General features: G+C 52.9%; 39 protein-coding genes and 1 non-coding gene across 40 annotated transcripts; 21 read left to right on the top strand and 19 right to left on the bottom strand.

Moving 5' to 3' along the window:
* Window positions 1-5,316: 5,316 nt before the first annotated feature.
* BDZ83DRAFT_653986 (uncharacterized protein) lies at window positions 5,317-5,655 on the bottom strand (the record flags this gene model as incomplete). The annotated part of the gene is made up of 1 exon (XM_060510679.1): window positions 5,317-5,655. One exon carries the CDS (start codon window positions 5,653-5,655, stop codon window positions 5,317-5,319), a length of 339 nt encoding a protein of 112 aa, XP_060362449.1.
* A 4,692-nt stretch (window positions 5,656-10,347) lies between these two features.
* BDZ83DRAFT_784066 (PHD-finger domain-containing protein) lies at window positions 10,348-13,084 on the top strand (the record flags this gene model as incomplete). The annotated part of the gene is made up of 2 exons (XM_060515603.1): window positions 10,348-12,434; window positions 12,516-13,084. Coding segments are annotated over 2 exons (2,271 nt in total), but the record flags the coding sequence as incomplete, so codon positions are not given.
* Window positions 13,085-13,294: 210 nt separating this feature from the next.
* Window positions 13,295-15,242, bottom strand: BDZ83DRAFT_754420 (uncharacterized protein; the record flags this gene model as incomplete). The annotated part of the gene is made up of 5 exons (XM_060514474.1): window positions 13,295-13,362; window positions 13,423-13,452; window positions 13,541-14,014; window positions 14,643-14,931; window positions 15,096-15,242. The coding sequence occupies 5 exons, from the start codon at window positions 15,240-15,242 to the stop codon at window positions 13,295-13,297; spliced, it is 1,008 nt and encodes a 335-aa protein (XP_060362447.1).
* A 994-nt stretch (window positions 15,243-16,236) lies between these two features.
* On the top strand, window positions 16,237-17,917 carry BDZ83DRAFT_784044 (uncharacterized protein; the record flags this gene model as incomplete). Its single annotated transcript, XM_060515602.1, has 3 exons — window positions 16,237-16,639; window positions 16,708-17,296; window positions 17,358-17,917. The coding sequence occupies 3 exons, from the start codon at window positions 16,237-16,239 to the stop codon at window positions 17,680-17,682; spliced, it is 1,317 nt and encodes a 438-aa protein (XP_060362446.1). The 3' UTR covers window positions 17,683-17,917.
* Window positions 17,701-19,137, bottom strand: BDZ83DRAFT_629176 (uncharacterized protein). Its single transcript, XM_060508753.1, has one exon. It carries the CDS (start codon window positions 18,984-18,986, stop codon window positions 18,042-18,044), a length of 945 nt encoding a protein of 314 aa, XP_060362445.1. The 5' UTR covers window positions 18,987-19,137; the 3' UTR covers window positions 17,701-18,041.
* Window positions 19,138-20,173: 1,036 nt separating this feature from the next.
* Window positions 20,174-21,194, top strand: BDZ83DRAFT_583169 (NmrA family protein; the record flags this gene model as incomplete). Its single annotated transcript, XM_060505622.1, has 2 exons — window positions 20,174-20,428; window positions 20,508-21,194. 2 exons carry the CDS (start codon window positions 20,174-20,176, stop codon window positions 21,192-21,194), a joined length of 942 nt encoding a protein of 313 aa, XP_060362444.1.
* Window positions 21,195-21,356: 162 nt separating this feature from the next.
* BDZ83DRAFT_754416 (Carboxylesterase) lies at window positions 21,357-23,145 on the bottom strand (the record flags this gene model as incomplete). Its single annotated transcript, XM_060514473.1, has 3 exons — window positions 21,357-22,483; window positions 22,562-22,786; window positions 22,866-23,145. 3 exons carry the CDS (start codon window positions 23,143-23,145, stop codon window positions 21,357-21,359), a joined length of 1,632 nt encoding a protein of 543 aa, XP_060362443.1.
* A 2,111-nt stretch (window positions 23,146-25,256) lies between these two features.
* Window positions 25,257-27,437, top strand: BDZ83DRAFT_704147 (uncharacterized protein; the record flags this gene model as incomplete). The annotated part of the gene is made up of 6 exons (XM_060511491.1): window positions 25,257-25,378; window positions 25,426-25,515; window positions 25,567-25,722; window positions 25,774-25,996; window positions 26,046-26,615; window positions 26,676-27,437. 6 exons carry the CDS (start codon window positions 25,257-25,259, stop codon window positions 27,435-27,437), a joined length of 1,923 nt encoding a protein of 640 aa, XP_060362442.1.
* Window positions 27,438-27,934: 497 nt separating this feature from the next.
* BDZ83DRAFT_583175 (UVI-1h) lies at window positions 27,935-28,666 on the bottom strand (the record flags this gene model as incomplete). Its single annotated transcript, XM_060505624.1, has 3 exons — window positions 27,935-28,060; window positions 28,146-28,391; window positions 28,469-28,666. The coding sequence occupies 3 exons, from the start codon at window positions 28,664-28,666 to the stop codon at window positions 27,935-27,937; spliced, it is 570 nt and encodes a 189-aa protein (XP_060362441.1).
* Window positions 28,667-31,510: 2,844 nt separating this feature from the next.
* Window positions 31,511-32,881, bottom strand: BDZ83DRAFT_721432 (uncharacterized protein; the record flags this gene model as incomplete). Its single annotated transcript, XM_060512384.1, has 4 exons — window positions 31,511-32,062; window positions 32,129-32,464; window positions 32,527-32,694; window positions 32,750-32,881. 4 exons carry the CDS (start codon window positions 32,879-32,881, stop codon window positions 31,511-31,513), a joined length of 1,188 nt encoding a protein of 395 aa, XP_060362440.1.
* A 111-nt stretch (window positions 32,882-32,992) lies between these two features.
* Window positions 32,993-34,136, bottom strand: BDZ83DRAFT_428142 (uncharacterized protein). The gene has a single exon (XM_060503027.1). It carries the CDS (start codon window positions 33,702-33,704, stop codon window positions 33,105-33,107), a length of 600 nt encoding a protein of 199 aa, XP_060362439.1. The 5' UTR covers window positions 33,705-34,136; the 3' UTR covers window positions 32,993-33,104.
* Window positions 34,137-34,637: 501 nt separating this feature from the next.
* Window positions 34,638-36,104, bottom strand: BDZ83DRAFT_629171 (uncharacterized protein). The gene has a single exon (XM_060508752.1). The coding sequence runs from the start codon at window positions 35,673-35,675 to the stop codon at window positions 35,034-35,036; it is 642 nt and encodes a 213-aa protein (XP_060362438.1). The 5' UTR covers window positions 35,676-36,104; the 3' UTR covers window positions 34,638-35,033.
* Window positions 36,105-37,170: 1,066 nt separating this feature from the next.
* BDZ83DRAFT_676089 (cytochrome P450) lies at window positions 37,171-38,880 on the top strand. Its single transcript, XM_060511157.1, has 3 exons — window positions 37,171-37,551; window positions 37,611-38,582; window positions 38,650-38,880. Exons 1-3 carry the CDS (start codon window positions 37,246-37,248, stop codon window positions 38,839-38,841), a joined length of 1,470 nt encoding a protein of 489 aa, XP_060362437.1. The 5' UTR covers window positions 37,171-37,245; the 3' UTR covers window positions 38,842-38,880.
* A 1,297-nt stretch (window positions 38,881-40,177) lies between these two features.
* Window positions 40,178-42,148, top strand: BDZ83DRAFT_583184 (general substrate transporter; the record flags this gene model as incomplete). Its single annotated transcript, XM_060505626.1, has 9 exons — window positions 40,178-40,310; window positions 40,373-40,549; window positions 40,611-40,835; window positions 40,887-40,975; window positions 41,028-41,166; window positions 41,224-41,299; window positions 41,358-41,506; window positions 41,562-41,706; window positions 41,761-42,148. The coding sequence occupies 9 exons, from the start codon at window positions 40,178-40,180 to the stop codon at window positions 42,146-42,148; spliced, it is 1,521 nt and encodes a 506-aa protein (XP_060362436.1).
* Window positions 42,149-44,148: 2,000 nt separating this feature from the next.
* On the bottom strand, window positions 44,149-45,457 carry BDZ83DRAFT_629167 (uncharacterized protein). Its single transcript, XM_060508751.1, has one exon. It carries the CDS (start codon window positions 45,441-45,443, stop codon window positions 44,550-44,552), a length of 894 nt encoding a protein of 297 aa, XP_060362435.1. The 5' UTR covers window positions 45,444-45,457; the 3' UTR covers window positions 44,149-44,549.
* A 704-nt stretch (window positions 45,458-46,161) lies between these two features.
* Window positions 46,162-47,437, bottom strand: BDZ83DRAFT_794375 (uncharacterized protein; the record flags this gene model as incomplete). Its single annotated transcript, XM_060515813.1, has 3 exons — window positions 47,279-47,437; window positions 47,017-47,228; window positions 46,162-46,949 (listed from the first exon to the last, which is right to left on the bottom strand). The coding sequence occupies exons 1-3, from the start codon at window positions 47,347-47,349 to the stop codon at window positions 46,162-46,164; spliced, it is 1,071 nt and encodes a 356-aa protein (XP_060362434.1). The 5' UTR covers window positions 47,350-47,437.
* A 3,271-nt stretch (window positions 47,438-50,708) lies between these two features.
* Window positions 50,709-52,503, bottom strand: BDZ83DRAFT_583079 (putative sugar transporter; the record flags this gene model as incomplete). The annotated part of the gene is made up of 4 exons (XM_060505616.1): window positions 50,709-51,039; window positions 51,161-51,510; window positions 51,600-52,270; window positions 52,356-52,503. 4 exons carry the CDS (start codon window positions 52,501-52,503, stop codon window positions 50,709-50,711), a joined length of 1,500 nt encoding a protein of 499 aa, XP_060362433.1.
* Window positions 52,504-53,116: 613 nt separating this feature from the next.
* BDZ83DRAFT_583140 (realted to arylsulfatase) lies at window positions 53,117-54,778 on the top strand (the record flags this gene model as incomplete). Its single annotated transcript, XM_060505620.1, has 1 exon — window positions 53,117-54,778. The coding sequence occupies one exon, from the start codon at window positions 53,117-53,119 to the stop codon at window positions 54,776-54,778; it is 1,662 nt and encodes a 553-aa protein (XP_060362432.1).
* Window positions 54,779-55,432: 654 nt separating this feature from the next.
* BDZ83DRAFT_653968 (uncharacterized protein) lies at window positions 55,433-56,487 on the bottom strand (the record flags this gene model as incomplete). The annotated part of the gene is made up of 3 exons (XM_060510678.1): window positions 55,433-55,488; window positions 55,732-55,879; window positions 56,116-56,487. The coding sequence occupies 3 exons, from the start codon at window positions 56,485-56,487 to the stop codon at window positions 55,433-55,435; spliced, it is 576 nt and encodes a 191-aa protein (XP_060362431.1).
* Window positions 56,488-58,188: 1,701 nt separating this feature from the next.
* BDZ83DRAFT_784005 (uncharacterized protein) lies at window positions 58,189-59,019 on the top strand (the record flags this gene model as incomplete). The annotated part of the gene is made up of 2 exons (XM_060515601.1): window positions 58,189-58,648; window positions 58,711-59,019. Exons 1-2 carry the CDS (start codon window positions 58,439-58,441, stop codon window positions 59,017-59,019), a joined length of 519 nt encoding a protein of 172 aa, XP_060362430.1. The 5' UTR covers window positions 58,189-58,438.
* Window positions 59,020-60,658: 1,639 nt separating this feature from the next.
* On the top strand, window positions 60,659-60,940 carry BDZ83DRAFT_583174 (uncharacterized protein; the record flags this gene model as incomplete). Its single annotated transcript, XM_060505623.1, has 1 exon — window positions 60,659-60,940. A coding segment is annotated over one exon (282 nt), but the record flags the coding sequence as incomplete, so codon positions are not given.
* A 749-nt stretch (window positions 60,941-61,689) lies between these two features.
* BDZ83DRAFT_583126 (ankyrin repeat-containing domain protein) lies at window positions 61,690-62,425 on the top strand (the record flags this gene model as incomplete). Its single annotated transcript, XM_060505618.1, has 2 exons — window positions 61,690-61,740; window positions 61,790-62,425. 2 exons carry the CDS (start codon window positions 61,690-61,692, stop codon window positions 62,423-62,425), a joined length of 687 nt encoding a protein of 228 aa, XP_060362428.1.
* A 624-nt stretch (window positions 62,426-63,049) lies between these two features.
* BDZ83DRAFT_629164 (uncharacterized protein) lies at window positions 63,050-64,426 on the top strand. The gene is made up of 2 exons (XM_060508750.1): window positions 63,050-63,377; window positions 63,470-64,426. Exons 1-2 carry the CDS (start codon window positions 63,229-63,231, stop codon window positions 64,221-64,223), a joined length of 903 nt encoding a protein of 300 aa, XP_060362427.1. The 5' UTR covers window positions 63,050-63,228; the 3' UTR covers window positions 64,224-64,426.
* Window positions 64,427-64,534: 108 nt separating this feature from the next.
* On the bottom strand, window positions 64,535-65,188 carry BDZ83DRAFT_629163 (uncharacterized protein). The gene has a single exon (XM_060508749.1). It carries the CDS (start codon window positions 64,986-64,988, stop codon window positions 64,560-64,562), a length of 429 nt encoding a protein of 142 aa, XP_060362426.1. The 5' UTR covers window positions 64,989-65,188; the 3' UTR covers window positions 64,535-64,559.
* A 727-nt stretch (window positions 65,189-65,915) lies between these two features.
* Window positions 65,916-67,118, bottom strand: BDZ83DRAFT_583125 (ABC transporter; the record flags this gene model as incomplete). The annotated part of the gene is made up of 2 exons (XM_060505617.1): window positions 65,916-66,402; window positions 66,505-67,118. 2 exons carry the CDS (start codon window positions 67,116-67,118, stop codon window positions 65,916-65,918), a joined length of 1,101 nt encoding a protein of 366 aa, XP_060362425.1.
* Window positions 67,119-68,481: 1,363 nt separating this feature from the next.
* BDZ83DRAFT_653962 (uncharacterized protein) lies at window positions 68,482-70,397 on the bottom strand (the record flags this gene model as incomplete). Its single annotated transcript, XM_060510677.1, has 6 exons — window positions 68,482-69,188; window positions 69,240-69,545; window positions 69,587-69,650; window positions 69,702-69,986; window positions 70,048-70,252; window positions 70,321-70,397. 6 exons carry the CDS (start codon window positions 70,395-70,397, stop codon window positions 68,482-68,484), a joined length of 1,644 nt encoding a protein of 547 aa, XP_060362424.1.
* Window positions 70,398-73,043: 2,646 nt separating this feature from the next.
* Window positions 73,044-73,133, top strand: BDZ83DRAFT_t203. Its single transcript has one exon. It is a non-coding gene; the product is annotated as a tRNA-His (tRNA).
* A 1,136-nt stretch (window positions 73,134-74,269) lies between these two features.
* BDZ83DRAFT_754399 (uncharacterized protein) lies at window positions 74,270-76,062 on the bottom strand (the record flags this gene model as incomplete). Its single annotated transcript, XM_060514472.1, has 2 exons — window positions 74,270-75,715; window positions 75,955-76,062. 2 exons carry the CDS (start codon window positions 76,060-76,062, stop codon window positions 74,270-74,272), a joined length of 1,554 nt encoding a protein of 517 aa, XP_060362423.1.
* Window positions 76,063-77,886: 1,824 nt separating this feature from the next.
* BDZ83DRAFT_653960 (uncharacterized protein) lies at window positions 77,887-78,817 on the top strand (the record flags this gene model as incomplete). The annotated part of the gene is made up of 3 exons (XM_060510676.1): window positions 77,887-77,990; window positions 78,156-78,471; window positions 78,569-78,817. The coding sequence occupies 3 exons, from the start codon at window positions 77,887-77,889 to the stop codon at window positions 78,815-78,817; spliced, it is 669 nt and encodes a 222-aa protein (XP_060362422.1).
* Window positions 78,818-83,355: 4,538 nt separating this feature from the next.
* On the top strand, window positions 83,356-85,352 carry BDZ83DRAFT_427983 (triose-phosphate transporter). The gene is made up of 4 exons (XM_060503026.1): window positions 83,356-83,968; window positions 84,109-84,284; window positions 84,429-84,651; window positions 84,857-85,352. Exons 1-4 carry the CDS (start codon window positions 83,705-83,707, stop codon window positions 85,274-85,276), a joined length of 1,083 nt encoding a protein of 360 aa, XP_060362421.1. The 5' UTR covers window positions 83,356-83,704; the 3' UTR covers window positions 85,277-85,352.
* Window positions 85,353-86,644: 1,292 nt separating this feature from the next.
* Window positions 86,645-87,988, top strand: BDZ83DRAFT_545348 (uncharacterized protein; the record flags this gene model as incomplete). Its single annotated transcript, XM_060503444.1, has 1 exon — window positions 86,645-87,988. A coding segment is annotated over one exon (1,344 nt), but the record flags the coding sequence as incomplete, so codon positions are not given.
* Window positions 87,989-90,739: 2,751 nt separating this feature from the next.
* Window positions 90,740-92,191, top strand: BDZ83DRAFT_427829 (3-oxo-5-alpha-steroid 4-dehydrogenase). The gene has a single exon (XM_060503025.1). The coding sequence runs from the start codon at window positions 90,981-90,983 to the stop codon at window positions 91,968-91,970; it is 990 nt and encodes a 329-aa protein (XP_060362419.1). The 5' UTR covers window positions 90,740-90,980; the 3' UTR covers window positions 91,971-92,191.
* On the bottom strand, window positions 91,991-92,869 carry BDZ83DRAFT_721420 (calpain; the record flags this gene model as incomplete). Its single annotated transcript, XM_060512383.1, has 3 exons — window positions 91,991-92,356; window positions 92,433-92,672; window positions 92,744-92,869. 3 exons carry the CDS (start codon window positions 92,867-92,869, stop codon window positions 91,991-91,993), a joined length of 732 nt encoding a protein of 243 aa, XP_060362418.1.
* Window positions 92,870-94,826: 1,957 nt separating this feature from the next.
* On the top strand, window positions 94,827-99,648 carry BDZ83DRAFT_583143 (uncharacterized protein; the record flags this gene model as incomplete). The annotated part of the gene is made up of 3 exons (XM_060505621.1): window positions 94,827-98,772; window positions 98,824-99,053; window positions 99,112-99,648. The coding sequence occupies 3 exons, from the start codon at window positions 94,827-94,829 to the stop codon at window positions 99,646-99,648; spliced, it is 4,713 nt and encodes a 1,570-aa protein (XP_060362417.1).
* A 777-nt stretch (window positions 99,649-100,425) lies between these two features.
* BDZ83DRAFT_427618 (GTP-binding protein RBG1) lies at window positions 100,426-102,981 on the top strand. Its single transcript, XM_060503024.1, has 7 exons — window positions 100,426-100,725; window positions 100,838-100,858; window positions 101,157-101,439; window positions 101,546-102,074; window positions 102,263-102,371; window positions 102,556-102,676; window positions 102,896-102,981. The coding sequence occupies exons 1-7, from the start codon at window positions 100,705-100,707 to the stop codon at window positions 102,913-102,915; spliced, it is 1,104 nt and encodes a 367-aa protein (XP_060362416.1). The 5' UTR covers window positions 100,426-100,704; the 3' UTR covers window positions 102,916-102,981.
* Window positions 102,982-103,797: 816 nt separating this feature from the next.
* Window positions 103,798-104,313, top strand: BDZ83DRAFT_629122 (uncharacterized protein). Its single transcript, XM_060508748.1, has one exon. It carries the CDS (start codon window positions 103,994-103,996, stop codon window positions 104,171-104,173), a length of 180 nt encoding a protein of 59 aa, XP_060362415.1. The 5' UTR covers window positions 103,798-103,993; the 3' UTR covers window positions 104,174-104,313.
* A 2,687-nt stretch (window positions 104,314-107,000) lies between these two features.
* BDZ83DRAFT_653953 (uncharacterized protein) lies at window positions 107,001-107,688 on the top strand (the record flags this gene model as incomplete). Its single annotated transcript, XM_060510675.1, has 2 exons — window positions 107,001-107,276; window positions 107,452-107,688. The coding sequence occupies 2 exons, from the start codon at window positions 107,001-107,003 to the stop codon at window positions 107,686-107,688; spliced, it is 513 nt and encodes a 170-aa protein (XP_060362414.1).
* Window positions 107,689-108,725: 1,037 nt separating this feature from the next.
* On the bottom strand, window positions 108,726-109,170 carry BDZ83DRAFT_629119 (uncharacterized protein). Its single transcript, XM_060508747.1, has one exon. The coding sequence runs from the start codon at window positions 109,160-109,162 to the stop codon at window positions 108,890-108,892; it is 273 nt and encodes a 90-aa protein (XP_060362413.1). The 5' UTR covers window positions 109,163-109,170; the 3' UTR covers window positions 108,726-108,889.
* Window positions 109,171-115,340: 6,170 nt separating this feature from the next.
* On the top strand, window positions 115,341-116,399 carry BDZ83DRAFT_427560 (uncharacterized protein). The gene has a single exon (XM_060503023.1). It carries the CDS (start codon window positions 115,612-115,614, stop codon window positions 116,224-116,226), a length of 615 nt encoding a protein of 204 aa, XP_060362412.1. The 5' UTR covers window positions 115,341-115,611; the 3' UTR covers window positions 116,227-116,399.
* BDZ83DRAFT_783977 (uncharacterized protein) lies at window positions 116,400-117,178 on the bottom strand (the record flags this gene model as incomplete). The annotated part of the gene is made up of 1 exon (XM_060515600.1): window positions 116,400-117,178. A coding segment is annotated over one exon (606 nt), but the record flags the coding sequence as incomplete, so codon positions are not given.
* Between the last annotated feature and the right edge of the window lie 204 nt (window positions 117,179-117,382).

Genomic DNA, 117,382 nt, shown 5'->3' with positions numbered 1-117,382 from the left:
CATGACGACTTTCCAAAACAATCTTACTACCTTTACCTTTTTATCACCATCACAATATCCACCACTATCACCATCCACGACTTGATCTTTTTTCAACCCCTTTTCCTTTCCTATCTCGAGTTCCGCTTCCTGACCGACGTTCCTGAATTCATTTGAGCACGACCAACCATGTTTTATGCCCCGAAAGAGGAGGATACCAACTGTTTAGTTTTCGCACCTTGGCCCTTCCGCCGCGTGCAAAACATGACATGACACCAAGAGTGCAGGATTTTCTTAATGGCCCAGCTTTATCATTTCATCAACACCCAACGGAAGAGACATTAGGGGAAAACATGGGGGGGGGGGGGCAAGTTTTGTTCCGTTCTGTTTGTTCGCTTCTCCTTCTTCTTTTCGTTTTCTTCTGATTCTTGTTCAGTCCTTTCTGTTTTTTTTTATCTTCTTTATCTCTATAGTTTTTCTGAAGCGCCCCACCATTCCTTTTCCCTTTTTTTTTTTTAACCTGCTCTTCCCCACAACTTAATCGTAGATAGCTAAATAGTGAGACCCCCAACGACTGGATCTGCAGTCGTAGTTTTGATTTTTTGAGGAGGACATACCAATGATATCAAGGGGAGGAAAAGGTGGAATAGGGAAAACCAATGACTTGGATCAGGGCGGACATAGGCCAGGACAGGAAGTAGGAGGAGGACAGCTTTGTGGCAACGGTCTTGAAAGTACTGTCCCGGAGGAAGGGGGACGGGTGCCAAAACATGGGACAAAATTCGTTGTTATCGTTGGGAAACAAAACCTCGGGGGGCAAAGCCAGTACTAGTTAGATTTTTTGTTTAACCTGCGCAGAATGAGGAATACACGGTCATTTCAGAATGAGGTTTTTGATTATTGAACTTGGTGAGACGGCATTCACAGACATGGACAAATTGCTCATCACGTATCTTGGAGAAAGGGACATGGTTTTGCGAGTCCCGGGCACTACTACACTTTCCGAGAGGCACGGAGAAAATTACAGACGAGACGGACGGATGGTCTTACAAGGCCTTTCCGCCGGCAATTTGAGAGGAATAGGAGGGTTCCTGATCTGTTCCGTCAAAAAACTCGAAAGTCACGTAGGACCCGAACATCTCTCTCTCGTGTCAGACTGCTATGCCATGACTCCTCTACCCCCGCTTCCCCCTTGGGCCCCTCTTAGTCAAGAACTCAACGATCGCTAGCACCAACCACTACCCAAATCCATGTCCTCGACCGTTAGAATCGCGATGGTGGATGGGGCTCGTGGGAAGAATGAGAAAGATGTGCCGCAGAAACACATGCAAGACGAAATAGGGGACATGGGAGTCAGCCAGGGGAGGGGAAAACGGCGCGCGGGATGGGTTCAGGGGGTTTTCTTGGGCATGCGTAGTGTAGTGTAGACTTGTCGAGCTGGGATGGAGGGGGACTTGAGGACGTGGCATTGCCCAAAGAGGGAAGGATGAAGAGCAGGAGACGTGGGAAAGGAGGGCCAGGAGGAGGAGGAGGAGGATTAGGCCAGGCCGCCGGCGGGAGGTGACTCGACTTTGACGCTGCGCGGGATCCGGGGACAAGGCAGGGGTGGTGTCAGTCGTGAGGGACCCCCCGACCCCCGACCCCCGATGCCGATGGGTTGAAGATCGGTGGGGTCCTTAGAGGGGCAGGTCGTTTAATCACACATAGCCGAACGGTTGGCACTTAGTAGAGGATGGGCTTGGGCCAGAGCCAAGGACGGGTGAATGCGCTGCAGCGTTGGAGTGGGAAGTGGCAGCGGCCAGGGGAGGGCAGTTGGTACCGCGTTTTGTGAGGTCCGAGGATGTGTGCTTCCGTGTGGATATCTGTACATACTGCGCACGCTTCCCGTACCTACATATCCCGTACCCTGCGTGCGTCTTCTCCTCCCGTGCCTGGTCCAGGAACACGGTCAACTGCCGATGGGGACGGGGGTGGTGGGAGAGAGACGGACGATGGGTTGTATTCCGTAGGACCACGACGTTTTCTTGGCCCTTTGCTGGGTCCTGCACTACTTGGTCCCCTTCCTGCTTCACTGTCTGGATTCTGGAGGGACGAGTCACAGCCTTCGGAGGCTTGGAAAAAGGACGACGAGAAGGAGCCTCGATGGGCGTGGGTTTGCCGGGGGGTGGTGGTGGTATTGCATGGGAGTTTGGGTACGCGGGCGAAGAGAGCGGGTATGTGTAGGCTACGGATACCACACACATACATCCTCGCCCATGCACTTACACGGACAGATACGGCAAGTGCTTGTCATCGTCGAGGGACCACGCTACAGTGGATGAAAGATGCCAGGGGTTTCCGGGTTGGGGGCAGGGGTTAGGAAGAAGATCAGACCAGGAACCGGAACCAGGCTATATCACGATGTGGTGCTAGGCGCAAAGCTGAACAACAAGGGGAGCCTCCAAAACGGAAACCCGGCGTGTCCGGTGGAGGTGGATGTGGATGATGCTCTTCGCCCCGGAGGAGGAAGCCGGGGGGTGGGGCTTCTTCGCTTCGATTACCTGTCCGCCGGGGATGGGGGACAGATGGCATGAAGTATGACTACGGGTGGATGCTTTTGGACCTTCCTTTTTGCTATGGGCTTGGGACTTTGGAAGGCGGTTCAGCTGGCGGCGGGGAATACCGGCAGAGCGAGCAGCCTATAGATTTTTGGATCTTATGGTAAGGGTTTGTTAAGGCTGGGTTGGAGAGATATGTTTTGTTCTGCCGTTTACAGTGCTGGAAGGGAAACAGAAACCACGTTTCGACACTTGCACAAACGCTCTGGCACCACACTTGGGGTGACGGCGGCTACTGTGACAAAACCTCGCATAGTTGGGACGGAAAACCCGCGCAGCGATGCGATAGACACACGACTCGACAGTTGTTGAATGGATCGGCGCCGTGAATCATGGCTGGCCGATTTGACGGACAACCGGGGGCCATTGGTCTTTGGTCTTTGGTCTTTGGTCTTCGGATGTCGGAGAACGGCCGCTCCAGCTATGCTTTTTCCTGCTCTTCCTCATTCTTCTCCTCCTCCTCCTCCTCCTCCTCCTCCTCCTCTGTCGCCCGGAGAGAGCCCGGGTTTGACAGTCCGTATTCTCAGGGATCTTCCAGGAAACCCAGTCTCTAGCAAGAACTTCCTTCTTTTCTTCTATGGCTAGTCCCCTCCCCGGGTTCCTGACATGGTCTTCGGGTTTCTCTCGTTCTATGGAGCCACTTACGGTTGTTTCGGTTCGGCGGAGTATCCCAGAGAAAGAGTCTCTACATCCCGGAAGAAGATCCATTTAGGCAAAGGGCAGAAGATCAACCAAGGAATCCTGTTGGTTCGTAACGAGCGCGATGAGAAAAGGAGCGGAAAAAAAAAAAAAAAAAAAAAAAGGGCCAAGAACCCCCTCACTGGAGCCCCTCCCGAAAAAAAGGAGGAATAGGAACCAGAGAACGCAAAGAAGTGTTCCTGAGAGGGCTGCATGCGTATGTGCGTAATCTCCCGGAATTCATGCATCTCGACCGGGAGACCCCGCCATTATATATATCTCCTTGTGGCCTGTGTCTTCTTACCAGGGAGAGGAGCCTGGGAGGGGCAGCGCGCGCTGCGCACAGGCTTTTCCTCATCTATTTTCCCGGGCCTGGCCGGGGTCGATGATTGGCGGGCGATCGTGCTTATTCTTTTCTTGCCCTACGAGAGTATCCATATTCCCATATGGGACACACGGCAAAAGCTGCAGAAGGGGGGAAAGGTGACGCAAAGAACTGGGGAGGGGGGGGGGTTGTTGAGGAAGAAGTGGAGAGAGTTGTATCCGTAGGTTCAACCGTTGGTCGCCGTCGGCCGGACGAGGTTCCAAGTTTGTGGTAAAGTCCCGGGAGACCTGATGTCCACTCCACCGTGAAAGGTAGGCATGCATCTGCCGTAGTCCGAGGTCGTATCCGGATTCTCTTTCTAGGGCGCAGGTCGGCCGCGGGAGGGGAGTGAAAGAAATGGTGGGATGTTGCCGGGAGGAAGGGAAAAACAGGGAGGATAAACCACATACTGGAACCGTTGACGATTCACGAGGCAATTCGGTCCCTGACGTCGATGTCGTGCTTTCTGCTCTTCTAGCCTTCCCTTCCCTGGTTCCTGGGTAGACCCATCAAGGCTTCCCCAGCTACCTGCCAGCTTGCGAAGTCTTTAGCGACGCTACAACTCTCGCATCGCACGATGGCTGAGGATCCAAGCAGGGGGGGATCTACCTCGGAGCTGATGATGGACTCTACAACTAATAGAAAGGGAGGGGGGGGGGGGGAACCCAGATGTTCAGCGTTGGCTCGAAGGCAGCCAAACCCAACCAATTACGTTTAACTGCAAGCACTTAAAACCCCTTGCAGCTTACATAGACAACAAACCAATCGTACCGTCAGTACGACCACCCTGATCTCAGCCAACTCAGTCCCCAGCCACTTCTATCTCCGTAGCATCCAGGAAGACACAGTCACAATTGCTGCCAGGAAGTCATCTCATCCAATCGTTTGCTTGCGAGTATTTCCTCATGTCACAGTCTAAATTGGTCCTCCCCTGAACTCTGATAGAACCTTGATTTGCGAGTTGAGTCATCGCTAAGAAGGCTATGTGAACTTTGCTGAGAAGATGCCGCGCTTTTCTTGCGTTGCTGTTTATTTTCTGGGTTATTTTCCGTCGATTCGTTGTCGATGGAATCCCGTACCGCGAACATGACTTATTGTCATATAGTGCTGCGTGGGCACTATACTGTTCGCTTGAATGGTAGTCCAGTCCCTGACTTCCTTTGGAAATTCCCATTGTGGGTTTCTACGATAACAGAGTACTCGAACATACAATCATGATCTTAAAGCAATCGGTCATTCTAAGTGTCCAAAACTGATGATTGACTATAGGGGTCAAGAGATCGACCACGCACTGAGTGCAGGAGTCGTCATTTGCGCAAGACTCCTCACGTTCAAAGAAGATGAATAACCGCTGACAACCTAATGTAGGCCTCATCGATATTATCGCGGCGTTCCTCGCGCTCATGTTGATTTGCAGACCCCTCTGGTCAGACATGATTCCACCGCGATCCGATGAAAAGGTCTACTTGTGATTTAAATTCCTGGCTTGACCAAGTCAGCCACGGTCATCAGACCGAACCTATTCACCGCGGCATAGTGTCAAGTCTGATCAAGAGGACGCTGTGCAACGCCGAGCCCAGGAGACGAACTTGTAGGTATTTCAAGATGCAGATGGCAGCTGTTCTGACTTTCGCGGAAGGTCCAGAAAACGCAACAGCTGGTCAGAAACCCAAGCAGCAGCCGAGGCAAAGCTTTCGCTCAACCAAACATTGACTGACAACTTCGGTCGCATTCGAGCTTCGCATCAATGAAAGATTGACGAGGTTCGTTGCCCATTGCTAGCGCAGTGAGAAGGGAGACCACGGTAATGCCGCTTGGAGGTTCGCCCCTCTGTTCAAGACGAGAGGCATCTTCATCCTCGTGACGGCCTTGGGTGCCCAGAGACAAGAACGATTCTGCAATGTTTGAAGAAGAGGAAGCACAATACGTTGTCAACGTTTGCCAGCTCTCGCCGCTTGTACAGAAACCGGCGTTGGCCTGGGCCAGGCGAGGCGATCTTTGTTTGCGAAGTCGCAATCCAGTTGCGGATAGCCTCATTTTGCCGCACCGGGCCATCGCCAGGCCTTACCTGCGCCTGCGTCTACCCCTCTATCGACGAGCTTCTTGGGGGAGAAGGTACGAGGTGAGGCTGCGCGCTTGCGTAGAATGATTTGCCGACCGAGGTGAAACTGGGCAAGAAACATGTAGCGGGTTTCCTCAACGTGGTCTTGGCAACAGCAACGTTGAGACGCTGCAGTTCTCAGCAGCCGCAGCCGTTACGAAGTGTGAAGCAAGCGTCCTCGTACTAATTTTACGTTGTGTTTTCTCAAACACGTTGACACATTGCTTGGTCAACTGAATATGGACCGCCGGGCTGCGTGTCTGGAAGTTGGCATCTAGGAGAGGGAGACCGAAACAGAGTGGACAAGTTACCGACTCCAAGCGTCGGGTGTGTGATGTTTGTTGCGGATTGCAATCCCTATAGGAGATTCCAAAGGGGCTAAGATGCAGCCGCCCAGCAACACAGACATGTTCCACAACGGCGGCGGTTGTATTTGTGTCAACTACTGAGTTGGCAGAAGAGCGATCAACCCATCATAGAAAAGAACCAAAGGTAAGAGAGTTCGGCTAACGAACAAATAGTTCGTGGGTTGAGATGGAGACGACACCATTACTGGATGCTGATGATTGAGCCACGGAAAACAAAGTGTCTCACCCCGTCCGTCCTCTTGGCCCGGGTCCGTTCGGCAGATGCTCACTACATCTTGCAAGTTCCAAACCGTCTGAAACTCTGGATGACGGACGGGGGGGAAGCGGGAGCGGGAACATCTGAAAGAGGCTCGTAGGTCCGAAGCACAATCGCTCCATCGAACATCGGACGGGAAGTTGTCTGGTTTTGCTCGCGTTGTCTCTCCAACCGATCGATCTGCCGAGTTCAAAAGATGAGAAAGATTTGAGGTTTGCCCAGCGAGTTTTCAATCGTGCAAAGAGAACCAAAATCCTCCCTCCCCCACCCCTGGCGAGGCGCAACTGAAGCGAGCTGAGGTCCGGCCCCGAAACAGTGGGGTTCTAACCGGAGCGCGGAGGGAACGGCGCAGGTTGCGGATTAGTATGGGCATCATCATCGTGACGGTCCATGGTTCACCAAAGTTTTGTAGGTGAGACGGTGGGCGGATAGTGGTGATACATACGGCAACGTGACCGAGTCCCAGAGAAGCGCCTTTTTCTCGTTCAGCGCACAGATGGCATCCTGTAGTCTGGTGGCCGAAGCAAGCTTGGAGGAGGATAGACGAGGACTAGTTTTCGGTAGCGCAGCGCCGCGTTGACTCACCAGTTTTGCCGCTTACATGCCGGGGCCCCAGGAGTCTCTGATGGCCTGCCAAATGCCACTTCCGAGGCTTCAACGAGTGCTGGTTGCTAGGTCATCTCGTGGGCGTGAGGTATCTGTGGGAATGGGTTGGTGGTAGACTGACGTGATGTGCATTGCACTGTAAGAAAGATTGGCTCGGTGAGAGAGAGAGAGAGAGAAAGAGAGAGAGAGAGAGAAGGAGGGGGGAATTGTCTTGCTCACAGGGCTGCAGAGACTTTTCTGCATTCGAAATTATTTCGTCATGACTGCATCGAGCAACAAGGTTCAGACTCGCTTTTGTGTGGATGGGCATTATTGAATGGTATTTGGCAGCTGTCATATCGGTCTCTACTGCAGTTTGCAGACTTGTTGGCTCGTTTTTTGACAGATGTCGCTCACCCTACCATCACCTGCCCGCCCAGAGCCCATGGGTTGGCCGCCATGCACCTGCAGTAAGACTACAGCGAGACTACAGCCCGGATCGGCAAGGCGCTCTTCGAGCTGTGCCTGCTTCCCTGTCCAAAGGAGCGAACGGAGAGGACGGTCCTGGAGACTGTGGAGAGTCCCTTCTCTCCCCCTTCCCTCGCTGGCTGGCCAAGATTTGTGCCTTGCCGTGTAACCCCTGCCTCACGGTGTAGTCGCGAAGGATATGGCTGCCTTTGGTTAAGTACCTTGCATGGGCTCTCTGCAGACGATCCTTCCTCGCATCGCATTCTACATTTCGCTTCGCTGGACAGCCGAGCCCCGTTGCAACCAGCAACCGGCCAACTTGTCTCGGCAACCGTATCAGCAACTGTCATCAGCAACTCTTGGAACAGAGCAGCAAGAATGCGGGAGCAACTTTAATAAGTTATCCTGACGGATACAGATAGCTGAGACGTACATGGTGACTTTCAGCGCTCTGAAGAGGAATGTTGTATCGAGGTTCGGAGACCGAGTTGAGTCAGAGACGGGAAAGACCAGGGGAGGACAGCTTACAGGACTCAGATCGAGGGGCAAGTCAGACCAAGATCAGGCCAGGGCAATTCCCATGTGGTTAGACGGGTGCTGATTTGCATGCCTTTGCTCCCATTTCCCTCCTCCCCATCACCGAGACATGCCCATGTCGAGCAGGAACATCCTTGAACCGGCCCTTTCTTCAGCCTCCCTACTCATACAGAGGACCTGGAGGGGGGTTCATCGCATATCTCGTCGGCGAAGTGCACCAGCAGGTGCACCATACACGAGCTGCTCTCCCATCGCCGAAGCAACATAGCAGTTGATGATGGCCACTAACAGTAGTACATTAGCTCTGTTAGCCGCCGCCCAGATCAAGCATGAACCTGAGCAGACCACCACACCACCCACCACTGTGCCCGTGCCTGTCAAGCCCGTTCATGCCATCTGATTGCGCCATTCCCTTTAGACGGGGCCTCGAAGGTCGTTGGCTCGCCGTATTCTCTGGCTTGGCTTCCCAGGACGACGACGCCGGTTGAAGCTTGTATGCCACCATCATCCCGTGTTTGCCCACGTTGAAACCCTAGATAGGCGCTGGCGGCTGTCCAAGGAAAAGAGTATCTCGACAACGATACATCTGGCCACCAAGGAAGATAGAGACCGTAGGTAGGGCAAACAACCCCTTTTGCAGTTGGTATCGTGGGTTGTTTCAGTTGGCACAAGTTGCGCTCTGGCTCGGCGATCAGAGCCTAGAGACTATCTTAGTCACGACCTCTGCTATCTGTACTTGCCCGTCACCTGACGACCTCCCTGTTGAGCCACGCTGGCCTATCCATCTTCCGTGGCGTTGGCCGAGTTTCCCCCTCATCGGCCAGCTTCTAGCCTGGAAGCCAACGCCGTTAGGGGGCGTCATGGCGATCTGGTCAGACTGGACTCGACACATGTGGCTTTTCCTTTCGTCTTTGTCCTTTGTGGAAGAGAAACGAGAAAGGAAGAAACAGGATATCTAGGGTAAGGCACGTGTAGTCAGAGATTGTTTCGTTTAGCTGACTGGCCCTATAACCCAATTACGACACAGCAGTCTATCCACCGGGAAGCTCCCAGCAACAGAGGCAGTCAGTCGGACGAGGCGCCTGTGACTTTCGCATCTGAGTTTTAATGGTAAATTGTAGGCGAGCAGCGCAGTCTCACCAAGTGCGCTGTGCACTGCTGGACAGTGCTCCCATCCCGCTATCCTGTCAGGCCTTGCCTAATGAGAAATGCTGACTTGCTAGGGATACGTACCATCCACGACCTTAACTCGAGGTACTTCTATGCCCGACCCAGGTTGTTCCTCTCTCTATGTTTCTGCATCCCTACGGACATGATTTTAAGAAATAAAAAAATTAGCCAACTCCAATGAGAGAAAGAGAACAGGCCATCTCTGCCTGCCTCAAGGTACCTTAGCTCGCGGCTTGCCATCTGCCATCTGCCAACTGCCAATATCTACGTACCGAGTACCTAGCATTGAGGCACAATTGTGCGCCGTCCTCAGGTTACCTTCTCTCACCTGCTTATGCAGTAACTAACCATTGATTACTGCATCGGCTGCGGCTGCTGCTAGGTACCTGTCCATTTCGTTTCCTGGGCGTAGGTCTTCTTCACACTCTATCCTCTCCCTCCTACAAAGTGATCTATTGGTTCCTGGACGTTCCTTAGCACTTCTTCACCATCTATCTTCTCCCCCTTCTTGTGCTGCCTCTTCTCGATCCTGCCTTCTGCATGGAACTTGGAAGCGCCCTTCGCTGCAGACCAGTCTTTGCATCTGCCGTGTTACGACTCTGACGACTAGATACTACATCTGCTTCTGTAATCACGCTCCCACCGCTGTACAGAGAGTCCCGATACGCTTTCTGCGCCGCACCTCACGGACCTCCCTTTTCACAAACTTCCCCTCGACTCCCAACCTCCCCCAGGCTCGAGTTCCTCCGACACCTTACGCATACAATCGTCTTGCTCACGCCAGCTCTTCGTCGTTCGGTGTAATCTTTTTTCTTCACATGAAATTGCCGGTCTGGACCTTCTGTAATGATCAATGATATGCGCATCTGACGTCGCCCCCGCCTGATATCTACCTACCTACCTACCTACCCAACATTCACGAACCGACCAATCGACAGCACTCGCTCTTCGCTTCCCCCGACCCCCAGGCCGCCGATTGCACCCCTGGTCTTCCTTTGGCTGTCCTCTGAACTCCTCGATATCCTCAAGCTTGCACAATTCCGTTTGTTAGGGTGGTTCATGTCATGTTCAAGTTAGGGTTGTGTGAACTACAGTAGAATTGCTATGAGTGGGGATCAGCTGGCGTCCAGGCAAGAATTCTACCAAACCCGCCCCGTTCACGTTCGTCTTTCTGTTTCTGCCTCTCGACCAGGTCGCAAAGATTGGCAGGCCGGACAATCTATCAAAACGCCATTTTGCTAACCAGAAACTCTGACTACAGCTTTGGAAACCCAAACGCTCAGCCGCCCACCCCCAAACAGACTCCCACTTCCGCCGTTTTCCCGAGCCCCGTTTTCGAAACTCCTAAGCAGTCCCAGGGTCACTTTGACGACGCTGGTGGTTGGACGCCTCGCTTTGCAGAGGAATACTCCGTCTTCAACACAACCCCAGGCAACCTTCGAGGCTCTCCGGGTTCCTTTCCCGACTTTGCCACAGGTGCTACTACCTTTCCTGCTTCGGCAAGCCTCAAGAGGCCTCTGTCCGCCGAGAGCCTCGCCGCCCAGATAGCAACACATGCCAACCACTTCTCCCCCAACACGAACCTACCTCTACCCCCGGTCACCGCAGCTCGACGACTGCCCTCTTCTCCTAGGCCCCCGATCGAGCAAGCAGACTTTTCCAGTCAGGAAGGCGGTTCGGCCAGTCCAGAGCAGGCGTCACAAGACAGCACCGCAAAAAGTTCACAAGGCAGGGAGAGTGTGGCGGATTTGAACGGGCAGACAGCAACTCCTCCCCCATCTTCCCACAAGGGTGGCCGGAAGCTTGCTCCTAAGCTACAGGACGACAACATGCAGAATGACCATGGCTACGGCCAGCCTGACTTTTCTGGAAACCCACAACATCCCAACATGGCGGCCTTCGTGACTGCTACCGACATGTTCGGATATCCCATGTCGGCTCCGGCAACTGCTTCCGCAAGCTTCTGGGATCCGAGTGCCGACATGTCGGGCATGGAAATCGACTTCTCCTTTGGTCCCAATGTCTTTCAAACTTCGGGACATCGCCATATGCCTTCGTTTGACGCCTCGCAAATGTTTCAAGAGCCTGCTGCCCTGCCGCCGTCAGGTAGCCAAGAGACTGCCCAGCCCATCAAACGGACACGGCCCCTGGCTCCTAAACCTGTCATGAACAATGTCCAGTCCAGCTCGGCAGATATCTCCATGGTCACAAACTCGTTCTCAACCTCAATGGAGGACCCCTTCGGTATCATGAGTCCCGGCGGAGTCGATCCTGGTGTCTTGTTCGGTCGACCGCTATCTGCAAACATGGGTGCAAACATTCCCGTCACACAAGGCTCGGCACAGTTTGCCCTTGCAGCGGCTGCAGAATCTCAATCGAGAGCGCCTATGCACGGCGATATTCGCCGCTCCCTCAGTACCAAGGAGCTGGGTCATGGAAGGCCATCCGGCCATGCTTCTATCAATTCCCCGATCAAAGCGAATGGGCGGCTCAACGGACTGCAACGAAGTGCCAGTGAGAATCGTGGGAGACGCGGACTTTCAAAGCCGTCATTGCCTAAGCTCGCTCCAGCCATACAGCCGAGGCCTCAGGTGGCCAATGGTCCCGTAGCCGGCCCAAGTAGGCCACCGAGCCGCCCGTCTGGCAGACTATCGCCCCTGAAACAGCAGCACTCTCGCCTTTCGAGCCTGACGTCGATACCCGAGTCGACTCCTCCGAGACCTCGCACGGCTGTGAAGTTCACGATCGATTCGAGAGGCAGGGCGCGGGCTGAGACCACCATGGTGATGGATGAGCCTCGGCTTGAGGAGGTACGCAGACTACCGGTGACACGGGAAATGCCGCGTAGAGAGAAGAGCTGGGAATCCGAGGACGACGACTCTTCGACAGACGACGAACCAATCATCATCCCCAGCCGAAATACCTCGTTTGCATTACCAGATCCCCGTCGACCGTCGTCAGCCTCCATGTTCCATTCGTCTCGAAGGAGCGTTAGCGAACACAGCTCGAGCAGCTTGGGTGCGTCTGTTTCGCAGCACGAGGCTGAGAGCGAGGCGGAGACCGTGATGAACGAGGCACAGGGAAAGGGGGGTGACGCAGCAAGCGAGCTGCGGAAGCTCGTTGAAAGCCGCCAAAAGCGTGGACATCAGGCACCTGGCAGTCAACGATCACAGCGATTTGCGTCGGGCAGTTTTCAGGGTCACCTCGGGGGTATGATGTCACCGACGGGTTTCACGGAGGCCAGCCTACCCTCGCCGACGAAAGCGACGTACAACGTTCGATGCGTTTGCAGGAACAGCACGGATAGACAGGGAGAGTACATGGTCCAATGGTATGATGCCGTCCCCAGCCTGCCTCGTGAAGATGGCCGGCTAGCACCTATGATGCTTTACCAATGCTAACATTCCACAAGTGAGTCCTGCGAAATGTGGCTCCATGGATCGTGTATCAACATATCCAAGCGGACACTTCCATCTGTGTACATTTGTGCCTTCTGTTCAAACACACCCAACATGCGAGGCGGTCGACTCCGGGGCAATGGCCCCGCGCTGGGACCGCCCGGGGCGAGCCCGTTAGCCCGCAAATCATTCAGGTAATACGTGAGTGCATTTTGGAGCACAGCGATAATGACCGGCCCCGAAAAGTCGATAACGGCACGCGAGGAAAAGAAAAGGTTTAGAAAGAGAAACGGGCGATCCGTCATCACATCATCTTGGATTTTGATGAGTATATATAATTCCCGAGTACATACCTTGCGGCTTAATGATGAATAACAAACGAGAGGATGCTTAGAAAAGAGAGTACTAAAGCTATCGTGAGATGACTGGAATTGTGCAGAGAATAACCAAGGAAGCGAGTTGAAGGTGGATCTTCCAATGTTCAGAATTCTCAGTGAAAGGTCTTGTTGGACCTCGGCAGTAACTCTGGCACCAAGGAGACTGACGATGCTACCATTGCTGAGCTGGCCAAGATTGTCAGGGCATCAGTGAGTGTAGGTAACTCATGTGAGTGGTTGATTTACAGTCTACACGGCATCATCTGCGAGGATTGATCCACACGCCAATCCCGTACAAGGTTCTCTGTTGGATTTACTACATCTTTATTACAATCTGTACTCGGCAGAAGAGTGCTCTTCCGATGCGACTTCTGCCATGAGGCCCACGACTTTCCTATCTTTCAAGCTTGCAAATGCTAAACCACAACCCCCCGCAAAGAGACCCTCAACAAAAGGAAGTATTGGCGCGCGTATATCCGTACGCCTGTAGTACAAGTCAGCTGGCCGTCCCGTCGAACGTCAAACTTTTGGAGGTTCATCTCACCTCTTTCATATCCAGGAATCGAGAGATAGGCTGGACCATTTCAAAAGTCAGCGCCTCCACACAACAAACGCACGACTTCTATATCGAAGCTTGGGAAGGAAAAGAAGAGGCAACTCACCACACTCCATCAAACCATTCCCGTTCCTGCCCCCACACTCCTTGGCAGCCCACTCGACGGCATCAACCCACTCCTGCACAACACACGGGTTCCCGCCGTCCCTCCCGTTGCCTACGTCCCCGCTGCCCGCGTACGAGCACATGTACGCCACCGCGTCGCCCCAATGGCTGTAGGTTTTTTCGCGGTAGCCGAGGCGTTTGCCGTTGAGGGCGGCGCATTGCGCGGCGAAGGCGTTACGGGCGCCGTTGGGGTGGGAGGAAAAGTCGGCGGTGGTGATCCAGGGGCTGTCGGAGCAGAGCGGTTTGGTGTCGGAGGGCCAGAATGTTGCGTCGCGGCGGGGGAGGTGTTGTGGTGGTACGTCAATGTCGGAGACTCTGGTATGGAGTTCTTTGCCTTGTGGGGTGAGGGTTACGATGTAGGTTCCTTGTCGGGAACCTGGGGGCACGAGGGTTGAGAGGACTGGCCCGGCTGATGCTATGAGGATGATTAGGTGGTGGAAGGGCGTGGAGATCATAATTGCTTGCTGTTGATGTTCGGGGGATAAGAAGTGCGTGATGGCGAGTTCTCGGTGATGTGAGGCCACATCAAATTGTGACAATATCCAGCCAGAAGGGTGTTTACTTATACTCCATTGACTTCATGATCGTTGTCTTTGACCGAAATCTGTGTTTCGTCACGTCCGTTCCGTATCTGGTACTTGCTCGTCCCCAGATCGCGATGGATCGATCTTGATGTGTGGGTGACGGATGTGTCCTACCACCATGACGGTTGCCAACTGAAAGAGTAGATATGGCAGTGGCGAACCAACAATAAATGGCACCAAGTGCTGACATGTACCATATCTAGTCACGAGTTCGACTCGAGGAACCCGATCGAAGATGCAGTCCGGCACCGATGACCGTTGGATGAATGAGTGCCACAGGTAGAACGAGGAAAACGAACGATTTCTCGTTGTAGATTAATCAGCTGTCTAACTCCCGTCCTATAATCAAAATTGTAGGTTGTATCTCTTTGTTTCGTTACTTTCCTTCCCACCTTGGCCCATATGTAGTAATTGCAAAACGCCCCTCCCCTGTCTATCATCACCCCCTTTTCACCATACAGGCGACCGTCGTCGGTGACATGTTCAACATGGAGATCAAGTCCTCGTGCTCGTGATCGTAGACCAGCGCATTGCACCTGATGTTGAACTTGTTCTGCATCGAGTCGTCCACGATGATGGTCTCCTCGTCCTCACCATCTTTGCCGCCGGATCTTACAGAGATGTGCCACTCTGCTGGGTCGCGGTGCCGCGGTAGTAGCTTCACCGCGTGGAAGTTTGTCTGTTGTAATGAAGATACCTGGACGAGCACCTCGCGGTCCCATGCTTGACTGTCTGTCACTTCACGGCCCTAGAAAGAAGTTTGCGGTGTCAAATCATGCAACGATGAGTAGATATGATAGAGAGGGAAAGGGGTATGAGAGCCTGAGCACAAAACAGACTCCAACTCGGCGTCAGGGGAATAGTAGGGGGATCTAAATACTAAACATATGTGGCCTACAGGGGAGAAATTACATTTGCTGACGTTGGTGAAGAACCGTCACAGTTTGATTTCGACTTTGAACGAGCTTCACTTTGTAGACGGCGAGTACCGCGTCGTGAAGGGTTCAACCTCCAGTCTTCTGAATGCACGACATCGACCGTCTGGAAGTAAATCTTCATCTTTACGAAGCGAGTCGGCGGACGAACGCGGGTATCGCGGAGCTTTTGTGGATTAGATGCTGAAAAGGATACACACACACACGATGTTGAATCACAACTTCATCAAGGGCTCTCTCCAGGACAGACGGCGGCTTTAAGTCCCCACAACAAACCTCATCCCGCCGGAGGTGGGTAAGTCCCGTTGGGCCAACAGATCCTCGACGCTACCCGTCTATCGGTACCGGCTGCGGGGTCCCAGGCGGCGAGGTGTCGTTCTGCAGCCCCGGCGCACTATCCCTTAGGTCTTACCGCCTTTAGCCAAAGGATTGCCTTTCAATGGTCGTGGACCGTGGACCGTGGCCGGTAGACAGAGTACCCACTTGCCTCGGTCTGAACCGCGGCAAGGAATTTGGTACGAGACTCGGCCGTACAAGAGGACGTTGCTTGATGAATTCGTCCGGACGGGATCTCACATTCTCGCTACGCATCGCAGACTGGGCCACCCGGATGGATGGTTGAACCGAAGGCCCCGCCGGTTTGTAGGTCTAGAACGGCAAACCGCGTCTGGTGAATACACCGTTTGACGAACACTACGTAATGACTTACATTCAGAGAACTGCTAGATGTGGATCGCTGACATACATTCAACTCGGACTTTGATGCGACTGTGAACACTTGCTTCTCATAACGTTGAACGTCTTCTAAGCTATTCAAGCTGCGGAAAATATATCCCGCCGTGACCTGTAAAATGGCAAGAGACGCTGCTGTAGGTATGCGTCGGCACGTCTTCACCCACTTGCAGCCGGTGGGATGGTGAGACGAACATGACCAATTGGCAAACAATCGCCTGTTGCGAGGGACCTTCTCCAACTCAGGGCCTCGGTAGGGTACCGTCCAATGTTTGTATAAGTAAAGATTAAGTGTATCCAATCGGCAATGGATTTTCAGTATTCGGTAGGTCAGATCAACATTCTGTAAAACTTCACTCACGCAAACCACTCATACAGACAACGCTATGTCTCAGGCCCTCCCTCTTCAGAACAAAGGCATCTTCCGCAACCTGCCAACTTTCCCATCGGATGTCACAGACTTGACAGCCCTCATCACCGGCGCCAATGGCATCAGCGGATTCCATACCCTCAGGGTCCTCCTCGACGCACCGCAGCGATGGAAGAAGGTCTGGATAGTGTCGAGAAGCCCCCTCTCGGAGAAGATGATGAGCTTCTTCTCTGCCGAGCAGCAGAAGCGCATCGAACACATCTCGCTCGACTTTCTGGCGGACGCGAACGTCATCGCGCAGGGTCTCGAGGAGCGTCAAGTCACGGCAGACTATGTCTTTTTCTATTCCTACCTTCAGCCCAAACCTGAGCCCGGAGCCGCGGCTTGGTCCAACGCCGAAGCTCTCGTCAAAGTCAACTGTAAGTCCGCACAAGCGCATTTTCCACTGCCGAGGAGAAAGACTGCGCTTTATAACACTCCTGGCCAGCCGCCTTGCTCCAAAACTTCCTAGACGGACTCGAAAAGTCCTCCATCCGCCCCAAACGCATCGTCCTGCAGACCGGCGCCAAGAACTACGGCGGCCACATCGGCCAGGCCATCTCGCCCTTTGTAGAATCAGCGCAGCGCGTCACCAGCGAGCCAAACTTCTACTACCCGCAGGAAGACGCCCTCTTTGACCACTGTGCCAGGACGGGCGCAAAATGGAACGTCTTCCGCCCCTCCTGGATCATCGGCGCCGTGGAGAACGCGCAGATGAATGCGTTTTACGGGCTCGGCGTCTACGCCGCCGTGCAGGCTCACCTCGGCAGGCCGCTCGAGTTCCCCGGCACGATGGCCGCTTGGCTCAAGGACCACGCACACTCGCATGCGCACCTTACTGGGTACCTGTCCGAGTGGGCTGTTTTGAATGAGCATTGCGGGAATGAGGCGTTTAACTCGAGTGACCAGGGATCGTTCAGCTATGCGTTGTTCTGGCCTGAGCTTGCGAAGTGGTTTGGGATTTCAGAGGTTGGGAGGCCTGAATTGGATGAGTCAAAGATGCAGAAGATCTCCATGCCTGGCGAGCCGCCTATTGGGTACGTGTCTCTCCGACTGTTGTGAGGATGAAGCCCTTGGCTGACTTTTGTCTGTGTCTAGTTTCGGCCCCCGTGCAAGCTTGAAGTTCTCTTGGTCCTTCGTCGCGTGGGCCAAGGAGCCCGAGAACCACGAGGCCTGGAAGGAGATTATGAAGAAGCACAACCTGCTGAATGATCCTTTCGAGGACCCCGAGGGCCAGTTCATGTTCACGGACGTCGCTGTGCTGCCCGATGCCTACGGCCGCCTTAGCCCGAACAAGGCTCGCATGATGGGTTGGAACGGGTTCGTCGACACGGCGGAGGGCATCTTTGCGACGTACCGCGAGTTTGGCAAGCTTGGTATGCTGCCGCCGATGGCTGTGGACGAAGCTCGGCCGTTGATCTAGAGGGAGACTGTCGAGTGTCACGCAGCTCGGGGAGTACAGTAGTGTGAGAAACAAATAAGATGGATGGGTAAATTGATCAACGCATGAAAAGTTTCGTTTGGTATTGTTCATGGAAATAGCGCCCCTGAAACACTTGTTTTTTCTTTACTTTTCGATGGAAAAACGGTGGCAGAATGTGGAATCTAACAAGACACCCCCGATAGCCTTGAATCATGGTGTAGAATTCTCAATTACTTTGAATTAAACATGTGCAGCGTCTATTAAACCCGGCTATACGATAAACGTAACAGGAGGGGCAATGAGGGATGATAGAGGCCTGACAGAGTGCAATTTAGGGCCTGCAAGACCTGAACCCATGTCTAGACAGGGTTGGTTGGGACGGCAGCTGCGAGAACTTGCAAATTGAAGAGAACTCCGACAGGTATGGAAGCAATCCCCGTGGAACTCGCCGATGTCGAAGGGGTGGCAGATGAAGTAGGGGACGGAGTGGTGGATGGAGTGGTAGACGGAGTGGTGGACGGACCAGGGAAGGCTAGACCGATGGACGGATCATAGATTCCCCTTGTATCCGTAGTCAACGTAGGCGAGACAACGACGATAGAGGATGACGACGACTGAGCGAGAGTGATGAGAGGGCTGGTCAAGGAGCTGGAAGTTGAGACTAGGGTGGATGAGGAGCTGCTTGGCAGAATAGAAGTCGAGATCGTGGGCACACTAGTCGAGGACAGAGAGAGCAAGGAGGTGCTGCTGCTGCTGATGCCGCCGAAAGTGCTGCTTAAAGTACTGTTCAGAGTGCTGCTGATGCCGAGCAAGCTCGTGGACAGGCTACTCAGAGATATGGTACTCGAAGATGAAGTTGCCAAGCTGCTGGTCAAGGAGCTTCCCAAAGAGCTAGTTGAAGAGGTGTCTAGACTGCTGGTAGACGAGCTGGAGCTGGATGTGGTGGGCGTCACGGTGGTGCTTCCGCTGGAGCTCGAAGTGCTTGAGCTTGAGGAAATAAGACTGTCTGTACTAGATGAAGCTGTGTCGGTGCTAGAGGACGAAGAGCTTGCTGTTGTCGGTGCGTCGGTAGACGAAGACGAGGTGGAAGATGATGTTGTTAGGATCGAGGTAGTAGAAGAATCAGTTGGAGTAGAAGAGTCGGTAGATGTGGAGGAGGTGGAAGAGGAAGTCGAAGTGGTAACAACAGCCATACCCATGGTTGAGGATGATGAAGAAGAAGACGAAGTTGAAATGTGATCCGAATGCTCGGTAGAACACAACAAGACAGAACCGTTGCTTAATGTATGTCGAGGTACAAGCATGGCCACTTTCGACAGGCCGCTTGCAAAATCAGTAGGAAGAAGTAGAGTGACAATGCCTCAAACTTTTGATGAAGCACAGCTCATTTGATAAGACCAGGACACCTTGAAATTTCCAGATGAGATAGTGGATATCAACTTGAGTAATGGAACTGTCACGTCTGCGGATCTGAGAGAGCTCTACGGGCCGGGGCGACAAATGGTTTTGTTCCTCTTCGGTCCGGCAGTTACTTGGACTACAGGCTTCGGCATCGGAAGCGGGTTCTCTAATGAAATCATTTTGTTGCATTCCTCTGCTGATGGGTGGCGACACAAGCGTCGGGAAGCCGACCGTTAGTTTTGCGTGTCGGCGAAGTTCTCAACCATGGTCAGTCTTACGTTGCAGAATGCAACCGCGTACCAGAGAGATTCAGCCATGAATCTTGATGATTGTTGAGAGAGAGGTCTATAAAGAGAATGCTCACATGCTGGGTATCTGCTCAAGCTTAGAGGACCAAGGACCAAGCACCATCCCAAGGACGAGTGTCAGAAACTGACACAAACCAAAATGGATATAGCAGATCCAGGCAACTAAACCAAGATGACCCGCCGCATTTGAAAGTCCTCCGTTGAAGATGATGCAGTTCTCGTCCGAAGTTGCATTCCACACTATATTGCCTTCTTCCATTCCACGAGGCCGGTTCAAGGGGGCCGGAGGTAGACGGCCGAGAGACCCGCTTTTCCCGGAGTGAGGTGCCGAGGCGGCAATTGCTCAACCGGTCACTAGTACGCGAATTGAACTGATAACGTCAAGGAGCGATATCTCACCCCCACTGGAAGATTGAAAACAAGGCTTGTGCAGGCAAAGGCTACAGCTAATGATTCGTCAATTCTCATGGCTTCAGAATTGAGGTGCGCCACGGACTTTCCCTCAGAAATTTCGTCTGCAAAGTGATTATTCAGCGATGAGCCAATTTCTAAGCTCTAAGCTGAGCGACAAGGAAAACACTTGAGAGTTATCCATTGCAAATATCCACTCCATCGTCATCTAGTGTTCCACGGATCACAAGGGGCAAATATGACTGACGTTTCTGCGTCTCAGCAGACTGGAAGTAGTATTTAAAGATTTGAGATGAAGCGCCCGGACTGTCTCAAGTCTCGTAAAATAATCATAACATCATCAATCGCTCGTCCATCATTCGTGTTACAAAATGAATTCATCCACGCAACACAAAGTTGGCATTTTCCCCGCCTCTGGAGGTATCGGTGGGGGCACTGTAAAGCACATATTACAACGTCTCTCTCCAACAAACTTGATCCTCATCTCCAGGAACCCCAACAACCTTTCGCATGCACGAGAACTGGGAGCAGACGTTCGCCAAGCTGATTACGACGACGATGAATCAATTCGGAATAGTTTCCGCGGAATCAAGACTTTGTTCTTGATTTCGTATGCATCAGTTGAGGTCGAACACAGGTTTGAGGCAAGGCTTCACAATCTGAATGACTATGAACATGTATGAGAGCTGACAAGACCACGCAAAGCGACATAAGTTTGCCGTCGACACTGCCATTGCAAGTGGTGTGAAGCACATCTTTTATGGGTCCTTGGGCTTTGCTGGAAATGCACAGAACCAGGAGTCAGTGGCTCACGTCATGAAGGCACACCTCCTTACTGAGAGATACCTTCATGCATGCGGCAAAGAGCATCCTGGTTTCGATTACACGATTGTCCGCGAAGGACTTTACACCGAGTCCTACCCGCTCTACACCTCGTTCTTTGACCCGGCTCGATCTGTCAACGAGATCAAGATTCCTCATGACGGCGCTGGACCCGGTATTGCATGGGTTAAGAGGGAAGAGCTGGGAGAGGCTACAGCTGAGCTCATATCTCGCTACGTCACAGAACCTGATAGCTTCCCTTACCGCCAACAGACGATTCTCTTCTCGGGAACAAAGACATTGACCTTGTCGGAGACAGTCGACATTCTCAGCGAGGTAGCAAAGGTCCCGGTCCAGATCAAGCAGGTTTCGGATGATGAGTTCGCCTCTCAGGCTCAGGTGATTCTGAACTTCACTTACCGTGGAGTTGACTACTCGAAGCCGTGGGCTTCAGCCTTTGAGGCGTTCCGTAGGGGTGAGGCGGCTGCTGCGTCGCCGTTGCTGAGTGAGCTTTTGGGAAGAGAGCCGGAGGATTTCAAAACCACTTTGATGAACTCACTCAAAGCTTAAACTAGGAATCAAGAAGCCCAGCAAACAAGCTGATCTTTTTTCGTACGTATTCGCACGGCGAGTCACATCATCGTTGCTTTGGTCAACCAGAAAGTTCAGGGGTGAATAATGATTGAATCTGGGCTTAGAGGCGAAGCAACCTGCAGCTACACCATGTTGCTCCTACACTTTCCTAGCGTATGATGCATCAAAGAGATTACAACGACTATCGATCACATTTGAATCTGTCATAGATACTCCATCCCCGACAATACCACCTAAGTTCCCCAGGTCCATCGCACCAGGCTTGCCAGAAAATTGCGTCCAGGCAGGCACTCCAGGCCCATTGGCGGGGTTCTTGGCAAAGTTGGCCCACGCTGTCTGCATGAACTTGCTCAAGGCAAGAGCTTGGCCAGGCGTCGCCGGCGCCGGTGAGAGGTTGCCAAAGACGAAGCTGATCTCTGAGCCGTGTACCGGACGAGACAAGATACCTCCCGGCGTTGGTGGGAACGAGGTGGAATTGAAGAGGTATCTCCAAGTTGGCACCCCTGCTTGGGCCGAAAGACGAGCTTCATGCGCAATGCTGCAGCTCCAATCCAAGTCCGTGGCGAATTGTGTGATTGCATCCTTTGGAGTCGGGAAGGGCATTCCGGCTCCGACTGGATATGCGGCGGTCACGGCCTTTTGCAACGCATCGTCGCCGGGAAATGTTGCAGCGACGAATGCATTTAAAGCGGTTGGTGGCTGGCCCATTGTGAAGATATCGGCTTCTCTGAGATTCGTCCCTATCATCATGGGTATCTTAGGAACCTTGCCAGAAGCGCGAGTAGCATCAGGTGAGGTCGGTACGTTTGTGTCTCCGTCTGCAACAGGCGGGAAGTTGAAGGGACCCGTAGAGAGTATGGATACAAGAGCTTCGACCGGGGCGGCTCTAACACAATCAAGCGCCTTCTGGCTGCCACACTTAAGCGAAGTTGCAAGGGTCTGAAAAGGCGTCTTCATGTTTGGTCTGCCCAAGAGGCCGGTCATGAGTCCGATTATATCTCCGCCTGCCTGCGGTCCAGTGACGAGATATGCGGTCCCAGACTCGGTGATGACTGCACGAAACGAAGGCTGAGCACCGCTTGTGAGCAGTAAGAGGTCGACTGATGAACCGCCAGCTGACTCCCCGAATAAAGTCACCTTATTTGGGTCACCACCGAAGGCTTTAATATTACGCTGAACCCATTGAAGCGCTAGTTTCTGGTCCATGAGACCGACGTTGCGCATTTGGGGAGGTATTCCCTCGACGTCGCCTGGGAACCCAAAGACTGCAGTCACAATGATCAGCAACGCCTTTTTTCCAGAGGCTGAGAGATAAGGTCTCGAAGTGATCAATGAATACTCACCACTCGTTCGGTAGTTTGGCGTCACAACGATCACGTCTTGATTCCGTGCAAAGCTCGAGCCATCGAACATCGGTGTATTGGCAGAACCAAACTGAAAGCCCCCGCCATAGTACCATACCATGACAGTTCTTCCTTCGGCGGGTGGAGGAGAAGAAGGTGCGTAGACATTGACGAACAAGCAGTCTTCGCTTTCAGGACCGGACGGCATCATGGCAGCAATCGCAGCTTTTGGAAGTCAACGCCATGATCAATACGAGTAAAGTCCCAGACGAGCTCCGATTAGTAGCAGGGGACATTCACTCACCAGGTATAGCCTGGATACAGGATGGAGCGAAGGCTGTCGCGTTCAGGACTTCGTTGTGAGGCGCCATCGAAGCAGGCACCGGCGGTGCAAAGCGTTGTGGTGGTGCCGCATACCGAACGCCCAAAAATTTGTTGACTCCATTCGCTGTCAAACCAGAGTATGATCCATCGTCCAGCTTGACTTGTACTGGTTGTTGTGCATTCAAAAGTGTTAGTGACGTAAGCAAAGTAATGGCAACAACCGTCGATCGAGGAGACCAGCCCCTTCGTGAAAACTCCATGATTGGCTTATGAGTCGTAACACGGCCAAGATTACGGGATTAAGAAAGAGAAAATTATCGTCAATGTTTGATTAGATCGCACAATCTATCTCCATCTTACGAGATCTGGGCTTAGTTCCTTTATGTCTTCGGCCCTCAGCAGGGTTTGATTTGGTTTCCTCGGCTTTTCCGTCGCCTTTCCATGTTCCAACTATTCACTAGATGCAACTTGGCACTATCATAGAGTAGTAGGTCGTTCCTAATCAGTCCCAGGCATTTGCAGAGGAATTTAAGCTCGGTGGAGAAGCCGCAAGGAAGACCCGAGAGCTTGGATTCGGCCCATTATCTAATTGGAGAGAATGGACGGACGAAACATCAAGTGGCACGGTGAATGGGTGCACCGGTGGGATGAACAGACTTATTCATATTAATAGGAAGTCTATTCGTCGCGTCCACCCTATTTGCACCCCGCATGTGTCGTTTCACACCTTTTTCAGGTGGACGGTCGTCAAAACGGGTAATGGCGAACGACATCTGTAATGCGTTGTTCTACATCGTACTTGCACTACTCGAAGACTGAACTGATTGCAAAACGGAAGATCCGGCTCCTGGAAGACTAGTAAGCATTGGATAATGAAACATATTCAGCCACAAGAAACGAGAAATAAATTTGACCAGTGGAAACGGGAAGGAGATTTCCGAGAGCCCCATGATGAGGAAATCGAGGTAATCGAGGTGCTTCCTACGCGCAGACGATGGTGAGTGGCCATCGTCAATATTTGCTCTGGCAATGAGTGTAAGCCAAGTATCAGCTTTACTTGGGTTACATGGGATAAAAGAGACGCCAGTCACCGTATATAAGGAGTGGCATTGTCTTAGAACAAGAAACATGCCGTGCGCTGTTCCCTTTCCTCACCTTAATTATCTTGCTAGTCAAGGTGAATCGTCCACTCGGCCCCGGCGAGAGTCCGGGGTTTCTGCGCAACCAGACAGAATTGTCTCATCAATCCATCCGTTTACCTGCCATAGATACATGATGCAAGGAGAAGCACGACATCATAAGAGAAGGATTCTGTCCGCACCGATGTCATGACTGGATCAGGTACCTACTGCTCGAGTCTCGGGCGCACCCTCGGTCTTCGGGGACTGCAGTGCCAGATCTCGCCGGCCGACCGGCCCCACAAACCCGGCATGAACCCCACTTTAGGTGCTTATAAGATTGTTACTGCCCAAGTATACTTAGCCAACTCCACAAGACCTTATGGCCATCGAGAGTCGTCACGATGTTCAGAAACTACGCGTTAAACAAGGCAAGGTACGTAGCAATGACTATAAAGTACGGCTGGAACAATTCTGAGGCAAGGAGCCAGAAAAAAGAACTAAACAATGACGGTCGCCGTAATTTCTGGTGATATTGCCGATACCTGCTCCCCGTCATAGCCTGTTAAGAAATGGACTTGGCAAATTGAGAGCATCTTACGACTTTGTTTTCTCCTGGCAAAGAGTAGCATGGATGGAGGCGTTGCACATCCAGCTTTCTTGCCGTTCTTTCACGTTGGTGTCGGAATAAAGGATGTAAGCTGACCACATTATCTCCGAGTGGATTGCCCTACGCCAAGGCCGCCAACCGAAGCTCATCAGTTTTTTTCAACTTCCACAGCCCGCCAAGGACCGACTACAACTCCGCCAAGTAGAGCTCAGTAGAAAATTGCAGGCTGTGCTGGTGAGCAGCGAGTCGAGAATGAGTTTAGCCTCACATGATCGGAACTCTGCTAACTTATCGCCGATAAATTACTTCCCATAGTTCGGTATTTGCCTTGTGAGACGAACAACCGCAATGAAGGATTCATGATCTGGCCTGCTCAGCCACCTATTTTCGCAGTTGTCACAGCATGCGCGATGAGGACCTGGACAATGATGATCAAAACTTGGCAGACACTATGACGACGCCTGTAAGTTGCGCATCTCATGCTGGATACATGCTTCCTGATGGTGGTAATTTGCATACTTACAAAACTGTTGTAATGACCTTGGCATTATGATCTATAAAAGAGCAGTGTCTAGCCAGTGCAATGCATTGCTTCAACATGATAGATGCAAATACCGCAGTTGAACATTATCCAGACAAGATGATGAAGCCTTTTTCTTTCGCCTTCTTTCTACTCCTCAGTGGCAGCGCGACTGGAAGTCTTCTCAACGATACAGCTTATGACTATGTTGTCGTTGGCTCAGGACCTGGAGGTGGCACTCTAGCGTAAGAGTATTGCCTCCGACTACCGTCTTGTTGCTAACGTTTCTCAGCGCAAGCCTTGCACACGAGGGTCATTCTGTCTTTCTCATTGAGGCAGGAGGCAATATGGGTGATGATCCTCTTCAGCAAATCCCCGGCTTGTGAGTTTCCAGACCGCTCGATATATGAAGCCATGTGCTTATACTTCACAGAGCGGATGTCAACTCGGAGGACCCCGCCATGTCTTGGCAGTTTTTTGTGTCTCACTACCAGAATGAGACTCAAGCCCGTCGCGATCGTTACTTCACCTACCGTCTTTCAAATGGCACACTCTGGTACGGCATTGATGCCCCCGAGGATGCAACTCCGTAAGTCATGCGCCCGACCCTTGGTTGGATCGTCATTAATCACCGATTCAGACTAGGCATATACTATCCCAGAGGAGCTACGGTTGCTGGTTCTGCTATAGCGAATGCTATGAATGTGGTTCTCCCACCCGACAGTGACTGGAACCACTTCGCAGAGGTTACAGGGGATGAGTCCTGGGGCCCTGAAAACATGAGATCAATGTTCATCGAGCTTGAAAGAAATACCTATACGCCTGAGGGGACGCCAGGCCGTGGTTTCGATGGATATATTTCGGTAATAGGACTTCATCAGCCGTAACGACTATTCAACTGACAACAAGTAGACGAACAGAAACAACATTTCTTACGTTGTCGACCGTCCGGGCGTGCTTCGTGTGGTCCAGAATGCCATCTCCCAGACCGAGGGCATCGAAGCACCCGATTCCGAACAAGTCATCGAGCTGATGGAAAGAGACCTGAACCGCCCTGATAGCGATCGTTACGAAGTACCGGGCTTGTATCAGATACCTCTACATGTTGACGAGAACCGCCGCAGAAGCAGCCCCTGGAATTACATCGCGGATACTTTGGCTTCAAAGCGTGAAGATGGAACGCCGCGATATCCGTTGACCTTAAGCACCCACAGCCTCGCGACTCGCATTCTGATGAAGAATTCTGAGACCGGCTTGAAAGCTTATGGGGTAGATTTCATGGTTGGAGAAGGTCTTTATGAGGCCGATCGACGATACGACCCCTCGGTCGAGCCCCAAGTGCGCACTGTCAGGGCTAAGAAGGAAGTCATCATCTCAGGCGGTGCATTTAACACTCCTCAGCTTCTCAAGCTCAGCGGAATTGGACCTCGAGAAGAGTTAGAGAGATTCAGCATCCCAGTTGCTGTTGATCTACCTGCCGTGGTAAGCATTGCCTCTCCCTTCTAAGAAGTCAAGGTTTCTTCATACTAATGAATCTCCTAGGGTGAGTTCCTGCAGGACAACTACGAGGCAGGCATCAACGTTCGTTCAAACATCGTATGGGAGAATAGTCCCTTCGCAGAATGCACGCCTGGTAGCCCCGAGACAGACTCCTGCCTTGCACAATGGGAAGCCGGCTATGGTGCATATGGCGAGGCCGCTGCTCCCATCTTCATGCTGCATCGTAGCAATCAATCCAGGAACGCAGATTGCGACCTCATCATCTTTGGTGCGGCCGGTGGTGTGTTCGATGGTCACTATCCCGGGTTCAGCGAAGTTGCATGGCCGTCGACATCTTTCTTCTGGGCCGTTGTGAAGATGCAGAACGGCAATCCGACAGGCACCGTGAGACTTCGATCGTCCAACCCCCGAGAGACCCCGGAGATCAACTTCAACTTCTATCAAGAGGACGCCGATGTCGATATTGCTGCTCTTTCCGAGGGCATTGAACATCTCATGTCCATCATGAACGTCACTAGAGAGCCGTATCAGCCCTTCCAGGTCATCGACCCCCCTGCGGATCGTTCACTTGAGCAACATATCCGAGATCACACTTGGAGCCATCATGCTGCTGGCAGTTGCAGAATGGGCCAAAACAGTCTGGACAGTTGTGTTGATTCAAAATTCCGAGTTCATGGTGTTCAGGGACTCAGGGTTGTTGATGGCTCAGTCTTCCCGAGAGTGCCCGGCGGATTCCCTGTCGGTGCAACATATGCTGCTAGTCGGAAGGCATTCCATGAAATAGTCAGCAACGACGAAAGATAACAGTGTTGTCTGTCTTTTCTTTGTATCTGACTCTGATTGAGCGTTCACAACGATGTGGCTATGGGTGCTCTTTTTGTTCTTTATCACCGGAAAGGCCGCGGGATGTCAACAGAGGATCGCCATAGGTAGCCGCACATACATATTTAGAACTTCGTATGCAGTGTCTCTCTCGTTTCAAGAGTTTTCCGGTGGCCTTATCATTACTTTGGATTCCATAGGTGATGTTTATTTAAACCCCAGCTCAGTGACAACGCAGTCTCCTCGCTGCTAAGGATGGTGTAAAAGCAAATGCTCTGATTGGAAACATGCTGCATTAAATAAGAAGATAATCATTGAGAAAAACAAGACTGCCGTAGCGTTGAAAGCAAGCTCCCGCGGCTGAGCACAACCCAGAAGCTCCGTTCCATTATGACAGCATCAAGAAGTGAAGTGGGCTTGCCCCGATATTTCCAAACAGACCATTCTCTTAGTCGTTCAAAGATGAACCAGCGAATTATTTAGTTGAGTGTAAGGCCCTGGTAGCGGTCCATCGTGGTCGTGATGGTTGCGGTGAGCATGTTGGCCTGTGCTTGGAGATCGGTGGCTCTGCTCTGCACGGCATCAATGAGGGCAAAGGCGACAGACTTGGAATTTAGAAGGGTCAGCCAGACTTTTCCACATCTTTGTAACATCGGATACTCCTTGAGAGGTCGGGAGGGTGAGGCTCACGTCGACGACATCTTCGACCTGTCTGAGGACGGCAGCAATTGGCGCACCGATGAACGGAACAGTCGAAAAGAGACCGGCCTTGCCGATGAGGACGTTGAGAAGCATCTGATGGATGCGCACGAACTCGCGGAACGCCTCGAAGATGGCGTCGGACTGGGCGCCGGCCGGAACGGGAGGCATTCCCTTCATCTGAGCGAGGGCCGTGGTGACGGTGCCGACAATGTCTACGAAGCCGGTGATGATTTGCTTTGGCGGGGAAGATCGTGTCAGCTCCAATACTTGGACCAAAGTCTATGTCCGGCAAAAGATGAGGCTCGACTTACCGGGAAAGGTCCCAGGCCGACGATAAGCAGTGGACCGCTGATGACGTTGATCTTCTGCGCGGGGGCGATGAGATCGTTGGACTTTTTGGTGACCATGTTGATGTTTTGTACGACTTGGGCCGGGGTCGTTTGGCCGAGGACGGAGTCGCTGCAAATTGCCAGGGCGGCGACGGCGAGCTTGAGGATGGAGAACTGCATATTTTCTGATTAAAATTGAGGGAGAAGAAGGCTGCAAATCTGGGTGGTCAGCTTGGAAGAAGATGGTCTGGGCTATGTTGAGAGGATGAGATGGTGATGAGAGGTGTGATGAGAATGGCGATATTGCCGGGAGATGCGTAGCTTCTTATACTCAGTCCTGGGCAATAACTCGATGCTTCGGATGCACCTTCAACTTAACTTTCGATGACTTCAGACTTTGCGTGCTTCTCTTGCCGGCTGAGATCTTGACGCGCTCATGGCTTGTCACTTACACTGCCGTTTTCGTGCCAGCAAATTTGGGTACGATATTTGCCAAGCTCCTCCATCAGGAACGATCAGCAACTCCGCAGAACTCTCCGTATTGCTAGAAATGTTTTGGTTCCAGGCTAATAATTCAGAGCAATCCTAGCAAGTAAAAGTCAAGAATCACGGGCTTGGGTGAGAGAGCTTCAATGACGAGACATCATCAATTGTTGCCAAGAAACCTAGTATGTGTGTAATCAGAGACATTCAAGATCTGAGACAGCAACTGTTCTTACTTCTTTAGCCCGAGAAACTTGTCTCCTAAAGAGGCAACATCTCAAAGCCTCCCTTCCGGATTCTTCAAAGTGGGTATCTTACAGTAACCCAAATCAAAGCTGGCGCCGCAGTGGAGCAAGCAGCTCGGGTATTCAATCTCCTGGTACCAAGATCTGCAACGGTTTCACTTAAAGATTTCGACTAACCTTTCCACCTAGTCCCGCCAAAGACCACCGAGAAGCCGCTTCGGGGAACGTCTCACCAGATGGACCCCAGTGCGGTCTAGATTGGCGTGTAGGCAGTGCGGCTAAACGCCTGTGTCAGAGACAACATTACGACGTAAGTGGCATCTTGGTAGTAGAGCTCTACCTCTAAGAGCCGGAGCCAACCCACTTTCGGCGACTGCGAAACTTTGCTAGATGTAAACATAAGCATTCCCGAACTGTTATTGTGCTTCCTCCTTTGGCAATCGACATAGGGGCGGGCCAGGGCGGAAGCTTGATTAGGTCCCGAGGGCAAACTGGATTAGAGGACGGGACCGGCCGGCATCTGTCTAAAGTCTTTTCTGCGTCAAACTCCCTAGGCTCCATCGTGAACTGGGGTCGCCAATATTGAGCACACCTGAAAGGCAACCAAAAGTTATCAGACAGGGAGACAGAGCGGTGGGGATTCCGCGAATAGTTTCATCTATTCGATGCTTGACCGGACTTCAAGCCGGTACTTGCCGGACTGTTCCTTTGCATCCCCCCCGTTCCTGACCTGACCCGCCGGGTCTCGGAGTCCCTAAACCACATCCCCTCTCTACGGAATACCTACCAGAACGGACGTATGCTATCTTGGCACCGATGTACCGCTTCAGGCTAAACGGCCTTCTCCGCACGAGATTTTAGATCTCGGGCTGGAGACGTGCCGGGCAGTTAGGGGCATTCCAAGAGCCGCTTGGCAGAGTCCCTCCGACTCCAGGGCAGTGGGGAGTAAGACAAGCTGTGGAGCCCGCGGCGACGATCTTCCCGATGATTTGCATATCTCGACAACGGCGTTCTGCTACAGTTGGAAGCCGATGTAGGGAAAGTCAACGTCTGAGAGTTTTTGTTGCGCGATTTGAATTTACGGTGGTGTTTTTTTGTCCCGAGATGAACGATGTCTAGTTGCATGCTGTCACCGTGCGAAGTGGTAGGCGAAACGGATCCCAACCGCGGGTAAATTAGTCTCCTCTGAGAAACGGTGTCCCTTTCGAGTCTCTGGCGGCTAGTAGCCAAGAGAAAAAGGGGAAAAGTAGTGACATCGTGGCTTGTTAACGCCGAATCCTAACGCTGCTAGATACTTGCCTAGGTACGTTCCCGTGATGACTGCGTTACCGGAGTCGGACCCATACATCCGGGTTACCCCGGTACCGAACTCCCGAGAAACGACCCCGCTTCTCCGGGCACTGAACGGAGATGCGGGGACAGCCCCGTAAATTCTACCTAGCAGACGAAAAACCGGGGAACCCATTTCCCCAGACTTTCACCCTTCCCTGCTACCATTTCCAAGCCAGAGGATGACGTCCAATCCAACTACACCACACCACCAGCCCCTCCCGCAATTGACAACCACACTATGTGACTATACACCGCACCACACCGCTCTGCGCCGGCCAAATGCCAAAGGGTCACATTGAGCATCCCAACACGAAGTGACATCGCTCCGATCGACAGCCAGCACACAACAATGCGAGCAACGCAACGAGGTCTGGGGGTTGGGTAGGAAGCTTGCAAATCGTCACCATCCAGTCATTCTCACCAGCGATTGACCATATTTTCTGTGCTTGTGAAAATGCAACGTACTATATTATATCAGTAAGGCTCATATATCCCTCTCTGCATCATCAAGGCCTCCTCTGTAAATTAAAACGTCTATGTACATGAAATGAACCTTAGGTCTGCCACAACCAAAGCTGCTCAAAATACCCCTTTTCTGAGAGAATTTTGCATGACCCATTGCTCTGAAAGAGAATTCCCTTCATATCCATTCACCTGGAATATCATCATTCCAGATCTGAATGTCATGTGTTTCTTCCCATCATTCCAGTCCTCCCTTTTTCTGGTTTATCATCAGTGAGTGTAAGGGGTATATCTGTATAACCGTGCCGTCGTAGCATTGAGCTTGTCATCAAAATCGTATGGAAGTGATCCATTCATTAAAGGCCCATTCATCCCAAGAGACAAATGACTGCTTAGTCACCCGGGCGTTAGTGTAGAAATGAGGTCTTCATTGCCCTCAGATAAGTAAAATGAAAGAAAGACAGGTCCAGAAACAGATGATCCATCTTCCAGGACCAAGTGTCTAGAGGAGCGCAACGGCACCAACGAGACCAGCCAGCAAGGCAGCCCCCGGCGCTCTGCGGGCGTCAGCGGCAGCAGTAGGCACAACCACCGGAGCCTGGCTCGACACCGTGACCGGGGGAAGAGTCACGGCGCTGGTTGTAGGGACGACGAGGGTGCTGGCGGGCCGGGTCTGCGTAGCGTACACAGTTCCCGACACGGTGACGTAGACCCATGACTTTTGCGTCACGACGCTCTCGCCTCCCACAGTCACGGCCTGGGTGACCTCGACGTGTGCCGTCTTGGTCTCGACAATGACTTCCGTGAGGGTGTGGACCTTTTCGACGGTAATGGTCTTGGTGCCTGTGGCGGTGACCCAAACCGTCTCTCCGTGCTCGATGGTCTGATATGTCGTGACGGGCTTTGTAATGGTCTCATAGACTTCCGTAGAAAGATGTTGAGTGGTCTTTACAGTCGTCCAGACGTCCACTTTGGTGGGAACTTCCGTGACGATGGTTGAGGTAGATGTATAAGTGACGACTACCGTCTCTCCGCCAATAGTCTTGGTCTCGGTCTGGCCACTTTGTTAGCTCGGGAGGCTCGGGAAGGCTTGGCTGATGGAAGAATTCTCAAGACTCACCACAGGGCAAAGAGAAGTGATGGTGGTGTACTCGACGTCCTTCTCCGTCTTTGTGACGTCAGGGAGCTTCTCAGTCTGCCAGACCTTGGTAGGAACGTGAGTCACAATGGTGGACGTGGTGGTGTACGTCTTGGTCCAGGTCTTGCCGCCCTCGGTGTAGGTCTCCGTGACCGGGCAGAGGCTGGTGAGGGTGGTGAGCTGGACATCCGTGGCCGTGACTACTGCCGTCGGGCCGGGAACGGTCTCGATGATCTTGGTCGGCTTCTTTTCGACGACGGTGCTGAGTGTGGTGTAGACCACGGTCTTGGTGGTGCCTTCTCCAACGATCGTCTCCGTCTGTAGGGAGTGTTAGTCAGGATGCCCTTTGCTCGAAAGCTTTGCTTGGAGGGACTACTTACAATCGGGCAGTAGGTGGTGTAGGTGGTGTAGTCGGTATCGATCTCCGTCACGACTTCCGTGGCGCCTGGAAGGGTCTCATAGATCGTCGTGGGGTGCTTCTCCACAACGGTGGACGTGGTCGTGATGGTCTCATACTGAGTGGTGTGTTCGCCAGGCTTGGTGATTGTCTAACAAGCGACGTCAGCTACGCCGCATCGTGAAAAGGGCTCTAGGTCTACTCACAACAGGGCACACGGTCGTGTACGTGGTCAGGACTTCGGTGACAATAGTCTTGGTCTTATCCTTACCCCAGTCGTGGTCCTCAGTTGCAAGGGCAGTGGCGGGCAGAGCCAGCAGAGCAGTGGTGAACTTCATGGCTGCGGGAAGAGGCAAGATTGAGAGCAATCAAACGAGAAACGAGAGATACTCTTGAAACGATAGGCGGAGGAAGAGAGAGCTTTGACTTGAGCGAGAGTCTCTTAAGTAACCTTAACGAACGAGTTACTTGATAGCTCAAGACCACGAATAAGTGGTTGGCTGGGAGATGGAAAGAGACTGGTGAGGGCTGCAAGAGGATAGAGAAACAAGGAGAAAAGGTTCAGGCAAAGAAGAGATGGCTGGGTAAGCTTATATCTTGAGGCCATGAACAGGTGGCCGGCATACCCGGTCTGCCTGCAGGCGGACAGGTGAGGAGAAGAGGAAGCAGAGGGCGAAGGATGAGATGACATCTCTGCTCGTCGACCAACAGAGGTTGGCGATCTCCACTGCGGCTTGCAGTAGTCTTGGGCCATGTGGACAGCAGACCGGCCGCGGCCTGATCCATGAGGAGGATCTTGAGTAGGGTGTAGAGGATGAGTACGCCAAGTGTGTGATACGAGGAAAGGCGATCTTGGAGATGCAGCCTAGCAGTTGGGAAGAACCTGGAGCTCATTGAGTGGCTGGAGGAGAGCTCGATGGGATAGGTGAGGACGCTGATGTAGGACGAGTCCTGTGGTGTGTGTAGATGAATGATTAAGTCTCGGCCGAATGGCGACACGGCAGCCAAAGGCGCAATGTTGACTCGAAATCGGAAGATGAGGCATACGCCACCCAGTGTGCGTAGTGCAACTGCAGCCAAGAGACGAGGTTGGACGACGACGACAGACGAGGACGGCGAGGCTCGACAAGGTTCAGCGACACCCATGTCACTTTTGGCCATCAGACAGGTAGCTTATGTGATGGCTTGAACGAATGAGAGTGCGAGTGTTGACTAGGTCCGATGGCATTGCAGCTTGCAGAAAGACTAGGCAGACCGCCATCCCCCGGCTAGCCATGTTGCCCCATTCATGATGCCGTTGTAAAGGATGTCAGCTCAGGCTTTGATTTTCTAGCCGGCCGGTGTCGGCAGTGGCCGACTGACGATGACGGCAGAAGGAGGGGCATTTAATATAATCCAGGTGTCTTATGTGGTGAGCTTTGGGGATCCCTTGGCCCAATGATAGCCGTATTGACACGACACTGGCTGTGAGCAAGGCATGAAGCCAACAATTTTAGGGCTTTCCGTCAATCCTGTCTGACTAGATGCTCGAGAAGGCGGGCAAGGCAGCACTGCAGGCCGCGAAGTAACAAAAATGTTCGCTGGCGATCCAAGAAAACCCCTCACATTGGTCCATCTGTGCCTTAGTTGCTTCACACAACCGCGTTCCGTCTTGAGTCTTGACCGATCAAGTATACCCGAGTATCAACAAAGTTGAGCGCCAGCGAGGCGCGGCGTCTTCGTATCGCTGATAAATGTTGGGCCTTGCGCTGTCAGTTCTTTTCTAGCCGCGTCTACTTTTGATTAAATTTCCGCCGTTAGAAGCTGGATATGAGGCGGACTCGACCGGTGCATAAGTTTCCCAATGTCGGACAAACGTAGCGCGATGCTTGTTGTGTCCTCGAGGGGGGCTCGTGTCCATGTCGTGGCACCAAGCTCAAGACGTGCAGCTCGTGGGAAACATCCAATAAGCAGACGCACCAGTGCTGCAGTCCAAGTCGTTGGTGTACAGGAACGCGTCCAACCAGATCCAGGGGCCGGCTCCGAATGAGCACAAAACTTGTTTTGGTGTGGCCGCCAAAATCCTGGAAAAGAGCCGGGACTGCGGTAACCAAGCCAGCGCCGGGCAAATCCAAGAAAAACAGTGTTGACAAACTAGACCTCGGTCATCCGTTTACTAGACTTGCTTGGAAGATGCATGTTTTTTTTTTTTTTTTGGAATACTCCAAAAACCATCGCGAAATTGGGTAGAACAGGCTGAGCCATTGCCCGACTGTGCCCAGTTGGCAGCCAAGACGTGAAGCCGCTTGTTGCCCGTATGGCCGGCGTGTTCGTGGGTTGACAACTGAAGCTCGGCACAAGTTCCCCAAGTGCCGCCATTGCCATAGTATGACCCAGCGATCGTCCAGGTGGCCCATTGTTTCCCGCGGGATACCCCCGACTCGCCCCAGCTAGGACCAGCCGCCCTAGACTGAAGTCTGATGTGTTGGTTTCTATCAGGAATAGTAACAGCTAATCCTGATAGCCCCGGAACATGGCCCCGGAAGGGCAGACATTTGCTGGTGCGAGATGGCCGGCGACTCTAGAGCGGATGGAGAAACTATCTGATAAGTAAAGCACGCCATAATGGCTCGGGTATGTTAGTCGCGTGTCGGCTGAAGTGACTGACAAGGAGCGGCTCAAGAGCATTGAGCATCGAGAATCGAGAATCGAAGCTATGACAAACGGATCAGACTGTGCATGCGGCAAAGCCTCCAGCCTCTTGGACGCTGTGCGAATAAGTCGCGTCGGGGTGGCGCCACGGAACATGGGTGAGAGCTGACGGTCAGCAGGAAGTTGGTAGGCAACTTCGCATTGTTGTCGCATGCCCCGCGATTTTTGTGTTGACGGTTGACGAGGAGTCGAGGACGCGGGGTCAATGGCTTCGTCTGTGTCGTTGCTCTTCTGCGGGCACTTGCGCAATCGATATTTCTTTTCCCAGCTCCCCGCACTGCCCCGCCGTTGCCGAACGACAGCCAACAACGTGCAGAACAGGGAATAGAGGTAGGCAATTGAGTCTGGGGAACTTTGGTATTGAGGGAATTCCCAATGGTCAGGTGCGTCAGACCTTCTGGAAAGTAAGCCAGTTGGCAACCTGATGCCATGGGTGCCCATCCTTCTCTACGTAGTAGGGCAAGGTCTCCGGGCAAAGGATTTCCCTGGCAACAGAGCGGCACAGCTGTCGGTAGGAGCCCTGCGATGGTTGTGAAAGATGGCTGGCGTGATGATGATGGACGCCTCGGGAGCGGCACAGTTGCCCAGACCTCGACCAAAGCAAGGGCCAGAAACTGACTCCCAGTCGCCATGCACAAGAAGACGCCGGGCCGGGTACAGGGGTAGAGCGCGAGAAAAGAGTGGGTTGAGTGAGGCGTTCAAATCCAATGCATGATGCACATTGGCGTGGGCATCGGCGAGAGGGTTGTGTGGAGGAGAGGAAGAGGGAAATATTGGAGCCAAGGGGCGGTACGAAGAGATGAGAAGTGATGAACAGGCAAGTTGGAATGAGCCATCGACATCGATGAGGTTGTAGGGAAAGCGCATTGGATGAAGCGGAAAGAAGAAGAGACGAGAGAAGTATGGGTTCAGATGATGGCTGCTGCTCTCCTCCCTCCTACTAGTGTATGTAAACGTCCCATGCAGAGGACTTGGATCTCCCCACATCGTTCCCACTTTGCGACAGCAGATGGATCCAATTTACAGTTCTGGCCCCCAAAACCTAATGACAACGAACGCTGTAAGGCGGGAGCGCAGCGTATCGTCTGGACTCTCGGCATTGCCTGCAGCCGCACGACGTGCAGCTCGACTCAAGAGTGAGCAGGCAAGTAGTCACGCTGTCTACCAGCCATGTGCATTGCAAAAAAAGGCATATTCAAATTTTCTCCTGCAACATACGATAAAGAGAGGGAAGAACTGGAGTCTGATGGGCAAGTATGTATCCGTAGGCAGGCACAAAGACCAGTTGGACGACAGTGGGGAGCGGGGTAGGATCTACGTACACTACATGGTAGCATAGGTAAAGTAGGCAGGGCAGCAGTGGGAACTCCTCCTTCTCCATCGCCCCTCCCGGCACTTTCCCAGCAGGTACCACCTGCCCTACTCTGCAACTCCACAAGTACTAGCTTTCCCGGGCCTAAAGCGGTAGGAAGTTCTTCCCGGTCCGTTCACTTCAGGTACCTTACGAGAGGATCTTGTTGGGGGCTTGGTGGCAGTAAAACAGGTGTGGCGGGCACGTAGCAGATATCACTTGGATCAAGATGGAACCGTGTGCCTCCAGTCAGAGACCTCAAACTGACAGCTATCAAACTGCAACGGGAGTCTCGGCCGAGCCAGATAAGAAGCCACCCCGGGACAGCGGAATCCTCGGCCGACCCAGAGGTTGACGTTCGTCTGTCATGGAGATCTTGAATTATCTGTATCTCATCAAGAGAAAGCAAAGTGCAGAGATAAGACAGCGAGGCTCACCTGAAATGCGTTCTTGGATTCGAGAATGATCAAGGCGAGCGGCAAAAGGCTATTTTCGACTTATGCCAATACCTACTTCAAAACAATGTCCCTCCTGATCTATCTCCCAGCACACTGGGACAGCCCTTTGCGCCTGGCGGCCGCTTCACTATCAGTACTCATCATTGTTTTCCTGTGGTGGGTTCTTGTTTCTTATGCCCATGTGTTGTACTTGAGGTCTCGCATGCCACCCGGCCCGTTCCCATATCCCATTGTTGGAAACATCGGCCGTGTGCCCGCAGCGAAGCCCTATCTCATCTTTGAAAAATGGTCAAAGGAATACGATAGCCCTCTGATCACCATTTGGACGGGAAATCGTCCAACGGTCGTTGTAAACGATTGTTGGGCAGCGTCGGATTTGATGGACAAACGAGCCCAAATTTATTCGTCGCGTCCACATTCCTACCTGGCCGATGCATTTGACGAAACCGAAAACAATCAGACCAGCCTCGTATACGGAGATAAATGGCGTTTACATCGACGTATCACGGTCAGTTGCCTAATGCGATCTTGTTGCTACCTGCGGAGTCTTTTATTGACGACGTAAAGCATACCATGGTTGGCAGCCAAGCCGTTCGAGGATACCAAACATTCCAAGCCAACGAGTCCAAGATATTGGTTCGTGATATCATGGAGACCCAACAGTTCGTCTCGGCTATTGAGCGATACGCATGCTCAGTTGCCGCCATCATCGGATGGGGCCGGCGAGTTCGATCAATGGATGACGATCTCGCCAACCTTGCGTTATCTTTTGTGCAGACAGGAGCTGGCTTTTCTACACCGGCTCAGTATTTAGTTGAAGCCTATCCATGGATCAGCAAGCTTCCTAAACGGATCTACCCATTTCCTTCCATGATATGGGAAGAAGGGCAAAGATTGCTAAAATACTTCTATGCCCTCACCGTCGAAGGGGCTCAACTGGAACAGGATAGCTTCTCCAAGCGTCTCATGCAGGACCAGGACAAGAACAACTTATCTCCCAAAGAAATCGCCAGTCTGACAGGTAATTTGATCGGAGGCGGCGTAGATACGACGACTACCTCTATCATTGTCTTCATCTTTGCTATGTGTGCTTTCCCGCGTGTTCAACAGAAGGCGCAGGAGGAGATTGATCGTGTCCTAGCAGGCGAACCTCCTACTTGGGCAGATGAGGACTCTCTTCCATACTGTAAGGCGCTTCTTACGGAAATATTTCGCTGGCGAGCTGCGATTGCACTTGGAGGTCCCCCTCATTCACCTGTCCAGGACGATACCTACAAGGGCATGTTTATTCCCAGAGGTACTTCGATCATTGGAAACCTTTGGGCCATTCATCGCAATCCACGAGACTACCCTTCCCCCGATGAGGTACGACCCGAGAGGTTCTTGGATGAGCGACAGCCAAATCCTAGCAAAAGAGGCATCTTCACGTTTGGTTGGGGCCGACGCCTTTGTAGTGGGCAACCCCTTGCTGAACAAGGTATCTGGTTCACCATTGTGGGATTACTTTGGTCATTTAGAATGCGATCTACCGATGAACATGTGAGTCAACTTTAGATTCGCCGCAACACGCCAATTAATCAGTTGCTGATGATTTGACTCAATCTAGGGAAATTCGAAGGAGCTGGATATCTTTGCATTTAATGATAGCCCAGCCCCAAGGCCGTTGCCATTCACGGTGGAGTTCAAGCCCCGGACGAGTACTACCAAGGGCATCATTCAGGCTGCAGCTTTGAAAGCCGAAGACGAGCTGCGCAAGTATGAAGTCAATAGTAACGTAGCGATAGAAAACTTCCAGTAAATATTCGACCAGTGTTTCCGGGCGAACTTCTCAGTACAGAAACCGGGGGAGGGGGGGGGAGGATTGTTGTTTCTTGGCAATAAACAGCGTTCTTACAGCGTTCTTACAGCGTTCTTCGCAGGCAACTCAATCGACCATGAGGACCAGATTGAATTGAATTACGACACTGTTATGCCACGGTTGATTGAGATTAGTTGTCGACCACTTGCCCACTGGATCTTTCCAGACCTACTGCGAGACGGAACTCGGCCCCGTGCCACACGCCCGAATGCCCGCCCGAATCCTGTAAAGAATCGGCCACACCACTTTATGGCCAGGTGCGCCTGGCGCTCGTCGTTAGATTAATCAAGCTGTCTTCACGCAGTTCCTGTGATTATTGATGTACCATATTGGCGTCGATATTGTCATTATCTCTGCTGACTACAGCCAGTCATTAGAATCCGAGATACGTTGGGCTAGAATAGTATATGTGACGTCCTGAGAAGAACAGAAACCATCTCCCTCATTTTTGAGGGTGCCTGCTGTCTGTTGCCAATTGCCATTTCGGATTTGCAATGATCTGGGTAGAATACTCATCGGTCAAAGTGTTACAGACCGACCTCATGCTTCTTTCATAGAAATCCAGTTTTCTGCCATCAGGAATTCGATGTCAAACAACCCCAATGCTGCTTTCTCACCAGGTATTCGGAACTGGTGCACTCAATGGTCGTCCTATCATAGGTCATCACCACTCAATCCGAGCAATCGGGGACAGTCTGACGAAGATGAGTATGATAGCAAAGCCCGGTATAAAGCGAAACTCGCAGATAATTGGCAGTACTCGGCCGATTTCAGCGCCTGGGAAAGTTCGGGAAATCCGGGGAAAATACACCGATAGAATTGATAAACGTCAACCACGGTTAACGTCAACCATGGTTCCCTGATTGGCTCAAGCTGAGCCGTAGGCATTTCTCTTGCTGATAAGCCGCCGGGTGTTTGCTTGGATTTACTTGTCTTCTGCGCATAAGCCACTCATAGAGTTGCGATAACTTGGGACTGGCTATGGCCTTTTCTCCCCTGATCCTGGACATTAATGACAGGCTCTTCCGTACGCTATGCTGATCTAGCTGAATGGAGAGGGAGTTGTAACGAGGCAAGTTGTGCTCTACTCCCAAGCTGTCGAAGCTATGACTATAAGATGAGCCCATATTGTTGGGGTTCGCTTCTACGCCACATTAGTTGAGGCTATCTACACCTGCCACATCTTTGGAGACCCAAGCGATGACAGCGTTTCATCGAAATTTGTATCCAAATCGAAATCGATGAGACACGGTCATTTGCAAGATATTGCGCGATCATGGCTTCGCTGAAGCTGGGCAGTACTCTTTCGCATGCGCTGATCTTTTGCGAGGCAATTTTCAGCATTTGCATCATCTCCTACGATGCCGCTATGGTCAACAACCTGAACGCCGTCGTGCCGTACCGACAACGTGGGTTGAATAGCATCATGTCTAGTATATAATGAGCGACCCTAGTTGACAAGCTGAAACAGATTTTAAGCTCAATAGTGATATGGACGGTCTCAATGCTGCCATCATCAGCGCGGGATGCATCATCGGCGCTCCTGTTGTTGGCCACCTTGTTGATCGCTGGGGACGCAAGGCTGGTCTCGGGCTAGGCGCTATGAGCATCATCATAGGCGTCATATTAGAAGCATCCGCAACCAAAGGTGAGTGCGCCATGTCGGCTTCTCTCTCGCCAGAACCTTCGCTTACACACATGTTGCTCAGTTGCACAACTCGTCTGCGGTCGCTTTCTCATCGGCTTTGCTACGTTGATCAACGGTTCTGTGCCTCCCATGTGGATCATGGAGCTGGGAACGCCCAGATATAAATCAATGCTGGCCAACGCCGTGCTAGTCTCCGCGCCATTTACTGCCTTTTTCACGACATGCATCTTTTTAGGGATATGGGATAACCAGTCGAACTGGGCATGGCGTGGAATCATGCTTGTGAGTGACTCTTGATGACGACTCAGACCGTAGCTGACTTGTTATATAAAGGGAGAAGCAGTGCCATCTGTCCTTGCTTTATGCCTCCTACCATTCGTTGACGAGAGCCCACGATGGCTCTTCCACAAGGGCCGTACTGAAGAAGTAGGTAGCTGCATCTGATATACGCTGACCGCTAGTGTCTAAAGCTGTTTAGGCCATCGAAATTCTCGCTCGTCTGCATGCCAACGGAGATCGCCAACATCCCTTGGTGATCGCAGAGACTCAGGAGATCATGGGAACTTTGAAACATGAAGAGCAACACAACGGCGGCTGGAGAGAACTCATCTCGCCTGGTAAGGCGCGTACCTGTTCTTTCATCCAGGTCTCAGACGTCTAACACCAAACAACAGCTTCGAATCTGAAAAGATTCATCATCGCCGTGCTGATCAACATTTGCTACCAAATCATAGGAGCAAACGTCATCCTGTAAGTCCATACATCCTTTCAATGATGCGCGAGCTGCCACCGACTTATGTATACCCAGGTACTTCTCATCCTTCCTAATTGCCGGACTAGGAATCGAAAACCGCGGTACTATCATCCAGGTGAATATGGGCCTACTGTTATGGAACGCCTTTTGCAGCCTCGCCGGCGTCTTCGTCATCGACAAGATCGGCACTCGTAAGGCTCTTAGTAAGTTTTGCTACTTTGATTCGTGTGACGCATAAGATTCACAGTACATATCTAGTCTTTGGCACAGCTGCCACTGTCGTCCTCTTTGCTATTCTTTCCAGCCTTTCGTACCTTGCAGGCCAATATCCCAACAACCACGGATATGCCATTGGTGCCATCGCTGTTGTGGGCTTATTCCTTTTGGCCGTGTCTTGCAGCTGGTAAGCCCCGTTGTAGCCTCGAAGACGATGCAAATCAAACTAACACGGTCGGAGGATGCTCCTTGCCTATACATATCCACCTGAGATCTTGAAATACTCACAGCGGTCTAAAGGAGTGGCGATTTCTCAGGCCATTGGCTATGCTTTCAGCTTCCTCAATCTCTACACGGCGCCGATAGCTATGGAAAAGATTGGCTGGCGCTACTTTGCCATTAACGGCGGATGGAACCTCGCAATCTTGGCTACTGCGATTTGGTTATTCGTTGACACAAAAGGCAGAACTCTAGAGGAGATGGATGAGATCTTTGACGGAACGGGCCATGCCAATGGCGTGATTATAGGAACGGATATTGCGCAGAGCTTTGAGCTAGATACGACGGGCGAGGCAGGAAATATTGTCAAGAAGAAGCCTACATTGGCCTCTACCGACACGACTTCATGAGGCGACTGGAAAATATGGGGAGACGTCTGGATTGCAAATTGGATCTTTGGTCAGCTCAGTCCGGTCGACGGAAAGAATTGAATGGCTTCCGCCACTATGGTTAGGTTTCTGTCCGATGCACAGGGCTTACCGACGAAATTCTTAGAGATTCTGTCCTGGGCGAAAGAAACTTGAATGAGCGATATACGCCAGACGTTCAGTTAAGAATGACCAAATGCTGAGCCATGTCCGCGCCCCAAAACGCCAGAAACTATATCGGGCGAACCTGGTGGACGGTGCATTTGGAGCACATACCCCCCACCTTAGTTCTGGCTACGTACCTCACCTTCCAACCTCCATGCTTTCTCTTCCCCTGCCAACTCTGACCAACTATCCTCTTCGGCAGACACACAATACACCACAATATTCATGATCATTCATCATCTTGAAACAATCTCGACTCACAATTCTATGGATTCACTACAGATCATTGTCTTTCGGATTCCTAGCAGAGAATGTTGTGACTGAACATGTGTAACTGCATGCTATTACCGCTCGTTCAAAGCTTGTGGCCACTTCAACCAGGGGACACTTATTCGTACGTGTGGAGGCTGGAATAATAGTCAACGATGACATGCACCTTTACATTCCAGTACGATCCTCTACATTCGGTCTCTCGAAACGCCAAAGTCCTCAGCCCCGGAATGACAAAGCTGTTATAGTGTATTATTGATGATGTGCCGCAGCACCTTCCGGATAAATTTCTTCCTCTTAGAGAGCTAAGTCTGGCTGACGGCGTTCTCCCCGTTGTCTCCTATACGTCATCATTTCCCCGTCCAAGCAGCTCAAGCCTGCCACGACAACTTGCGAGTACTTCTCTTCCGTTAGTTGTGGTTGTTGACTGCATGCTAGATGCTCCAAGAAGTCTTTTGAGATATCAGGCAAAGCCTGCTTTGGCCACTTCAAAGTTCCTCGTCGGCCCAAATCGGGATCGCGCCCACAGTGGTGAACCCGTTATTCATGGGAATCGGAGTCATGGGTTGCTGGGTGTCAACATTCCAGGGGCCCAGCCGTACTCCTTCATCATGAACACAGCGCCTCTGGGCGTGAACATGCCTCCGGTGACGCTGGAAACTATCTTGATCTGGGGTTTCGGGCGGTCCGGTGGCGTCGGCCCCTCGCCCTTCACCAAAGCACGCGGCGAGTCCCACCTGGTGCTAGTCAGCGAATCTGTCAACAAGAACAAGGGCAAATTCATGAAGCTGGACTAAGTCTCTGTGGAACCCGAAACGCAAGCGTTGAACTCGTACCGGTCTACATATCGCGAGGTCTTTGGCGTGTTTGAGTACCTCCGGTGGTCGCCTCCGAGCGGCACGGGTGGCTCGGGCCCTTTCCCCGTCGTTGATCCCGTGTGGAATAAGTGGATGCGGGTGTCCAACTGGTTCGACTTGGTGCTCTGGGAGTTTGACAACCAGTACGCCGGACGCTGGAACGAAAGGGCCGGGGCTCCCGTGAACAGCAAGGGCAACCCTTCGCTCCGCGCCCTCTATGCTCGATATATTGAGGATTATCTCCTGGCCATTGAGCAGACGGCCGCCCTCAAGAGCTCCGAGGCCAAGACCGCCTACGAGAAGAAATTCAAGAGCGTCAACTCCTTGTGAAACGTGGTGTGGGGCAATACCGACGACCCGAATTGGCTCAACGCCGCGTTCGGCGCCGGAGGCTGGGCCAGTCCGGCCGGGGCCAGGTTTCCGCGCCCAGGATCCGGGGGCACGGGATGGTCCATTTTCGGCGCCACCGGAAATCCTGCCCAAACCATCAACGGACAAGGCAACGCGGTCAACATTGGTGCCCCGACTCGCATCTAGAGGACAATGATGATGTTATTGTTGTTGTTACTGTTGCTCTTGCTCAGCGGTTGATGGTTGGACGGCTGCTGTGGCGGGAGCAGTTCTCAAATGTGTACTTCTCAAGAGACACCCATTCTAGCACCTGTGATTCTGTACAACGCCTGAGTCAAGTAGGCAAATATGTATACAATCATGAGTATGAAGTCTTCATTTGACGCGCTTTCGACTAATCGAGGGTCAACTTCTTCGGCACGTGAGGTGCCTGCAGAACTAGGTTCAGTAACCACCCAAAGCATGTCTCTTTCCTCAAAATTCCATAATCTTCCCGACTAGTCTAGTGTGAAGAAGCGTGGCCACCTCTTACAACATCAGAGAGGTGTAGGCTGGCGACTCTGCCCGACTAATAAAGGCGAGGAAAGGGTCTATTCTACATCGGCAAGTCCACCCTATCGTCTGCTCCTCGTTCACGAGCCTTCTCTCTTTCAAAATCGAATACGCCGTCGGGAAGGAAATGCTCATAGAGGGTTCTAACTCCGTATCGGGAGGAAATCAACACTGACTTCCCCAGCATTTCAAACGCGATGTGCTTCATTGTCCTCGTCATCCTCGTTCTGATGGCGGGGCCGCCAGTCGACCAGCAACCCTCTTCCGTACGGGCTGCTTTCAGCCCTCTCTGCCCTGTTTTTATCCGGGTTTCTTTGCTCGCTTGGAAGAGAGTGTGTCCAGGCGAGCGTCTCCTGCCAACGGGTGGGCCCGGGCGGGTTCTTGGGTTTATCCTCAAGCCTATCGACAACCACAATGTGACGGGTGAACTCGGCGTCGCTCAAACCTTCTGGGAGGTACCACGAAACCGCCTCCGCCCTGTCCGCAATGGCCAGGCGATTCTGGACTTCCCGCTCATGATGATTTATGCAAGCGGCGGCGTGCTGGAGGCAGTGTGCGTCCTGGGGGTCTCGCGACACGCGTGCGGCGAGACGTGCATACCAGGGACTCTCTCGTGAAAGGACGAGGTCAAGCCCCACGTCCTCGGCAGAATACGGGCTCCCAGTCTCGGGCAGAGGTGGAAGAGGCATAGCAAAGACCTCGACTCTGTCCGGCAGCCCGCAAGAGCTGCGGTCGTCCTCGGTGCCGTCGAATATGGAGCGGGCCAGGTCCTCGGCGCGTCCCGGAATAAGCGCGCCAGGGGAAGTGTCGTAAAAGACGTAGGCGTACGGTGGGCGCAAGGGCGTCAGGTCGGCATCCTCCGGAGTGTCTGCGGGGACTGAGTATGCCACGAAGGCCGGAATGCCATCATGGCTAGGCGCGGAGTGGACGATGGTCTTGGGGTTCGGTTGGAGCTTCTTTCGAGGCGCCGGCCTGTCAAAGTCTATTGGCTGCGGCAGCGGCTCCTCGTCCTCCCGGTCGTGCACTGGGTCAGGCGGGGGCGAGGGTTCCGCGAAGCCGAGTCTGCGGCAACCATAACACATTGTTTCGATTTTCTTCGGCAGTCCAAGCAAGCAGTAAGATCGGATTAATGGGCCGTCATGAAAAAGCTGTGTGTTGGGCTGCTGGCACAGTTCAATTCCTGGAAGAATTCTGACTAATCCTAATCAATGTTTCCAAGCTCAACGATCCGGTGGATGAATTTACAACGAATAGTCCCGCTGTCCTTGACAAACTGGCTCAGAAATCGATATTGGAGTAGTTTCAACAGCATCACCACATCCGATGCGATGACTGACTGACTGACTGCATATCATTTCCCCCCTACCTCTAAGTTTATTACTACTCGTATCCCGTTGTTTCCCATTTGCTGATGTACATGGAAGTTATCAACTGTATATTCTCCGGTACATTCTTCAGAAGTTTGCTCCTAGAAGCATAGTTGATGGAAATGTGGTGGTGGTAGATCGCAGGGGCACCTATACGCTGACCGACACCTTATCTTGACTGCCAACTGTCCGCTTTGACAGGCATGGAATCAACCTTGATCTCATTGGTGTCATTAAAAGCATTGTTCTAGCAAATTGTCTTCGTGGTTTCTATTACTAGGATGATCTTCTACAATCTGCCATCCCTCAAACGCCAAGCAAGAGTAACCTTCTTGACAACATCGTGTTGCACAAGTATTTGATCTCACCAAGTCGTGCCTCTACATGCGGCTCCAGCCATATTATATGACTGCTGTCATGATTCTTCAGTATCTTAGTTCAACTGAGATAAAGGATACAGGCCGTAACCGATCAAGGTACTCGCGGATTCTTCCCAGTCCCAGTCAATAGCACTCTCGTGTGGCATCGGAGTTTCCATCGTCTCATCTAGGAAAGAAGTCGCAGGCTCCTGAGTCGACAAAGACTTCGGTATCTGAGACGAAAGAGCCTCCGCAGAGGCTTCTTGCGGATAGTAATTGCCAAGAATATGCGAAAAGTCCGGTTGTACATGCAGCCGATCCGTCTCTGGAGGTTCCTGATCACAGAACTTCTTTCCGCCCTTAAAATCGTCGGTTGCCGAGTCTGGCTGAACCAACGTCTCTTTAGAGACTACAGAAGTTGAGCCTGGATGCGACGAATCTTCTCCACCAGAGAGGGATAATTCGATTGTCATCTGCGATGAGTGTGAAGGCCCCGGCTCCTGAGTATCTGCGGCGGCTCTCGGAAGGCCGGGATCCTCGTCGACAGATATGTTCTGAGATCCGATCCGTTGGCCACCCATCACGCCTGTAGTGGTCGAATTGAATATGTCACGAAATTGGTCTGCAACTTCCGGCTTGTGGACTGCGACGATTTCGAAGATTCTCTTCATCATCTTACCGACCATGTTGCGAGATGCGCGATACTCAGCCGGGCTGGAGACTCCGCCGCGTTCGAAAGCTTGTTGAGCCTCAGAGTCAAACATAGAGCGAAGGACCTCTTCAACTTTTCCTGTAATGAAGTCCCCGTAGTCATCGCAAACTCCAACTTCTTCTGCCATAAGATTCTCATCGTTCTCGCAAACTTCAAGAGTGTTAGTTTGCAGAAAAGTGATCGGGCTGAGCCTTAGGGAGCCGACGCCAGGACTTACAAGGAGACTGGGTCCAAGGATCACAGTCTGGAAAGAGAATGCTCCAAACTTTCTGAAAAGTGCCCAAATGCTTCTGATAGGAAGCGTCGGTACCTTTCTTGGGCCTCGTTTTGCTGGCTTTATCAAGTACTACTTGGATGGCACGCCAATCCTGATCGTTCATGTGCAGTTCATCCCGAGAGCCCCCGAGGTGCATCGAGTGCAGATGATTCCTAATTGATTTAGAACGCCTGTTGCTCTTTGGGACAACGCATCAACTTACTTCAGATCACTGAACGTCCTGAACGAGGTCGGCGCTCGACAAGCTCCACCCACCGAGTTCCGATACCTCATGAAGTAGGGACAGAGCAAGTGTTTGCCTGGCTCGTCACACCGAGCTTTTCTGGCCGGCGGCACCTCTTGTTTCTTATCTTCATCCTCCTCTTCATCCCTGTCCCTCTTGGATTTCAAAGGCAGTGGTGATAGATGGGTCGGAATGGTAGCACTGGTTGGTGTTGCTGAATTTTGCGTTCCTGCCCCATTATTGCCAGTCGAACGCTTTTCTGTTGAGGAACTTCCTCCATCAGCCGCTTCACATTTCGCATCATTTCCCAACGTGCATAGAATGCCCGTAAGCAGTGTTGATACTTCCGAAGACTCATGGCTACGCGGTATGAAATCTTCAAGTCGACGTTGAAGGATGTCGACTACGACGTCGGCATACTCTGGGCTAGCAGCTAGCGCCCTTCGAATAGAACTCTCTAGTGGATATTGTTCATCTGACACAAGTCGTTCCTCGTCTTGCCCAAAGTCGTTTTCGGAGGAAGCATCACTATGGTCGCCATCTATGCTGCAGGGTTTTGAGTGTCCTCCTTGAAACGGGCCAAGGGAATCGTCTTCAGATAACGAGCTGGCTGTCGTATTTGAGATGGACTGCCGGCTGACTTGATCGTCGAATATCGACCCTGTTTGAACAGTCGAGTCTACAGCTAACGATACGGATTCTATCAGTCGTTCAGGCCTTTCCGAAGTCGCTTGCGCTTGCTCAAGGGTCGTTGTTCCTGGACTAAACGACGCAGTAAGTCAGCATCCCACTGTTGCGCGAGGGTAAGAGGCAACTGACACTTTGGATGTAAAGTTTCGGTGGTGCTTGGAGCTTAATTTTGGAAATCTCTGAAGCCAATTCACCCGAGCTGCCGAGTTTTTTGTGAAAACATTATCGAGATTTCTAATGGTCTCTCTCAAGCGTGCTAGGTACGCTATTCTTGGCTCGTGTGCGTTTCCTCTATTGACAAGAAAATCATCTGAGCGATTGTAGTCGTTCTTGAATGCAATCAACCTCCCATGCGACGAACTTTGGTGCGATGGTTCTCCCGTTGCATAGGTCTCCGCTGTAGGACTGTAGGGGGCTGAAGCCTCAACTTCTGTGACGGGGTAAGTCGGTTCCACAGGAAGTCCCGCTGTGGTCGGCATCACCGCGCCGTTGTCATCACCGCTACCACAAGGAGGGGATGGAGGCATGTCGTACACCGAGAAAAACCTGTTTATCGCCCACAATGCTTAGAAATTCTGAATTTAAGGCGATGACAAAACGGGAACGATCTCAGGCGGACCGCCGACTTTTTGTACCAAGCCAAACACAAGTTAGCAGAAGAAAGGGGCCAACTTGTCCAGAATCGTGGACAAAACTCTTGATTGGCCTGCTTGGTAAAACGCAATGTCCTCGTTCGTACCTTTCCCACCTACCCCCTAAGGTAAGGTACTTCAGGTGCTTGTATCCCGCCAAAGTAGGTAGGCTGTGGGCGTCTGTGGCGTTCATCGGCCGCTCTCATTGGAAGTCATCATCGTTTCAGTGCTTTTTCTGCCGGGCGCTATTTCCCCAGATGTCCTCGATTGTGGAAAAGTTCGACGCATACGACGTACCTGAAGTCACAATTAAGCAATGGTTGGTACGCTCGTGTGGTCAAATCATGTACATGCACTGAGGCTCAAATCCCGCTGGCGGGGGATTTCAAGCCATACAACGGCATTCTTCTTCATCTTGATTAGCCTGAAGGTTCTTTACGATGTCGATAAGATCATCGAGGAGGTCCTAGGCTCTTTCTTGTATCCCAAAAAGCCCGTTCCAAAAGTCTCAAGTGCAAACGCGAGTCTTTGGCAAAAGAGAATGAGGTTTCCAAGGTACGGCGACTTTACGACCACGCGAATCGTCCTGCGGAGATAGCACAAATTTACATTGGTACTCCGTGCACCTTTGCATCACTCCCTTTGGGATCCTCTCCGGTGTATCTGAATCATGGCATTCATACTGCTCGATCCTCCGGAAGACTCAGTGCTAATACCAATACCCGGTGCAAAAGAAGGCGCTCTGCCAAGGCTTACCGCACGCTACCATCAAGAGCGTTGTGAAACTCCTAGAAGAGTACAATCGTTATCTGATGCAGGCATATCTCGCTTTGGATTAGATCACCCACAACTGGGAAGCCGGCAAAGCTAAAGCGGGCTTCGAGTTTAAGTAAACCAGAACACCGCCTAATCTGGAGCTCGAGCTGGCGAGCCTGAACAGGACTATTCGCAACTCGTCACTTCCTGACAGAAAAAGAGCCCTTGAGGAACTGTGAGCTGCTCGGCAAGTATGCGAAGCAAAACAGTACAAGCGCAAGTCGGCCAAGGCCAACGTTCCGGTCTCGACGAAGAAAACAACTTCAAGCAAGACCGGGAAGAATGAACCATTGTGCTGATCGATCAATCACAAATCAGACGAAATTTCGGTTCAACGATTTGTGCCATTCCTTTCATGCCCACCCTGCCGCCTTGGCTGGAAGCCGCGGCTAAGCAACGTCTTAGTACAGCAACGACCCTGAGCATCTTGTTTAGATCTAAGGCTGACGACAACGACATTTGCCAAAGCGAACTTCTGGTCCGTATGTACCCTAGTAGGACCATGTACCGCACTGGCTAGGCTGCTCGGATTTGCCGGCGCGCGGGGAATCCCAGTCAGGTTACATCCCGCATGTTTCGATGTAGTCCCCACGTCCCGTCGTACGACGGATCCGGAAAGGGAGAAGCGGGCCGCCGGAAGTCGTTGACAGCAGCCGTTGCACGGTCGGTGGCTGTGGATGTCGCGAAGAATTGCGGTTTCTTGAAGGCGAGAGCCGCACAGAATACGCGATAGCCGTCGTTGGCAGAAATGGGCTTCTGACAAAACCATAGCAAACCTCATTCGGCGAGTCGAGCCCCAGCTTCGACAAATGGTCCTCGGTATTTGCGCCAAGCTCAACAGATAGTTGAGCGTCTTTCGTTGGCATGCTCTTGTATTAGCCATGGAATACTATCACAAACATTAAGACGAAGTATGGTCAAAACACCCGTGTACCCATGGAAACCTGCAGAGTGGTCCCTCACTCATCTGCCTTGGTGACCTTGTTATGTTCTCAATCTTGGATGAGTAGCATTCTAAATCGTCTTTTACTCGAAATGCATGTATGATGAGAAATACTGCAGAGCTTGTTGTTCCAAATGTGGCTTAATTTGATATGTACGCTCCTCGGAACGTAACAAGTAGCTTTTGCCTTTCCCACTCCAAGCGTGAAAGCTTCCTCAGCGGCCCCCGAAGACTCAAAAGACTTAATCCACCTGAGAGTCCTCAAACTTGCCACCATTGACTGCATCGACATATCCTTCGCTCTTCCAGGCTGTCCAATTATGGTTAGTTACGAAGGCGAACATCGTTTATCGGGCAAGATAATTAGCTTACAGCTACTCTTCCTCGCAGGCACTCTGGCGCGGAACATCATGTCCACCTCTTCGAGAGTCTTCCCCTTCATCTCGGGGAAGTAGAAGAAGCCCCAAACAGCGCTGATAAGACTGAACGACCCATAGATAAAACCCACTTTGGGTCCGAGGTTACCATAACCAGAATTCATAAGGTATGGCAAAGTGAAGGTGGCGACGAAGTTGGCAGAATTGTTCACGGTCCACGCCATCAGAGCAGTTTTGCCGCGAAGATGAGGCGAGGGAACTTCAGCAGGGGTGATGGCGGCCCTGGAACACGAACGAGTCAGCTTTGGCTGAAGCATCGCCATAGGTAATAAGCTCAAATAATCGGCCAGGGCAGATTGGATGGGAATGGATGGTGAACTGACGGAGATTCAGAATGACTTACAGCTGTGCAAGAGAACCTAGAAAAGAGAACCCAAACAGCGACAGCATGCAAGCTGTAGCTAGTTTCTCGGGTTGTGACGGATCTCGCACGGTTCCGAGCCCTCCAAGAATCATCATGGAGACACCTCCCAGCGGCACTAAGGTTTTCCAAAAGAAGCGGCGACCAACTCGGTCAACCAAGAGCATAAACAACAGGGATCCGATCAGCCCGGAGCATTGAGAGATAATGGTGAAGACAAAGGGGTTTACGGTGCCGATACTTTTATAAAAGATTGTGCCGTAGACATTGGCAAACGCTTGGCCAGTCGCTTGAGAGAAGAAAGGTGGAAGCAAAGCAATAGTAGTCCTCCTCTATTAGGATCGCTCCTAGTCAGCTTACAACACTTGACCAAGTACACGGGTGAAAGGGATTCGAAAAGAGGTTTTTGGAGGCAACGTACAAGATTATCGCCACAAAATAAGTCCGCCCAGGAACCTTTCTCTGTGCCCTGCTCTAAGTTGACCTTCATGGTAGCAAGTTCGGTTTCGCCGTCAAAGCCAGCTCTGCCGCCGTTCAGCCCTTGAAGATTCACGAGTGCCTCTTCATATCGTTCCTTCACCAATAGCCAGCGGGGCGACTCTGGGACGAATACGGTAACGAGAATCATCAAACTGGGAATAGAAAACAGCACGGCGATTGGCGTCTTCCAGGATGAGTCGCCCGGCCACGTTGACGTGGAAAACGATACACAGCTAATGATAATCGTGCCGAGAAGGCGGCCGATCATGTAGCCGGAAACAAACATGCCGCGAATCTTTGCTGGGACGACCTCGGCGATGAACAAGGGAACAAGCCAGCTTTCCATCCCCGTGTAAATGTGAACAATGCAGCGGCCTGCGAGTACCTGGCCAAATGACTGCGACGTGTATGTGACAGAGACACCTGCAATACAAACGAGGTTCATCAGGATGTAGACGACCCGCCGCCCAAAAGTTTCGCCGATGGTAGAGGCAAATGGAAGACCAAGTGCATAGGCAAGAAAGGGAATCGAGTTCAATAGAGAGAGCCTTGTGGTACTGATTTGGCAGACTCCTTTCGCATCGCATGTGTCTCCAAATCGCTGTTGAAAGGCTGTATCGCAAACACGACGTCAAGAACAGCTCGTTATCAATGGTCGGGAAATGAGCGAACTTGGGCAGGCTCAGCGTTCACTCACAGTCCATGGCCTGAATTGTATTGTAAATCGAGAGATCGAAACCGTTACTGAGCACGTTCAGGCCCAAAATGAGGCAGAGCACTCCCATGCTCCATGTGACATCTTGACTGAAGGGCAGCCGCCGGGCTGGAAGCCAGATCGTTCTCATGATTCTGTGCAACACACGGCAGAGCAAGTGGATTGACTGCTCAACTGGAAAGAAATTTGACGACTTGTATGAAGGACAACACCATCGACTGTATATCAAAATTACCTAACTTTATGGAGGCCGCAAGTGATCTTTAAGAATCCAGGAGCGCTTCAAGTGAGTCTAGGACTCGGATTTCCCCCGCATAATACCCCAGGTTTCGAGGAGACCGGTGGTTTCCATATTGTCCACCTACCTCATTCGTCTCTGTACTCGAGTGTCAGGGTCGATCATCACCGACAGCCGTTGACCAGGTAAGTTGTTGTGGTCGGAAATTCCGAGCGCAAGCTCTGAAGTTCTGAACTGCGTTGCCAAAAGAGTCCTGGAGTGGTACGTGCTGGGAGTAACCACGCACATTCGGTATTCCCGCTACGGCATCGGCTCGGGCCTCACCTAGCCCTGAGATCCGCCGAGCAGTGAAGCATCTATGCGTTTCGTCTAGTCCGATGGCCATATTAATCTGTAACGAAGCCGCTACAACTGTGATATTCGAGCTTTCAAGTCTCTTTGACAACTTCAGCTTTTCGCGATCAACTATTACTTTTCTTCGCATACTTTCTGTTGACTTTCAGCCATGCAAGCATCCAAACGACCCAACTTTCTCATTATCGTCGCTGACGATCTGGGGTTTAGCGATACAGAGCCATACGGCTCTGAGATATCCACCCCGGCTCTGCAGCGTCTTGCCAAGGATGGTCTGCGTATGACCAACTTCCATACGGCCCCGGCATGCTCGCCTACAAGATCTATGCTTCTATCTGGCACGGATAATCACATCGCTGGACTGGGCCAGATGGCCGAGTTCATGATGGGTTCACGACAAAAATACGACGGTCACCCAGGATACGAAGGCTATCTCAACTTTCGCGTTGCTGCTTTGCCTGAGATACTTCAAGATGCCGGCTACTTCACTGTGTGCTCGGGGAAGTGGCATTTGGGCATGACTGCCGAAACCTCGCCCTCTAGTCGCGGTTTCACCAAGTGTCTTTCCTTTCTCCCGGGCGCTGGGAACCACCACAATTACGAGCCGCAACTTGATGCGAGACTTCCTCCTTTCATCAAGAGCTCTGGCTTCTGGATGGAGAACGACAAGTTCATCGATCGCAGCAAAGACTTGCCCGAGAACTTTTACTCAAGTGATTACTTCACCGATCGCCTGCTCGGCTTTTTAGATGAGCGCACAGAGGAGGAGAAACAGAAGCCCTTCTTTGGATATCTAGCATACACTGCACCACACTGGCCACTACAAGCACCACAGGAGAAGATCGCCAAATACCGTGGTTTGTATGACGATGGACCGAAAGCTCTCCGAGATCGACGTCTGCGTCAGCTTCAGAAACTGCATCTGGTCCCGAAAGATGTCATTCCAGCGCCAGTAGACGTTCCTGGTGCTCTTGAATGGAGTGAAATGGATGAACAGGATAGAGCTACGGCAGCCCGAGCTATGGAAATCTATGCGGCCATGGTGGACAAGCTCGATGACAATATCGGGCGTGTCATCGATCATCTCGAAGCCAGTGGCGAGCTCGACAACACGTTCATCGTCTTTATGTCTGATAACGGTGCCGAGGGTTCCACCATGGAATCCATGCCTGTCATGGGCTCACTGGGCATCCAGGAGACACTTCGCCAATTTTATGACAACTCATATGAGAACATGGGAAATGCCAACTCCTTCATCATGTATGGGCCACAATGGGCTCTTGCTGCCACAGCACCTTCGCGAGGCTTCAAAGGCTTTACCACTGAGGGCGGCATACGGTGTCCATGTATCGTGCGGTATCCTCCCCTTGTGAAGAAGGAGGGAGGCATCAGCCACTCCTACACCAACGTCATGGATATCCTACCTACGATATTGGATCTGTCAGGCGTGTCACATCCCGGTACTACTTTCCGCGGTCGTGACGTGGTCACTCCACGAGGGAAGTCTTGGGTCCCGATGCTTAGCTCCAAGACGCCCGAGGTATACGGCGAGGGTGACGACGTTGCCGGATGGGAGCTTTTCGGCATGAGAGCGATACGGAGAGGCAAGTACAAGGCTGTGATGTTGCCTCCACCTCATGGCACTGGCGCATGGGAGCTTTATGACATTGATAGTGATCCAGGCGAAACCAAAGACCTGGCTGCCTCGGAGCCGGGAGTCGTGAGCCAGCTGCTTCAGGACTGGGAGATTTATTTCTCCGAAACAGGAATGATCGAGTATCATGTGAGAGGGGAAAAAGTCGCAGGCATGTAGTGTATCTCTATTTGTACGTCGTTCATGTTGAGACGTTGAAGAACTCATGCCATGGGTCCTCAGTATCTTCGTCTGCTTGAGAGAATGGTAACTGGTCCCAATCTGCCGAAGTACTCGCTGAATCTTCCTGCTTCCCTTCCTTCCAGTCAAAGTAGAAGTCATCATCAAATGTCGTCGTGCCTTTCATCATCCGATCTAGAAAAGGGGTTCCTGAATCCAGTTGATGAGATGTGGCTGGATCAGATGACTGGGCCACGGTATGAGATGCCGGTGAATGACGGTTGCCCATAGATTGTGAAGACTCCGGTGCAGTGTGTAAGAAGCCCGTTCCATCAGGTGACCACACAGACTCGCTGTGGAGTGGTCCCGGATCCAAGTACGTCGTCAGCATTTCTGGTTCTGTGTTGAGTTGCAGCATTGTAGGCTCAATGCCCTGCCGAGGTCCCTGACTATCGATCTTTAATCCGCCAGCGAAACCTGAGACTGAATAAAATGAACTCGTTTGTGGCGAGTTCCCGCTACCGGAATGGGATGAAGTAGCTGTCGGCTCTGATGATTCTGCAGATTCCCCCATCGGGGCACCTTCAGCGGTGAGTGAAGGACCGGGTCCCTCTTCAACAGAAGTTTCACGCAGCACCCTCTGATGATCACTGATTATGTCTGAAGCGGTGGAAGTGACGAAATTCTGGACCAGGTCTGCGATCTCGGGCCTATAGTCTGCAACGATTGAGAATAGTTGTTGCATACTCTCGGTGAACTCTGCGCGGTTTGCACGATATTCATTCGGACTAGAAACATCTCCGCGTTCGAAGGCTTGTTGCTACCGAGAGTCGAAGATAGAGTGAGAAAGCATTCCTATCTCCTCAACTATGAAGTCTTCGCAAACTAGATATTGTTAGACCCTTCATGAAGTTCTGAAGGCAGAGCTGCCTTCGATTTGAAATGAGACTTACAGGGAGACTTTGGTCCAGAGCCAGCATCTGGGAACAGGATGCCCCAGACGGCCCGAAATATTCCCAGCTGCTTTTCAAAAGAGGCTTCGGTGCCTTGTTTGGGCCGTTTCTTGTCTGCTTCATTGGCCACTTTTTCGATATTATCACACTGCTGGTTGGACATGTATAGCTCAGGATGCTCGGGCTCTTCCCCTTCCTGAGAGCTGATCCAGTGCCTCGAACGCAGATGAAATCTAGTCGAGTCAGTTTATCTGATGATATTAGGGATACGGGTATTTCAACTCACTTCAGTTCGCTAAACGATCTGAACTTAGTCGGCGTTCGACAAGCTCCAGTCGCCCACCTCTGATACCTCACACCATATGGACAGAGCCAGTGTTTTACCGTTACAATGTGACAAGGCTTCTTGCTCTTGGAAGTTTTCTGAGGATCTTTCTCATCCTTTTCCCTCTCTCTTTTGAGGGAAACGGGTGTTTGACTCGGTACGACTGAGCCCGCCGGTATCACTGTCGATGAGGTTCTCGATCTTGCCCCATTATCAGTAGTCCGCTTTCCCGCCGAGGAGCTTTCATTGTCGACAGCCTCGCATTCTGAATGATCATGCAGACGCTGGAAAAGGCTGGTAAGGAACACTGGTAAGTCCGGAGCATCGTGGTTTTGTGAAGTGAGTCCTCGAAGTCGACGGTCGAATGCAACGACTATGGCTTCGGCGTATTGTGGACTACTTGATAATACTCTGCGAATAGAGACTTCCATGGTGTTATTGTCATCGTCCGTCCTCCCTTTCTCGCCTTGAGGAGATTATTCTTCAAAGCCATCTGCACCAGAGTCTCGCAGGAGCGATTCTTCATGGAATGTGTTCTTGATTTATCCGTCGAAGACAGAGGCCGGACTCGTGATAGAACTAGAGGGCTGCTTGGCATCTTGGTCGTCGTTGAGAGTCGAGCGTTCATGCCTTGGCGAGCGCTTCGTCTGGACGGAAGGGCTCAACAGATCGCTAACTGAGGTCCCCCCCATCGCAATATAGTTCATCACAGTAGGCGTATTTATGTAGGCAGATAATGGAACCTCCTCACACGCGTGCGCGGCCCTCTCATTTTCCTACACCTCTGCGTCAATCGTCTGATATGGAGTAGACAAGCTGGATATCTCTGGTGAACCATGAAGCCGACGTCAAATGAAATAGATGCTGCTCTTCAAACAAGTCAAATTGACGATGTGGGGGCGTGGGGTGTGGTCACTCACCTTGGGAGGCGCCATCCTATTCGGCAAAGGGACGAAGGCGTTCTGGTTTGTCGATTCACCAGGTAGCATTGCAGCGGCTCAGTACTAAAACTTCCTTGGAGTCGTCAATGCGAACGAGTGGAAACCAGAAGGTGACTTCTGCCCAAGCAATCAGGGTAATTTCCAGGTATTCGTCTACTTATTGTACTCCAACTTCAGCCAGTTGAGGGGGGGGGGGGGCTCAGTTGGACTTCTCCATGAACGCGGACATGAATCCTCATTGGCTCTGCAGCAACCCTCTGCTATCTTCACGTTTGAATGGTCGGATGCGTAAGGATGAACACTCCTTCCAGCTTATTGGCCAGAGTCAAGCCATTAGATCTTAGCGCATCTATAACTACGCATTCTCGGACTTTGGTCAAGCGACCGCATGGTACAGTCCTCAAATCGGTGATTATACCGAGAGAAATGTATCCGAGCCAACCGGCCACATTCGAACTTCGGGACCGCCGACTGTCTGGTCAGATATTTCGCCATTGGGTGCCGGCAACTCTTGTAGGCCTGGTATCTACACCACTAAGTAACCTGCATATTTGACCGATTTGACCGCAATGACGCGTCGTGGTCACTGTGATGGTAATTTGGCGACTGGGAGAAACCGCAGCAGCGGCGTGTCGTGGACGTACAGGACAAGTAGTTGGAGGACTGTCTTCACAACGGCGGAGGGAAGAAAATGGTGGGTCGGCTTTAAGCAACTTATCCTCCGGAGATTCTGGAAGTAGACCACACCCTCAAGCCCTACGAGTGAGCGAATATCTACTGAGGTTGAGCTCTCCAGAGCCTATCAGCAAGTAGGAAGCCAATTTTGCAACCAATACGGTATTGCAGAATTTGTCTTCAGCTGCCAAGCTTCTCTGGGGAAGTCCTGATTGGCGGCGAGAATGTATCGAGGTCTCCTGACTGTGCAATAATCCAGTGAAGCCTGAGGATGACCTCACGCACGCTCCGATTGTCAGATACATAGAGCACCAAAACTACTTGAAACATGCTGATCATTCGGAGGTAACACATGCTCGCTCCGATGCCGTTGGACAGCTTGGCTCGTGCAAGTCGAGATCATTGCATCGGCCAGCTTCGGATGGCAAATTACTGCCTCAGGATGGCCCCAAAAGTCCACGATCGTTAAATTATGGAGATGTTCCGGACCAGATGTAGGTTAGCCTTTGCTAATGGCTGGACCTCACTACTCCTCATGTCCCTCCACGAGTGCATGGACAACGGGGCAAGTCAAGTTTCCAACCCACCTTCTACGTGAATGGGTAGAAACTGCGGCAGCTCTCCCTCCAGCATGTCTCCAGCGGTTATATCAGCCCCTCATCCCCTCGAGGTTAAGAAATACAAGCACTCGTCCCTGTTAATATATCGAAATCATTGACATAAAGAACCCTCAACTTCGAGAGCGAGCACCGCATCAACCAGAGTGATGGCACAGTCCTTCTTGCTTCTCTTCGAAGACTCTCAGACAAATCGCCTGACTGCAGATATCTTCCCAGTTCCGTTTGACTCGGACCCACGGGCTCATATCAATACCATGCGTACTAAGCTCTTTGAGAGCACCAGTAAGGGCAGACGCTTCTTCAACAAATACGTCTTGCTACAGAAGCCTTCGGCGTGGGTCGCCACGCTGCGACCTGTAAGTTCATCTCTGCTACACGCCATCTCCTCAGTTACCGATCTGACAATCTTCTAAACAAGGCCACGGTGCGTGATCTCACGGCAATCACTCATTTGAGAGCGTTGATCAAGGATACCACCTTTGATGAGGCCCTGTCAGAGGCCCTCAACGATCCAGATTCGTCAGGCCACGCCTTCTACAAACACATGTATGGCCTCTACAAGGACGTCATTTTTGACTTTGACGAGAAAAATAATACCATAGCTTTGCCGCAGGAGGCTTTATTAGTCCGATATTACACGTCGTCAAGAGTAAAACGCGCCGTGGCAGGCATTGGATCGGCAGCTGTTTCCTTGGTTGTCACGGTCATCGGCGGGGAAATGTATTGAGATTCAAGACTATTTCTGTGAAAGATCTTGGCCTATGTCGCACTTGAAGGGACTTAGCATACACGAGCTGAACTTTAGTGTAAGTGTCTGATTACGGAACAGACTACTTTATGCTTAGGTAGAAATGAAGTAGAGGTAGAGCCTTTGACAGAGATAACTTCATTCTGAACCCCCAAGTCTTTATCGTCCCCGATTGCCTTCTTGTTCTTAGTAAGATCTTCCGAGTCGACCGGAAGAAAGCTCTCTCGACCCTTCTCTCGGAGCCCTTCCACAAGCGACTCACTGGCCTCGTCGTCTTCTTCCACGAGTTTGGGACCATCAGAGATGCAGGAGCCACTTAACGCCTCCACATCAGAGGTCCAATGCATGTGTAATACGGCAAATTTGCTCTGGAAGAGAGTTCCCTGCTCCGATATTCCCCGGGCCAATAAATTGCGTTGCCAGAAGAATATTTAACCTGTCGCAAGTATATCAGTATCAACGCTACCAGTCCTCAGCACCAAGGGGGACTTACAGCCGGGCTGGGGCTTGCAGCACTTCATCGTCTCCATACCAACAACGCCGGGCTCAGATCGCTGCCTCTCACCAGTGATCTCACAAGTGGTCTGGCAGGGCAAGTCTTCGGGAAGGTCGCAGACCCAACCGTTGGTGAGGCCTCGCGAGATAGGACCGACATCCGACTTGCAGACTTCGGGAGCGTGGCGGCAGCCTGCCATGACGCCGAGGGACATGGAAGCAATGACGAATGCCTGGGTGAACTTCATGATGACTGGTGTTTGAGTAGAAAAAAGGGTGGAATATGGTGTTATTGCAAGGCTGACTCGATGTGGTTAGCGGGTAGTTACTATCGTATCTATAGAGCTTGAGCGCTACTACTTATACCTGGAAGCTGAAGGAGATGCCCGCTCAACCATATCTTGTTGTTCGCTTACCTCCGATCCCCAGTTTCTGTTGTTGAGTCTAATAGATTGACCGGCCGTGAGTTCTGACCTCATGCTGGCTTTACGCTGTTGATCATAATTCCCATGGACTTTTGATTTATGATCCGCTATTCTTCTCCGTGCTGGCGAGTCATTGGGAATTAGACGAACGGGTCATCCCATGCGGCGACGAGCGAGTCATTGTACGTCGTTGAGCATCACCAGACTCAAGTGCTTCATGCTGGCCCCGAAAACGGCATCATGCCATCGGGAGTGAGGGTCATAGTATGACTCTCATGATGTTCCACTCATCGTCTCGGAGTATGTTTGCCCTATGCGGTGGTCTAGGGGTACAGGGGGTTTTGTGCAGTCCTGAACTCCTTGTACCTGTATAACTGTGTCTCCTCTTCAGTTGATATACAACTTAGTTTTTAGTCCCTTTTAATATGGTTCAGACCTTGGATCATTCTATACCGCCTCGAACGACGTTGTAACGGGTCAATATACGGTGCCCGAATATCTGTGCAATGATAGAGTTCATCTCACGCCTGCGTCTGATAGATGAATGGGGCAATGCTGCGGGCCGCCCGCGGGCTGTTAAGGTTTCTGCAGTTTCGGCTATAACCAAGTGTCGGTATTTGCGGCTGAACAACGTCCCGCGTATCAGTGAGCCCGGCCGCACCCAAAAGGAATACATCGTGAATCCACTTTAGCCCACCAAAACTTCAAAAACATACAACACCAGGTATTCGCTGGTCGTCACCGACCCAACTACTAATCCGGCCCTCATTGGCTTATCTATGGGAGAGCGGACGGGATCCCGAGTTTTCCAATGGGTATGGTCGTATGTGATGGTCGATGATCGTGAAGCAGTTGATATAGGCAGTTGCAAGTTGTGGAAGCTGGATGTGGCCGCACTTCTGGCTGCACGGTGCCGCTTAAGCTGCAGGCAAACGATAACCCCGTCCAACGAACCTTATACAAGTAAGCGCTCATGTTGATTACCGTATCTGAAAGCTTGGGAATCGTTCAAAGTTAGGTGCATTCGATTTCGTTACTCAACAGATGCGCTGGCGCTTGAAGAACGAAGCTGAAGCTTAGCCCCATTCTATTGCTCTCATTGGTCGATCGATTTCCCTTGCACACCTGCCTGCCGGGAGTCGGAACAGTGTTCTCAATGCTACCCAAGCTGTTTTAGGTGCCGTGTTAGTGGGGCCGGCAGGCCGGCCGAGAATGACCGCCGCTGCCCCCGAAGGCGGCGGCGGGGGCGGTGCTCCCTGAGACACTTGCGTGGTAAGTTTCCAGTCGTGACATCGGAGCGTAAGAATAGTTGCTGGCTTCTCGAAATTTCATTCCAAGCGCTTCAGGGGCCAATGCCATAATTGCGCGCCCCCAAATTTGATCATAGCAGATCAGCCGGAGCCTGATGAAGTGTGGATTTGACGATAAATTTGACGGTTTTGTACAAAAAAACCAGTCCGGAAACACGTCCAATATCACTTTCCGAATTGCCGAAAGTCAGCCTGGCCAAAATCGAGTCTATCATTTTAGGTCAAACTGTATATGCAAGATCCAGCGCTGTATGGCTGTCTGTTGATAGTGCAAAGTTTGCTGATTATCAATCACGGTGAAGATTAGCACACAGCACCGAGCACAGGTACTTATATGCATTGATTCCCCGTCGTGCAAAGAGCGCAGCCATCAATGAATCAACAGTGAATAATGTTCACGACAACCGATGAAGATAGGCATGAAATCACTCGACGGCCTTCCGCCGGAGATTCTCCACGATATACTAAAGGTCCTCAAGATTAGTGATCCATGAGATCAAAACGACTGACACGCTGTAGTATGTAAGCAAGCACGACCTCTGCAACCTGCGCCTGGCAAACCGTACACACGCAACCTTCGGTCTCCCCCACATCCTCAAGCTCATCGCATCAGAGCTCCGAGAGTCTCCAAAGAAGCCATTCGAACCACCATCCTACCTTCATCGGCTGGTAAAATGCTGTTTTCACGAGATACTTGAGACCCTCCTCAAGCTCAGCGCACCTCCCGACGAGTTCAACGCGCAGGGCGAAACGGCACTGCACGCTGCGGCCCGCCGTGGCTGCGGGAGGGATTGCATCCGGATCCTGTTGGCTGAGTCCGCCAACCCGGACGTGGAAAGTCGTCTGGGGTGGACGCCGCTCATGATCGCAGCTAGGTACGGCCATGTTGAGGCCATCGCGGAGCTAATACGCGGCGGTGCGCGGCTGGATCGGAGGGGTTTTCATGGATGGACGGCTCTGCACGTCGCTGGCCAGAACGACCAGGATGATGCTTCTGAATTGCTGGTCAGGGCGGGCGCGAGTCTGGGAATTGCTGATAATGATGGGTTGAAGGCGAATGATACTCCTGTGGGAAGGGTAAGCAGTCATCTCCCGTGCCAATACCTGAGAAGGCAACAGAGGCCGCTCGTTTCCTCCGGTATCCTAGAAACATGACTCTGGGACAAGACGATTCCTCGCTCAGCTCTCACAAATGAGATCGAAGAGAACTGTATACAATTGGCATTACAGCTGCCGCCTTCATCATCCAAGAGTATCGTGCATGTTTGTGCGTGCCTCACCGAGCTAAGATAGGCGCGTGCTCTCCCCTCATGATTGGTGATGTATAGCTTCTTCTTGGCCAATCTTCAACTTCTAAATCTTTCACCGAGCCCTTCACCGAACATTACATGCCATCGCTGACCCGACGTGGATTGGACCATCTCACTCTTTGGGCAAATACGAAGGCACGTGCTCGATGAGGCAGTCACAGCGTCAAGTCATTCAACTGCCGAATCGAGTGAGAGGCTGTAGTGTGTACATGCCATTACCAGACCGGGATCAGTAATCGCCTCACCTCCGGGAAGGATCTGACGTATCCAGGGGAAAAGCACCGGCAGCCCCATAATTCGCTCCGTCTTGCATTAGCTCGCTCAACCGATCTCCGACTACGCTGTCCCACTTTGCGGGCCGTGGCTTTGTCTTGTCTTACAGCTAGGGGCGGGGTACCGGGGCTAGCCTATCGGGGCACGCCGTCGCAGCCGCTAGAGCCCTGTATAGCATATGATTCATCGCGGCTATGCGATTTCAGGTGCAGATCATGCTTCATCTGCATTGTGGCAGAGGAACATTCCAACGCTAGCAGTGCGCGTGTATCTGACCTCATTGTGAAAAGTAGAAATAGTGGTTGGCTTCTCTTCACTTTCGACACTTAACTATCTCAATTGCTCAGCATCAGAGTATCCTACATCGAGGATCACATGAACGCCACATCAACGCAGTCGGACACTCAGCATTCTACTTCAGTTTCGCCCAATATGGATACCTCTGACAAGCCCACAATCACCTTCTACGACATCATTCTCGACCCGAAAGCCTACCCAATGGCGCCGAACCCGTGGAAGACGCGGTGCGTATAACACCCTCCCTCCTCTGCCGCATCTCATTCTGGAAGTCATGGGGTGGAAACAGACTGCAGGTCACGACACTGACATTCTACAGCTTCGCTCTCAACTTCGCCAAAGTCCCCTACCACACAACCTGGGTCCCCCTCAACGCCGTCGCCAAGACGCGCAACTCGCTCCAGCTCCCCGCCAACCGCAAACACGACGACGGCAGCGACTTCCCCACCCTACCCATCATCCGTGACCCCCTGGCCTCTTCCTCCAGCTCAGGAGAGAAGAAAGAGGAGATCGTGGGCGACTCATTTGATATCGCGCTGCACTTACAGAGAACCTACCTCGCCAACAAGAAAGACCAACTCTTCCAGGACGGTCATAACGGCAGCAGTACGCTAGCCCTACACCGCGTCTTCAACGCCTTCGTAGACCAAGTCTTCAGCCAGTACGGCGCCCCGCTCGGCGGCTTCTACATGCCCCTCGACCCGCGCACCGCCGAGGCCGACAGGCAGTCGTTCCTGGACCGGTTCCCGGGCAAGAAATGGGAGGACCTCGAGATCCCACCCGGTTCGGACGTCAGGAAGACGATGCTGGCGGATTTCGAGACGAACTTGGAGGCGAAGCTCGGCCCCTGTTTTCCTGCTGGGGGAGCAGGTCCCTTTATGGACGGGCGCGAGAGCCCCGTGTACGCGGACTTTATCGTCGGCGGCTGGTTGCAGTTCATGAGGGGGTGTTTGCCTGAGTGGGAGGCGTTGAGGAATGAGTGGTCTGGTGGGAAGTGGGGGAGGCTGTTTGATGCGCTTCAGGAGTGGACAGACGTGGATGGGCGAGAGGGCGTCGTCCCAGCGAAGCGATGAAGAGACAGGTCTGTCGTAGGCCATGGTCTTCTCGGCAGGTGTTCGTGATGCATTTCTAGGAACACGGTGTTCGTGATGGTGGGGACAGAATTGGCTCCAAAAGGTACGCGGCTTTGATGATGTTAATATTTACTTGCTTCCAATATTGTCCTTGCCATGAATAATTCGTGGTACGTCCAAAGACCACTCCATCTTTTATCAACATAAGCCTGCGAGCAAGTCTTGGTACGTTTCCATGATCAATCAAGCATTTTTGACCAACATCTCGACATCTGATGAGACCCAAGCAAGACGCAACAGCCTTGAAACCTGCCCCCTTTTCCCCTTCCGCCACACTCAGGCGGCTCCGCAGTAAGCGCTCTTCCACAACAACCCATTCGAGCTCCTGGAAGCAACACAGCCTCCCGAACCGCTATTGAAACCAATGCGCCCCTTGGCGCCACCACAGTTGTATCCGTCGTACAAATCGCACCCGCCGCCCGTCTGGGCCCCGTTGCCCCGCCACGCGCCGGCGACGTTGAGACTCCCACTCGCGCCCGGCATTCCGAGCGAGAAGCAGTCGCCCGCGCTCCCGCCGTTGACGTACTCGGCCGCGTGCGGGGAGCGGGTCCACCATGCCGCCGTCTCGCTGGTATAGGCGGAGCAGCCTGAGTTGGAGTAGAAGTTGATCTGTACGGCTTTGCCGGACTCGTAGTTTGCTGAGACGGGGGTTCCGAGATGGAAGGCTGCTGCTGCGAGGAGCGTGAGGATGGATGGGGTGTACATTTTGGGTGGTGAAGGAGTAGCTTTGTTTGATAGTCGTTTGTGAGAGATGGAGGAGTTGATGATGGGTTGTAGGAAATCTGTTTGAGCTGGAAGAGATGGGTGGCTAAGGGCTAGATGGTTGGCACTACAACCGCCCAGAAGCTGGACTTTTATACCAATTTACTCTTGAGGTTTGAGGTTGCTAGCTGCCATTGTAGAACCATCATCTCCATTCTATGAAGCAGAAAGACGTTGGACCAAAAGCTGATGCCTAGACTAATGGAATTCCGACCGGCTTCTTAGTAAGGAATGCCTTGGTACACTCTATTAGACAAGTTCACCTTCCAGTCTCGTCCCTAGGAACCCGTCATCGTGGGGACTCTCAAGAGTGGGCGCTGATTCAGCTGATCCTTTAATGCAACTTAGACTAGGCGGGATGAACCATGCGGGAGGTCCCGTCCCGCTTATTTCGGGCTGCGGCATGCACGGGCAAGGGTGTACCCTGTGGGTTCGGTAGCGGAGCTCCGCCGGCTTTGGAGTAATCAAGAAAAAGAGGATAGTTGAGTTTGTTTTTATGAATAGTTGTTCGAGACAATTGTGAGGGGACTTGATAGAGCCTGCAAGAAGGTGCGCTGGACTAGCGACGAAAGTGCCAGAGTCACGAGATTACATCGCAGAGCCCATGTTATGAGAAATTGAAGACACTTGAAGCTATCTTCGTTCTCTGCGAATCCTGCTACGTTGACCATGATTGATTGTCTGACTCGTCTTGGATATTGAAAATGTCCAAGTCTCGCCGATGTCGACAAAGTTGATAACAACATTGAACCGAAGCCATTGTTTCAGAGCCAATTCTCGCCAACTCCTATACACCCATCTTCTCAACTCCGTCCATCACATGTAGTCCATATACCACAGCTCACACCAAAAACTTTTCCAGTCAAACCTTCACAAGTCATCAATAAGAGGACTCAATCCCTGCGCCGTCCCAATCTTATCCTCAAAGAACAGCTTCAACCGCTCAACACGCACCCGGTCCCCCATAAATCTCTCAAACTCAACCGGATTCGTCGTGTTAACATCCATAATCGCTGGGTACCCAGCCGGCGGCGCCACATCCTTCCTCACGCTCCACGATCCCGTCGTCGACTGATACTCGTCGCTCAGCATAAAATTGTGAAGCAGCTTCGCGCCCTCCGGGTGTGGCGCGTCCTTGAAAGTCGCCGCCCTCTGCGCCCACGTCACGAAGCTTCCCTGGCTCGGGATGGACACGTTCAGCGGCGCCATGGGGAGGAGACCGATGCCCGCGGTGAAAGTGGCGGAGACAGTCGTGTTGGGCGAGGTGAGGAGGGTGACGGGCGTGCCGGTGCCGCGGACCCAGCGCGGGTTCTGGGCGAGGAGCTTTTCGAACCATTCGTAGCCGAATTGTTGCATGCTGTTGAAAGGGGGTGTTAGTTGAGTCTCAGCTATAGTCTTCCTTGACAGAAGACTTGGCTTTTGGTTAGGGGAAAAGCCCAGAAGGCATAGCTGTACTCACATCAAATCGAACGCATACAACACCGCATCATCATCGTTAGGATACGTAAGAACAAGCCGATCTTTAAACCTCGGCTCCAAGAAATCCGCAAACTCTTGAGGGCCATCCCCCTCCCGGTCTGAATTCCAAATGAACGTCCACGCAAAAATCGAAACCCCGTGCCACGCACCGCGAACGTCCCGGAACGCCGGGTGAATCTTGTCAAAGTTGACGGGCCGGTAGTGCAGCAGCGCGCCCTCGAGGTCCCAGCGCGGGTAATCGTGCAAGGTCTGCAGGATCGCCGTGTCGACGTACAGCGCGCCCGGTCTGCCGGGGGCGGAGAGGGCGAGCTGGCGGTCGATATTGCCGTCGTGGAATTTGGACACGTCGACGGTGATGTTGAGCGTCATGCCGGGGAACCGAGTTTCAAAGGCTGCTTTGAGGCCGTCTTGCTGGTTCGTCTCGTCGCCTCCGTGCCAGGCTGTTACGATGCCGCCTTCGGCGAGTGCGGCTTGGTGGATCTCGTCGAGGGTGCGGGTTTCGATGATGGGAGCGCCGTTGAAGCCGAAGGTTGTGTCGTATGCTGCGACCATGGCGGCGAGGCTGCTGGCGGCCAGCAGAGTTGAGCCGATCATCATGGCGAGGGGAGTTTGGTGTAAGTCAATGATGATGGGGTGAAGCGTGTGAGTATAATCCGAGTCCTGGATCGAAGCTGAGGATGATGAGGATGACGATTCTCTGATGAGAAGTCATACTACGAGGGCACTACGTCCTCTATATAGCAGAGTCGAGCATAAGCTCTATTGCTTATACTATCTTGCCGTGTAAGTCTAGAACGAGACTACGGCCCGGTCAACGGCATTGATCTTCCCACCACAGCTCTGTTCGTACCACTCGTTTGCTGAATAATTCAAAATAATCTAGCCAATGCTGCTCTCGAGGACGCAACTTTTTGCCATGTTCTGGCTTTTCACGAGTCGTGGCAGCCTCAAAAACTTGGTAACCATCGTCGTCACAAGCAGCATCTACACTAGAAAAGGTGGGAAAATAAAAGAGCCGACGCGCGCGGTAGACTTACAAACCCAGTGGGGACCTCCAGCCCCGACCGACCCCACCTCATGAGATAATGTCACCATGAGTGAGGTATTAGTCTGCTTCTCTCTAGCGTCTTCTCCCCTCACTTACACCGCATCGGCCATAACGCTTTTCCTTGTGAGTCTGAAAAGAATTCTTGCTTCCCTACCTCCGTGACCGGGCGAACACGAAGAGGGCGAAGGTTAGTGACAGGTCTTAATCTAGAATTAACCTTGCATGACGAACTGGGGCCGTCCAAAATTTAACTCCACGCTGGGCAATAAGCTTGTTCCAATAACGCGCCTGAACAAACCACCTTCAACGTGTACACTTACTAGACGGCACATGGCTCCGGAAGAAAGTAAAAAACTTTAAAACATTTGATCGGCAGAATTAACGTGGGACTTGGCCTAGAGATGAGTGGACTGACTAGCTCGATAGTGGCGATAGCAGCTGCGGTGATAATAGTTGTCGTTGTCGTTGTCGCAACCATCATTAAAAAATTGCCCATTTAGGAAACATGTTTGCCGTGGATGGACCACTCTCGTATCCTGACATCGTGCTCGTTCTCGGATCGTCGGCCGTTTGGGGGCTGGAGGTGAGTGGGGTCCCCTTTCGCGGCTTGGTCAGCATCGCAAGACACCCAAGCAACAAGACATCCCGATCGGAAGCTGGCGTCGGAAGCCGGCAGATACATCGGATAAGGGTTTGGGGAGTTCCTATAAGAATACTGACAAATGCAGGCAAAGGGTTCGAAGAGCATATTTATAAGAGAGGAAGCGTCGTGTAAGCTGATGACCAAAGACAAAGTATACAATGCCAATCTATTAATCTAATACCATATTTCGAAAACAGCCAAACGCCAAAGCTATGCTATGAGGGGAAAGGGTATCTCTGCGCCTTATCGTGCTACAAAATCTAGCACTAGCTGCTCTCTACTTCAAGAGCGCGCTTAGTGCCCTCCTTTGATGCCACATACTGATACACATTGGGGTCACCACCGGTCAACTTCAATAAGTGACGCTCGTACGGCCCCAGGGGCTCCTCTACCAAAGTCCTCCCGTTGGGACTGGTAGGAGCATTCTCCTTAGGGCCACAATACTCCCAGACCCAGCGACCATCAGAGTCGGCGTCTGCAGGATGCTTCATACACTCTTGCTGATCCGAATCAGGTTCCCAGACTGGATGGTGCGGAACCGGATCTTCATAAGTCGCCTTCGAATAGACAAGCCGCCAATTCTTCTTCATGGCCGGATTGTCCCACTCTCCAAGGTCATTCAAACCCAGGCCCTTGCAAGCCAGACGGATGCGGACCGATGAATGGATGCGCTCGTTCGTGTCCGTAAGGAAAGTAGCGGTTCGAGCATCCGTGTGAGCATTGACTTGTTTGTACAAGCCAGGCGAGCGAATGATCTTTCCGGCCAAGGTGTAGAGAAGATTCGATGTCTTCTGAATAGAACCGAGACCCCAAGGCCGAAGGGGGTGGTTCTGGCCGTAGACGGGCTCCATTGCCCACTTGATGGTCTTGTTCTTGATTTGGGCCCGGTAAAACGAATTGGACTGCTGCACGCAGCGTTCGAGTGCGAGGTGGTTAAACTCGACGCCAATGGATGCCAGCTGATCCATCATCCCTGAATCTCAATGTTAGTCAATGATCAGAGGCATCATGGACGTAGACTTACAGGCAAGAGTGATGTTAGAAATTCCCTGATCGTTCCAGCCGCCACCGCAGTTTGAGTGGTTTCCTGGAAACCAGACTTGTCGAAGATCAGTCGTATGCCTGTTAGCCTTAAGACGTTCCCAGACAGCTGGCTGGAAGGAGTAGCGCGTCTCGTCGAGAGCCAGAGCCTGGAATGCGTGTTCGACTCTGTCAGACAGGCTCGTGTCCCAGAATCTGAACTCGCGGTTCGACGCATAGATCCCGAGCTTGTTCAACCAGGCAATTTGAGGGATGCCAAGGCTACCGACAGTGTCCCAGACAGCTGATTCTGTTAGTTGTGGAGATTCGCCGGCATTGGGGGATCCTTACCGACTGCTTTAACCTTAATGATATCCCCGTGGCCCTCGTTCTGGTTGACACGGGTCATGCCGAGCTATGCAGGTTAGTGTCCAATTTCCTTCAACACGGAGAACATCAGATTTACCTTTTCCAGCCTGGCCCTGTAAACTTCCGCTGCCCCTTCACCCTTGGGCTTGTTATCGAACGGCATCGTGGGGAACTCGTCGCGGTAGCGGTGGTTGTTCCAGTTTTCCATGTCTTTGAAGATGGGCCAAAAGTGCTCGACGCCTTCACGGGTCAAGAGTCCCAGGTCGGAAATCATGCCAGCAACAGAACGGACAATGTAAGCGCCACGAGAAAAACCGACAAGGATAATCTCGTCGCCGTCGCAGTAATTGGCACAGAGGAAGCTGTAGATGTTGCGAACTCGCTGTCGTGCATGTGAGTACTTGTCCAAACCCCCTAGTCGGATGGGAAAAGGAGACACGTACCTCTCCGAGACCGAGACCGAAAGCACCGCCAGTAAGGGTGTCGAGGGTATTGCTGCCCGTGCCGACGCCAGACTCGTACTCGATGACTTGCATCCGGCCATCGCTGCACCTTCGGCGAAAACACCTCGAGATGCGAGTCACATTTGAGGGGATCTGAAGCGACCCCTTGGGTTTGAGGAGCGTGGGCTTAACGTATGCACTCTCTCTACGGGGGTTCAGTCAGCAAATAAGATCAGTAATACTAAGCTGGGGGGGGTTGATATCATGACATACGAATTCATCCAGGTGCCGTCGCAGCACACGATCAGTCTCTTTGGAGAGTAGCTCATGTTAGCGGCTGGGGCGGCCATAATGAGCAGTGACCTGTCAGCAAGAAGAGGGAGGACGGTGTTTTCTCGTAGGTTCTAGGTGTAGGTAACGAAATGCGATGGGAGTAGAAGAACGGACGTCAATGGGGCGGTGAATGGAGGAATGGACGTCAAATCAAAGTAAAAGGGAGAAACAGAAGTCAAGAGGGTATCCTGGATCAGTTGCCGAGTGTTTTGGTTGAGCCTGGGTTTCTTTGAACGTTGAGTGGATATCGTGGAACTTGCAATCTTTACCTTCCCAGGGTGAAGAAGCGGCTACTCCCTTCTTATATCAACAGGGGGACGAACTGTGGGAAGCACAAGTACCGGACAAGGCACGCAGGAGGCACAGAAGAGGCATGAGGAAACAGAGCTAGGAAACCCGTAAGGCTACCCTATGAGGAGCTGACGGGAGGCATTCGCGAGCGAGATGCGGACATTCCAGAGAGAGAGACATAGACGAGAGGAACCTGGAAGAGCGCGCATGCGCGCTCTTCTCCTGCATCGTTCGCTTCCCTCCACCGCAGCTGCTCACTTGCGCCGGAAGAAGGGTGGGAAGAAAACAGCCAAGAACGAGGCTGAAGTCTGACATAGGGAGCACAGAATAGGTAATAGGGAAGGACCAGGCAGGCGCTGCGGTGAGGGATGACTCTTGTGGCTATTTGTTGAGCAAGAGCCCGGGGGCACAGCATTGCAGAAGAGAGGCGGGGCAAGAAGCAGTCCAGGCACCAGAATAAGAGTTTGTAGCATCCGATACCTTTCTTTGCGGCATTGGATGGCTCTTGCTGCCCTGATTGGTCGCCTTGCGGCTTACATCGTGTTTAGGAAAGTACCTACCTTACCTGGGTGAGTAGGTAATGTAAGCGGGAAAGCGCAAATGTGGTGTTCTTGTCATCATTTGGGTGGATCGTGGGGGTGGGTGGTTGCACAGGGCAGGACTCGCTTGGCGGGGGCCGCCTTCCCATCATTGAGGACTCAATTTTCGGTGGCTTCTTGTGGATTGGTGACGCAGAGTTACGGCAAGAAAAAAGGCATCCATTGACCATTCCCGTTTAAGAACGTAGTGTAGACAAGAAAGACGAGTCTTGGAATCACTGACCGTGGAGGCGCTCAGCCTTGATGACATTACAAGTCACCTGCTCTCAAAGAATGGCTGAGGGGAACGAGTGTGAGCTCAAGGTAGTAGAGGAATCAGATCCATCGTCAATTGGATGGGAAAGGGGGCTGCAGTTGAATGACAAAGCCTCCCCAAATGACAATTTTAGGAATTTACTGTATCATTTGAGGCGCCTGCCATAGGCCAGCTTCTTCAATCGCTGAAGAGGCGCGAGAGGTTATGGAAATGAGCAGGCGGGCAGTGCCGCTCATCTGCATCTCGCTGAGCCATTCAAAAGGCGCCTGGGCATTGGGAGGGAAGAGACGGCACAGGGGAGAGCAACGTACTCTTGCCTCTTGGGGCAGGTGACTGGGAGGTTCATTTCGTCAAAGATGAGGAGTAGGTGAACCAACTGACTGCAGACATCTTGAGAGAGGCATTGAAGGCAACCGTTTTGAGGCTCTCGACCCGGATAATTCCACGACAAAATGCGTCAACCGGGTTTTGGGACTTTATTGGTATTGTTACTAGGTAATACTTTTGTTGTTGACGTACAAATACGGTTGCACCAATTTGGACTATACATATGTCGTGGGATGGGCAGTAGGTTAAATTGACTAAACAAGTGACGACAACAATGACAGAATCAAACTTCAAGGCATCACATTACCCGTCTGCCACTCACCATTCGAGAACTTTCAATCTTCCACAGCCTTAGCTTCACGGGAAGGCCGTCGTGCATATCCCGCCAAAAATGACTGCATCAAGCATCAGTTGTAAGACCAGAGCCATCAACATCCGTTCATCCATCCATCCAACCAGCCCAGCCCTACGATCGGGATCGCCCAGTCCCGCATCTCACCTCAGATTTCAGAACCACTCTCTTGCTGTCCCAGACCAACCCTCACGAACCTCGTGATCGTCGATAGCCGCACACTGCAAACAACCGTCGTGAGACCGTGCCACCACATCCGACTTTGGAGCTGCATTAGACTACGCCAAGGAAAGGCAGGAGCGGGCATGCCTAATAGTCATGATGGGATGAACCATCCAACCTTGAACAACATCAGCCCAAAACTCTACTAACCACTCTTATCTTTTTTAGAGGAAAATGTTCCGTCTTTCGAGTAATCGAATCGCCAAAAATGCGCAGCAGCGCAAGTGCTCACGCGAATCATTCAATAACCAACCAACCAAACAACCACCAAAAAGCCTCCGCCACGAACCCGTATCCCGTCTGACTGTACTCTGCAGCCCAAACATCCACAAACCCTCGAATGACTCCCGTCTTACTTCCCCCCTCCCAAGCCAAGAACCTTACCTTGATCTCCCATCACCCAATCCACATCCGACTTCTTCCTCTCCCTTGCTGGATCCCCAAGCCTCCAAATGTTGCCCATACGAAGATCCCCAAATTTCTCACGATGTAGAACCCATCCACTAGCACTACCTCACTACCCACTCCTTCCCCCCCACAACCACGCAAAACCCACCCGTAACCCACCACGATGCTTACCTCAGACTCCTCCGCCCTCCCATTCTTTCATCGACTCGCCCAGATCGTCTAGTTGGTTAGGATGATACGTTGTGGTTCTTCTATACAGCGATCCGTGTTGACGGCGGTTCGAATCCGCCTCTGGGCAGTAGCAGTCGTGCAAAGCGACCGTCTTCATTTTTCTCTATTTCTCCGACGTCTAAAGACTTTCTTTTTGCTGCATATCATCTTTATTTCTTTCTTTCGCGCATATTCATGCTCAACTCGGTCGAGTCTCACTCCGATTCAGCCTCACGACAAAGCTTGTCGCAAAATCAACCACTTACTTACTCCCTTGATGCATCGCAGCTCAAACCCCCGTCACATCACGAGACTCAGGTTGCTAGATTCCCAAAAAAAAAAAAAACGCCAAAGTCTCATCCTCCAAAGGTGAATACCAAACCTGCACAAGTACCCCAGGCTGAGATGGCCGCGGCCCGGGTCGTCTTGGCGAACCGCCGCCGCCGCCTGCTGGGAGCCTTTCCAACGCCATCAGCCGTGACCACCCAACCAATCACGCCAAGAAAGTGACCCCAATCCCGTCCAGATTCGGAAAGAGAGGCAGGCCTCAGCTACTCCTGCAGGGCGACCCGGAAAAAACCTTAATTTATCGAAAAACTAAGACGACGCCATCTCTCCTCTCGCCGCTCGATAGTGCTCTTTTGGATCCCCCAGCCCTACGTCAAGTCCGAAAAAATGGCGCCGTAGAATGTGACATGCTCCCTGTAGCAGCGAAAGCAGGGAGAGGAGAGTCAAAGTTGACTTCATCTCGTCGGAGCAAGCCCGAGACAGCCAAGAATATTGTTTTAGACACGTCCAATTACCGGATGATCCATCACAGCACTTCCAGTTGATCTCAAATTTGGGTTGTCTTGAATTCTGCCGTCCGTCTTACTGACGGCGGTCTGTCTATTGCTTCCAGGTCGGTATGCTTTACATACTCAAACACGATACCAGACAGCGCTGTTATGTGAAGAAAAAAACAGGCACACAAATATGGCGGGTATTGCATCGTAGTATGCTCAGCGCAACATACAAAGCCGGCCGTTTCATTTTGTTGTAGTACGGATACTCTTGTTCCAGTACTGACTGCAAGCAGCTCCTATGCTGCGAATCTAGTGCAGGTGATTCCCGTTGAACCTGCACTGTATTTTCCAGACCTCGTAATTCCAAGGTGCTCAAATATGCTCAAACCAAGTAACGCGCGAGAAAAACCTCTCGTCCCCCTTCACGGAGTACCCTCATTTAATCTTCACCAAACAGAATACCGTGGTGCTCTGCGCACAGCTGGTCGAATCCCAGCCAATACACGGTCCCGTTGTCGTTAGCAGTGTCTGACCAGGCACCACCGTCGTTCTCCCGAATATCCTTGGGGTAAGGGTGTGCGGGATACCACACTCGGCCGTCAATCAGCTCAGGCATGTAGTGTTCCTCCTGCTGGAACCAGTTGATAGCGGAACGGATCAGCGAGCGGCCGTAGGGGAAGAACCACATCCGAGGCCAGAACACGTCCAAGGCCCCCTTCTCTCCGGTGACGTGCAGTAGCGGGAACGTCTGCTTGGTCACAATGTTGGCTCCGAATTCAGACTTGCGGATCAGCTCGTTCACCGTTGCGCCCATGGTCTCGTCCTCGGTTGTGTTGAAGATGCGCTTGAGCGATTTCATGCCGTCCGCCTGCATATGCAAGCTCCAAGGCACAAATGTAGAACTGTTGCGGTAGTTTTGCGAGATTTCGACTGAGTACAGAGGGCGGTCAAATTTGCGCCAGTCCACCCACTCGCCGTAGCCAGCCCATGTCTGGAACATCAGACTCCAATAGTCCATGGCGATGTGGAAGTTGTAGCTGTACGCGGGCTCCAACTCGGGGACCCAGCCGTCTTCTGGAGGCAGCATCACAGCGGCATCGGGATTTTCCTCCTTTTGCATCTGGATTCTCTCGAGCTCTTGCAGACCCCAGACGTCGCTCATGTAGAACTGGTCGCTCTCCCTGAACTCGTATTCCGGGTTGTACACTTCGTTGATCAGATCGAGAGTGGCTCGGAACATCTCGCGGATCTCCTTAATGGGACCAATAATGGTACCACTGTTGAGCCATCGGGGGTGGTTGAAGGCCATATCCTCGCCAGTGTTCGTGAGAGGGCCGAACTCGTGGCCGTCCATGTTGGGCACCGGAGGAACCGCCCAGCAAGCCGGACGCCGCCAGTCCACGGGCCAGCAGACCTTGTCGGCGCCGAAGAAGATATGCCGGCCCATGGGACCAGCCAGACTCTGGGCCCTTTCGGGTCCCAGCTGCTGGATGATTCGCTCGTCTTCCTTGGCCGCCGCCTTGAAATATCTCTCAATCAAGACATCGGGGCCAAACTGGAGAAGAACGTCATAGCCGTCAATCATCATGAAGAGATCATCGTTGCTGGATTCGGGCAGGTCCTCGAGGTACTTGGTGACGACGCGAATCTTGGCCAAGTGAGACTGGGCAGCATCGTTCTCGCCGGTGCCGTTCCATCCTGCAATGACTGGTGCGCCGAAGCGGTTGGCGGTGGACGAAACGAGGGCGCGACAGAACTGCAAGTTCGGGGCGCTGGCGGCGATCAGGAAATGGAAACGGCCGGTGCCTGCGCGGGCGGGTTTGGCCCCCTTGGTGGATGGCGCGGAGGATTTACTTCCGGTGGGGAGAGAAGCTGAGATATCGGACTGTGGGAGGAAGCCATTGTCAGTTCGAATGTCAAGCGCAAACAGCAACAACGGGTGTCTCAGAATTCCGCATCGAGGAGTTCGGTCGAAGTTTCAGCCCAAGTCGGCACGTGGGCGCGCATTCTTCCTCCCCTGGGGGGAAAAAAACTGCCCCAGTAGACGGGGAACTTTGCGACGACGATCAAAAAACGACAAGAAGTTTGAAGTAACGACGGGAAACAAAAAGGAAAGAAGCTTACCCAGCTTAGGTTCTCCGGGTAGAGGGACTGTGAGAAGATGAGAAGCGCCGAAACGATGACGAAAGCGGCCAGCAGAACGAGTCTGCGGCCTTTCAGAGCCATCAACATGGGTGCGACTCGGGTTTCATTTAGCTGCCGGATTGGCTTGAGATCCAGGTTGGGCGAATTTGGGGGGTTGACAAGCGGACAAGCAAGCTAGTGCAGTACAGTGCAGTGCAATGTTGATTGGCGACGGCGGCGATGAAGCGATATCCACGAGAGAGAAGAGGTCGAAAGTGCAGTTTGGGGTATTAGAAAGACGGTAAACGAACCAAATGAACACCTAAGGGCCGGCAGTAACGAGAGTAAGGAAGGAAAGTAGAGAAGAATATGCACACTCTCAGGACTCGAGGATCGTCGTCGTTGTTAAGGGGTTGGAGGGTAAAAGGAAGGGGAAGAAATGTGCGGTAGGGGTCGACTGTGGCAAGAAATGCTAGGTGACAGATGGCGGATGGAGATGGGCGGAGAGTTTTTTCCCCTGGGTTCAGGTTGAGGGCAGGAATTGCCAAGGCCAAGTGCCAAAGTCAGTATTTCCAAGAGCTGTCAGACAGTCAGGCCAGAGGAACAAGAGGCGCCTGCTGCCGCTGAGAATACTCCTTTCTTCCCGCCCTCGTGGTCAAACCCCTTGGTCTCGGTATCGTCTACTTTTGTCTTGGTGTGCTGCTCTTCTCGGTAAAGACAGGCGTGTAGATGGTCATGCGTGGACGCGAAAGAGAGATGGAGAGAGACACGCGCCGTCGACTGATACGGCTTTGACTTGAGCCGCACTAAAGTTTGAGTTGGTGAATTCCAGTTCAGGTACCTCTGGATCCTTGGGACAGGTACGGGTACGGAGTAGTGGACTAGACTACGAGAGCGTCGATAGTCCTTTCGAGTCCGGGGAAGAAGCGGCGGAAAGGAAATTGGAAGCAGGGTCTGACTATGTGGACCAGCTGCACGGGATGATTCGTCCAAGATTGGATTGGACGGGCGGGAGTCTCGAGGGGGGAGGCAGAGGTCAAAAAAGAAGTGTAATAATACAAGACGGAATAAAAGGGAGGATTAGGGAAGAAGGAAGAACGGGCCCGGAGTGACGACGACTTGGAGGGGCCAAGATTGAGCTAAGACCAAGGTATTTTTTGGTGGTTGTTGACACATCAAGTCTCAAAGTATCCCGTCCGTACTCTGCAGGGTGGTAAGGTACGGATATTGGATTGTTGTTGCTGCTGCTGCTGATGCGGCGGTGCGGTGTCCCAAATGCCCCAAACGATTAGGTAGACTTGTTCAGCGCATGGCAGGAAGGAAGGGATGGGTGGGCGGCACTAAGAGAGGAGGGCGTCGGAGCGGGAAGCAGCCACGCAGCCCCAGGTGAGGTGCGGAAGGAGCAGGGAGACGCTGGTGAAAGGTGCGGTGCAGGTGCGAGGAAAGATACCAATGCGAGGTACTTTCCTCGGATAGCAATTTAGGGGGGAGGGAATGTGCAGCGTGGCGTAGCGGGCGGGACGCCGGGACTGGCGGAGAGGGAGAAGTCATCTCGCCGTCCGCCTTTCGATACTTCCAACGGAAGTTCCAGGCGCTATCTGGTTCATCAGGTAGATACATGATAATCAGCTTGACCGGCACATCAATCTCCTTTCTCATGGTACGCATGTCTTGAAGATTTGATGGACAGAAGGGAGTCCCTCGCGTCCTGGGCGATGCGAGAAGAGGGACACGCACACAGGCGTCTCAAAGTTGCCGTCCCGCCCAGACACTCGCACACACTTTAGCGGTGGACGTCGCGGCGTCGCATGGCATGGGCTGGGCTTGTCATTGTTCTGTGTACGTCGGTACGCCAGTACGCGTGTTAGGAAATAGCCTACTGGGTCCAGTCGTGGGCACCCAAGGATCTTGGGACCATCGGAATATCAAGCCATGGGGAGGCACCGAGAGGAGGCGCTGACAAGCGCCGGATGGCATTGGCTAGCTCAGGGCCGGGCTGACGGTGACGGTCTGATGTTGGTGGTTCAGTGGGTGAGGTGGGTGATGACCCAAGATATCAGACTTGCCGTGTCGTCCGGCTTGGATGCTTGGTATCGCCGCATCGGTGCCGCATCGGTGACGGTTGAGACCTTAGCCGTGCTGCCTCTTGTCTTGTCTGCAGCCAGCATGGCGGAACCTGATTGACTGACTGAGTGCCTTAGCTCAGCAGTCTACAGCTGTTCGTGCTACCTGCAAATACGCACAGAAGTTTTCCAAAGTCGTACACGGGAATACTCCGTGCTGCTGTCGTTAGAGTCAGACTCAGACAGAGTGACAGACGACCCTCTTCCCTGGTGGCCTTTGGCTTGGCGCATTGCTTCATTCTTCTACCTTACATCGCCGCTTGCCTTACGCACGGCAGTCGACAGGGAGCAAGCAACATGTTCCAGTGCTCAAAAATCCGAGACCTTTTTCATGGAGTTGGCGCTGGGCACTTGGGGCAAGTCGCGAAAGGGAGGGCGCACTGTCCACCACACAGTAACTTCCGTCGTCGATTGTGGCTGTCCCGGAAGAGCCGTTGCCAGTTGACCAGTTTTAGCACTGTGGCTAAGTGTGTAACACCGCTCCTGCCAAGAGAAGCCGCTGCAAAGTGGCTGAATTTCCATGGGTGTCTGAGATGGGCTACCAACCGTTGCAGACGCCACCGCCCTCGTCGATTCGTCCGTTGTGCTCCCTTGGTGCTTGGAGAGTCTTGGGGTCTTGGAGTACCTATCGTAAGGTAGGTATCGTCGGCGCGTGCTCTGCTCTTGCTTCTCTCTGGGTCGATACATTGCACGTTGTGCGCCGTCTCGTGGATGGAATCTCCATGCTGGCTCCTGAGTAGATGTTGATGGATAGAGGCTGTAAATTGCGAGCGGCACTTGTATCTCCACGACGGTTTCATTGTGTAAATCTACCTGGCGCAAGAAGCGAAACTGTAGGTGGGTTCCAGATGGGAAAGAGATAAGATGCGAATTGCGTGCTGAGGTAAGCGGGGCGACGTTAATCTGCGATTCTGCGCAGTTGCACAGTTGCACCTTCTATCAGTGACCTCACAACGAAGAAAATAAAAAGATGACATAATGGCTCATGAATACGTACTTTTCTACGTCGAACTGGAAGTGTCCCCGCCGCCATCCTGAGGTCACACCGTCTCCACCGCATCCCGTCCGTTCCCCTTTTCCACTCCCACGGCGCAGCCACACTCCTCCTCCACCTCATTCCTCGCTGCTGCAGTTGCTGTCATGAGCCCCAGTGTCTTGGTTCGACGTGCTGCTTGTGCTGGAGCTGGTGCCATCTCATGCTTGGCTCGACCATAGGGTACCTACGACCTACTACTGAGCTTTGCTTCTTGGTCCTCATTTCCCGCCCTGCATCTCTGCTCAGCCAGTCGCATCCAATGTCTTTCAAGTTGGCAAGGCTGCTTCCCGCTCGGTTTTTTCTTTGGTTTGCCTGCAACACCGCGCGGCTTGGCTTTGTAGCCGTCCCCTATTTGCTGCCATCGACCATCACCCTCTCCACCGCGCTTCCACCGTTCCGCTCCTCCCTCCCCAAGAAAGAAGCCAAGGGAGGGAACCAAACCCAAAATAAGAAGGAAAAAGGCTGGGCATCGCCAGACTTCGGATTCATCGGCTTCTCTTTTCTTGTCAGCACACTGCAGCAAAGCGAATTGCGCCCAGCTGATCAGCCAAGTCAATTATCCGAACACAGCTTCCTTCTCCCCTCCTTCGTGCAGCGGCTGCAGGGCCACAGACGAGATAGGCACAGAGCGAGAGAAACATGAACATGAGACAGGCATCGCCATGCTGCCACGCGCACGTCTTTCTGTTGGAGCCCTGCCTAACACTTGTCCCTTACCTAAACCCAGAGTGAGACCTGCCAAATAAACCTCCCGTGCCATGACAGAACACACGGTAGGGTACTCACTAATGATAATCAATGGGCCCGAAACCTGTGAGCAGCCGCAGACAGAAAACGAATCATCCGGATAGATTACCTTCGGTAACTACTACTCTTCAGACTTCTCCGACAGCCCCTACATCATTACGGAGTATCTGACCTTCGGCTTGCTCGCTCGCATCTCATCAAGCTAGATTTTCCTCCTTGGATGCTGGACCCTGCCTGGAGCCGCATTTAAATGAGATCGGCCAGTGACAATGACTCTCTTACCCACGCGCTAGGGAACATATACTACGTACCTCAGTATTCGTAGCGAGCACACACAGTACTGGAGTCGCTTTACCCCCACTTTTCCGCCTGCTTTTTTGTTTTTGGCTTTTTTCTTGATATGAAGAAGGGACGACAGCTGGAGTCTTGGAGAGTCAGTCTCCAAAGTCTGTTTAGAAAGCTCGGGGCGTGCATGCGCAAGCAAGCCTTGTATAGATAGCTAGGTAGCTGTGCGAACGGGAATAGGTACGTAGGGTCTGAGGCTTTTTTAGATCAAGAATTGATAACGACGCGACAAAAGATGCAATTGCCAATCATGCACCAGCAGCGGCCGCTCAACTGGAATCAATCATTCTGTGGAATTTCTCCAAGTGATCCCAAATAGATAGAACCAGACTTTGAGACATCAACAAGACCCGCCGCCTAAACGCGATTAAACGTGTTCTAGAGCTTGATGGACTGATCCAGCTTTAGCCAGTGATCACTGATCCTCACAGACTCGCCTCAGCTAACTGGAGCTCTCGCTCGCCAGCTAAGGTAGGCGTGCTCCAAAAATGCTTCCATTCCACTTTATCCAGGTTTCTTCATGATTGACCCGCCGAACCCCAGCCGGGCACAGTCCCGTCCCACGCAATTGGCCAACCTGGCGGCAGGTATTTGCCTTTTTCTCACAGGCCCTCCCCTTCTTTGATGATGTTATCCCAAGTTGCCTACTCCAGTAGCCTGTAGGTGACCCCCCCGGTCTGCCAGAGATAATTGCTGCCCTTCCTCCAATTGAACCGCATCCCCGGTCTCTCATCCCGCAATTACACTGTATCTGGCTCCTCTCCTTTATTAACTAGCCCCGTTTCGCGAGGTACTTGCCATGGGATTCTTGTGGACCCTCCTCCCCCCTTCCCTTGCCGTCCGGCCGCACCAGGATGAATCAGGGCCCCAGGCTTACGCGGCTGCCAAGGGGGGTTATGGGGACGCTCTTTTCTTCCCAAGACAAAGCTCACATCGGACGCAAAATCCCACCCGCCACCGCACTGTACGAAAGTACATCCCACCGCATCTTTGGTCCCGTCGGGCGTGTTCATCCCGCCCACCAGTCACAGAGCTGTATCCGTACGGTCTACCACAGGTTGAGTGACTTTCACTCTTTCCCAGACCCGCGAGGCCCTCCAACCACCCCCGCCAGTCTCCAGACTAGAAATGAGGATAGATGACGATGATGACCTGGCAGCCACTGATCGATAATGGAGAACTGCCCCCCGAAGCCCTGTCATCCCCATCTGAACCACCACCACCACCTCATCCAGAGTGAATGAGAGCGCACTCACCCCATTCGTTGTATAGGTAATCAACCCGTGAACATAGAGAATCCCGAATGGGAAACACGGGACATCCGCTTTACTTCATGTAGAGGAGCCGCCAGCACGCTGTAAAATGAAGCGGCGTCGCGGTGAGCCGGCCAGTCGGTAGGACTGCACTGGAGTCAGGAGAGAGAGGGAGAGAGAGAGAGAGAGCCCGGCTACTAGCTGCCGTTTAGCTCAAACGGGCGGGCAGATTCCCTCACAATGTACATCACACACACGCGCGCCGGCGGCGGTCTAATATCAGCACCAGCGCCAGCGACGGCGCGATCGACTACAAGACCGTTCGAGAACGACAGGGTCGCATCGAGACTAGAGCAAGCCGAACCGGCCAGATTTTGCCGATGTAATCATCCCCAAACGCGCAAGCCTGGGTTTGATAGGCGGGTTGGATATTCAGACTTTTGAGTTCTGCTGTATGAAGTGTGAAAAAGTACTTGTAGTTGCGTACGTGAGCGTGTCCACGACACCCTCTGTCCACTATTGAGTATCGCCTCGTGACAGAAGATGCCGTATCGCCCGTAGGCGTGGCTGAGTCTCGTCTCGCTCCCTTACTGTGGTAGACACGTCGTAAGCTCTTCGCTGAGCTCTCATATGAGAGCGGGGTGGTAAAGCCAAAAGTGTATGAGATGAGAAGCCGCGATGCCGGGAGTCGTTTCCATTCAATAGACTCGGGAGAAACCCAGACAGATCTGAGAGACCCCTTACTGCGTACCTGCACTACTACTCTACGTACGGATAGTGGCGGAGGATCAAGTCTTGTTTCTGACACTTTTTTTTTCCCCGTCTCTATGTGGTGTGCTCTCCTGATCCCCGAGCCTGGAAGTACCCTTACTGTTTGAGGAAGCTCCCTTGGGTTAGCCAGAACAGCCCAGGTACGTGTGTAATCTATCGTGTGCCGGGGCCGGGAGATGGTTGTAAGTCACCAGCTCGCTCACTCACACACTCACTCACTCACTCAGTCCACTTACTCATTCGCTCAATTATTCACTCACCATTGGAGGATGCATCTCATGTCTATTGTTGGGAAGTATTTTGAGCAGGACTCTAGTAGGTATCCGTTCTTCCATCGTACACCGGAACGGCAAATGAACAAGAAGGGGACTCGAAAAAAAGGAGGACTGGGCAGTGAGCAATGCCGCCAGCCGAAACGTCATTGATGCCAAGCGCGGAAGCGAGAAAGATGCCCGTTTGAGTATCTCGGCATCCTCTGCTTCCTCTTCTTGTCCTTCCACCCCGGTGGGTCATGTCTCCTCTGCCATGATCCATCCCTCCCTCCCCTCTCCACCCTGTGCCTGTCCTCAATCCCGTGTGTTCACTCTCTCTGAGATAGTCGGTCTCCGTACCGTGCTTCCCACTCCTATTCCCACCCTCTCTCTCCCGTCCTTCACCTACGCAGTAGGTATCCGTCTGTCTTGCCGTGTGCCCGCCTCACCACTCACTTCACTCCCCATTCCTTGTCTCTCCACACCTCTTTTCAACCCTTCCAGTTCCTGTCGTTCCCTTTTCTAAAAACTTACCTTAATCCTGCCCTGCCCCCCTGTTCCCAGACCCTTCTGAATACATTGCTGCATCGGATTTAGCTGAAGCCTCGCAAAGCCCGCGATCCGAAGTCTTGGGTTCATTTACAGCCTGTTCCACTGAGCAAACGCCCTTGCCTTGTGCCTTGTACCTCCCGTCTCTGCTATCCGCCCCCCAGTTACTACACCTCACACCTCACCTACCTCCCTCCATCTATCTAGGTCCCTATTTTCTTTTATTCCTTCTTCCTTCATTCATATCGTCAACCACACACTCCTTCGATCGCTCTGCCTCTCGTTTGGACCTTTTCTCTTTTATTTACACTTTGTCCCATCGTCCGCAGCCGTTCCTCCATTCGTCGCTTTTTAGTCCGATATTTTTTTTTAAGCTCGACTACCTAACGCACGCCCGTTTGCCGCCCAAACCCTCCCCCCCCGCCCGCTCGGGACCGATCTACGTCGTGAAACCAGGACAGTCGTCAGCTTTCTCGACTTAAACCCTCCTACGCGACAGGGAACCTGTGGACGAACACACGGTCTCTAAACAAATAAACGAAAGAGGATTCCAACACCTTGCGACGAAAACGGGGAAACCTCAAAAGGCTCAACCTCTTTTTAACAACGACCCAAACGCCAAAAACCCACCACTTCCCACCCCTACCGTCCCGACGACGAACCCTTTTGGAAGCAATGGCGGAATCCAGCAACCTCAAGAACGAGGCTCGACGGAGCGAGGAGGGCCACGGCCTCCTCAACGGCGATGAGAAGCGAATCGAAGAGAGCTACGATCTCGAGGCCAACAGCACTGCCGCCACCGAGCAACAGGCCAACGCTGACAGAGTCCGCAACCCCGTCGAGTACACCATCTCACCTCAGGTCAAGTTTGGCTGGTTGAGCGCCTACTTCATGTTCAGCTTGGTTTTGACCCTCTACAACAAGTTGATCCTCGGAGCGGTATGTGAATTGCCTCTTCATTATCTCTGCATCCGCGAGCTCCGAATTCTCGTCAGAAATGTCGAGAAAACGAATGAGCAGCGATGAAGCGATAAAAAAAGCACCCATTCTCGATGGGCTTCCTCTAACTTTCATTCTAGTTCCCCTTCCCGTGGCTTCTCACCTCACTTCACGCCACGTGCGCGAGTTTGGGTTGCTACTGCTTGCTGCAATGCGGCTACTTCACCATGTCCCACCTGGGACGCCGCGAAAACCTCATTCTCCTCGCCTTCAGCTTGCTCTTCACCACCAACATCGCCGTGTCTAACCTGTCACTGTAAGTAACCAAAAATCCTTCCTCTTTGGGTCTGTTCTGTGCTGCGCCGCATGATGGCGCACTTTCCGCCCGCACCTCCGCCGCCGCCGGAAGGGGCGGAAATCGAACAAACTCGACGGGCAACGATGCTAATTCACTACGCAGTGCCATGGTCTCCGTGCCATTCTACCAAGTCCTCCGAACTACCGTCCCCGTGTTCACGGTTCTCATCTACCGCGTTGTCTTTGGTCGCACTTATGAGAACATGACCTACCTGACGCTGGTTCCCATCATGATTGGTGCTGCTCTGACCACGATTGGCGAGTACACTTTTACCGACCTGGGTTTCCTGCTCACCTTTGCGGGCGTGGTGCTTGCTGCGGTCAAGGTACGTTATTTTGGGTTTGCCCATCTCCCGTCCATCATCCGAAATACAACGCTTTGTCGAGTTTGCGGAGAGTGGTCCCGGCGACTCCAATTGGGTCCGCCATCTCCGCCCTCTGCGCCCTCTGAAACTCGGCCAGCAAACCTTCGTCCCATTTACAGTGCTACTATCAATGCATTTTACAGTTGGCTGACGAACATATTAACAGACCGTCGCTACCAACCGCATTATGACCGGGCCCCTGGCTCTCCCCGCTATGGAGGTCCTGCTGCGCATGTCGCCCTTTGCGGCTATGCAATCTTTGGCCTGCGCCATCGCCGCCGGCGAGCTCGGAAACCTCAACACCATGCGCGTAGAGGGTAACATCAGCCTCGCCACCCTTATCGCTCTTCTCGGCAACGGCATCCTCGCATTCGCCCTCAATGTCGCCTCTTTCCAGACGAACAAGGTCGCCGGTGCCCTGACGATGAGCATCTGCGGTAACCTGAAGCAGTGCCTGACGGTTGGCCTCGGCATTATCGCCTTTGGCGTCGAAGTCCATCTGTTCAACGGCTCCGGGATGATCCTCACCATGATTGGTGCTGCGTGGTACAGCAAGGTCGAGCTCGACCGCAGAGCCCGCAAATAAACTTGCTCACATGGATTGGCGAGCTGCGCATTTCATACTGCGCGTGTAACGAATATTAGTAACGGCCGAATATCATATAGAAACCGGGCGCAGGCAGAGCCGGGTCAGCCTGTGAGGGTGTCGGGGGTGTATCGGGAAAGCGTCTGGTTGTATCAACCACCGGAGCCGCGGTCGACACCGTCCAACAGCCACGGAGCTGCGGGACAGGACATAACGATCTGCCCGCACATCGTGGCGTCGGGAAACCCGGATGGGTTAGGGCAGCGCTGGCGGAAGCCGATCAAAGCTGGCGGCAAAGAAGCCGGTAGCGCTTCCGCCCTTCCCCCGAGTTTCCCTTGCCGACGCACCGCACTCTGGACAAGATGATGCCGCGTGTAAGATGGAGGAGCCGAGTGCACCGACGAAACAAGAGCATGCATGCCGCGGGCCATAGGGTTCGCGCATCGATTTATACCCTTCGCATGGAGTAAAGGAATACGGGCATAAACACGGGATGTTTTCATCAAAAAAGGGCTAGGGAAAAGACTTCATTTGTCCTCTAGAAACCCTGGGCTTCTTTTTTTTTTCTTCTTCTCTTTTTTCTCTTCATCCACTTCTAAATTTACCGTCAGGTAATAATACAAACCTACCATTCAAAGACGACTCTATCAAATGTTCCCCATGGGTTTTCTTGTGTGATGTAGTGTTGACTGTTCCAGAGTGCTCATCTAGAGACCAAGTGTGATGATTACTCCCCGGGCTGGATGACGGGTAGTCATCTGCAAGACACCACCCCACGCGGGCGCATCCCGTGGGCTGAGTGGGTGTGGTCGGAGTTGTTCATCCCCCCTCATGCTCTCTTCCCCCCCAAAAAGCCATCTGCTGCAGAAAACCACATGCGTGAGCTGATCGAGAAACGCAGGCGGGAAAACCTGCTGATGGTGCCGTCATGTGAACTCAATTGGGCCACCATTCCCCCCCCCCCCCCACACGCACTACCAACTCAGCTCAGTTTACTTCACCCCGATAAAAAATCTGATAAACGCTGCTTCAATCCGTCAACTCCTCCCGCGGGTTTCCATGAGTGGTAATTGTAATGTTTATTGTATAATGGCAATCTGGAAACCGCCTTGAAAAGAAACCCCGATAAAAAGAAGAAGAGGTAATCTAGTCATGTCGATTGATACCCGACCCCGCAAAGATGACGATAATCTCGCCGTCGCGAAAGCTTCGAGACAAGGCCACGGAGGGTTTACTCCGATCATGTCATCGACCATCTACGATACGTCAGATGCAAAGCCAGTCCTGAAGTCAGGGGCCGAGGATGCGGATGGACAAGGCACCACCGACGGCAAAGACGCAGACGCCAAAGACACCGAGACCAGAGACGACGACGGCAAAGTCGCGGCGTTCCTGGAGAGGAACGGACTCCACTCCTCCGCCATCACGGCAGCGCACGAGTTCGCGCAGGCAACGTTTCCCGGTTGCGAGGTGGAGAGGGCGCCTTTTCAGGGGTACTGCTCTTACACGCTGCTCCTGAGGCCGCTTCCCGGCGGAGCGACGGGACGGCGGCGGGATAGTGGAGTCGAGGCCAGCGGAGGGGGGAGCGTCGGGAGCCAGAGTCAAAGCGAGAGCGGTACGAGTTGGAAAAGCGGCGGCAGCGGCGGCGGTGGTGGAAGGCTCATTCAGTTCCGGCCTAGGAGGCACGGTATCGATGTCGAGATGTGTGGCGAGGCTAGGGGTGTGTTTGGGGATGGGATCGTGCCGGGCGTGCAGGAGCTTGGTATTTTGGAGGGGCTGGATATGACGATGACGACAAATCGTGGCGGAAAGGGGAAGAAGGAAGGGGAGCTGTGTGCGTATCTCCTGGAGAGGGTCGGCGGTGTCTCGTTGACGGGGTTCCGGCAGATATCTGCGGGTCTGGAGACGGACCCGAGGGCGCCGAGGCGAAGGCTTGTTGCGGATCTTGCTGTCGTCTTTGCGGATTCATGGAGAGGTAAGCTGGAGGGGTTTGGGGGTGGAGGACCTGGGGATAGCGTTAGAGGGCGAGTGGGCGGGAGTTTGGCGTGGCGGTTGGAGATTATGGAAAAGGGGTTGCCAAGTGAGTTTAGGGACGTTGTGAGAGAGGTCAGGAGGGATCTCGGGGGTATTGAGGGGTTGCCTTGGGTTGTTACGCATGGGGACCTCGTGCCGGATAATATCATGGTTCATCCGCCGCACGGGGCAGAGGGCGAGGGCGAGGGCGGCGAGGCGTGGGTGAGGCAGAAGCTGGGGTGGGGGAGGGAGGAGAGGGCCGGCGGGCTGGTTGGGTTGATTGACTGGGCCGAGGCGGAGTGGCTACCGTTCGGGGTGGGGATGTACGGGCTTGAGGAGGTGTTGGGGGAGGATGTTGTCGTTGATGGAGGCAGTGATGTCGACTTTGTTGGTGGTGGGAGTGCTGCTACTACTACTACGACGACAACTATGACTACGACGGCGAGGTTCGAGTACTACCCCGAAGCAGCCTCCCTCCGCGCACTCTTCTGGGATGAAGTCGGACGCGTGCTGGGTGACGAGGAGGTTATCCGCCGGGCGAAGAGGGCTCAGGTCCTTGGGGTCCTGCTTTGGAGGGGCATTGCCTTTGATGACGGCGCGTTGGGGAGGGTTGTGGACGAGGAGAGGGACGCGTGGGACTTGCAGAGGTTGCGGGCTTGGGCTTTTGAGGATGGGGGGCTCGGGTTGACTCGTGGCAAGGTTGAGGTTGAGGTGGTTCGGGGGAGGAGGAGGAAGGGTGGTAGACAGTTTTTGAAGAGGGTTTTGGGATGTATTAGAGGATGCTTTAAGGGTTTGTAAGATGGCTCTTGCGGGTGTTTTGGCTGAGTACTATATGGAAGGGGATGGCTAGACTACGGAGTTCTAGGTGATCTGTGAGGGCTTCCGAGACTTCGAGACGGACTTAATCAATTCATTGCCTGCAGTGGAGCATTGTGAATGTCTTGTTGGAAATATGATTTCGACGTTTCTGCTCGTAAACGTAAATAGAAATTTTCTCTGTTCACCCAACCCACTCAGACTACCCATACATGACGTGAGCCATGGCTTGAGCCTTTTTCTCGCAAGTTCGGAGATCTCTCGCCATTTCACTTCATCTTACTCTCGTGCTTACACATTGGGTCCAAAAACTGGTTCCAAACGAAGGCAACGATGAGTTTAGGACATCCCATGCATTTTCACTTGCAAACACGGATAGTAGACATGGACGAGGTTGACAAGGCCGAGAAAGATCTCTTAATCTTGAGAGCCCAGGGTGTCGATGAAAGTGTTCCAACTTCTCTCTCGAAGGCAATATCTCTAGCGACGGAAAGGTGGTATGCTATGTTTGCGCAGAAATGTTGATGAGCAAGAAAGGTCTCAAGTATCACTTCTCATTGTTCGAGAGTGTTGTAAAGGGGCAAGGCACGTGAGGCTTTTCTGCCGATGTAGTCGTCACTAAGACGTTAATGTATGAATAATATCTCTCCATGACCCAAGTTCTATAAACATCACTCGAAAATCAGGGTTCGCGAACTAGACAAGTAGCAGCAAGGTTCAAGAAGTCCAATCCATCTAAACATGCTCGTCCTCGTTGCGTCTCGAAATTTGGCACCGCCTTTTCGAGTAGAATTTGTTATCTGTATGAGTGGTCAACTAGGGTTGAGGTTTTACAGATTGTACTTGTGGGCAAAGGCACCCTTCGTATTCCCAAAGCTATAGGCTGTCCGCAATCTCTCGTGAGAATGTTTCTCGTATACGGGATTTTGACAGATTGAACAGAAATTGACTGGGGCCAAGTATCACAGAACTGGCCCAGGAATGTTAAGCCTCCGCTTCTCTTGCTCCATTACTTGCCCATGTAAGTGCGTTGACTTTATCCTAAGCTTTATCCTCAAACAACTCTACCTAGAAGCGGGGATGAATTATGTTACTAGACGGACTTATCCATCTATTCCTATATGATACTAGATGAACAATGTTTCCGTGCCCTGCAATCAACGCATTTGCCAAAAATGTGTTTCAATGACCGGGACAAGAGCCTCCATCCCACTTTCCACTGAAATCTACGAAGCAAGTCCGATTGCAATCATACCATCATATGACCAGGTCATCGTCTTCTCGCGCCAAATACTTCATCACACAACGATACGGCTCCAAGACAACCGAACCAACCCCGACAACTCCGGATGGCCGTCCAAACCCCAGGTCATAAGCCCCATCCCCCGCCCCTTTTCTCCTATTTCATGACCAGGTCCGAGCCATCATACATTCAGCTAAAGCTCTCCAAAGGAATAACTAGACCGACTACCTGTATACCACAGTAGATGAACTAGCTACATTCCTCGTCTATTCGGAAGAGCTTGCTAGAAGCACAACAACAGGTAAGAACACGCGCCAAAAGGGCGACCGGCCATCATGTCACGCTGATCACGGTAGCCTTGTGAGCAGAGAGCGATACCCCACGAGCTTCACACGGAAGATGAGAGATAGAGACGCGGCAGAGACTAGACGAGTGCTCGGACTGGAAAATATCGTTCGCCGTCACCGTGTAGATCGCGGAACGCAATGGCTAGATGCAGCCTTGAGATATGGGCAGATAGACCAAGTGTCAAAGTGAACGGGACCAACACCAAAAAGAGGAAGATGAGGCGTCTGTGATCTGATGCTTCGTGATGAGAAGATGGGGGATGGATCGAAGTTTGGGGGGAGCGGGAAACTCCTTATATACGTGATTTCCAAAGAGGCAGGCGAACCACGCTTCCCACTTCATTCTGATGACCAGCGCCAGCCACACCGGGCGAACCAGGCGGACCAGCACCAACACCCACCCACACCAGCTGTAAGTCATGATCAGGCTCTCGCCGACCTACCTCCCAACGAATATGCATGCATGTTGATGAATGGAATTTACGCCTGCCCTGTACAAATCACATTTTTCACTTTCCCCCGTAACATGAAACATGAAACATGAAATCTTTCTTACCGCGGTCATCAAAGGACAGAAAGCTCTGCCTACAGCCGATGCTTCGAGACGAAAGAGCCAGGATGAGAATCAGTGTCACCAAAGACCACCTCAGTGGGTACTAGCTACCGCATTTCCCGATTCCAACCAGCCAACACGGCAAGACACAGCCAGGCGCTTCGAGACACAAAAGTCGGGTAATAACGAGGCAGGCTTCCAGGCAGACAGACAGGAAAGAAGCCTACAGCCTGCCTTGGTGTTGCAGCTAGGGTTTGCAGCCTGCAGAGCCGCCCGCCCCCAAAGATGTGACTGCGCCTCGAGCGGGCCGCCTTACACACTTTTGACAAGAAAGACGGGAGTGCGTTGTAAGCCTCACTTTGGCCGGGCGGAGCGGCGCGGGAGGATGCAGTGTGCTGATCCCCCCCTCAGCCTGCATGTGGCACGCATCTCTAGAAAATTCCATAGGGGTTGTGCTTGGGTGTGACTCTGTGAACGGCGTCCTCGAATAAGTTTCCCAAGGCACCCTTAAGTATCAAGGGTTGAGCCGCTGCTTTACGCCCGCGTATCTCGTCGGGAGCGGCTGGCAGTTGATCCGATTGATCCGGCCCGTCATACTGGACCGTATCGAGCAATCCTGCAACACTGTACAACAAGCAACCCCTGCTCTTACCTAAACTACGCCTTACAACATCCGCTCATCATAGGTATACCGGCCACGCCATAGCCTCCCTTACGACGACGACGGCGACGATGGATGCCCTCTCAGCCTTGCCGCCGGCCCAATGGTGTCAGATATTTTTCGGGCTTTCAACAGCGGTAGTATTGGCTATCCAGGTAGTCCCAAAGACAACTCAGCGTCTTCTGCTCGACTACGGCGCCCGCTCGCCGGCTAATACCACCGACACCGACGACCGGACGGAGGAGGCCACTGGTGCCAATGGATTGGACCTCTTCACCCAAGCCGCCAAAGCCGTGACGTCCTTTGGACAAATTCCACACGCGTGGTTCATGCACTTCTACGTCGCATCCGTTGCAGGTTCGGCTTTCTGGGCATGGCAATATATTCAAAGCGGTTCATTCATGGCCATTATCTCAGCCCGGCAAGCGGCTTCGGGCGGTCCATACGTGAGTTTCGAGCAAGCGGTTCTCGTCTGGACGTTGATGGCGCTACAAGGCACGAGGAGATTGTATGAGTGTCTCTTTGTGATGAGGCCGGGGTCTTCTAAAATGTGGTTCGTTCATTGGCTGCTTGGATTGGGTTTCTATCTCTGCATGAGTGTATCTGTCTGGGTTGACGGCTCAGGTGAGGACTGTCATCATCCACTTCCAGATACACACTCACCTTTCCCAGCTGCCTTGAGGCAAGAAGCAAGACCGAATTTGGAGGGCCTTCTGTCGCCTGGAGTCGTCGCTGGGACCGTCGCATACCTCTGCGGATGGTCTAATCAGCATAAATGCCACAAACACCTGGCCAGCCTCAAGAAGTATTCATTGCCGGAGCGGGGCCTGTTTCGGTATCTCATCTGCCCTCATTACACTTGCGAATGCCTGATCTATTTGGGCCTTGCCATGATAGCCGCGCCAAAAGGCCACATCGTCAACCGCACCCTCATGGGTGCTTTGTGGTTCATTGTCGCCAATTTAGGCACCACGGCAGATGGTACCAAGCAGTGGTACGTGCAGAAGTTTGGTGCTGAGAAGGTCGCCAGCAAATGGAGGATGATACCCTTTGTCTTTTAGACACACTTGCGCCTCGATTATCACTTCTTTCCAAACAACCCAAACTTGGCTCCGAGTTTCGACACCTGCATGACATCCCGATATGTCAGACTCGTCCTGGTAGCGCGCGCGCTTCGGCCGGCGGGAAAGTCTTCCTGCGAGCGCAAGAGGTTCCAATTCACGATCGTCTCAGTAGACAACTCGACGTCCTCCTCGATATCGGCAATGCCGTGGAGGTAATCGATGTAGAGGTCGTCGGTAGTGATGAGAAGACTCCTGGGTTCCTGGAGAATGCGTCCCACAGGCTCTGGGTCCATGACACCATCTTCCTTGGTTTGGTATAGGTTCAGACATAGACTTGCTCCAAGACTGACAGTACACACAACTGGATGATAGGCAGCCCCGTCCTATACCCAGCATGAGATTCAAAGCTCTTCACGTGAACACATACCATGTACTCAACTTATGCGGCATGATTCCCACTCCCGGAGGATACTCGTTTATCAGCACGTGGTTTGGTCGTTTGTGAGGACTGCCAGCGAAGAGATTGGACGAATCAGGATCGGCGGCAAGAGGTAAGGAAAGGATTCGCGAGATCACAGGTTCTTGCAACCACTGTGGCAAGGGAGCATCGATCAGCTTGTTGTTGATAAGATCGGACGGCCATGTTTGGAGACGTCGATGAGTCAGTTGCTTCCAGCGGGGTTTCGGAGCCTCAGCTATCTGTTGGTTGCAAGGGCAAGTCAGTCACAGCATTTGGCTTGACGGACGTCGTCGAAATAAGTTTTCCGTACCTTTTGTAATATTAAGCGTTCCTCCTCCTCTGATATGAAGTCTGCAATGTAATAAGAGGATGGCGGAAGCTTCTTGACTCTGACGTTGTCGAGGGAGGCAGGTAAGTTCACGGCTCCCAAAGGCATATTGCTGGCTTCGCCTCGCAGCTGTGTGGTCGCAAACGTTCGATAGTTGGGACACGGGTGGTGTGATCTGGGGCTCCGCCCAACTTTATGGATGGGGATCCCAAACGAAGTGACGTGATGCTGTGTGTAGAGGTCGGGAGCCTAGGTACGTCGAAGCTCGTCACAGGTCGGCACGAGGTGTGCAAAAGTCGTCGACGTAAGATCCAAGCTCTGGCTGCAAAGCAGCATACGAGGCCAAGGGTCAAACGGTTCTGCGTCCAGCTGGGAGGATCCAGGCAACGATGGGAGCGACGAGGATGGCAAGGTTGGGTGGAGAAGCAAGGACGGGAGCTGGATCATGGATGGATGGAAGCGACGGGCAAGAAAACGTCCAGCTACAGTCTCTAACCTCAGGCTTGAGCGCGTTTGCTTGTGCTTGTCAGACACGCCAAACCTGAGGTCGCCAGTTGCCTCAAGCAGTCAAGGATGGGAGGTCTTGCACTAATACCAAGAAAAAGGCGAGAACGGACGCCTGCTTAGAGCACGCTAGGTCTAATCAGGAAACGGCAGGTCGATTAGTCACAGGCAGCGTGTGACTGACGGTAAGGTGTCCGTTCCCAGTGGCAGTGGTGCTATCCGCCACAGTGTATGATTGGCTGCTCTGGTCCTGCCTCATGAGCTCTCCGTTTTCAATGTCGCTCATGATTCGCCGTTTGAATTCAAGATGCGACGGCCGGGGAGGGGGAAGAGGAGCCTGCTGCGACTCTGGAGGGGGCTGGGATTGGCCGAGGTGGGGCCCAGGGAATTTGGAGGCTTCGATACGTACCTTTCGAGTCGCACCAAGGACACGCACCGGGCAGATTCGAGGTTTCCCACCAGCAGGAGAAAGACGATTTTTTGGACTAGCAAACCACAGAAAAAAACCTTGGATGGACGGGCTACTCGTTTTGCGTTGGAACCATAGGAAATTTCCGCAGGTTGGTGTGTCCAGGGTCAGGTGGCCCAGCGACAACGTGCAGCCAGTGATGCAGCTTGCGAAGAAAAAGACGACGGCGTTGCTATCTCAATCTCACCCTATCTTTCTGAAGCAAGGTGGGTGCCGGGGCTAACGTCCAGGTTGAATCCTGGGTCGTTTGGTCTGCCACCCAAGGAGACAGACAGTGTACTTACTTTTCGTCCAAGACGGGTACTCGTCGATACTGCAAAATCTCGCCGTGATTCCAAGTACCGCTTGTCAAATTCGACCCGAGAACGTACCTAGTAGTGCCGACTGCTGGCTGATGTGGCCACCTCAGTCGTCAGGCTGCCACTGTCAGTGCCGCTACCACTAGGTGCCTGCTGCACACCTCTCACTTTCCATAGCCTGCTGCTTGCCTCAGGGCTGCGTGCTGCGTGCTACGTGCCTGCTTGTCTGATGCCCGGCTGCTACTGCTGCTGCTTTCTCCGTCTTCCCGTCTCCTTTGCTGGTTGTGACTGTTCCGTGTCCCGTATTCTCTCGAGCAAGTCCCCTCCCCCCTGGTCGGGCCCAATCAAAGAGGTGGCGATCAGACTTTTTGACTCTGAAGACTCGCTCGCGGCCCCATTTCCACCTTTCAGCCAAATCGAAGCATCAAGCGTCACCAACGGTCCCTTTTCCCGCATTCTCTACCAACGCCCGCCTCCATCCATCTTGCACGCATTATTCTGTCCCGGCCAGGCGCTTCCTTAGTCGTTTTTCTGTTCTTTTCATCCTCGACGTGATCCGATATCCACACAAGCAACGTTTTCCTCCCCGTCCGACACCCACGCCCAACGCCTTTCTCGCGCGCGCACCCCCCGTGACTGACCTGGCCACTTTCTCTTAGGGGGGTCACCTCGAGCGACTGAGAAACAGTCCATCGACCGCCTTCAATTCAATTCGCCTCTCTAACCCTCTTTCTCGCGGCCGACCTTTGGCCAGGATGGTGCTGGCCAGTTTTTCGACCTCTAGATAAATGATATGGATGCGCAGAATGCTGCCGGGTCCGACAAGTCGAAGCCCGTCGCTACGGCGGAGAAGCGACCGGGCAATCACCAACCTGACGATTCTCATGAGTCCAACAGCAAACCGACCAAGAACGTGGACGATTCCATCAAATCCCCGCCTCATCTACCCAAAGACGTCAAGCCTAGCGTAATCGTATCTCGCGCCCCTCCCGTAGCCGACGACGCTCCTGTCGACCGAGACTCTGATGCCGAGACCATCGTGCTACCTGGTAAGGATGGCCACTCACCCTCCAAGGCGAGGAAGGTAAAGCACGAGGATCGCAGCGATGGAGAGCCCCCAGTTCTTCCGGTTCCCCTGGTCCCCAGGAAAAATCGTGACGCGAGTGCTAGCAGAGACGGCGACAAGGAAAAGACGGCCAACCCTGCCCGTCTGTCCGAAACGGCTTCCTCTCTCGGTTTGAAAAAGAAGCGCCTTCACGATCAATCGGCCAGGAGTAAAGATGGTTCCAGCGGCCTCAGCTCGGCTCCTGCATCCCCTCCCCACCACAGGCGTCGATCTGGTGGGCACTCCGATTCCGATACGGGCGCTGACCGTAGGAAGTCCCCCAAGCTGTCCCTGAAAGACCGGGCAAAGTCCATCGACAGAATTCCCCACAAACGCAAAGCTTCCAGGGCAGACTCGGATGATGAGGCGGAAAATCGAAAGGTCCGACGGCAACGAATCTCGGACCACAACACCATAGAAGCTCGAGCTCGCCTACCCAAAGAACCAAAGTCTTCGTCTTCGTCTAGGAGAGAACACGACGGCCACTCAGGATCACGCACCAGATCCGTCTCTCCACACCACCCACGTGCTCACAGGCGGAGCGTCTCGACCCAACTTCCCGCAAACTCGTCTAATGGCCTGAGCTACAAGAAGAAACGTCTGCCTCCTCCGCTGCAATCTACAGACTATCACTCGGATGAGTCCTCTGCCAGTGGTAGCCCTCATCCTCGGAGCTCCAAGCTGCGAAACCTCTCCACCCCTGCCACCGCTGAGTCAAATATGTCGCCGGCCAAGATCGCACCACACAAGAAACATCTCGACGCACACGGCCAAACCTTCCTCGCTAGGGCATGTGCCCGAGGCGAGTACGACCTGGCCAAGCAAAGACTAGGAGAGCGACCCGAGGACCTTAATGTGGCCGACTACGCTGGCAACACACCACTTCAGATTGCCGCGATTAACGGATACGAGGACATCGTCAAACTTCTCATCGACGCGGGCTGCAACTTGGACTGTGTCAATTATGACAAAGACACACCATTGTTAGACGCTGTTGACAACGGTCACTTGGGAGTGGTCAAGTTGTTGCTGAATGCGGGGGTAAATCCGAGGAAAGCCAACCTGAGCGGAGAGGAACCTCTGGACCGAGTCAGCGACGACTTGGAGAATGCAGACGATTTCCGAGCCGCATTGAATGAAGCCAAGTCACGACAAGGAGAACGCAGACGCACATCCGAAGACCACCACCCTACCGATCAATTCGATAGTAGATCGTCTCATGGCCCGGACAGTCCTCGTCGGTCACCTGCACCATCTGCGTCCAACGCCAGCGGTCGGCGAGCCGGCACTGTCAGGGCAAACAAGACAAGCAATCATCTCTTGTACATGTCACTTGACGACAAGACGTTACGACAAGCTGCAGGAAAGGGCGACGAGGAGACTGTTACGCGAATTTTGCAGGTCAAGGACGGTTGTGATGACTCAGAAGCCATGGTTGCTGCCGCTCGTGGTGGGCATGAAGTAGTGATCCAGCTGCTCCTGGCTCTTGGTGGAGCGAACCCAGATCCTGCACCTGTCTCGAGCATGCCACCCGAATTCGCCACCCCGATGTTGGCGGCGATCGGCCAGGAAAATATTAAGGTCGTCAGGCTACTCTTAGACCAGGGGAATTTTGATCCAACTCGCCGATTCAAAGGCGAGACCTACCACGAAATTGCCCGCCGTCGACAGGGAACGAACTGGAAAGACGAGGAGCACATGCTCAAGGAGTCTTACGATGCCTATAGAAAGTCACACCGCGACATTTCAAAGACAAAATCTCCTGGCAGACGCGAACGAGAAAAGGAACGCGAAAAGGACCGCGACAGAGAGCAGGACCGCGAGACAAAGCGCCAAGGTCGGAATGAACTCAAGGACGAAGCGCGTGCACACAAGCGTAACCTTTCTAGCCCGTCCCGTGACCCGGAGAAAAGGAAGAAACTTTCTTCTGGACGAACCATCACAAGTCCAAAGGAGAAGCGTAGGGCGGATTCATTTCACGAAGATCAGATCTCACCGAAGCGTGGTCCTGGCAGGCCGCGTAAAGAAGACCGAGTACCTACAATCGCTGTTTCAGACCGAGAGGCTTCACCCGCACTTTCGCAGAAGCAGGCTGCTAAAGCAGCGAAACGAGCCGAGTCCGACGTTGCCGCAATGTCTTCTGAAGGAGAGGCTGCTAAGCCGCGCCGTAAGCTCGTATCTAAGGGAGAGCTTCGTGGCGAGAGAGAAAAGAACCGACGAGCGAGCATGGTGTCCACCACATCATCATTGAAAGATCCTTCGAGCCCGCGCGACCCAAAACTTGATGATCATCCCGAAAAGCCAAAAGGCGAGCCGCTGTCGGAGAAGTATCACGATCGCACGAAAGCTCTCAAGAGGGACGAGTCTCGGGATCGGCTATCGGTGTCTGGCGACAATTCGTCCAAACGGCATCGTTCTAGTGTCACGCCACCACATTCAAGCACGGGAGACAAGGAGGAAGGCGAGGCACCCGTGAAGCGTAGGCGGCTTGATGTTGAAGGCAAGGAGCGACGACCTAAATCGACCGCTTCACCCGATGATCCTCACAGGACACCTCGTGATGGCCCGCCCCGATCAAAGTCCAGCTTGAGAGACCACGACGACAGCGATCGGAGACCGACGAAGGCTAAGGCAGATGCCGATGGCCATAGACGAGAATCCGGCAAATCGAGCAACAGCGACAAGTCTAGTATCCACGTTAAATCTGAGGATTTTGACATCGAGATGCCAGATGCATCGGATGTAAAGGACACAGTGGAAGCGGAACCGCGTATCAAGAAGGAGCGCGATGACGAGAAGCGACGCCTCGAAGAAAAGGAGCGGAGGAGAGAAGAGAAGCGTCAAGAAGAACGAAAGCGCCGCGAAGCTGAGGCCGAAGAAACCCACAAGAAGGAGGAGGCCCGTCAGCGCGAACGCGAGGCCGAAGAGAAGAAGCGAGAGGCCGAGCAGAAGAAACGTGAAGCTGAGCAGAAACAGCGTGAGCGCGAGGCTGAGGAGAAACGCTTGAAGGAAGAGGAGGTAGCCAGACAACGTGAGGAGCAGGAACGCAAGCGCAAGGCCGAACTCGAAAAGAAACGCCAGGAGGAAGAAGAACGGCAGCGGCGCGAGGCCGAAGAGAAGAAGCAACGCGAGCGTGAAGAAGAAGAACGAAGGCTCCGCGAGGAGGAGGAGAAGAAACGGCGTGAGGAGGAAGAATCGAAGAGGAAAGAGGAGGAAGCTCGTAAGCAGCGAGAGGAAAAGGAGAGACTCCGTAAGGAACGCATCGAGCGAGAAGCTGCCGAAGAAGCCAAGCGAGTTCGCGAAGAGGAGGAACGACAAGAGCGTGAGCGCAAGGAGCGACTTGAACGCGAGGAGATGGAGCGCAAACGAGCTGCTAAAGAGGCCGAGCAGCGCCGTATCCTCGAGGAGCAAGAACGCTTGCGCCTGGCGAAGCTCCCTCCGCTGTTGCGCTGGCTAGACGCTTGCCCGAACCCCAAGACCGCGGAATACGCCGCCAAGTTCAAGCATATGCAAGGCGTGCGGTTCGACACCATTCAGCCACAAGCAAATGGCACAGCAAGCGGCAGAGAACAGTGGGTGCTAAACATCCATGCTGCACTCCTACTCGGGGAGAAGGACCTCTCCCTGTCAAGATGTAAGTGCTCACATGATCTGTCCACGTTGCTCATCACTAACGAAAAATCAGATACGGCTTGGGAGCATGTTCCCGTGTCCGATCTCGCTAAAAAGGTCATCTGGAGACTCGAGTCGGATTGGTATGCCCTGCTTAAGGAGAACTTCTACGAGCTCGGGACTGGCCTATCGGATTATTACGGAGAAGGCGAGGATCCCTTCAAGATGAGCTTTCGCTTAAAGGAAAAACTTCGTGGCGAAGCCCGTGAGAAGTTCTTGAAGATGGACATGTTCTTTGTCAAGGTATGTTGGAAATTTGTCCCGGGATAATGATGGGTGGTTAGGCTGACTCGGAACATAGGTGTCGGATTTGATGTCGACTGCTCAGGACGTTCCGCATCTTCGGGACCTCAAGATGAGCGTTGAGTATCGCGAACTCCCAGACAATGAAGGCCAACTCTACGGATGGCAAGTCCCGCAGAAATGGAAACAGGACCCCGACGCTGATCGATTCCTTGGATTTGCGCCGCGGAACAAATACTATATCAACGGTGTCATGGTCGAGGAGCAGATGCCTGGATTGTCTGCCACAAGCAGCACACCCTTTCCCGAGAAGCGGGTCCCTCGAAAAGGATTGCAGCAGGTTTTCCCTGGCGACCCCGACTATGCCCGTGTGTGCAAAGAACAAGGGCTTGATTTCCTCTTGAATGGCACAAAAACGCCGACGATGCCAAACGGCGGACATTTGTCGCCACGGAGTCAGTCGAATGCCGCAGAAGCAATGGCCGAGACCGTCAATGATACCCAGCCGGCAGCTTCCGCTACTGCGCCAGTGTTGCCCGAGCCGAGACATGTTCCTAATGGCGTTAACGGCGTATCGGCCCCAAGCACCAACTGAGTTGAGTTGGATCACAAGTAGATCAAACGAACCAATATTTAATATACACATGTACACATTGATACAGCAATCCCCGGATCGTTACGCACCGAGTACCGATGGAACGTACCAAGGGACCGCTGTGCACCATCAAAGATAGACCCAGCTGCCTATCTGCCCTTCGTCTTGTCTCGCGATCCTCTTGATAGGGGGAGTTGCTTGACTTCAACATAGGTCTGGTGGATACTAAAGACGTATTGCTCTCGCTACTTTGTGGTCAGCAACACCGTGGCATTTACTCTTTAGGCCTTGTTGGGCGACAAGACACTAAATCAACAGATGAAACTTTCATCAAGAAGAAGTTCAAGGAGCGCAAGAGTTAGCTCTTATGTGTGGTTAGTTGATGAACAACGGATTGGATGGCCACCATTAGGTCTGAACGAGAGCCGAGAATCAAGAGCTTGGGAGCCTGGGAGGCATTGCTAGTTGGGATGGGACACAGGGACAGGGAAGGTAGAAGACGAAAATAACACATTCAAAATGCAGCCTGTCCAGATCATCCCTACGTGCCTTTTTTGTGTTCTGAATAGATATTGCACCCAATCATCATTCGCGAAACCAAGTGCTGGCGTTTCTTACCTAAGATGTTGAAGACTTTTGATTGAATGATTCAGGTTTCTGACATCACTGCGTTCAAAAACCCGTGCAGCCAATGAAGGCGGTGCATTCCCAACAAGCCCCGCCGAAATTTCATGTGCAGCACCTTAGCCTTTTCGCACAAGGTGCCAGTGTCCCCGCCATTTTGCACCCCAAAACCCACCACCAGGTGCACAACCGGAATCAACATCTGCCAGAACCGTCAACCCAAACTTGGGCAGCGAGACAGAAGTTGGACGACGACGAACGTTACTTATTTGATACCCCCCAAAACTCTGCTAGCCACGGCATACTTTCTCTTCGCTTTGCCTTCTGCCCGCGCCTTGGACGTCGACGTCGCAATCGGTAAAGCTAATCATCCAATAAATCGAACCCCTCCATACTGCGCAGGAACGTCTCGAGTGACGAAAAACCGCAATCATGGCGACCACAGTTGACAAGGTAATGTTTCTTGCGGAGGCCTTCACAGCCGACAATATTGAATTTGCCGCCCTTCCTCCCCTAAGGGCTATCCGTGAGGACACCACCTTGACTAACACTTTTGTTCATGTAGATCAAAGACATCGAGGCCGAAGTACGTGTCCAACCCCTCCTCCCCCTCCACCTTCAAACCGAGGGCAATCCTCGTCCCGCCCCTTTCCCGTCGTCGGCGATGTCGAGAAACCTCGAAGGCCGTTTCTGCCTATGACCTGAACGAGGAAACATACGTTCGTGATGTCGTCAACAGACAAGATAATCACCTCCAAGAAACCCAAATGTTCGACCCGGCGATATCAGGAAAAACCCCCTCCACCCTCTACACAGAAAATCCACACAAGAATGCGACGCGCAAATCAGCAAGCTGACGGAATGCTCTCTTCTACCTCACACAGATGGCCAAGACCCAAAAGAACAAGGCCACGTCCTTCCATTTGGGTCAACTGAAAGCCAAGCTCGCCAAGCTCAAGCGTGAGCTCCTGACGCCCTCGGGTGGTGGTGGCGGCGGCGGTGCCGGCTTCGACGTTGCGCGTACGGGTGTCGCGAGTATCGGCTTCATCGGCTTCCCTTCCGTTGGAAAGAGTACCCTAATGAGCAAGTTGACGGGCCAGCACTCCGAGGCCGCGGCGTACGAGTTCACGACGTTGACGTCCGTTCCGGGTCAGGTCACTTACAATGGTACGTCTTTGATAGATGTTGTGTGGTTCGGGACGATGATATGGCAAGAGAAGAGGAACGAGAAGATGAAAAGTCAACAACGCTGACATCCTGTTTCGCTGCTCAGGTGCGCCGCTGCAAATCATTGATTTGCCGGGTATCATTGAAGGAGCCAAGGACGGCCGCGGTCGTGGTCGCCAGGTCATCGCCGTCGCAAAGACGTGCCATCTCATCTTCATCGTTCTCGACGTCAACAAGCCCCTGACGGACAAGCGCGTCATCGAGACGGAACTCGAAGGCTTCGGTATCCGCATCAACAAGTCGCCACCGAACATCACCTTCAAGAAGAAGGAAAAGGGCGGTCTCAACATCACGAGCACCGTGCCCCTCACCCACATTGACCACGACGAGATCAAGGCCGTCATGAACGAGTACCGCATCAACTCGGCCGACATCGCCATCCGCTGCGACGCCACCGTTGACGACCTCATTGACGTCCTCGAGGCGAGGAGCAGAAACTACATCCCCGTCATCTACGTTCTCAACAAGATTGACGCTATCAGTATCGAGGAGCTCGACTTGCTCTACCGTATCCCCAACGCCGTGCCGATCAGTTCGGAGCAGGGCTGGAACATTGATGAGCTGATGGAGGCAATGTAAGGATTTTCTAACTTTGTTCCCCCCTTGCCTTCATTTCCTCCTTAGCCGTCGGGCCCTCGGCCGGTTCTCGTCTCCCGGAGCGACACGATCGTCGTCCACGGCAAGGATCAACCCGCTACCCCTAAAATTGCCCTCACAAGACCAGAGAAGCTAACGTTTCTGATTTCTTTTCCTTGGCGTATAGGTGGGATAAGCTCAAGCTGGTTCGCGTTTATACGAAGCCAAAGGGCAAACTGCCAGATTACTCTCAGCCCGTCGTGCTCCGTTCAAACAGGTGCACGGTCGAAGACTTCGTGAGTAGCCGGTCCTCCGCGTGACATTGCGTCCGTCCCGAGCGAACCCGTGTCGTAGGCTGAACCTTGTTTTCTCTTCCCTGCGACAAAGTGGCGCGCGCAAAAGTGGACGGACGGAGCGCATGTTGCTGCGGCTTGTTCTTGCTCGCTGTGTTTAAGCTAACCGGTTCGTGCTTCCGTCTAGTGTAACCAAATTCACAGGAGTATTCTCGAACAGTTCAAGACCGCCATTGTATACGGCAAGTCCGTAAAGCATCAGCCTCAGCGCGTCGGTCTATCTCACGAGCTAGCCGACGAGGATATCGGTACGTTTTCATCTTGTGTCAAGGACCCCCCACAATCCTCAGTTTCCCTGGTCGTCGCCGTCGCCGTCGTCGTCATCATCATCATCATCATCATCTCAAAACCTTGGTTTGCCCCCGCGAGCTATTATCAAAAGGCCGGCGGGGAAAGGAAGCGCAGTCGAGTGAAATTCGGTTAAGGGAAAGCAAACAATGGCACTAACATCTTCAAACTACTCGTAGTCACAATCGTCAAGCGCTGACGAACGCGGCGACGAGCTAAAACTCGGCGGCGCATGGCGGCCGTTTGTCGTCATGCTTCTCCCCACGCCGCCTCAAAATGCATTGCCTGGCCCAAGGAGAAACAAGCCCAGCCCAGCCCAGACCCAGACTTTCAGCCCGCCTTCGGGGTCCTCCTCGTCCGCAAACCCCCATTTTGGCGAGGGAACACAAAATTCAAGCCACTTGCCTCTTTCCTCCGCCATCTTCTCCTCCACGCCCCCCTTCCCTCCAAGTCATCTGCCGCGATCTCACTCGAGTCCCGATTCCATGGCATCGTGTGCAAACTCAAAAAAAAAAAAGAAGCACGCTACCCTACCTCCTTTCAAAAAGTGAACATTGAAACCAAAGGCAACCGACCGGCTCCAACTGCATCTTACGCGCGTAAGCTCTAAGCCAAGGCCGGGAAAACACAATGGCACTGTTTGGTTGCGACTCTCTCCTTCTTTCAAGGAACAAGGCTGAGCTGAGCGAGTGAGAGAGTGTGTGGGGTTTTTGCTGTCTTGGTACGCTACTTTCTCTTACCGAGCATGGGATGTGGGAATGTGTGTTGGCCGCAAGCAGACATTTTCGTGGCGGGTGGGGGGGAAAGGGGACGTTTAGGTCCCCCTTTGATGGGCGGCGTCAAGGTATCTTCCCTGCTCTCTCTGTCTTGTTTTCTTGCCGCCGAGATTTTGATGGGAGATGGGAGATGGGGAGGGATGAACGGATGGATGGATGGGGGGACGTGTTGACGGGGATCAAGGGCAATGTTGGTTTCTCCAGTCCAGGCAAGCGTTTATACGGTTATCATCATGCTACTTTTGCATTATAGAGGAGAGAGAAAGAGATGAAAAGGAAGGGAGAAAAGGGGGGATGGAGTTCAGGCTTGCAACAAAAAAGTGATTTGTCCTCAATCAAAACGGTTTCTGGCAGCAAAGAGAGAGAGAGAGAGAGAGAGAGAGAAAACAATGCCCGTCTCCCCCTTTGGTGTGTCCAATTCGTTTTCCCCATCTCCATCTGGGGTATCCTTCGACTAGGAAAGAAACGGTGTACCATCATCTATGGTATGCGATCATTGTGATGAATTTGGGTTGGATTGGGAATGGATGGATCGGTCCAGTTCGCGCGTTAGGGTCCAGACTTCACGGCACGGTAGTGAAGCCAAAAGCCCACGCTACCTTACCTCAACTGCCCATCCCGTCCATAATAGTTCAAGTCATCCGTGGTTCCCATCCTCGCCACGAAGCCGTCGGGCACTAAAGCTGGCTGCCGGGCGGCGCGTGCCTGACAGGACAAGCCCGCCGTGCCGCTCAAAAAAACGAAAGGGCTCTCTCTCTCTCTCTCTCTCTCGCCGGTCTCCAATCCGTGTGGATACGGAGGAGAGCGTGGCTTTTTTTATTGTTAGCCAGCCGTACCAGCCTCGCGCATGAGCGCTCGCACGCAGCACTACCATTGTCTTTCATCGTCCGCTTTCGCATGATAGTCTTCCGAATGCCGTCGTCGAAGGGGGCGAAAAACGAGATTTTGGATGGAGTACGAATATAGATAGACTGTCGTTGGAAAGCTGCCCCCATCCCCGCCCCGTCCCTACCCCACACGCGCCACCATCTGAAGTTCACGCAGCAGCAGCAACCCAAGGCGAGAGAAAAGTCACAAAGCTCAAATCGTGGGCGAACCTGCATAGCCGAGGGCCTCTTGTCCTGCGGCCGCAGATGCCTCCCAAGAGAAGCGTGGGTTGCATATTCTTCTTTCTGCAAGAAGGCTCAACGCATGTGTCCGTACCGGGCGTGTATCCCCTTGGCCAGCTTACACTACTTTGCTCCGCACGCGAATGGGAAAAGAAGAGGTGGTGGAAGAGAGACAGAGAGAGGAACTAGAGGAATAGGTAGCGTGGACAAGACCATGCAGCTTCCGCGCGCGCACACACACACACACACACACACCACACACTCTTCTTCTTCTTCTGCCTCACTCCTCCCACAGTGCATGGGTGACAGGCCGAGGAGGGGTGGGGGATGGCGAGCGGGTGTGTGGGTGAGCCAGACGGGGGACTCCCTGGATCGAGGGCAACGTCGGCGCTTAAAGCAGAGCTAAGACGACACCCTTCTCTGCTCTCTGCGATGCTGCTCTTCATAACTCCGCCTTTTCCTCTGCCCTCTCATCCCGCTGCTGCTGACGCTTGTCTCGAGACGGACTCGGCACTACTGGCGCGATGCACTTCACTGCAATTCCCCGACGAGAAACGTGCCCGGCGGAATGGCAGCAGCCACGGACCTGGTTTTCCTCACTAGAACGAAAATAAAAGAGGGGGGATGGAGGGCTTCACCACCAGTCAGATGCGAATCCTCCTCTTCCGCCTGCCTTTCACAAGGCTTGCTTTACCGCCCATGTCTCGTGGTCCCTTTTATCTCCCCTTCCTCTCGCAAGTCCCGATTTTTGTTTGCTACTGCTGTGCGGGACATGCTAGTTAGTGGTGGGTCGGCCGCGGCCCTCGCAGCGAGCCGTGATCTCATCTCATCTTATCCTTGGAGGATGATGGGAGGAGCTCGGACGATGGGTTCCGGGTCCGAGTCCGCGATATGCGAAGCAAGGAAAGGTCGATTGCGGAGTATGGTAGCAGTCAACATCCATCCAGCGATCTTGGCCCTTTCGTCTCGACTTCGACTCGAGATTGCTTGCGGGCAGACGAGTGTATCCGTACCTTGCATCAGATACAGATGAGGCGAACGGCGGGCGATAGGACACAGACCACGGGAGAACGGCTGCAGGGAAGGGTAAATAGGCGCAGGGGCAACACAGACGGCGGCGGCGGCGGATGCTGCGCTGCAATGTTGCTCGTGCTGCCCAGGTCCCCTGCTCGCTCCAAGGCGACATGAGTCGACCAGCCCAGTCAGTCCCAGCGGGTTTTGGGGGAGACCTCGGGAACAAGCAAGCTGCGCTCCACCCGAGCACTGACGCAGCTCTCACCTCCTAGACTCCTCCGAGAGTGCTGCTCCAAAGGGCAGAGTTGGTAGAGAACGTCCCGCGCAAGCGTAGGTGGCACTTCCAAAAAGACCAAATGCAGCCTTGGTTGGAGATAGTCTGCCAAAGGACCAGTCGCCGAAGCAGGCATCGAGGAGGGCAATGACCGACTGGCATCTTGCCCATCATGTTCGTTGAGACATGAGAACGTGGATGCGGTCATCCGCTGTGTCAAACGAAAGTCCTCGTGTCTGGCTGAATTCTCAAAGCCCGAGCTCCTCATGGCTTGAAACAATGGCTTGGTCGTGAATTCCTGCTATTTTAACCAGGTAGGGCAGCTCAACGTGATCAGCCACGGCTGACAGCCACTGACGAGGCGAGCACCAGAGCCTGAGATTTCTCCTCGTATCCGAAAGCTTCTGAAATAAAGTTGACGGGCAGACTGCTCTCGTCGTCGTACTAGCATGGCTTCAATTACTAGTGATATCGTCAGCCTGGCTAAGACGCGTCAGTCATGAACTCATGGAAAACCCTTACCCTACCTAGCGGCGGGAAGATGCCAAGGGAACGATGGAGTAGATGGGTCTCCAAATCAGCCTTCTTTCCTGTTTAGTCTATTCCCCGGCCCGCCCATCATCATTATGCATGTTGCTTGCCCAACGTTGTCGTAAAATGAGAGGCCCTTCTCATGACTGATGCGAAGCTACTGTTAGAGCGATCAGATACTGCTTCGGGTGAGGGTTGAGTCGGGGGTGCTATGGTATCAATTCAGCCTGGCCTAGGATACCGTCGGCAGGGCCCGCTTCATATTGAGAACGGCGCACGTTGCGGGCCAACGCGGGTGGATGCTGGTCGACCCTGGACCAAAACCTGGATCATGCCCCAATCATAGTTGCACCCTACGGCCATGCTCTCCTCTCCGTTGAAGTAGGTAGGTATTCACTTTTGTGCGCCATTGCGTCGAGGCTTGGCCAGACCATCCGTTTAACGAAGCCTTTCGTAGATGGACCCACGGCTTAGCAAGTCTTTGTATCCGTACGTGACCATCTGACCAACTGGGAATCAGTCCGGGTCTCTCAATGGCCTCGCTAGGACCGCCTCACGCGAGAGAAATCTTTTCCATCCAATGACCACTGCGAAACTGGTGATGAATCCGGAATTTATGTCCAATGGGAGTGCCGAAAACGATTTGAGCGCTGCTGTTGGTCAGCAATCCTCCTTCAACTCTTGGTTCCCTCGACCGAAATGGCGCTTGCACTTGTCTTCTGACTGCCATATCAAGTCTTGTGACGACTGCGAAGGTGATCGTGGAGTTGGAGCTATCCAGAGAGCAATCGAGTTCAATGCCTCACAAAAGTGGACCGGATATTGGCGATTATACCCTGCTCAAGACCCATTGGTTGTAAAATGAGTGTAAAGGTCCGGCCCATGATGAGCTGGCCAGATCTATCAAAACTGTATCGACTCGAATCTCCAACCGCATGACCGCGGCAGGCTCAACTGGATGGGACATGGGCCACAACATGGACGGCATGGACCGACAAACTAACGGAGTACAATAAGCCATGATTGATTAGAGAGAGAGCATTGCGTTCAGCGTTGGAAGAAGAAGGGGAGGCGCCCATCGCAATCGCCTGGCCATCCAACGAGGGGCGTTGGTTGTTGAACGACTCTCCACGATGAGTGTGACGGTGGTGGATTCCAATTCCATGAAGGTTGAATTGCGTCGCGAGGAGTCCTTGTACCCTTTACGGAAAGTTGTCGGGAACGGCTTTGGCGATGTCGTGGCGGGTGCGTCAGAGTGGTTCGGGTAGTTCTTAGTTCAACATCGGGCAGCAGCAAGGCTTGACAGACTGCCATTGACGTCGCATATCAAACTTGAAATTAGAGATCAAAGCGCTCGGCAGACCTTGGCTTGTTTGACGTCTGAATTCTGGTGGGATTTGAGTGCTCGCAGATAGGTCTTGGAGGGAAGTGGTTTGAAGGTATCGGACCAGACTGAAGAGGCCCCTGTGGTAGAATGCATTGATCGCCATAAACTGCCGTAGACGTTTATGCTGCCAATGCCCGGTTGACTTGATTTGAACAGACCGAGGCTGACAAAATGGCACGCTATTTTGATATTTGCTGACAAGGACCTGAGGGTTGCTCGAAAGGCGATAGCAGTCCGCGAGTGAACGACCGGATATCCGTAACAGGTTCTACACAGTAGGTCTATCAAACCACACCCCCTCCCCCGACGGTCGACGACTATGTATCCGTACTTTGAACGGTTCAGAGAAGGGTGGGACGTCGGGGTTGCCCCCCCCCCCCTTCCCCCTCCCCTGACAACGCCAGACAGGGATGGGTCAGGTCGCCGGCGGGCCATTTCTCGTAGCATCAGTCGATCGCTTGACAGCCTGGACGGACTGGAGACAACCAAGTAGGCTTGTTACTTGTACGGCGTGGTAGGGTCGGGGCGATGTATCCGCGAGGCGTTTGCGAGTTGGGGGACTAGATTTGGGGAAGGGCGAGAGTAAGAGGGGAAAGGCAAGTTTCGCGGTTGGCGTGCGGCGTGCCGAGTTAGGCGCACATTGTATCGGTGAGAGAGGAGACTACCAATTTCTATACAGCTCTGAGCTAATAAGCCGTGGTGGGAACAAGGCGCGATAGGAGGCCCATGTGGTACGGAAGACGCCTCTCGGTAAAGTATTCGCGCATCGCAGGCTCTTGGACTCGTATCCACGGAGGAATGGTGAATCGATATTATAACGAAGTGTCGGTCAGGAATCAGGATGGGTATCCGTAGCGGGAGTGTCAGATGATGAGGCCGTTGAGTGGATGTGTTTCTGGCAGGTCGTTTACATTGTCTTCGTCCATGGTTCAAAGGTAGCTTGGTAGGTATGGATAGTGTACGGATAGCTTGGTGGGAGCGGCTGGAGACGTGGAGGCAGGCGGCCGAGCGGTCGAATGAAAGTCTAAGGTGCCGAGGGACTAAGGCAGCGGGAAGGTAAGAAAGTTGGAGCCCCGATCCAGTCAGGGTCTTTGAAGTGCAAATGAGACTGTGACTGGCTCGTTGTAAATACCTCCTGCGACGATGTCTGAGTAAGGTATGCGCGCGGAGTATCCGTACAGAGTAGAAGATGCTTGTTGACAAAATGGGAGGAGTGTACTCCGTAAGGTAGGAGAATGAGAGCCAGGCGAGTATCCGTGAAGGTCAAGGCATGGGAGCTTCATGAGTCGCAATGAAGGAGCATTGGGCAGCGATGGCCCTATGAGAAGCAACAGCAGCAAAAGACGACCCCTCATAAGCTGGCCAGGGTATCATGGAAATGGAAGGCAAGAACGGGACGGGACCTTGGTAGTTTACCATTTGCTACTTCCTTTTTTTTTCTTTCTTTCTTCCTTTGCTCTCCGCCCAGGGCAGGCATGTCCCCCAGTCACCAAGTGTTTTTGTCCATCTCTTGCCCTCCACTGTTTGAGCTTTGAAGCTCGTTCATTCGGGGAAGGTACGGACCATGGCGGTAAAAGGTGGACCCGAATGCTTGAAGTGGGGTCCGCCTTGAGGTTAAGAAGGTGGAAGGTGGATAGTCAAGGTCTTCCTGCCATCCTGGAGCAGTGGAGGAGGTTGTCTCTTGACGGGATGCAGCTCGAGATGGGAAGGAAGCAAGGATTGCAGAGTTCACAGTGCACTTGTTGCTCCTGCTCTCTCTCTCTCTCTCTCTCTCTCTCTCGTGAGAGTCTCCCTCCCCCTGCTCAGACATCCCTGCCCCGTGCGTCCTTAGGGCTTGTGGTGGAGCAAGGAATGGACGGGTGAGCCAGTCAACGATTGCCCGCCGGTCCACTGCCCAAGATGGGACGACGTTGTTCCCTTCCTTTCCTTTTGGCGTCCGTATCCGTCCATGTCGTTTCCTTCCATGCCGCCCGTTCATCTCTGGTCGACTCCAAAAGACGGGCAAGTCTGAATCATCCGCGTGCTGAAGCAGGCACGGCAGACACCTTATCCAAGACCACTGCTCCGAGAAACATGGCACTGGTATGGAACCGAAGCGAGGAATGCAAGTACCGTTACATGTCAGATACCTCGACTTGTTCCATCAGCGGCAGGTACCTTCCATTCCATACCTACTTCAACCACGTAGTTTCGACCTACCTACCGTACCTACCTTACCCTAACAGTCGTTAGGTAAGCTGTCTTCAGTTGACAATGGAACCGCCAGGAAGTGCGTTACCTATGGTACTGCCCAGCTTCCGGCAGCTACCTACCTCAGCACACTTAGCTTCCATACCTTCTCCACCCTGGAGAACAGCTTGGTACTAAGAAATAGAAACGGCGGCTTCATCTGCGAATACCAGACTAACACCCTTCCTCATTTACTTCTCCATGTCTTGTCTTTTGCCTCGCCTCGCCTCGTCTCGTCTCGTCCTACTCACTTTTCACATTGGAATGATCCCTCCATCCGCCATCGCTCACACTACTCCGTAGGGATACCTCAACGTTCCGCCTTGTCCTAGCAACATCCCCACGCAAGCCGCCGTACGGAGTACCGTTCATCTATATCCCTCTCTGCTCAATCTAACCCCTTGTCGGGGCAACACTCGCCAGTACCTACCAGTACTTCGTACCCATCGCGGAAGCAGAGGCAAAACCAGAAGAGAGGAGAGGAACCGACCGTCACACCATGTACGAATACCTACTGCGGCGAGCGAGCAAGGCAAGGAACCCGCTCTTCTCGCCTAGGCCCCGTCTCCGACTAACCCGATCTCGCTCTCAGTCTCTCCTCTCACGCAACCATAGCCCGTCAAGGGTGCAAATGCTCCGTCCGTCTTTGGATCAAGACCTCTCGCCGTCTCTTCTCCGACCACTACCTACACAGCACTCCAGTGAGCATGTTACCCAGTACGTGTGTGTGTGCGTGTCGTGTGGGTGGTAATCTCAGCGCAAAGCAGGTCCTGGTGTCAGCTAATTGGCGCGCGATTCTTCCGTTTCTCGACCCCGACTCGGCTTTTCCTGATTATTGAGCACCCAAGCGACCGTTTTCTGTAACATCTCGTTTTCCACCTTTCCTTTTTTTATTTCTTCCCATCCATCGGCTCCAGACTCGTTGTCGTCTACCATTGTATTCCTTTGGTGATACGATTTCGGCTTTTCCTACAGAATCTCCCCAATCCGCACCATCGGGCCATCCATCCCATCTGCTGTCATCATCTCGCAGGAGGCCGACATACTCAACTCCACAACCCAGGGGCCAAGGATATGGCTAATCTCGACTCTCAATTTCAAGAGGCCAGAGGCAACCATAGGCCGCAATAGAGGGCAGCATTTCTTGCCCCGAGTGGCTAGTAGCCGTTCGCCTACCAGCCAGCGTTGGGGGAACAATAAGACATCAGCAAAGTCGAGGCGAGCCGCGAGGCCAGGTCTAGACAAGGCGCTATAGGACGAGACGAGACGAGACGAGACGGAAGCAAATCAGCATCTCAACTAGTGTCTGTGTGTGGCTTGTCCCATTCCCGTCGACAGCGTTTTCCATATGGTCCGTCGTTTCTTCCCATGCGGCAACGGAGACAAACTGAGCCAGTGGCTTCTTCTAGCTCCTCCTCAATACCCTAGCCGTGGCGGTTGTCAGTGGTGTAGACATAACTTCTAGGCCGACTATGATGTCTTCATCGATGAAAACACTCACACTATCGCACAAGATACGCAACCTCGTCAACGTCAACAATCATCCCCCAGATGTGTGGAACTCAGTTTTACGGCATTTGCCTCGTCCCCGTTTCTCTCTCTCTGACCCTCTCAGTCAATCCCGCCGGTTGCAAAGGATCTCGTTACTGCCCTCGCGGAAACCATTCTCCATTCTACTCTGTCTCATTCCCTGCCAATATCATGATGCTTCATGCATAAGACTGTGCTGTAATCGAGTCCTGACGTCGCACCTTTGCGGCTTTGCCATTCTTTTAGGCCTATCACAACCATGCTCGTTGCCAGGCGCTTTCTTCTGACAGGCAAGTTGCATTTGCATGCTCATTGTCTTGATCAACACATCGCTCATCAACCAAACCTTCACCTGGCCGACGTTGCGCGTGTCTACCCTTTACTCTATCGTCTCTTAACGTCTACCTAATGACCACGCGGTTGTGGTACATAGAGAACTTCATCTTATCCTTCGCAAGGTCTGGTCTAGTACCACACACCCCGAGGGGCCGAGTCGAGACCCCGGCTCTACTTAGATTCAATCATACACACCACACCCCCAGGAGAAGACGAGACACACACCCCAGACCCTTGCCGGTAGTGTACTTACATGGGCATGGGATGCATCCGCCGTCGCTTTGCCTGCAGAGCTTCTACATATGTACACTGCGGCCCACCGTCGCCCACACAACCTTCATCCTTCCGTGCGCCTGATACCTAGTATTACTATCTTGACAAGCCCGCCTACCCCAACCTCGACCTGCTGCTAGCTTTGTCCTTCAAGCCTTGCCTTGTGCGTCGCGGCGTCTGATTCTTGCAGCATACCGCTGTCTGATTCTCCCCTTCTGAGTGGCCCGATCCGACTTTCCAGTCCTGTCAGGCTCGTTCGCCATCACCCTCAACTGGCCGACCGAATAGACAGACAAGCCTTCTCCCCAGGAACAGCACTCTTTCAACAGTCGATCATCCCTCGAACATCCCTCTTTCATCCCATCCTTAGTTTACTGTTGCGAGGCGTGTCTTCGCCAGGAGTCGGCCACCTCGCCAAAGACTAGAACAACAACCTAGCCCCGGTTAATCTAGGTATTTTCAAACCGCAATACGGTCAGAAGACCCCCTAGAACAGACTCTGGGAACCAGCTGGGGATTCTTGATACGGCAGAGGACCAACTTGGTGGTTGCCGCGACAGGAAAGGGTTGTTGGTGTTGCACCCGCATTCTAGGCACGACCTCAAACTATTACTCTAGAACCCGCACACCAGACCGGCACTTCTCGTTTAAGAAACCCACGGAGAGACATACGGCTAGCTGGTCAGTCCAACTCACAGACGACGTTGCCCCCGACACCTCTCTGCAGCCTGCAACGCACTTGCATCAAGTCACCCTGAGAGGCCCAGGGCTTCTTGACCTACAAAGCAGACCGCCTGCACAGCGCGCCTTCAGCAACCAATTGGCCACCTCTGCCATGCATGGTGTCTTCCTTTCTTGAAGCCAAACCCACCAACATCTGTCGGGACCAGCAATCCCCACCCTTGGCCCGAGTGTCATCCCATCAGTCAAGTCAAGGCGAAGCCTTCAGCGCGACCCCCTCCTCTCAATCACCAACCTGGAACCTGGACTTTACGACAACAGGCCGGCCAGACAGTCTCGTTCTGAGTACTGCCAAGTTGGAATTTGGGGATCGAATACACATCTAACAGTTATATAAGCAATGAACAACTCCATCGTGGGGACTGCCACCATGGACCAGGACAACCACCTTACCCAGGACGAAGACACCCATATGGGCCACAACCACACAACGTTCGGCACCGAAAGTTGGGGAGACATGAGTCCGTACGGCCATCAGAACAGCATGTCGGATTTCGGAGGCTTCACTTTCATGCCATCAGTCACCCATGGATTACCGTCTGAGTCGATCGGCAGAATGCCTCCTCCGCCAGCTCCTGTGCAGCCGATGCAGTCTCATCAACAACAGTCTCATGCCCAGCTGCCGATGCTCATGATCCCATCTCAGCCAACGTGGCCTAGCATGTTGACCAACCCCAACAGCTATTCGGCACCTCCCTTGGGAATGGCACCCGTCGTTGCCCCAGCCCCTCCAAGGCCTACACGGCTGACAAACGGCCCACAGCCGCAACAGCGGAGGGTCTTGACCGACGACGACCGAAAGAAAATGTGCCAGTATGCTGCTGAGCATCCCAACGTGAAGCAGACGGACATCGGCGCCATGTTTGGCGTTGAACGAAGGTAGGTTCAAGCATGTGCATGAAGTGAAGAGCACGTTGAAGTTCTGACCTTGACATCCCAGCACCGTATCCAAAGTTCTACGCAACAAGGAGAAGTACCTGAATCCGGAAGCGGACAGAAGTCAATCTCCCGCTGGCAGGCGGCACACCAAGGGGAAGTTTCCGGACATCGATCGGGCCGTCGCGGCATGGGTCAGGAGACAGCAACAAGCCGGGTTAACACCTAGCGACGATGAGATTCTCGATCAAGCAAAGCACTTTTCTCGTACCACCAACGGTGGACCTGAAGCCAGCCAGATGAAGTCCATCAACACCACTTGGTTGGAGAGATTCAAGCAGAGGAACATCTTGGTATCAGGAAAGCTCTTGCGGAGAGCATCGGAAACGAACATCACAGACCACGCCAAACTATCTGGCTCTCCGTCTCTTGGGGCATCCGGCATCTCACCGGCATCGCCAACAGGACACCCATCTCCACTCTCGGCTGACAGGAGTGATGAGGACGCTGTTCACGGTCTCGGTTTTGTCGGATATGGTGATGGCGGCGCCTACAAACACACCAACTCGCAAAGCACTACGTCTCTCCACAGCGCGTTAACCGATGCAGGAAATTCGTCCTTCTCGGGGAGTGCGATGAGTCCTACCGCCACATTCACATTCTCCCCTGACCCCAACGCTGGTCAGTTCCTTCCCAATGATACATCGCGCCAACTGCATGGAGGGGTCGCTTCAAACTTCCAGAGACCGAGGAGCCAAACTTTTCCCACTCTCGATCTGGAGTACATGAACCAGGCCGCATCAACAGAGCCCATGACCCCCAAGTATCACCCGGCGTCTACGGCGCCTTCTTCTGCCTTGGAATCGCCGGTTCATGAAATGGCAGCACCCCACTTTGGCTTAGATACCGCCATTGCTTCATCGCCGCACCTGCACCACAGCAGTAGCAACAGTAGCATGGCTGGCCGATCAGCCACGACTCCAGCTGGGTCATCTCCGACATCACCGACACAGGAAGATGCTCGAAAGGCTGCGGACACGCTGCTGAGTTACATCCAAAGCACCAATGGGGGAGCCTTGTTGGACCAAACGGAGTATGTGGTGATGGTCAGGTTGACGGAGAAATTGCGCCTACAGCAGCATCAACTTGCGAAATCCGGAGTACCTCAATCCCTGGGCATTTTGGATCGGATACCTGAAGGAGACGCCGAGATGGCACCGCAACATGTGCACTCGATGCCGCTGGGGATCAAATCCGAGCCCGTCGTAACTCAATGAACACCCGGCCCGATGCTTCAGCAAATCACTTGCAAAGCAAAACCACATCAGATCGCGCATAATTTCCCTTTTTCGGCAAGAGTGTTCTTCGTCATTCCCCAAGGCGTTTGTTTGTTTGATTGCTTTGATTCTGGACTGGATTGGGAAACAGGCCACCCCGCGCGCATGGTATGCGCGGGCATCTACAACAGGACGACGACCTCCATTTTGGTCGCACCAATCTCTAGACCCGACGAGAGCTCTGCAAAGAGCACATCCCCCTCGCCGGGACCGGATTTTCGATTTTTGGGAAAACAAAAACCCACTTCACAATGGCGATACCTATCATTGGGGATACGACACCCCAGGAATACACGGTCAATGTCTCACGACAGCCCCAAGGCTTTTATCGAAGGACCTTGAGGCTTCAGACTCCGCGACAATAATCTCGGACGCCTGTGTGTTCCCGCCGCCGGTCCACGGTCTCACGACAGTTGGAAATATGGGCAAGTAATTATAACTTATCAATACAGGACCGGGGTGGACACTGGCCAGAGACGACGATGCGGAGACATTTTCTCTATTACTTGAAACAACAGCATCACTATTATCCTTCCCACTCGAAACTTCAGTCGAGACATCCATATACCCCATTCTTATCAACGCTCACGCTCCCCTCGAGGGAAGACCTTCCGCTCACGCGAAACACCGCAAAATTCTCCGCGCACCACATCGATTCAGGCCTGGTTTTCAATAGTCATCTTTTCTTTATTCGGTTTTTTTTTTTGGTCTGGTTCATGTCTGTCTCTCTCCATAGCTTCCGCGAGCGCGAAATTTTCAACCATTTCTCCATTTCAATACTGTATTATCCTAGCCTTCTCTTATACACTCTCTGCATCTCTGAGGCGACAAGAATAGGAAGTAAGGGGAGGGGGTTCCGGTTGGTTGGTTGGTTGGTTGGTGGCCGGTCAGCCAGGCACGGTATCTACAAGGGGCGGGTGTCACGGAAAGAGGCAAAGACTTTGAGCCAGGCACGGGTTATCATAAGTGATCAACTGGCTAGGAACGAAGCAAGGCAAGAGGTCGAGACGAGACATATAAGGCAGAGGGATGCTCAAGGAACGTTGAGGGGAAAAGCACGATGCGACACGACGCGTACACAAAGACTCATCGTCTAGCTCCGGCCAGAGAGTTTGCGTGGGGAAAAAAAAAAAAACCGAAAAAAAGAGGGCGGCCCCTTTTGCATTTGATTTCCTAGGGATATGCCCCTTTTTTTTCCTTCTTCATTCTCTCCCCCTTTCCCCCTCCCGACCGGTCTGCGAATACACGAACGTCACAAAACGATTTGTCTCTTACCTTTCATGATCAAAAGTGCATTTGTGACTGCGTCTGACCATGTGTCATATCATGATATCTGAGAAGGAATACATTGCTTCATCATGTGGAATTACAAAATGCGTTTCTCAGGCTAACAGGGTATCTAAAACACACAGAAAGGCATAGGACTTGTTCATAGTTAATCCATCACAGGCTCAGACGTTCCTCCCAGAGCTCAACGACGCCTTTCTCCGCTAGCTCCGGCATCAGTCTCACCAAAATCAGCTCCAAAATGCTGTACACCAAGTGCTTGTTGCAGTATTCGTCAGAGAAAATATCGAGTATTCCCTCTTCGATCTCGAACAGCATTCGCTGCTGATCATCGTCCTCATTCCCTTTACTTCCATTACCTAAATCATTAGTTCTGTTATCGTTGGTGGCACCACCTCTGCCAGGAACATCGGCCTCGCTCTCGCTCGTGGCCAAAGCAGGAGCAGCATCATCATCATCATCAGCACCAGGCCTCGACTCCGGTCCGGACCGCCACCGGAAGCCAAGGCCTCGCCCGCCTAGATACAGACCAGCCAACCAGGGCGGGATGCTGGCTAGCATGGCGCTAGCGCACCTGCGGCGCAAGGCACGCAGCTCCTCGTCGGATGAGGGGGCCACCAAGGTCGAGACGCCGGGGGCGTTGTTGGGGAAGAGAGCAGCGCGGATGGAGCGGAGAACGGTTGGCAGGTATGCGGCGTCGAGAAGACGTTGGTGAATGGTGTGCGAAATGAGCCTGTATTTCGACGCGGCAAGCGCTTCATGTCAGCTTTCTTCCCGGGTATGCTTCCGACTCGGACGGTCGCGACGGTCAAGTGTGTGGGGGGTTGCAGGGGCTTTTGTGTGAACCGACAAAGGGAAGCAGCGATCTGCGGGAGGGGAAGTAAGAGAAGGAGGGATGTCAGGAAAGGAATATAGACGGCTAGGCCAAGGTAACACGAGGTTGAGAGCAGGGGTAGCTGAGCGCCC

Source organism: Colletotrichum acutatum (assembly GCF_030867785.1).
Source record: "Colletotrichum acutatum strain CBS 112980 chromosome Unknown BDZ83scaffold_80, whole genome shotgun sequence".
NCBI classification, from domain to species: domain Eukaryota; kingdom Fungi; phylum Ascomycota; class Sordariomycetes; order Glomerellales; family Glomerellaceae; genus Colletotrichum; species Colletotrichum acutatum.
This window is presented reverse-complemented; position numbering and strand designations above follow the sequence as displayed.

Excerpts from the sequence above, each read along its gene's own strand:
- BDZ83DRAFT_629176 (XM_060508753.1), bottom strand. The coding sequence starts at position 18,986 with ATGCTTGTACCTCGACATACATTAAGCAACGGTTCTGTCTTGTTGTGT.
- BDZ83DRAFT_428142 (XM_060503027.1), bottom strand. The coding sequence starts at position 33,704 with ATGGCCAAAAGTGACATGGGTGTCGCTGAACCTTGTCGAGCCTCGCCG.
- BDZ83DRAFT_629171 (XM_060508752.1), bottom strand. The coding sequence starts at position 35,675 with ATGGGCACCCATGGCATCAGGTTGCCAACTGGCTTACTTTCCAGAAGG.
- BDZ83DRAFT_676089 (XM_060511157.1), top strand. The coding sequence starts at position 37,246 with ATGCCACCCGGCCCGTTCCCATATCCCATTGTTGGAAACATCGGCCGT. Across the intron at positions 37,552-37,610 it reads GTTTACATCGACGTATCACG|CATACCATGGTTGGCAGCCA; the intron begins GTCAGTTGCCTA and ends GACGACGTAAAG. Across the intron at positions 38,583-38,649 it reads TGCGATCTACCGATGAACAT|GGAAATTCGAAGGAGCTGGA; the intron begins GTGAGTCAACTT and ends GACTCAATCTAG.
- BDZ83DRAFT_629167 (XM_060508751.1), bottom strand. The coding sequence starts at position 45,443 with ATGTGTTATGGTTGCCGCAGACTCGGCTTCGCGGAACCCTCGCCCCCG.
- BDZ83DRAFT_629164 (XM_060508750.1), top strand. The coding sequence starts at position 63,229 with ATGAACGCCACATCAACGCAGTCGGACACTCAGCATTCTACTTCAGTT. Across the intron at positions 63,378-63,469 it reads CCGAACCCGTGGAAGACGCG|CTTCGCTCTCAACTTCGCCA; the intron begins GTGCGTATAACA and ends GACATTCTACAG.
- BDZ83DRAFT_629163 (XM_060508749.1), bottom strand. The coding sequence starts at position 64,988 with ATGTACACCCCATCCATCCTCACGCTCCTCGCAGCAGCAGCCTTCCAT.
- BDZ83DRAFT_427983 (XM_060503026.1), top strand. The coding sequence starts at position 83,705 with ATGGCGGAATCCAGCAACCTCAAGAACGAGGCTCGACGGAGCGAGGAG. Across the intron at positions 83,969-84,108 it reads ACAAGTTGATCCTCGGAGCG|TTCCCCTTCCCGTGGCTTCT; the intron begins GTATGTGAATTG and ends CTTTCATTCTAG. Across the intron at positions 84,285-84,428 it reads GCCGTGTCTAACCTGTCACT|TGCCATGGTCTCCGTGCCAT; the intron begins GTAAGTAACCAA and ends TTCACTACGCAG.
- BDZ83DRAFT_427829 (XM_060503025.1), top strand. The coding sequence starts at position 90,981 with ATGGATGCCCTCTCAGCCTTGCCGCCGGCCCAATGGTGTCAGATATTT.
- BDZ83DRAFT_427618 (XM_060503024.1), top strand. The coding sequence starts at position 100,705 with ATGGCGACCACAGTTGACAAG. Across the intron at positions 100,859-101,156 it reads TCAAAGACATCGAGGCCGAA|ATGGCCAAGACCCAAAAGAA; the intron begins GTACGTGTCCAA and ends TACCTCACACAG. Across the intron at positions 102,677-102,895 it reads GCTAGCCGACGAGGATATCG|TCACAATCGTCAAGCGCTGA; the intron begins GTACGTTTTCAT and ends AACTACTCGTAG.
- BDZ83DRAFT_629122 (XM_060508748.1), top strand. The coding sequence starts at position 103,994 with ATGAATTTGGGTTGGATTGGGAATGGATGGATCGGTCCAGTTCGCGCG.
- BDZ83DRAFT_629119 (XM_060508747.1), bottom strand. The coding sequence starts at position 109,162 with ATGAGGGGTCGTCTTTTGCTGCTGTTGCTTCTCATAGGGCCATCGCTG.
- BDZ83DRAFT_427560 (XM_060503023.1), top strand. The coding sequence starts at position 115,612 with ATGCGGAGACATTTTCTCTATTACTTGAAACAACAGCATCACTATTAT.